General features: G+C 41.3%; 2 protein-coding genes and 1 pseudogene across 2 annotated transcripts in view; 1 reads left to right on the top strand and 2 right to left on the bottom strand.

Annotated features, from left to right (window-relative positions):
* Positions 1–5805, bottom strand: part of LOC131408987 (transmembrane 4 L6 family member 1-like) — a 12927-nt gene extending 7122 nt beyond the window's left edge. The window contains exon 1 of the mRNA XM_058546208.1: positions 5635–5805. Within this exon, the coding sequence (XP_058402191.1) occupies positions 5635–5805 (171 nt within the window). The remainder of the gene's footprint in view (positions 1–5634) is intronic.
* A 30978-nt stretch (positions 5806–36783) lies between these two features.
* On the bottom strand, positions 36784–37579 carry LOC131408986 (cardiolipin synthase (CMP-forming)-like; annotated as a pseudogene).
* Positions 37580–57784: 20205 nt separating this feature from the next.
* Positions 57785–140108, top strand: HEPHL1 (hephaestin like 1). Its single transcript, XM_058545399.1, has 20 exons — positions 57785–57954; positions 74750–74994; positions 92779–92991; positions 93658–93837; positions 95950–96204; positions 101277–101445; positions 104500–104639; positions 104797–104928; positions 106510–106721; positions 112218–112368; positions 114336–114548; positions 117142–117355; positions 122049–122188; positions 124969–125109; positions 128779–128885; positions 131244–131466; positions 132694–132833; positions 137296–137458; positions 137937–138008; positions 138104–140108. Exons 1-20 carry the CDS (start codon positions 57785–57787, stop codon positions 138304–138306), a joined length of 3483 nt encoding a protein of 1160 aa, XP_058401382.1. The 3' UTR covers positions 138307–140108.
* The last annotated feature ends 4071 nt before the right edge of the window (positions 140109–144179 follow it).

Genomic DNA, 144179 nt, shown 5'->3' with positions numbered 1-144179 from the left:
GAAGAATCTTCTGGCATCAGGAATTGCTGATTCTTCTGTTCTTATGCTTTGGGAGACCGAAAGATGCCTTGAGTCAAATGGGAGGACCAGCTGGAGACTGTGTGTGGTGAGGGTACAAGTTTGGGGCTGATAAATGAGAGCTGTTGGAACCACCTTAGAGGAGGAGGATGCTAAAAGTCTCTCCAAGCACCTTAGGGGGAGCAGAGCTTGGTACGTAGAGCAAGGCAGGCTCCTAGGTGAATGTCAGAATGCAGCGTCGGCTTCAGTACAGGACTATCATAGCTTGATGGCACCTGGTCACACCTCTCCTGCTTAAAAAGTTCCAGCGGCTACTTATTTCTCTCTCTGACCTCATTTCCTAGTCTCTCTCCCAAACCTCTTTTACTCATCTCTAGCTACAGCAGTATTCTTGCTGGTCCTGGAGCTACCAAGTACATTTCCAGCTCAGGGCCTTTGAACGTGCCATTCCTTCTGCTTGGAATGCTCTTCCCCCAGATATCGACATGGCCTGTTCTTCACTTCATTCAAGCAGCTGCTCAAACACCACCTCCTCAGACAATGTTTTGCTGTCTATCTACTCCTCTTCTCTATTTCCTTCCTGGTGCTCACCTCTGACATTATATTACACAGTTGGCTACTTATGGTCTTTCCCTTCCCCGCTAGAATGTGAGGTCCTAAAAAGCAGAAATTTTGTTGGTTTTTTTTTTGCTGCTCTGTCCCTAATGCCTAGAACAGTGCTGGCACATAGTAGGTGCTCAATAAATTTTGGGGTGGGGGGAGAACCAATCAAGGGTCAGAAGCCGTCTCATCAGCATGGAATACAAAGTCACATGGAATTTTGCCCCCACTTGTATTTCAACACCGTTTCCTATCACTTCTTCACTGAAGCAGCTTTCGCTCCAGCCACACCAAGCGGCGCAGTTTCCATGAATGCCTCTTTCTCTGTGAGTCTCCTATGCCTTTGCACAGACTGCTTCCTCTGCCTGGAACACCCTCCTCCCTTCTCTGCCTGGCAAACGCCTACTAATTCTGTACAGTACAACTCAGATTCCTTCTTCTCCGAGACACCTCTCTTGGTTCCCAAAGGTAGAGCTAAATGTTTCCTCTTCTGCAGACCCCAGTCCTCCATGGCACCAAGGACTCACCCTGTCGAGCTGAATCATTGTGTGTTTGTCCATCTCCCTGGGTCTAAAGGAGCATAGGAACCACCTCTGCTGAGTCCAGCAGACCCTTACTTATTGCAGTCCTTCTACCCCCAATCAGGCCCCGTGTGATCCCAAACCACACCACTATCTAGTCTTAAGCTGTCCCTCCTAATGGTCTTGCTGAGTCTGCAGATGATATTGCTGGAAAATAACCATTAGTTACATGTGAAAAGAAGTTGGGACTCTACTTCTCAGTCCCTGGAGTACCCAATTCAATTTTTGTTATGCTTGTCCCAGACGCCCAGTTTTAACCACAGAGGCCTGCCAGGAGTTCCGGGTTGGTCTGTGGCTCCAGGAAAACAGAGAGCTTTTATTCTTGGCATTGGCTTTGCTGAGACAACATGCTTGTTGCTGTCACGAGGCTGCTTTCCAGCAGTAATAGGGGGAGGCTGCAGGGGACCTCCCTTCTGAGGAGACGACAGGTCTTTACACACCACGGCCGTGACCACTGGAGGAACTTAGCCCCCAAGTGGCTGTCTACCTGGCGGGGAAGGTGGGGAGGCAGTGACGCACGTGGCCCTGTTTTTCTGTTTCATCTGAAAACCAGCACTGTCTGCAGCAGCCCTCCCAGGCACTGTTTGTCTTGTTTCACCAGGACGTGGTATGGAGCAGGGCCTCTGCTGGCACAGCTTCATGCATGCCATCTTTCCCTGTGTCCTGCGCTGAGTGTGCACATATGCATCAGATGGTGAAGTGGAGAAATAACAGGCTTTGGACTCAGACAGGTGTCTGAGTCCTAATTCTGCCCTGTGCTAGCTGTGTGGCTGTGGTCAAATGATGTAATCTGCATGGCCTCATTTCCTCACCCATGAGATGGAGATAACGATTCCCTCTCACAAAGCTGGTACGGGAAGCAAAGGAAATAATATGTCTAAGCATTTAATACACTCTAAACCTTCATGCAAATGCCTGTTACAATTGTTAGTAAAGGGCAGGGACTGTGAATTCTGGTTTTATCCCCTACAGATCCATAAACACTGTTCTGCATGGAGCTGATGCTAAATAACTGGTTGTGTCTGTTACTGCCCGCGAGTGTCCCTTGTGGCTTTTGCCATGTGTGCTGGCCTTCCCTGCATCAGGGAGGCGGCTCGGCCTACTGCCCTTTCTTCCTCGGTCCAGAGCCCAGCACTCATTCCTCAGCCCTCTGCAGTCTGGAGTCCCGTCACCCTCCCAGGACTGCTCCAGCCAAGAACCGCCAGGCACCTTGCTGTGCATCAGAGGCTTTATGTCCCTGCTGCTGTAGTTGACACTGCGACTCCTCACGCCTTCTTGGAACTTTTGTCATCACCTAGGTGCCTCAAGAAACTCAAAGGTGAGTTTCAAAGCAATTAACTGTTTTTCCAAGTTGTTTCTTTTACTTTTACGTGTTAAGGAGACGTAACCACCAGCCATCCTGAAACTGGCCAAGCCTCACCACAAGAGCTATGCCCGTGACCTTTGCCTTATTTTTAATGCAAAGATCTCTCCAGGAGGAGCTTAGGCCTCATTATGTGGAAGCATGTTCTCCAACTGAGCCTGTGCAAGTGAATACCCGCCTTTCCCTTTTGAATATTCATTCCCCAACCAAATAAAAGTTCCTGCTTCCCTTTGTTCAGGGACGCCATGACTTTGGAAATGATTCCTCATGGCCTCCTATTTGCTGCAAATACCCTTTACTTTGTGAGACAACTTCCACTGGCGTAGAGTCTTATTTAACTCACCAGGAGGCAAGCCCATTTGGTTTGGTAACACTTTCTCCTTCCTCAGCTTTTCTCGCTTTCCTCTTTTCTGCTTTACCTGTCACTTACTAGTTGTTCTTTCTCAGTCTCCTTCCCAGGCTTCCCTCCCTCTGCATACCTCTCAATTTGCAGTGTTCCCTGGAGTGGACCTGGCTTCCTTTCTCCTCTTGTTCTGTTCATGAGCCCTGGACAAACCCACTGCCTCCGGGGTTCCGCATCACCCCAGTCTTGTCTTTGTCCTGGTCTCTGGTCCTGGCTCAACCATCCTCCGATCCCTCAGGGAGATGGGGAATGGAGCTCAACCACTGCCTCCCTCCCAGCTCCTCCTGGAGGTCCCTGCCCTGGAGAATGCCCCCACCATCTCCCCAGGTGCCCAGGCCAGAATGCCAGAGCCAAGCTGGACTGCTCTTTGCCACCCCCCCAACCCATCAGTCTTCAGATCCCACCAACTCGACCTTTTAATATGGCTCAAATGCACTCTCCTCTCCCAACCCTGTGGCCACTGCCTTAGTGTGCTTTAGACCTGGGCACCTGTAAAGGCATAGAGTGCACACTACGGACTGACTGAAGAAAGAAAGAAGGAAAAGAAAAGGAAAGAAAGAAGAGAAAGAGGGACTGGCTCATCAGTTTTTGCTTTATCCGACTTCATGGACTGGTTTGATCCTGTTTACTTGATCTCTATTTCACTGTGAAGATACCAATGTAACCATATTTCTAGGAGATCCTGGGAGGTTTTGTTGGAAAGCTGGAGGGAGGGTTGGGCGAGCCAGCTGGTGTTAAGGGATGCTGTGGAGACAGGGTGTCTGGTCCCTGACTGAGCCAGGCTCCACTCTGCTTTCCTCAGACCGTGGAATGTTTTCCCTCTGGGTCACTCTCTTTCAATAAATGTTCTGAGATTCTGCTATTAGGAAACTAAATTTCCTGAAGCTGCTTGATTCCTTTTAATAGTTACTGTATTTACTCATTTATATCTTAAGAGAAGATGGGTGCTGATGTCCCTATATATCTATAGATGAGGAGTGTGAAGTTAAGGGGAGTTAGGGAATTTCCCTGGTGATGGAGCTGAGAAACACAGACCCACAAACGCAGAAAAGAGCAGGGTAGGTGGGAGTCAGGAGACAGGTGCTTCGCTGGATGTGCAGAGGAGGAGGAGGAGCTGGGGGAGCTGGTAATCTGAGCCAGGAAAGAGGACAGATTGCATTTTACCAGCTGCCAGGTATGTGCAGGGCACTCTATATACATTATCTCATTTAATGTTCTCCACCTCCTCGTGAGATGGTGTGATTCTCCTTTTATTGAAGGTCAAGGAGGTTGCACAGCAGGTCAGGGACAGACCCATGACTTGAACAGGGTCTGTTAGACTCCTAGGTCTGTGCCGCCTCTCAGGAAGGGCTCTGAGCTGAGACACAGACAACCTTGGCCGAGGTACTGCTGATCTAGATGTTCTGTTGTGCAGGAAGGCCCAGCCTCTGCCATGATGGGAGGGGCAGGTGGTCATTGGATGCAACTTGAGACGTCACTGCGTCTACTACTGTGTGGGGAGAAGAAACAGGAAGGGAAACAGTCTCCTTTTTCTGAGGGTCCCTTATGCCCCATACATTCATCCATCCATTTGCTGAGCACCTACTCAGTGCCTGGCATCTCATAAACAAATGATCTTTTCATAAGAGAACACTGGATACCTGGGAGAGGAGGACCCAAATGAAAACAAAGGTGGAAAGGAAGGAAAGCACTCGATGTCTACCTCGGGGGATAACAAACTACAACCTGTGGGCAAAATCCAGCAGGTTGCCTGTTTTTATACAGTTTTATTGGAACATAGCTGCGCTCATTTGTTTCCATTTGTCTATGACTGCTTTTGTCTTATGACATTAGAGTTGAGTAGTTGAAATACTACTGAAATAACAGTGAAATAACAGACCACCTGGCCCACACAGTTGGAAATATTTACTATCTGGCCTTTAGTGTGTGTGTGTGAGGAAGATCAGCCCTGAGCTAACATCTGTTGCCAATCCTCTTCTTTTCGTTAAGGAAGATTGGCCCTGGGCTAACATCTGTGCCCATCTTCCTCTACTTTATATGTGGGATGCCGCCACAGACGGCTCAACAAACAGTGCATAGGTCCACGCCCGGGATCCGAACCTGCGAACCCCAGGCCACTGAAGCAGAGCGCGCGAACTTAACCACTATGCCACAGGCCAGCCCCTACTATCTGGCATTTTACAGAAAAAGTTTGCCAACCCCCTAATTTTGCCTAGGGAAGCCTTGATGGGAGCTACACAATTTATTTTTCAAGATTTTTCATCTTGAAACCAAATGAGCCTGACAAATACTCAGTTTTTGTGCTTTTTATAATGTGTATCTTTCATGCAATTAACAACCACATATTAAGCTCTAGTCTAAGCTGACACTTTGCTAGGTAGGCACTTAGAGGGCAAAGGTGGATGAGATTTGGGCTCTGTTCTTGAGGAGCTCACAGCCTGATGGGGGAGGCAGGTGCATAAACAGACGCTTGCAGCGTGATGTGCCGAGTACCAATGTGGACAGCGTTTAGGTATCACGTGTTGTCGGGTACAGAGGAGGAGCAGCCGGCCATGCTCTGGGGGCCCAGGGAAGGCGGCCCCAAGATGAGATGATTGCTCTGTGACTTGAAGGGTGCTTAGGGACACCTTTCTCTTGGAGGAGGTAAGGGAGCTAAACCTCATTCTTACCAAGAGTCCAGCTCCAAGAAAGCCGTGGAAAAACCACACCAAGTCTGTGATCTTGGCCGGCTCGAGCACCTGCCCATTGGGAAAGTACAGGAGGAGGTTGGCAATGATGGCTGCGGTGGCCAAGGCCAAGAGCAGCATGCCCGTGCACCTGGAGGCCGTCTCAGAGCACATGGTGAATCCTCCCTGGAAGGAGAGAGAAAACAACCAACACCACGAAGCTGCCTGCTCCAGCCCCTGTGGATCGGGAGAGAGGGCTCTGGCCTCAGAGCCCCAAGAGCAAGGTGCCATGCCCAGCTCCACCATTGAGAGGCCGTGTGACCTGGGGAGACGCTTGACCTCTCTGAGCCTCAGTTTCCTCTGAAAAGCAGAGAAAATATTGACCTCATAGATGGTGGTGGCATGTGGACTAAAGAAAGTATAATAAATATGAAAGCCTCTGCCTCATAGTAGATGTTCATTAGGTTTTCTTTAAAGGACTGAGGGAGCTGAAGTAACGTTTAGGAAACTGCTGTTACCCTGTTCTGGTTCTTTCATCCGCTCCCAGAGGAATTCCCATAGTGATTATGAACTAGGTCCTGGGTCCAACCCTGGCTCTGCCACTTAGCGGCTGTGTGACCTTGGGCAAGTTATGTAACCTCTCTCACCTCAATTTCCTCACCTGTAAAATGGGGCTGACAAGAGCACTCACCTTGCGGCATTGTTGAGAAGATGAAAGTAAGATAACATATAACACATTCTCATACCAGGCTCTCAGTATGTGGTAGCTGGAGAATAAAGAATCAAGGGGATCAGAATCATCTTGGCCTCTCATTTTATTTCTGTGGAAAATTTCCTTTCTCACTCTCTTTGTCAATTGAATTTATTGAGCCTGGAGATTTCTGAGAAGCCAGAATGGAGGCATATAGAAAGAGGAAAAGGTTTTGAATCTTATTTTTTTCTCTGCACTTGCTGCTCCTGAGCATAAATTGATTGGAGTAAACTCAGTATTTTATTTGCTGGGCAAAGGCTGCCGGAGGAGCATGTGGGACGTGCCCCTGTGACCCAAGGAGGCGGTCCTGTTTCCAGTTAGGTGCTACTCTCCTAACACCCCTTTGTGCCCGTTCTCGACTCAGATTCATGCTGAGATTGTTAACTGGCTCCTGAATGGCAGCTCATTAACTCCCCTGGTCCCCAGACACGGAGGCCTGGTGCCACGACTGGCCCTTCCCACGGGGGAAACCTGGAGCAATCTGCAGAGTCAGGGACCTCTCTTTGGGAACAAATCTGAGAAATGTTGGGCCTTAGCTTTCTATGCCCACAGAAGAGTCAAAGTTATTAATGAACAAAGGCTTAAGCAGGAAGATAATGCTCGGGGTCTTATTTCTGTCTGATATCCACATTCAGGGCTGCAGAAAGCTGATGCCTGAATGGGGTGCTGCTCCTGCCTCCTTTGTTTGGCTGAAGGAGATTGAAATTGCTGACATCACTCCCCATTATGATCGCTAACAGTAGTGATAATGAAAATTTAACACAACAGGAATAATCCTTGATGATGTGCAATAACAACACATAAAACTACTGCTACTTGCTCTAAGCACCTCATGGACATTGTTTCATTTAATCCTCAGAACATGTCCATGAGGCAATAGCTTCATAGCTCCATGAGGAAACAGAAGTGAAATAAGATTCCAGGATCTCCCAGCTGGTAAATGACAGACCTGATACTCGAAGGTAGGTCTGCTCATTTCCACCTCTAGTCATTCTTAGTTAGTGCAGATGAGTGGGAACTGGGAGCACTGGGAATCCAGGGCTGTTGGGCCTTCTTACATCCTGTGAAAGGGTCCCAAGCCAACAGCCCTCTGCTGCTCCTCGACACCTAGACGTCACAGCTTTTACTGCAATGAACACAGCTGTGCTCGCTCTCTAGGTAAATTGTAGAGCTTCTTGAGAGGAAGGGAGAGTGGGTAGAGACTGGGGCCATATTTGTAAAGGAGGACCATGCAGCACCCAAGGTTGGCCTTCATAAAACCATGAGAAGCTGATAATTCTCTTGGGTCATGGCAGAGAGTGTTAGAGCTGCTAAGCACTCCTGGAAATCCAGTCCCTTCATTTCCTAGGAAGCATAGCCCCAGAGAGTTGAAATTACTTGTTCAAGGTTATACAGCTAGGTAGTTGGAAATAGTAGCAAAAATAGTCACAGTTATGTTCATAGGCATTATCTCATTTGATTCTTCAATAGTCTAGTGACAGAAACATCATTATTATACCCATTTTATTCATTTGCTGCTAGACATTCTGAGGCTCAGAGGAGCTAAGAAACTTGTTCGAGGTCACACAGCTTGTAACAGGGCAGCTCGTCTTCCGAGTCTATCCAGTTCCCATAGCTTTTGGCCTCAAATTGCTCAACAGGTGGGATAATCACAAGACCTTGGGTTCCTTGATCAAAGACTTCATATCAAATAATCTGCCACCTGCTCCCCACATATTCATATTTATACTTAACAGACAATTACACCATAAGTTTGTGTTTGGGCAGTGTGGTCACTGCCCTGAGGATTTTAGGCCAGCTGGGTAGTGCCAGGCTGTGGGGACTTGCTTTCAACACCAATCCTGCTTGTCCTTAGGCAGAAACACACAGACATACCCATCAACCCAGTACCTGGTCAGTGGAGGTTGGGGCCCAGGCACACTGGGCAGCCTCCCCTGGGCAAGGCACCCCAGCCAGGCCAGGCCAGCACGGTGAAGGGGCCCTGCACGCCGTGTTGCAGTTCCAGAGAAACTTCTAGCTCAGCTGCTGGAAATTTCTGGATCCTTCCACCTTTCAAGAGGCACGACGTGAACACAACAGACGACAGACAGCACTAAGTCCCAGGCACTCACCTTACAGGATAGTTTAGGCATCTAACCACAGCTGTCTACTCTTTCCTGAAGGCCCCTGGAGAAAGAAGTCCCTGGTCTCTTTAGAAGCTGAAGCCCGGCGACTTTCCAGGCCCCTCTGAGGCTCCTGAGCTCAGTGGCACGCTGGACTCTGAGAAGCACAGGGCTCCCCTCTTCCTGTCTGGCCACACCTCTCTCCTGCTGCCCCCAGCCTGGGCAAAGTGGCTCAAATTCTCTCAATAAGAGCCAGCACTGCCTCCCCTGCCAGGCGGCCCCCCGGGGAAGGGCACAGCCACCTAGTCACAAAGGCGCTGTGCTTACTGCATTCGGCTCCTCTCTCTGGGTCACTCCTGATAACCTTTGAAAAGTTTCCCTGGCGGATGTGTTTCCATCGAGCTGAGATTGAGGAGGGTGTGGGGGATGTAGCTGCTCTGGATGTTGGTAGGTGGGGTGGGCCCACCAGCCCTGTGTGAACACGTGTGGGAAAGGCCCACGTTATTGACTGGGGGGGTTGGAGTGTCACCTTGTCATTGTGTTGTCATCTCGAAGCTCCTCTGCTCAAGGCCCTGGGGCTTGAGCCCTGTTGACTAGACGGGCAGTGGAGCCTCCTGGCTTTGCTTTGGGTTTCCAGCTGGACTTGGTCTCTCAGCTAGCCACAGGAGGGAAATGCATTGTCAAGGGGGCCTCTCTCCCTTCTCACCTGTCCCCCCCCAAACCCCTGAAGCTGTGACATTAATGCATCAAGTGATGGATGAAGTGCAACCATTTGGGGCACCGTGCCAGGAATCTGGTTACCCAATCACCCAGTAGGATGAGCCCCCAAATGGCTCTGCTCCACGTCTGGCTTGGATTTCCCAGTCCGTGACCAATGGTGGCTGCGGGAGAATGCCCTCTTTGTCTCTGGTCTTGCTGCCACCCCTTCCTGCCCATGAGAACACATTTCCCTTTAGTAATCTACCAAGTTTTATTTTTCCCACACAGTGACCACCAGTGTGTTGCTAAACCTCTGAGAAAGCAGAACCGAGTGATTCTATAATCAGATACCTGGCTCCCGAAGCCTAACTGTATCCCAATCTGTAATGTACATTGGTAGCAAAGTGCTTTCCTATGCTGTGCCTAGACCGTCATCTCCGCAACCTCGAGTGGCTGTCAGGATGATATTGTTTTTTCGTCCTTGTTCAGATGGAGAAATAGGATTAGAGAAGGTCCAACCTGCCCAAAGTCAGTGGAACCAAGAGAGAAGTTAACTTTCTCATTTTTGTGTTCTTCCTATGGCATTGAGATGACCTTCCGATCTTGGGGTGTCCCACCAGAGTAGTTTCTGGGTCCTCAGGCATCCCCCGCACTGCTTGTCACCTACAGAAAGTGCCTGGACATGCTGCCCTCCCTGGAGGGTAGCCCTCAAGCCTGGGCGGACAACTTTTGATAAAGATGTGACTTTATTGGGTCCCCCCAGGTCAGTCTGGTAGAGGTGACATCTGGAAGATTTCCTCTTTAATGCTGCCAAATATCTGCACTATTTGATGCCTTTTCACAAGAGCACATCATTCCTAAGGATCAAAAATAAAGCAAACATCTTCCAAAGCATAGCATTAATATCATCCCCCAATGGACGTGCTTCCAGGAGCAGACAAAGAGAGATGGAGAAATCTCACTTGCAGATTGTGAAAACATGGACAGAGGTAACAAGATAAAAATTTCAACCTGGCAATTCAAGTATGCGTGTTATACATAGATACATATACATACCATAACTGATATTCTTGAATCAAGTTTTCTTATTGATAAAGAGGTTTCAAATACATTTAATACAGTAACCCTGTGACTGAGGTATTCTTCTTTTACAGAGGAGAAAACTGAACTTCAGAGAGAATTAAAAAATTGCCTGGTTCTTGATAACATGCTCTATCAATTGGAAGAGTTTTAGCCTGTGGCAGAAACTGCTATGTGATCACCAAAACCTGTGCCCTTTTCCTCTGGGACGCAGAGCTAGATTACCTTTCCCAGCGTCCTTGCGTAGTTATGGCCATGCGATTACCTCTGGCCAGTGGAATACAGGCTGACGTGATGGGTGCTACTTCCAGGCCTCGCACATAATTTCTCATGTGTGAGTCTCCATCCTCTTTTTCTCTTGTCTGCTGGCTCGAAGCAGAGATCCTAGGGGATGCACGAGCCACAAGATGTTTTCAACTCTATCTTCCACGCCCACCTCCCAAACCAGATAACTCTGGTTCCTGAGCCTTTCCAGGTTGCAGGGCTGGACTCTATGGGCTGGATTCCCGTCAGTGTCTCCTCTGCAGGCATCTAGAAGTCAGCTGTCTCCCTTCCAACTAAGTTAGATGCCACACCTGCGTGTGTTTCCCATCTTCCCAAAGTACGTTGACATCTTCTTACTGTGTAATCGCATCTCCTATTCTTTTGTTCTTTTCGATTACTTTACTGTGTTTCTGCAGGGAGTTTCCAGGAGGCGGCAGAGACAAACACAGGTACAATCTTTCATGATTAAACAGCAGTCCTTCAGGATCAACACTGGAGGTGGAGTATTTAAAATAACTTTGGAAATAGTGATTTCATTTTTATTAGTTATTGTTTGGGTTTTAAGCAGAAACTACACATGTATAACTCATCTGCCTTTAACAAACTTTAATAAACCCTTAATTTCCTAATTAATTATATATATAATGTCTTTTTTTTTTTTTAAAGGATGACAAAAAAACTTGCTGGCTGCTCGTGGGGTAAAACTGCGAAGGTCCTCCCTCCCCAGTTATGCCCCACGAGCAGCCAGCTTGTTTACTTTCATCCCTGACTTGGACTCACGCCTTAGCAGGCTACGGGAGTTGGCATGCTCCCCTGGCGAGACTTGGTAGAAGGAACTGAAGATCAAGGGGGCACTTGAACTAGATGAATCTTAGGTTCTCTCACTCCTCTGAGGTGCCATGACTCTGTGTGATACGTCTAATGTCCACTTGTAATTTCGTTGCTCTTCTGGTTCAAGCATGAAAGTCTCATCACCTCGGTCTAATGAAGTTACTGAACAGCTTTCACATGTATTTTTAAAATTTATTTTGGCTTCTTTTCCAAAGACCAGTTGAGAGAAATTTGGATTGAATTTAACATTTGTGGGCTTTATGCTCCCAAATATCAGAAGGCACCACAGAGTCTGATAGGCCGGTGCTATTCACGGCTGCTATATGTCCCACACGGGGACAGATCAGACCAGAGTTCTGGATGAACTTGAGGAACTCCTTTGTAACCAAATATGACCAATAGGGGGAGCCTGGACCTCGTGAGAGTGTTAAAACCCTGGTGAGGAAAGGAGAACTGTGTGAAAAGAGCAGCAGAGTGTAGATTGTCTTATTCAGTTTCTAATTTTACTAATTAAGAAAATGCCTGGGAAGCTACATGCCTATTTCCTGAGGGCTCATGGAAAACCTATTAACCCTACACATGTTCTTACAAAATAAATAGTTAAATTTACTACTATTAGTAATGATGATAAGTATTTATTCTGATTTTGATAACATTTGTTACAACTAATAAAAATAATAACTTAGTTAATAAGATTATTACTATTAATATCAATCATCTGTTTCTAGGAGAGCAGAGAGATGTGTAACAGGCTACGTCTGGGGACACCAGGAGAATTAGGATGCACTTGCACTGGAGACAGAGGCAATCCTGAGGAGTCGAGCCAACCCAGGCGCAGCCACCCTCCGTGGACTCCACGAGTCTGAGGGATAGCGGTGGCTGTGCTCCAGCACTCAGCAAGGCTCTGCCCGGACTGAGGATCTTCTTGTTTTCACTTAGTCAGCCTTGTTTTGAGTGACGAGGAGAGTGTGTTCCTGAGTTTAGCCCTTTACACTTAAATGAATGGGCGAGGAATGGGTGGTACAAGGCCGTAGAGGGAGGGCATTGAAGAGCTGGGGAGGTCAGCAGCTTTTAGGACTGGCCCAGCACACAGACACCACTGAGTTATACTCTGTCATGTGCCACCTGTTGCTTTTGCTCCCAAAAAAATTTGACTGGGGACCCATTTCCTTTGACGTATGGAGAAGGCGGGTTGTAGCTGATGACAAGCATTGATCCAGGGGATTGCCTTCCCTCCGGCCCAGAGTCCTAGTCATAGGAAGGTCAGGGAGTATTCCTCCTCGGTTATCAAGCCGGTAAACTGAGTTGCTGTCCCAACCCTCTGACGCCTGGCCTCCTTCATGGGCACGAAGTAAGGCTGAGAATGCAGCACGCTCCTTCCTTGGAGAAACCCAGTGCTGTGTGGACTTTTGCTCCCTTGGGGTCTCCTAGGGTGATCCGTCAGCTCCACTGGCTGGCTTGGCTGGAATTCCATCTGGAGCCCATCTGTTGACTTGCAAGTAGGTCCTTGGCCAGACGTTGGTGTCTCTTGTCAGATTCAAGATGTAACTTTGTAGTGATAGAATCACGGGCAATGAAGTCACACAAGCATGAACATATTCTTAATAAGAAATACTTCTTTTTAAAACAAATACTGAAAAGTTGAAAGACTAATTGGCAGGAGAGTGTTTTGAGTAATAGACACTCCCTTGATGTCACCATTAAACATAGGGAAGGCCAGAGAAAGATAGATTCGGAAACGGAGGAGGGATACTTTTCTCAAACTCAATTAGGCAAACACAGTGTCGGTGGAAGGAAGAGTCCTGGGTGAGGGGAAGAAAGCTGGGTGACCTCAGGGAAGGATTTTCAAACTCGAGCCCAGGCCTTTCCTTCTCCTTGAAGCCTCTTCTTCCACGGCCCTCCCTGTCTGGACGTTCCCTGCTCTCTGCCAGAAGCTGTCTCTCCATGTCACAGGCACAATGTCCACTCTTTATTTAGATCTCGGTTTATAGATGTCACCTCCTGTGGGAGGCTTTCCTGACCACTTCTTCTTGCCGCACGCCCCCTGCCAGCTCTTTCTCCCTAGATAGTCTAGACTATGAGCTCATGAGAGCAGGGCCCGGGTATTATATATTCAGCCCCTAACACAGTGCTTGGTCTCCGGTGGGTGCTCAATAAAGTAATATAGGTTGACAAAAATGACCCTTCAAGCCCTTGCTCATCTTACTTTCCCCTAAAATCTTATTTGACTTACTGTTCTGTTTCTACCTCCCAGTGCAGCCTTGTTTCCATATTTTTTCAATGTGTATATCTGTTATGAATCCAAGTAAATTTTAAGCTTCTGATAAATGGGCACCAATTCTATTCTTCCTTGAATTTTCCCTGGCATGAAGCATAGAACTGAAAACCTAATAGGGGCATTATAGTACTTTCTGATATTTAGTGAATGGATAAGACTCTGCCCATGATTAACTAGGTCTTTCTTTCTTGTGTCTCCCCATCCTCATCCACTCTCTGTGACTTACTCCCTTCTCCCCATGGCTCCACCCTTTCTTAGCCCCGGATCACTCAGCCAAAAGAGGGAAAAGATGAACCCCATAATTAAGCCCACTCGTAAGTGTCTCAAAGAGAATCCACTTCAGGACTCTAAAAAACCAGGTTAAAACTCCCAGAATCCCTCACAAAGTCCCGAAGCTCAGCAGTTATCCCCTTAATTCTGAGTGATAGAACCAACCTAGCAGGTTGGTTATGAAAGCTCTTTGCCTCAGTTTTCCCATATACATAATGGGGTTAATAGCACCTGCAACCTACCTTCTCCACCTGAACATGGTGAGATAATGTTGTAACATGCACTGCAGTCCTCAGATGAAAGGTCCTATATAAATACCAAATGCTATTAAAAGCCCTTGACCTATGGAAGATCATGGAAGCTTCACTGCTTACGGTGTTCACAGCAAGATAGATGAAAAGACTGGGGGTTGTACCCAAGGACTTCTTGGCGCTGGGACCTGGCAGCAACCCATGAGAATTAGGATCTATACATGAAGTCAGGGCCTAAAAGCAAGTTGGCAGCGATCCCAGAGGAAACTTTAAAGTCATTTGAAAAAATTTTAAATAAATTTATAAAATAACTGACCTTGGTTAATAAATCAAATAGTGTAGAGCTCTGGTAATAAAAGCCACAGTTCCTTGCTTCATCCTTTCCTGATACCTGTCCTTTTCCCTAGAGCAGCCACTTGTCATCTTTTTTCTGTTTCTTTTGGTGCTTCTTCCTATATCTCTAAATAAGATGTTTATACTCATCTCTTTTGATTGACCAATTTTAGATATTGTTGTTGAAGTTCTGCCATTGATCTATTATGATTTTACAATCCTCCATCCCGCTTCCATCAATCTTTTAATTTAGCTTTATCACTATTCCATTTATTTTATCAATTTTCCGTTGAAACTTTAAGTCATAAACTTGCTACTCTATTTCTTGTTCAGCTATAGACATGTTTTGACCTTGCAAGTTGGGGACATTTGCATCTCTACCCTTCCTTTCGGATCTGCTTCCTGCCTTCCACCTCCCAACATCTACGATTTGAACTTCCACTTCGTCGAGATGGACAATGTTTACATTCTGTTCTGAAGCCATAACTGTTCTGTGCTTTGTCTGTGGGTTTAGTCTAAGAACTGAAGATCATCTTGACTGTTTAGTGCAAAGCCCAATTTTGTACTGCAATTATATTTCCTCTCTTGTAGAGCTTTGGGTTTTTTCTATAGTCTCTAATTTCTTTCTTTTTCTGGCACTGTTTGCTTTTATTACATCTTTAATTTACTCTTGAATACTTGATCCAAATAGGCATTCTATTAAATGCCCTCCTTCTGTTTCCCCCAGATACCCCCTCCAGGGGTCCTCCACCCTCTGACTGACTGCTATCTAGAAGTGACACAGTTATCACTCTGGAATTTCCTCGCTACTTCTCTTTTCTGGAGCCCACATCTTCCTTGTTCTTGATCTACTCTTTTGTTTTGCTGGGGAATATCCTAAATAACTTCCCCCAAAAGGCATATTGAAAATAAATTCTGCCTAGAAATGTTTCTATTCTGCCCTCAACTTAAGTGATAGTTTGGATAGGGAATTCAAGGTTGAAAGTATCTTTTTCCTAGAACTTTGAAGGCTTTATTCCACTATCTCCCAGCTTCCATTGTTGCTGAGGACAAGTCTGGTGACAGTCTGATTCTTGTTCCTCTGTGGATGACCTCTTTTCTTCACCCTAAAATCTCTCTTTTTCCTTATCATTTTGAAATTTCACAGTGATGTGGTTTAGTGAGGGTCTGTTTCATTGTATTGCAGAGTGAGTGGGCCCTTTCAATTTAGAAATGCTTACCTTTGATCTCTGGTGAGTCCTTTCATATAGTTTCTTTGAAAATTTTTTCCCTTTATTTTTCTAAACTCTCCTTTTAGCTCTTACCAGGTGTTATGGACTGAATTATGTCCCCCCAAATTCATATATTGAAGCCCTAACCTCCTAGTACCTCAGAATGTGACTGTATTTGGAGATAGGGCCTTTAAAGAGGTGATTAAATTAAAATGAGGCCATTAAGGTGGGCCTTAATCCAATATAACTGGGGTCCTTTTAAGAAGAGGAAATTTGCACACACAGAGAGACACCGGGGATGTGAGCACAGAGGAAAGGCCATGTGAGGACATAGTGAAAAAGCGGCCATCTACAAGCCAAGGAGAGAGGCCTCAGAAGAAACTAACCTGCCTACACCTTGATCTTGGGCTTCTGGCGGCAGAACTGAGGGAAAATATATTTCTGTTGTTTAAGCCACCCAGTTTGTGGTACTTTGTTATGGCAGCCCTAGCAGACAAATCACTGGTCAAGTTCAAGTGACAAATATAGAAATAAACAAATTTGAATTAGCTAGTTTTCATAAGGAGAATTTATTTGTCCACATAACTGAGTGGTCAGGGGTGGTAGGCTGGCTTTGACCACTGATGAATTCAGGAGGTCAAGCAGCTTCACCAGGATGTGGCTTCTTTCATCTCTCAGCTCTATCTTCTACCTTTCTGCCTTTATTCACAGGCCCTGGGTGGGATTGGGTCACATGCTCCAAGGTTTAAGTCCAATGGAAAAGAATCTCTACTTCTCTTTCTGCAGCTCCAGAAAAAGTCTCCATGTTTTTCATTGGCCCCTTTGAGTTACACGTTCTGAGCCAATTACTGAGACCAGGAAAATGTGGTGCTCTGATTATCTAGTCCTCTGTCACATACTCCCCTTTTGAGCTGGAGATGTGGAGTCATCCCCATCCAGACTGTGAGAGTGAGAATGGGGGAGGGATGTTTGTCTGATCAGCAGGAATAAATATGGGGAGGTAAATAATAGTACAGGTTTATACAAGCTAGGTTAAATTTCAAATTTTCATTTAAATGTATCTGGTAACAGGAGCATAGCTGCATTCAATTAACATAAGTCTAGAGATTTAGTAATTGGAGAGTGATGAGAGGCAGTAAGGATTTCATCTAATTAGTATTTAGTGAGCATCTGCTATGTGTCTTGGAGGTGAGTGAAGATGAGGACAAAGAACATTTTTAGCTTCAGTGAGTGTGTGTGTTGGCAGTGATTGTTGCAGAGTTTCCATTCGTGACCAAATGGATCATCCTACAGCACCTTTCCATGACTTCTGTCTTTGCAGTGGAATGGGGAGTTATGGCTCATCTTATTCATCAACACTCCGAGACTCCATGAGACAGCTCTGGGAAGAGAAACTTATTTCAGAGAGTTTATTATCACTAGTCCTCCTATCCTTAAAACGTTGTATGTTCCAATACCCTCTATAGTCAGTGGATGTGCCCATGTGTCTTTCTTTGTTTGATGGCCTTCAAGCTGATGTTAGGGTAGAGAAAGTAAGACACTTGCTTGTCAGGCAATCTCATAAGACTTGATGAGATTTGGACATCCTTTATAACTATCCTCAAGAAACCCATTTCTGGGCTTGAGTCCAGGTTCCATTAGTGACTCACTGGATAGCCTTTGGTCGGCAATTCATAGCTTATTGCCTTGGTTTCCCCATTTGAGAATAAGCCCCAACCAGACCTGTTTTCTTCTCTAAGATGTTATGATATATAATTAGAGTTTTACTTTTCTTCCTCTCCTAAGTTTATTTCTTCCCACAAGCTGTCCTCACTGCCAGCTGATCTCAGTTAGAAGGCAGGTAAAAATAATAATAAAATACTAACAACAACAACAACAACAGTAATAATAGCTTACATCTATTGCGTGATTTTTACCTACCAAGAACTCCACTGAAGTGATCATTTTCAATACTCACAACAACACTTTGTGGTAAGCGGTCTCATTACATTATCCCCATTGAACATATGAGGAAACTGAGGCATAGCGGGGCTAATCCGGATTTGCCCCACTCTGGAGCCATTATTCTCACTGTTATACACCACTACCTTCTGAACAACATGGGGTCAAAGGGCTAATGGACCAACAACCTTTGTCCCGCCCAGGACTGCCCACCTTCAGTGGCCAGAGATCTAGAACTACTTGGAGGATTTAGAAAGAAACTTAGTGGTCATTGAGCCTAACACTCAGTTCACAGGTGTGGAAATGGAGATAAAGAGATTGAGTGACTTGCTCAAGTTCATACCTAACGAGACCTCTTTGTCAACAATGATTTCAAAATACCTTTCAAGTCAAAAGCAGAGCTCATACATTAATTGTTAATTAACAAAATATTTTACTCCTACAACACTGGTTTCCAGTGATAAATAGAAAAGTTGCAAGCGCGTCTTTCTGATATGGGTACTTTCCATTTCAAGAACCAAATCATCTCTTCACGTCGGTATATTTCACCCGTCTCTTTAGCAAAGTTTCTGCTAGGCTGTGCCAGGGCCTGCCATTGCTCTTCCGCAGTGCACACTGTTGATGTCATCTGGCACCAACAGCGTCATTCGATAGGGGAATTTTGTCATTAGCTCTCCTATTTTCTCTTTAAGTATCATATTGTTTTTCCGAACTTTGGGGTTGGTTTCAGAAGCTTTTGGAAATATCTGATTTATTTATTTATTTTTGTCCTGAGGAGCATAAGTTTGAGCCATGCCTCTGTAGGGTTTTTTTCTCTTCTCCGATGACTAGATTAATCGGTTTCTTTAAAAACAAGGCGACTGGGCTTTGAACACGAAACAAGAGCATCAAATGGCTATGTACTTGAGAGCTTCACTCGGTAACTAGACAGTGCACTGGATACTAGAAATGAGTGGCTTGCCCCATCATTAAACCAACTTTTCAGATAGTGATGGTGGTATTTTACATAGGGGACTTTCTTTTTCAGCTGCTGTGGAAAATCATCACATTCAGAGATTCACTTATCCCAGTACAGACCCACAGTCTGTATTTGTACTAGCATCCTTCTTAACTCTTTATATATGATTTTATTTTGAAATGTAGTATTGCTGTTACTATTTCAATCATGATTTTTATACTTCAATGAATCATATTTGAGGCCTTAATCCAATTTTCAAATTGGTGGCATAATATAATACCATAGTTAAAGTAAAAATCCTAGTTTAACAAACATGAACAATAACATGTAAATGATGTAAAATACTTTAGCTGAGACAAACCACTTTTTGTTAATTGAATGCTGGTCAGAATAAGTCAACCCAGTCCTTGTAGAGCATGAGACACTTTTACAAATGTAACTGTTATTGGAAACGATATGAGATTTCTGTGACAGTAATAATCAATCCTTCGTTTCTAAATCTGTAAAATAACATAAATTAAAAATTCCCCAGGGCCGCCCGGTGGCGCAGCGGTTAAGTGTGTGCACTCTGCTTCGGTGGCCCAGGGGTGGCAGGTTCAGATCCTGGGCGCGCACAGACTCACTGCTCGTCAAGCCATGCTGTGGCGGCATCCCATATAACGAAGAGGAAGGTGGGCACAGATATTAGCCCAGGGCGGTCTTCCTCACCAAAAACAGGAGGATTGGCGTCGGATGTTAGCTCAGGGCTGATCTTCCTCACAAAAAAAAAAAGTTCCCTTGATTTCCCCTGAAATTACCCAGTCATCCGTAGCCAACTTGATAGACTGTTGGCCAACTCTTGTGGCTGGTGGGACCCACTCGGAGAAACAGTGCTCTAAAAGTTTATTTTGAGAGGATCTATTCGTTTTCTGGGAACTCAACCATAAAAGTTAGGTTCACATACCCCAAACATCCTTGTTGTGGTCTTTCACAAGGCCATTTGAATTTGTCTCAGAGAAGTCTTGTGCCTGGACTTAAATCTGTGTCTAATACAGAAGTATGGGTGGGAGGTTCAAGTAAAAACTGAAATAGACCCTTCTCAGCAATATTTCCTTTGGTACACATGTGGACAAGTATAACACTGAAGGAGGACAAAATGTTCTCCCTGTATCTGCTTGGCGTGGGCTCCTTGAAGATTCCTCAGGACATGGTTCTCCTCTTGCCCTTTGTCATAGACTGAATTGTGTTGCCCCAAAACTCATATGTTGAAGTCCTAACCCCCAGTACCTCAGAATATATTTGGACATATGGGCTTTAAAGAGGTAATTAAGTTGAAATGAGGTCATTAGGTTGGGTCCTAATCCAATATGACTGGTGCCCTTACAAGAAGAGGGGATTAGAACACAGACACACACAGGGAAAATCATGTGAAGAAACAGTGAGAAGATAGCCATCTACAAGCTAAGGAGAGAGGTCTCAGAAGAAACCAGCCCTACCAACACCTTGAATTTAGACTTCTATGCTCCAGAACTGTGAGAAAATAAATTTCTGTGGTTTAAGTCACCCAGTCTATGGTACTTTGTTATGGCAGCTCTAGCAAACTAACATACAATTCAAGGATTTCAGTTTATCAGCATCCCTGACGCCTGGGGGCAGAGGCAGTGTCTAGCTGAGGGGCTCATTGATGAACCCTGGAGGTAAGGATGAGGTACCTTCATGTAGCTTCTAAGGCACCAGGGCCTCAGAAGTCAACATCACCAGAGCACAGCCAGGGCAGAAGATGGATAAATAGATTTATGTATAGCTGGATAGAGCTTATTCATGAGCATGGAGGAGACATAACCTGGCGACCCCAAGATACTGGGTGAGGGTTTTGTTGGAGGTGGGGACGCTGTATTTGTACCTAAGAACAAGATCATCTAAAACTCATTATAAAATCATGACTAATAGATGATATATTAAGAAAAGTGGCATCTCGTAGTTGTTAAAATTTGCACCTATTTAGGAATTGGACTTGTGGGTTTTTTCCTTTCCAAACTGCTTCATAATTATGGTTTGTATTTTGTGTGACTTTTTGAGTAAAATTGCAGATATTTTCAGGAATCTGCTTATTTCATTTTTTTGCCTTTATGTTTCCCATATTCTTTTCTTTTCTTTAAAACTTGCACACACACACACACACACACACACACACACACACTCAAATATGATGAGTGCTTACTAAGTTTTCTGCTTGTAACTTTCTGCTGAACACTTTCAAATATAACATCTTAGAAATGGGTGTACTCTCTTCACTCCACAAAGTCAAATTGTATACTTCCTTCAAGATGTATCTCATGATCCTACTTCCTCTCTCAAGTATTAGTGATGATAGTTATTTATCGAGCACTTATTGTGCTAAGTGCTTTATACCCTGAGCTATATGATATTTTCCCCCTTTTACAGATGAGGAAACTCATTTATAGACTAGTCATAATTGTTTAGGGTCACATTGCTGAACAACTCTCCATTGTTGTACTTTTAGATACTTTTCTAATTTTTCCGAGTTGGTAAGTGATGAAATCAGGATTTTAAAAAATAACTAACGTTTATTGAGCACTTACTCTGTGCCAGGGGCTGTGCTAAATGCTTTACATGGTTTGTTTCATGTAATTCTCACAACCCAGTGAGGTCTTGAATCTCTTTTACAAATTAGGAGACTAAGGTTCAGAAACCTTAAATAAATTGCCTGAGATGACACTAGCAAGTGATGGGATTGAGATTCAAACTCAGATCTCTCTGACACAAAAGCTCATGTCCCCTAACCCTAACCTGAAATTATATTTTCTTTACTCTGAATTCCTATGTCATTTGCATACCTACCATCTGTTTTTGGCCTGTATTTTTTTTTAAATTTTATCATCTAGATTGTAGATTGTTTAAAGCTAAAGTAGGCAACCATTTTGTTCTGTCACCTGCAGAGTGTCTAACAAAGCGCTGGGTCCACATCTATTTCTCGATACATGTGCATTGTATGAATGAATGGATGGGGGGTGTGTGCATGGAATGGTGGCTGGAGCACTTTTTGTCAGTAGATCTGGCAATGGTTGGCAGACATCGGTGAAATTTCTCAGATGCCCATGGCTGCTGCAGAATACTTTGGTCATTTGCACTAGACAGAACAAGAGTCTGAGAGCCATGGGGAAGTATTATGGCCCAGTATATGTCTATCTTGGTGAATATTCCATGTGCACTTGAAAAGAATGTGTACTCTGTAGTTGTTAGGTGAACAGTTCTGTAGCTGTCAGTTAATTCTAGTGGGTTGTTAGGGTTGTTCAGGTCCTCTATATTCTTACTGATTCTTGTCTCTTTGTTCTATAGTCACTGAAGGAAGGATGCTAAAATCTCCAACAATGATGATGGATTTGTCTATTTCCCCTTTTCATTTTGTCAGTTTTTACTTTCTGTATTTTGAAGCTCTTCTATTACATGCACATACATTTATGCAATTTACAATTGATGTCTTCCTGAGGAATTGACCCTTGTGTTATTATGAAACATCCCTCTTCATTTCTTCTGATACTTTTTGCCTTGCAGTCTCTTTTGTCTGAGAGTAACACAGCCACACTGGCTTTCTTATGTTTAGTGGTTGCATGTTATATTTTTCCCATCCTTTTATTTTCAACCTACTTATGCCTTTATATTTAAAGTGAATTTCTTGTAGAATTCATACAATTGAGTTGTGCTTTCTTTTAAATCTTGTCTGACAATCTATGTCTTTTAATTGGAGTGTTTATTTCATTTACATTTAATGTAACTATTGATACAATATACATTACTATATGAATACATTATTATTTGCTAAAGTCTGTAGTTTACATTAGGGTTCACTCTTTGTGTTGTGCACTCAAAGGGTTTGACAAATGCATAATGACAAGTAGCCACCATTACAGTATCACACAGAATAGTTTCACTGCCTTATACGTCCCCTATGCCTTGCTTCTTTAAGAAATCAAAAGGACAATAATATTTCGTGGTATGTGAGAATTATGTGAAATTCCAACTGCAATGTCCATAAGTAACGTTTTATTGGGACGCAGTCACATGGGTTTGCTGACATATTGTCTATGGCCGCTTTTGCTCCACAACAGAGCTGAGTAGTTGCAACAGGGACATCTGGCTTGCAAAGCTGAAAGTATTTACTATCTGGCCTTTTACGGAAAAAGTTTGCTGACCTCTGGTCTAGATGATAAATTCTGGAAAGTTTGAATTGTCACCGCTTAGCACTTAGCAAGGGATTTGAACTTAGTAGGTTTCTACTTTAATCTGACTGATTTGAGAAACAAAATGTCCTCTCTGGAATGTTAGCAATTATTTCCATAGTCAACTTTCTCCTGAGACCCTAGAATCCCTTCTGCCACTTTGCTGATGGGTCTTTATCACTTATATCTTGATTTTTAAAAAAGTGAATCTCTGACAAGAGGTGTGCAGTTGATACGTTCAAAAATCATAAAACTGTGGATCAAAAAATTCATTCATTTGTTCATGTATTGTCCCTGTCTCCCTCCAACACACATTCACTTAGTATTTGCTTTTTGTTGTGTGCAGTCTTGGTTAGCAGAGATTAAAAAAGCAGCCCCAATCTTCAGGGAGGGCAGAATTGAGTGTGGATGACAGACAGCACAACAATGGTGACACAGTGTGTACATGCTATAATAAGCCTCAGGCACCAATAACAGAATCATAGGCCCAAGAATCAAAAAGCCACCAGTCATTTATCTAACAAATGTTTAATAGGTACCTGTTAAATGCCAGGTACTGTGCTAGGTGTTGGGAATATTATGGTGGGCGAGACAAATCTAAAGAGCATTAAAGTCTAGCTTATCTTTATCATAAATATAGGAGGGATTTTTGAGGCCATCTAATGCAATATTCTTCTTAGATGAAAAATCTTTGCTACAGCTGTCTTGGCAAGTGCTGCTTACATTAATGTGGCCTATCTCCAGTGATAGGAAACTCATGGATTAATTTATGTCTAATGTTAGACAATTATAAATGTTGGTTGTTATGCTTTATTTGAGTGAAACTGTGCATCTCAGTAGAAATTATAAATTTTGGAGCTGAAAAGTGCCTGCTAACTCATTTTTTTCACGTGACAAAAAAAGGTATTAACATTCACTAAAATATAAGGTCCAGAAGGGTGGGGATTTTGTCTTTTGTTCACCACTTTATTCATAGCATTTACTCTAGAATAGACTTTGGTACATGATAGGCACTAAGTGTTTGTGTGATTGAGTGAATAATAGTAGTTATTATATACTGAACATAGAGTAAGCACCAAGCTCTTTACACAAACTATCTCATTTCTTTCTCACAATAAGATGAGAGTACTTATTAATTCCCATCCTACTGGTGGGTCATCTGATGCTTAAATAACTTGCAGAGGCTAACAGACTCAAGTGGTAAAGCTTAGGTTAAAGCTTTCTTTAGCCCTTCCTGTGGCCAGTTGTCATTCTTGCCTGTACTCTGGAGACTTAGGGTGTGTGGGCATTCTATAGGCTTGTCTTTCTTGGCACAGGATGGTAACTGGACAAGGGCAGGCAAAGACACATTGAGGAAATAGTCAAGCCAAGGTTGAATAATCTGTGGCACCACTGAGCCCAGGGGCGCTCCATGGGGACCATTTGTAAGCATGCCACATGTATTAAGGATGGTAACAGCTGGCCAATTCCTTTTTGCTCTAGATCCATCCTCTGCCTCTCCCCCACCCTTTTATGTATAATGGAGAACTACATTTCACAAACTCCCAGTTGACTGGATTTTGGGTGGTGAGGCCAATAGGATGCATTGGCAGAGGACAGCAGAAGCCAAGATAATTCTGCCTCTCCTAATCTGCCTTGGGTGGCACTTCTGGCAGTGGCTGTCTTCTCTGAGCCTTAGCTTCTGCAAGATTGTCTCTCACTTTTGTCCCATCTCTGACTGGCAGCTCCCACAGGGGTTCTAGCTCCAGCCAGACAGTTCCAGTATCCAGTTCTGAAAAAGCTGCTTTCTCCTGTTGTCCAGCTGAGCCTAGGGATGGAGCAGCATCCTACTGTTGCTAATCACAGAGTGGCCTCACCATCTCACGTTTGGCTTCTAAGCTCTTTTATCTTTTGCGTAACCAATTTCTTATATTAAACTCCCTCTGTTGAAAGACTTAGAGTTGTTTCTGTTCCCTGAATGGATAGATCTGATTGATACACATTTAAGTCCTCAAGTTTCAAGGTCTTAGAACAATATAGATTCATTTCTTTGTGTGCTTGAAGTCCAATTGGGTGTTCACTGGGCAGCCTTCCACATGATTTAGGGCCCATGGTCCCTCTCCTTTGTGACTCTGCCTTTCTCTAGGGCCTTGGAGCCCTCTCTTGGACGCTCTGATGGCAGAGGGGAGAGTCAAGAACCATAGTTGGGAGAGTTTTATGGGCCAATCTTGGAAGTGGCATATAACACTACTGTCTGCAATCCACTGCCCAGAACTTCAAGGGAGACTGGTAAATGTATTCTTGTTGTGAGTCCAGGAGGAGAAGGAAAGAGGTTAGGTAATCAGCTAGCCAGTCTTCACTACATTGGGATGCTGAGAATCTGCTAGAGTTGACCTGTGTGTACACAGATTGCCCTCCCCTCCTTAGCTCTCCCATTTGCTCTTCTCATCTGACCTTGTTCATGCATGGTTCAGTTGAAAAACTGTTATTGAAATCTAGTACAAGGTGATGGCTACTCTCTGGGGGTAGGGATGAAGTATATATGAATATTTTCTTAACCAACCAGTCAGACCACAACATGCCCATTCAGACTCCAGAAATTGGTACCTGGAAGTAGCCATGGGCAGACTGGTGACAGCTGACCATTCTTTCACCCACTCCACCAATGAGGGGAAGAATTTGCTCCCCTGTACATTGATGTGGTGTATCCTTTGCTACTCAAAGAGTGGATCCCATTAATCAGCAGCGTCAGCAACATCTGGGAGTTTGTTTGAAATGCAGAATTTCAGGCTCCAGCCCAGCTGTGCTGAATCAGAACCTGCAATTTAATAAGATCCCCAGGTGATTTGTATGCACATTACAGTTTGGGAAACACTAGTGAAATTCATCAAGTTAATACTTTGCTCAGCTGGTATCACAGGCTTCTATGTGGGACGTGCTGTGCTGTTTCCTGGTTTAGGGAAATCTTGTCTCAGTTCCCGTGAAATGAACTCATCCTGCTTTTCCTCTTAGACAAGCTAAGAAATTGGACAGCTAGAACATGTTCTTGGTATTTCTAACAACAAAAGAAAGAAAGGAAGGAAGGAAGAAATGAATGAAAGAAAGGAAAAAGAAAAAGGAAGGAAAGAAGAAAGGAGGGAAGGAAGGAAGGAAGGAAGGAAGGAAAGAAGAAAGGAGGGAAGGAAGGAAGAAAGAAAGAAAGAGAAAGAAAGAAAGAGAAAGAAAGGAAGGAAGGAAGGAGGGAGGGAGGGAGGAAGGAGGGAGGGAAGGAAGAAAGGCCAAGTTGACTTAGCTAGAGTAGGCTCTGGGCCAGAAAAGCCCAGACAGCCTAGGAATGGAACTCACTGGTAAGCTACTCAGCTCTGAAGCCAGCCCTTAGCGTGCACAAGTAACTATGTGTAACTACGCATGAGTAACTTAAAACTGCCTATCTCTTGCTGTCAGCTTTGGGCTATGGGCAATGGGCCAACTCTTAGCAATCTCTGAAACAGTCAACGTCTGATTTTAATTTCTTCTTGCCTTTTCTGCCTTCATGCAAATTCATATTTATCATTAAAACTGAGCTTAAATGCCAACTTTTCTGTGATTCCTTGAATCCAAAGCTTACCCCAGGCCTTCAATACCCTTCTAGACTGACCCTTCAGGGCATGAAGCTATGCTCACTCTTTCACTGCCAGCCTTCTCTTATCCTGTTACAATCCAGGCCGGCCTCTTACCCTCTTCCCTCTTCCCAAGGAGTAAGGTGCCAACTACCTGATTATCATCAGGTAAATGTATCAAGATTGAGTGCTGTGGGGAGAGCATAAGAGTGGTTCAGGTGTTTTAACAGAGGCCTTCTGGGGTCCTTAATGAAGTCCAGTAAGTACTTGAAGGAAGGCTTCTGTCCAGGTAGAGAGAAGCAGTGAGAAGAGAAGCGGAGAATTTCAAGCCTGTGCTGCTGGGGCAGCCACATTCTCTGCTTGTATACAGGGCTTTGTTATATGCAAAATTAACTGGGCAAAGACAGCTTCTTTCTTAGTCTGCGTTTCCCCCAGGCAACAAAAGGCAAAAACACATTTATCCTATGGCTATGTGCATGAAGGGTGGGGAGATCTCTGAAAACTGTAGCTGTCAACCCAGGGGATGGGGTGGGGCTGAGGCAGCTGCGTGTGGGGGGGGGAGGATGTGTGTGCTCACATGGGTGTGTATTCCAAATCTTGTGGGCTGAGCACAAGAGCTAATGGGCTTATATATCTTGAGAAAGATTCCTTGGTGTTTCTAATTCACTTATCTGTTGATAATTGCCTTAAATGAATGTTTCTCTCATTCACTGATTCATACAGCAAACATATTACAGAGATTAATAAAACAGTCCCTAACCCCTAAGTACTTACAGTCCTGCTTGCTTGGACCTCACCCATTTATGAATGTCCAATCCTTGCCTGTCCTGTTTCTACTGCACTCCTACCCTGGGAAGACTCTGAAGTCCCTCCCCTTTTTAAAAATTAGTAGACTTCATTTTTTTGAGCAGTTTTAGGTTTACAGAAAAATTGAGCAGAAAGTATACTATAGTTCCCATATACCCCCTCACTCCCCACCCAGTTTCTCCTATTATTGACATCTTGTGTTAGTGTGGTACATTTGTTACAAGTGATGAGCCAATATTGATATATTACTATCGACTGAAGTCCACAGTTTACATTAGGGTTCATTCTTGGTGTACATTCTATGAGTTTGGACAAATGTATAATGACATATATCCACCATTACAGTAACATATAGAATAGTTTCACTGCCCTAAAAATCCCCCGTCTGCAGCCTCTTTTGCTCATCCATCTTCCTGTTCCTGAGGCCTGCCTCCATGCCTCCCCTGCCCACATGATAATAAGAGAAGGTTACACTCCCTTGGATTGAACTCAAGGTGCAGTATATATTCAGGTTACCTTGCCCCGCCCAGGATGTTGGCTGACTTCCACCCAGACACCTCTAAATCCCCACCAAACTTGACAGGAAATTCACTCTGCCTACCCAGTGGAAAGACCCCAAAGGAGATGAGAAGAGGCTGTGTCTCTGGGCTGAGAAAGTTACAAAGAATCCAGCCTGCTAACAGGGCAATTTAATTTCCTCCTGAACCGCCTCAGGGAATTTCCCAAGAAATTCCAGGATTTTAGAAATGGCTTTCTTTAATCTTGATGACTCATTTCTCCAGAGCCAGCCCCAGTTCTTTAATGGAGTGTTTGGCAGATGTAATTTTAGTGGTGCTACGATGTGTCTAATGAAGTGATAATTTATGGATGCACATGGTATACCAGGCAGCACGGAGGCCAGTTTATCGAGCTCAGAAGTGAAGCCAAGGTATCGACCTGATTTTAGAAGATGCCCATTTTCCAGGCCCCCCCGGCTGCCGCATGTTGTGTCTTTGGAACCCTGTGGCTGAGAAGGACCCTAACAATATATTTTATATTTTATCTTTAAAATTATTGTTCTGGGAAGGCAGCAGGGCAGATGGTAGTCATTCCAGTTTGCAAGATTATATCTGAATCTGCTGGCAACAAGTTCTGCTGTGGTTGGGAGCTGCGAAGTTCCTCCTTAGAAGGACACTGATCTTCGGAAGGCAATAAAAGAGTAAGATTCCTCACGGCTGCAGGGCCACTGCAGGCGACAGCCCAGGAGCCAGGACTGGACCCAGTGCTCTTCCAAGAGCTTCTGATGATGCTCCTCCCCCATTCTAGATTCCAGTGAGCTGCCATCTGATCCCATCTGCCATGTGCTCCCGGCAGCTGGTATTCCACCCATCGTGGAATTTGTCATAACCTATTGTCACTGTCTCCCTATTTGTCCATAGGCCCCACTGGTCTGTATCTGTAAGGTCCTTATCTATTCACTGAGGTCCGGACAGCCCCTATAACAATGTCGGCAAAGTATACAGGTTAGTTGAACAAATGAACGAACTGAATGGTCATGGTGGCTCTTTATCTCCATTAATGGCGCCTCCCTCAGTGTTGTAAAACAGATGCCTCAGTGCTATGCACTTCTTCCCTCTTCAGCACGTGCTCATTCCATTTGGTCACCAAGTCCTAAGTCCTATCAGTTTTAATCCTAAAACATCTCTGGAATCCTCTTCATTTCTTTGTCCCTACCTGTGTTAACGACTTTGAGCATCTCTTGTCAGGGTTGCCAGATGAAATACAGGATGCCAAGTTACACTTGAATGTCAAAAAACAACAAACAATTGTTTTAGTATGTATAAGTAGGTTCCAAAATATTGCATGGGACATACTTATGGTAGAAAATTATTCATTGTTTATGTGAATTTCAATTGTAATTGGGTGGTCCTGTATTTTACAAAAATTTTTGTTGTGATAAAATATACATAAAATTTACCCTTTTAGCCATTTTCAAGTATAGAATTTAGTGGCTTTAAGTACATTCACAGTGTTGTGCAACCATCACCACTATCCTTTTCTAGAACTTTGTCATCATGTCAAACAGAAGCTATGCTCATTATAAAATAACTCCTCGTTTTCCCTTCCCATATCCCCTAGTAACATCTATTATACTGTCTGTCCCTACGAATTTGCCTATTCTAGGTACCGCACGTAAGTGGATTCATACAATATTTGTCATTTTGTGTCTGGCTTATTTCACTCAGCATGATGTTTTCAAAGTTCATCCATGTTGCAGTGTGTATCAGAATTTCATTCCTTTTTAAGGCTGATTAATATTCCTTTGTGCGTATACACCACATTTTGTTTATCCATTCATCTGTTGATGGACATTTGAGTTGTTCCAGCTATTGGCTATTGTGAATAACGCTGCTATGAACAGTGGTGTATAAGTTTCTGTTTGAGTCTCTGCTTTTAATTCTTTTGAGTAGAAGTGGAATTGCTGAATCGTAGGGTAATTCTATGTTTAACTTTCCGAGGAACCGTCAAACCGTTTCTACAGCAGCCACATCGTTTTATATTCCCACTAGCAGTACACAAGCGTTCTAATTTCTCCACATCCTTACCAACACTTGTTATTTTCTGTGCTTAAAAAAATTTTTGTAGTAGCCATCCTATGAGTGTGAAGTGATATTTCACTGTAGTTTTTCCCCGTTTTATTTTATTATTATTGTTTAAATTGCAGTAAGAACATTTAACATGAGATCTACTCTCAACAAATGTTTAAGTGCACAACACAGTATTGTTAACAAAAGCACAGTGTTGTACAGCAGATCTCTGGAACTTATTCATCTTGCATATCTGAAACTTTATACCTGTTGAATAGCAACTACGCATCTCCCCCTCCCCCTAGCCCCTAGCAACCACCATTATATTCTGTTTCTATGAGTTTGACTATTTTAGATACCGCATATAAGCGCAATCATGCAGTATTTGTCCTTCTGTGACTGGCTTATTTCACTTTATATGATGTTCTTAAGGTTCATCCATGTTGTCGCATATCACAGAATTTTCTCCCTTTTCAATGGAATAACATTCCATGGTGTGCGTATATATATATATATATATATATATATATATATACGCACACCATATTTTCTTTCTTTATTCATCTATCATGGACTTTTAGGTGGTTTCCACATCTTGGCTATTGTGAATAATGCTACAATGAACATGGGAAGGCTAATATCTCTTCAAGATCTTGATTTCAATTCTTTTAGATAAATACCTAGAAGTAGGATTGCTGGATCATATGGTAGTTCTATTTTTTTTTTTTTTGAGGAATATCCATACTATTTTCCATAACAGCTGCACCATTTTACATTCCTACCAACAGTGTACAAGGGTTTCAATGTCTTTACATCCTCACCAACACATTATTTTTTTTGATAATGACCATCTTAACAGGTGTGAGGTGATATCTCATTGTGGTTTTGATTTGCATTTCCCTGATGACTAATAATATTGAGTATCTTTTCATACATCTATTGACCATTTGTATGTCTTCTTTGGAGAAATGTCTATGCAAGGCTTTGCCCATTTTTGAGTTATTTGTTTCTTTGCTATTGAATTGTAGGATTTCCTTATATATTTTGGATATTAATCCCTTATCAGATCTATGGCTTGCAAATATTTTCTCTCATTCCATAGGTTGCCTTTTTATGCTTTATTGTGGTTTGATTTACATTTCTCTGATAACTAGTGATGTTGAGCAGCTTTTTTTTGTGCTTATTGGCTATTTATATGTCTTTGGAGAAACGTCTATTCAAGTCTTTTGCCCATTTTTGAGTTGGGTTGTTTTTTGGTTGTTGAGTTGTAGGCATTCTTTATATATTCTGGAAATTAATCCCTGATACCATATATCAGATATGTGGTATTCAAATATTTTCTCCCACTCTGTGGGTTGTCTTTTCAGGGGTGCTGTATTTTTATTTGCTAAGTCTGGCAACTCTATGTGTGTGAGAGTCTCTCTATATCAGTTATTCTCAACCAGGGGTGATTTTGCCCCATAGGGATATTTGGAAATGTTTGGAGACATTTTTGGGTGTGACAACTGGGGTGGAAGTGCTACTAACATCCAGTGGATAGGGGCCAGGGATGCTGCTAAACATCTTACAATGCACAAGACAGCGCCTGGTAACATAACTGTCTAGTCCAAGATGTCACTGGTGCCAAGGTTGGGAAACTTTGTACACTGCTTCTTTTCAGCTCATCACCTTCCAGGATTCTTGGAAGTGGCAGCTCCAGCGATGACACTGCTCTTGGAGCTTTTCTCAAGGTCCTCTGAGACTCAGTTCTGCTGCTATCAGTAGAAAATGGGAAACTGGCAGTGGAAGGAACCAGATCACAGTGAGAGGTATGTAGAAAAATACCCTCCTTGCCTGTTCCATGGAGATATGATAGCCATGAACTTACTTCCTCAACTCTCAGGAAACAGATCAAGTCCTGTTTCCAATATGAAGCATCCCAGACAAAATAAGTATTTATTGAGTACCTACTGTATGCACCAGGTACTGTCCTAGGCACTTTGACAAACATTATCTCATTTAATCCTCACAATGATCTGGGGAAGTAAATATCACTTCCCATTTATACATAAATAAATTCAGTTTTAGAAAGGTTATAACTTTGTTAAGTGCTTCTTAGGTTGGAATGTATTTTTTTTCACCCGTGTATCCCCCATGCCTAGCTCATAGATTGAAGAATAATAGAAACATAATAAATTTGTCAAATAGATGAAAATTAACACAACAATCAAGAGGAAGAGCTACAGTTTGCCTTCCCAGTTCAATAGTAGGGTCTCTGAGAACCAAGATCATTTGCTATAATTTTTTAATAGTACCTTGAGTACCTGGCATACTCAGAATACAATGAGTGTTCTATAAATACTTGGTCTTTGAACTAAAGTGAACGGAGTACCATTTGTGGAGCAAATACATTTCTTCAGAACATGAATATTTGTCTTGCGTGGGGCTTCCACAGGTTCACAGAATCTCAGAGCTGGGACATACCTTGGAAGTTAAGTACTACAACATCCAGCCCAGTGGCAGGATACTCTCTTTAGCAGTGGTTCTCAAACTGTGGTCCCTGGATTAGCAACATCAGCAGCACCTGGGAATTTGTTAGAAAAGCAAATTATCTGGCCCCACCCTAGACCCGCTGAATCAGAAGCTCTGGGATGGAGCTGAGCAATCTGCGAGTTAATAAGATTTCCAGGTGTTTCTGATACAGAGAAAGTTTGAGAACTGCTCTGTTGCAATCCTGATGGTGTGATCTGCTCTTTCTTGGACATGTCAGCTGATGGGCTTCACCATATTATCAGATTGTCCATTCCATTTTCATATCATTTTAATTGTTAGAAAGTTTCTCCTGATTTTGAGCCAAAATCTACAGCAGTTCCTACACATTGGCCTGCTTCTGTATTCTGAAGCTAGACAGAATGAGGATCAATATATTAGAATTTTCTATGTATAGATAAAGATAGGCCTTCTTTATGAAATATGTACAAATCTGACATTAGAGAGATGGGGGTGGGGTGGACAGCAATAGCTTAAGTTGCAGCTCGTCATGGATGATTTGGAAATTGGCCCAATCCCCTGGAACAGCCTGGGACCAGATCAAGGCTCCATCGTCACAGACAGGATTAAATTACTGGCCTCAAGCCTTTTCATTCTCATCCACCTCCACTTGATTTAGGTCTCTAACAAAACAGTTGATAGCGATCTCTCAAGGGGATTTCCCCACCTGCCACAAACATGTGCAACTAACACTTGATCTTTTGTAAATGGCAGCTTCAACTTCCAGCAGCCCAAAGAAACTTGTCTTGATGGTCTTTACCTCTGGTTTTTTTTTTTTTTTAATTTTATTTATTTATTTTTTTCCCCCAAAGCCCCAGTAGATAGTTGTATGTCATAGCTGCACATCCTTCTAGTTGCTGTATGTGGGACGCGGCCTCAGCATGGCCAGACAAGCGGTGCGTCGGTGCGCGCCCGGGATCCGAACCCGGGCCGCCAGCAGCGAAGCGCACACACTTAACCGCTAAGCCACGGGGCCGGCCCTACCTCTGGTTTTTATAGTCGTGTACTCTTAATTCTTGAAAGAGTCTTAGGGGTCATCCAGTACATCTTACAAATATGAAACAGGCCCAGGTTCCCAAACAAGCCCTTGATCTTGGGATATCTGGCTCTAATTAGCTTTATTTCCCACTATGAAGGCTATCACTTACTATCAAGATTTTTTTTAACAGCTTTGTTGACATATAAACACCACACAATTCATTCATTTAAAGTGTACTATTCAATAGTTTTTGACATATTACATTATTAATTTTTAAAAATTGTGGTAAATATATATATAACAAAATTTGACATTTTCACCATTTTTAAGTGTACTATTCAGTGGCATTCATTACATTTACAATGTGTACAGCCGTAACTACTATTTCCAAAACATTTTCATCACCCTAAACAGAAACTCTATAACCATTAAGCAGTAACTCCTCATTCCCTCTCCCTCAGGCTCTGGTAACCTCTGATCTAACTTTTGTCTCTATGAATTTGCTTACTCTTGATATCTCATATTTAATGAATTGTACAGTATTTGTCCTTTTGTGTCTGGCTTATTTCACTTAGCATAATATTTTCAAGATTTATCCATGTTGCAGTATGTATCAAAACTTCAGTTATTTTTATGGATGAACAATATTCCATTGTATGTATATAGCATATTTTGTTCATTCATTTGACACTTGGGTTGTTTACACCTCTTGGCTATTGTGAATAACGCTGCAGTAAACACTGGGGTGCAAGTATCTGTTTGAGTCCCTGCTTTCAGTTCCTTTGAATATATACCTAGGAGTGGAAACTAACAAGATTTTATTGAAACATTTTTATTTTTACATCAGGAAACATTTCAAACATAGAGAAAAGTAGAGAAAATGACAAGACGCTATCAATGCCCTATGAAGATAAAATAGATATTAATAGTTAGCCATGTTTGTTTTAGATCTTTTTTTAAAGAATCAAAATGTTAAAGAAATAAAGCCCCGCCTCTCGTTCATTCCTTTTCCTTTCCTAACCACTATCTCAGAGTTTTTTCATATTATTCCCATGCTTGTTTTTTCTTTTTGTGGGGCAGATCAGCCCTGAGCTAACATCTGCCAATCCTCCTCTTTTTTTTCTTTCTTTTTTTTTGCTGAGGAAGACTGGCCCTGGGCTAACATCCCGTGCCCATCTTCCTCCACTTTATATGGGACGCCAGCACAGCATGGCTTGACAAGTGGTGTGTCGATGCACACCCGGGATCTGAACCAGTGAACCCAGGGCTGCTGCAGTGGAGTGCTTACACTTAACTGCTTGCACCACGGGGCCAGCCCCCCCATGCTTGTTTTTATAACTTTACTATACATATGTCTGTGTGTGTGTGTGTATATATATATATATATATAAAACAGTACACATTATACTTTTTGGTATTTAAAAACATGCATAAATTGTGCAATCTTACAATATCATTTTACCTCGTTTTTTCAACTCAACGTTATGTTTTGGAATTTATCTTTGTTAATACATGTAGTTCATTAATTTTAACTGCTATATAATATTTAACAATATTTAATTGAATTTAAAAATATTTGGGATTCCTTTATAACGGCCAGGTTTAATCTTTTTATGTTTATTTTTATTATTGATATAAATGGATTTCTAATATCTTGTTTTGTTCTTTCTATTTTCTGTGCTTATTCTGAATTTATTTTTTGCTCCTTTCCTAACTCCTATTAGGTAAATCAAGCTTTCTTTATTTCCTTTTCCTCCTCTATTACTCCTCCTAATTCTATTTCTATTTTTTTAGTAGTTCACCCTTAAAATTTTAATATGCATACTGAACATAAATTCTACAGTTATCCAATGTCTATTCTTTTCTCTTCACCAATATAAGGACACTGAGTAGCTGTACCTGATTGCTCCTTCCATCTATGTTACTGGTTACCAGTGTTTGGTGCCATATATTAAAAAACGTATCCCCAAATTACTTCTATTATTATTACTATTTCATTCAATCAATGTGTGTTTCAGATTTATCCCTTTTTCCCTTTATTTTGCTTTTTACCTCTCATACCTTCCATCTGGATTCAATTTCTTTACTGCTGAAGTACGTACTTTGGCAGTTCTTATTTGTCTGAAGATGTTTTAACTTTATCTTTCTATATAGTTTAGCTGGGGCTAGTATTCTAGGTTGGTAGTTATTTTCTCTCAGGCTTTTGAAGCTATTGTTCTTCTAGCATCTCTTGTTGCTATTGGGAAGAATGCTCTCAATCTAATTACCATTCCTTTGTGGTGATCTGTCTGTTCTCTCTGGCTACTGTAAAATCTTCTTTTATGTCTGTGATGGTTTATGGTTGCAATACAATATGCCAAGAGATGGATTTTTAAAATTCTATTGGGATATGTCATGCTTTTTGTCTGTGGATTTATATCTTTCTTTGGTCTGGGAAATTTCAACCTTTATGATTCAAATATTTTTATTTCTTTCCTTCTGGAACTTCTGCTAGATATATAGTAGATGTGTATTAGACCTTGTTCTTATATCCTGAAGCTTTCATATTGTTCATCTCATTATCTCTTTGTGCTGCATTTTGTTAATTATTTTTACTTCCAACTCTCTTATTCTTTTAATATCTTAACAAGAAAAGGTTCTCCAAAGTTTAAAAACCTTTGAAAAATATACAGTTTCATATTATTTATATATCACATGAATACAAATTACAATATAGTACAAACACTGCTTTGTAAGAAGCACAGTGTGAAGGCCTGATGTGAATCACTGCCTCTTAAACAGCAAAGAATAATGGACATGCTCTCATATTCTAACTACTTGTGTTATTTGTTATCCTGATACATAAACTATTAGGCACCTGAGAGTTGGAAGACTTGACTGAACACCAACTTCAACACCTTCTTTCTCATGTTTGATCTTATTTATTATTTTCAAATTTTTATGCATTTTAAATCTCTTCACAACTTTTCTCTATTTCTATAAATGTTTCCCTTATTCTGTCATTATCCTAAGTAATCAATTATTAACCACATGAACTATTAATGTCCACAAATCTAAATATCAAACATAAAACTGTTTAGCCAAGTTGTATAGGATATATATTTAAATGCACAAAATTCCCTACCACTTTGCAAGTCATCTAAATTCTTATTAAAGAGAGGCGGCAACTTCAGTTTCCATACTCTAAACTATTTTTTTTTAGAAAAATGTATTAAAAATGATTGACAATAATTGGAATAATTGTTATTTTATAAATGTATCAAAAACCCTAAAATAAAAAATTTCTGTGTTATTTGTATTTAAAAATGCATCGGAATTTCTGCATATGCCCATGATAAAGCTTATTTTCAGTGCATAGTCCTTCAGGTTTAATGACATGGTTTGTTCTGACAGGTCCCTTTTCAAGCTGAACACCAAAATGGGAAACTCCTATAGATTTCTATCTGGCCCTGATGCCAGTGATGCATATTGCTTCCTTCCTAATGATGATGGATGACTTTCATCTACATTTTTTTCACCTGACTAGCATTCTGAGCATAATGATTGTAACTGTAAGCTGATGCAGCTGTGCTGCAAGAGGTAATATCTGAAGATAAGTACTGTGAGCATAATTGAAAACCAGAGCTATCAAAGAAGCTGCCACCAGGATTAACTGGACCGCTGTGCTTACCTTGCTGATGAATGTTGGTTTTAATTTAGTAATGGCAGAGCAAGGATTGAAATACTTAGCAAGTGCTCTCAGTGTCGGAAGAGTTCAATATCTGACATAAAAATATTAGCAATCAACATTACATCTTTTGAAATTATCATATAAGTAAGTGAAACTGGAATAAGATCTGCATAAGTCAAGCTAATAGATATGGTACAGATAGGTATTTTATCAAGTGGACGAGGAACGCTTCCTGAGGCTGATTTCTTCTTCTTCTTCTTTTTTTTTTTTTGGTGAAGAAGATTGGCTCTGAGCTAACAGCTGTACCTGTCTCCCTCTATTTTATATGTGGGATGCCTGCCACAGCATGGCTTGATAAGCAGTGCATAGGTCCGTGCCCGGGATCTGAACCTGCGAACCCTGGGCCACTGAAGTGGAGCATGCAAAATTAACCACTACGCCACCGGGCTGGCACCCAAAGCTGATCTTTGATTGTCCTAATATCAAGCGGTAAATCCATCCAATAAACCAGTGAGCCCAGCTAAAGCAAAAACTCTTAGTGCAATATTAAATAAATAGCCCAAAACTGGGGCCAAGCCAATTCTCCTCATTGACAACATATCTGGAATTGTCCATGGGTTTTCATACAGGCTTGGGGGTGCATGCCAGGCCCTACTGGCCCCCTAGAACCTCAACAGCAGTGTAAAGACCACCTTCCTGGTGCCCAAGCAGCGGCCCCTCCTGATTAATCTTTTAAGATCTATCATCCAGTTATTTGTTCTCTCTTCAGGTGTCTAATAAGCTGTTTGACTCATCCACTATTTGCAATTTCAGTGACTGTACTTTTTTATTTCTGGAAATTTTATTTTAAAAATCTACCCATTGTTTTTCATAGTGATACCATTTTCTTAGGGTTTTATTTCTTCATTAATTAATTTAAATATACTTATGTCATATCTTTTAGATTTCCATTCTTTTATCACAAGTTTTTAGGGCTCTAATCTTGCTATTTACTGTGTCTGCTGACCCATGCACGTGGTGAAATTTTTGCTTATGCACTTTTAAAATTTTGATTGTGAGCTCATCACTGCTGAGACTTGTTTTTCTTGTCAGAAATCCTCGTGGCCTGGATTGTGAGATCCTCCCTCTGGAGAGGTTTGCCATTTAATTCTGTCAGAGTTAAATAGGGTATCATTGGCTTGGGATCAATTATTATGAGAATTCCTTGGCCTGGGGGTTCTGGGACCATGAGAATAACCAAAGAGAAATAACTGAGAGAAAATCAAACCCCAAGCCCCATGAAACAAAGCTCCAGGTTTCCAAATTCTCAACCAAGACTATTTTATTTTATTTTAATTTTTTTCCTCACTTAGAATCCAGGCAAAAACAGTGAGCTTTTTTGATGTCATTCAGTGCTGGTGAATGGATTTTTTTTTTCTAGTTCACCTTTTTACTGAACACTTTGGTTGTGGATGTTCCTGGCTGCGTGTGTGTCTCAGTTCCACTTTCTAGTCTTTGCAGGACCAAGAACGCATCTCCAGTTCTCACAGGTGGTAACACCCACGCCCCTAAGTTCCTGAGATCTATCATCATCCTGGGGAAGCCACAGGGTCCAATTTTCACTACTCACTATTCTCACTACTCTACTTTTCGCCTCTCTCTTTCTCTGACATCTGTATACTTCTTCCTTTTCCTTGTGAGGTCCTTGAGGCATTTAAAATTTTATCTTTCTGGTCATAAACATATCCAACATTTCCAGGGTATGGGAGTGGAGGACTTTCAGGTGCCTTAATTTTTTCTTTATATTGCCAGAATTGGAAGCCACTAGCAAGTTCCTTAATCCTTTGAACCTCAAGTCTCTCACCTTTAAAACAGGAATAACGATACTATCTCACAGCCTTGTTTTGAAAGTTAAGCCAAAAAACTCACCTAAATGCCTGGTCCAGAACCTGACATGTAGTAAGTACTAAGTGGTAAAATGATGTTCATTTCCTTCCTTGAACTGTAATGTACTATGGCTACCTCACACCCTACTCTGCACAAGTGACCCATGGAAGGATCTAGGGTCATAAATACCATGACCTTTCAAGGCATTCACGGGACAACGTATTAACCAATACTGCTGCTGATATGGGAAGTGATTTGAAAAGATGTACTTTTAGCCCACTCTGGCAAGTAAAAAGTATGCATTTGAACAAGAGTTATGGACAGCCATTTTGTTGGGGAGGGCTCAACAAGGGCTGCATCCAGGTGAGAATTTTTTTTTTTCTGTTTCCTTCAAGTATTTTCAGGCTGATTTGTTCCTTGAGCCCTTATGGCAAAAGGAGGTGTTTCTGTGTACTTTTTAGCTTGTCTAGATACCATCCTTTATTCAGTTCAGCATTTGAGAAATGGAGAGGGTAGGAAATCACAACCTAATTCTTTATGTTAAATGACATTGGAAATACTGTACCAACATTATTAAAATTACAAATAAAAGAAAGAAAATATCACATATCATCCCATAGTCCTAAAATATTATACTTTTAATTATCCTTGATCCTTTCACTCCTTTTCATTTGTGTAAATTTTACATTCTTTTAATGATAGTATAAATACAATTTTACATTAGGTTTTTTATATCAGAAATGTTTTTATGTCATTCTTTACTCTTTATGTTTACAACTCTTTTTTAAAAAACTTTTTGCTGTGATAAAATATACACAACATAAAACATGTTTTATTTCCACATTTTAACTGTATTTTTTTTTTTTTTTGTGAGGAAGATTAGCCCTGATCTAACATCCGATGCCAATCCTCCTCATTTTGTGGATGTAGGTTGGCTCTGGGCTAACATCCGTGCCCATCTTCCTCTACTTTATATGGGACACTACTATAGCATGGCTCCACAAGCTGTGCATCAGTCCACGCTCGGGATCCAAACCCACAAACCTTGGGCTGCCAAAACGGAGAGCACGCACTTAATTGCTACGCTACTGGGCCAGCCCCAACATTTTAACATTTTTAAGTGTACAATTCAGTGGCATTAAGTACACTCACATTGTTGTACAACGATCATCATTATCCATTTCCAGAACTTTTTCGTGATCCAAACTGAAACTCTGTAACACTATGAAACACTAGCTCCACATAATCCCCTCCCCAGCCCCTGGTAACCGCTATTCTACTTTCTGTCTCTATGAATTTGTATGTGTCTGACCTTTTATGATTAAATAACATTCTATCAAGCTATTGTATTATAAAATTCATTCCTTTACTTAATTATTGTTTGTAATATTTGGTTATGATAAGTTTTGCTGCATTGATCGTAATTGTGATCAAACACATCGCTATCTCCTTTTGGACTCTTAGACCTTTTTCTTGTATATGGCTGCCCAACATCTTCTGACCATACTCACCTGCCCCCAGGATTTGAAGAGTTTTGCACATATTGAGTAACACCTCCCCAGTGTGGACACTAGAACTCATTCTCCCAGTATCCTTGCTGCTTGAGAGACCTGAGCCCTGCCACAACTACATCTGCGAGGGATGCCAATTTGGAAGAGAACATTGTGAGTGGGCAGTGTAGCATCCACCCACTGGTGAGCTTGGGGGCAGAGGCTTCTGGCTCTTTGTAGGCAACAGCAGAGTGTTGGATGTCCAGGACATATGTCATCTGGAGACTCCAGGGTCTCTCCAGTCCAAGTGGTGGTGCTTCTAGAGTAGCCCCTGGTGCCCCCACAGTGTGGTTGGCCATTATCCCTGGATATACGGTTCTCAAGCCTCTTCTCTATCTTGTACACCAGAGATTGTGCAAGTTTCCTAATGTCCTTTAATAAATTCCCTTTCTGCCTAAAGTAGCCAAAGTGGATTCTGTCATTTCCCACTAATAACATGTATTATTTCCTTATGATACAAAAAACAAAGGTTACTGTCTCAAAGGGTATGATATTTAAAAAATAGCTCTGCTATGTATTTTTATGCTTTCTTTCAAAAGGGTGGGACCAAATGATAATGTCACCAGAAATGTATTGTTTTCTAGATTTAACACCTTTTTCTAACATATATTTTCATTAATTCTTTCTAATTTAGTAGAAATAAAACAATGTCCCACTGTCATTTTAACTCATAGTGACTTCCTTTTTTATTCACCTCTACTTCCCAAGATTCTCCTTTCAGCCCTCTCTTTTCATTTACATCCTTGTGGTCTTCCTTCCCCCTACTTCCCTCTCCAAACACGCTCTCCATTCCATCTCTCCTCAGCTAGCGGAAAAGCATAAAATAGGAGTTGTCCAGAAACAAATGGTCTTTTGCCAATAAGGTATTTCTTAACAGAAGTCTTTGATGTTATTTAATCTGACAAAAAAGAAATTGCTTCTTAACAGAATTTTAATAACATTATAATTTTATTTATTGCCATGAATTTTATTTCCATAAACACCAAATTATAGAAAATTTGCTGACAAATAATTTTCATCATAGGAAATAACTTTCAGTGTATAGTAATATTCACCTGAGAATCTTGAAATATATGCATGGTCACAACAAAAAGACTCCCTAACATGGATGAACCTGGAGGACATTATGCTAAGTGAAATAAGCCGGTCACAGAAGGACAAATACTGCATGATTCCACTGATATGAGGTATCTAAAATAGTCAGACTCCTAGAAACAGAGAGTAGAATGGTGGGTTGTCAGGGCTGGGGGAAGGGAGAAACAGGGAGTTGCTGTTCAATAGGTATAATGTTATATAAGATGAATAAGTTCTAGAGATCTTCTGTACAACGTTCTGCACCGCACATAATTTTATTTAAAAATTTAATTTGATGAGCAACACTCATTTAATTTAGAAAGTGATTATTTCTTTCACCTCTTATACCTTTTATTTCTTATTCTTGTCTATTATCTATTGACCATTTTTGTAATACTTCATTGACTAGAACTAGTAATAATGAGTTAGTTCAATTTAGTATATTATAATGCAAATCTTAAAAACTCTTTCTCCATTAAGTAAAATGCAAACTTTTCTAAATAAGTATTATTTATCTGGCCTGAAACATTTTAGCAGCATTGTCTCAGGTTATGCAGTAAAATCTTGGCTTCTCAGGCATCCCTCAAAATGAATATAGATGGATAGAGCTTAACAGCTCTAGGCAATTCCAGTGACCTGGCTTTATGTGTAACGTAGAGAGCAGAGCATTTTTACAACTAAGATCCTTGTCTGACAATGAGTTCTTCTGTCTATCTGAATAGGAGAGGCAGCCACTGGAGGCCACGAAGACTAAATACAGGTGAATGTAGGCTGAGCAGCTGCTACTTAGTGTATTGCAAATTAAGGCCAAGTTAAAACAGAAACCAATTTAGCATGGGCATTGGCATGGCTAGCAACTCAACAAGAGACCAGTGCAACTCAGAAACCACCAATAAGGGACTTGTCACAGGAATGTGGCCAGGCATTTGGAGAATAGCAGGCTGGAGTGTGGGCCCCTTTAAAGTTGGCTTGGGGTCCTTATATGCACAGCCTGGATCCTGGCCACTTGGCATACATATACTCGTGTTCAACAGATTTCAGCCAATATTCAGGGAACCCCTGCCACGTGCTAGACACTGTGCAATGAGGTGGAGATACAAAGATCACCAGGATCCCTCTCCCCTGACCTCAGAGAACCACAAGGTTATCATTGCCCCTGCAGGTGGGCAGAGTCAAAATAAAATTACCGAAGTAGAGGACTTCTCCCGGTGGGCAATGTTTCCATGTCGTCTCACGTAATCCTTTCAACAAGCTGTCTTGACATGAGTACAGCCATGTTTGGCCGCTCCATTGACCTATAGCCACCAGCACACAAAGAAATATAAAGCTGCTTTCTGTGTGGTGGGAACCGGCCTTTTCCCGGGAACTGGCCTTTCTCCCACGGAGAGAGTAGCAAGTTGTAATATTTCAAGGCTCTTGGAGTGGCGTTGCATGGGATGGACTGGCCATCTGTGCCGGGCTAGGACAATAACCAGAGAGAACAGTGCACGTACACAATTACTGGGCTGGGACGTTAGCCGGGGGCTCAGTGCACGTATGCCACTGATAACCATTTATGCGTGGAAACACTAAATGTTTGCTCTGCAAACCCTGTAATTGTTTACTCTGAAAATTACTGATGGTATAAAAACTGCTGGAAACTGAGCCCTAGTGAGAGTTCCACCTGTGGAAGGGACAACTTGCCCAGGACATGTGATCCCTGCACAGCCGCGTCGATTGACAGGACTCTCCCAGCAGTGGGGCGTGGATGTTGTGAGTAATTGATTTATTGTGAAGTAATTGATCTGATGTGTTCTCTTTTCGGTCAACCTGGTGTTTCTCTTTCCAGTTGATTTGTGTCATTTCCCTTCAGTCCATCTGGTGTTTCCCTTTCCGATTGACCTGATGTTTTTTCCCTCTTAATATTTGACCTATTCGAATCTGTTTGCAGACTCTCGCCTTTACAATCCTCTATATAATAAAATATATCTTCAGTCCATTTGTTTGGAGTGGAAAGTTTCTTTTACGTCTCTGATCTAATCCCCGAACCTCTCATAACACAAGCTGATGAGATACATTATTATTTCCATCTTACAACTAAAAAACTGAGACACACTTTATGCCAGGGGTTGCAAGCTCAAATAACTCCAGGTATCAGGCAGGTAACAAAACTGAGATAAGTAGGGCAGTGTAAGGCGACAGGGATTAGAGGGGATTGTAGAGACCTGGTGCAAGTGTGCTTTACCTGAAAACATTCAAAGTCACAACAAACCAAAATAAAAGCAGCCTAGTAGGCCAAACAAAACAAGGTGGGGCCGCCAGTTTCTGATGTCTACTCTATACACCACAGCCATCCAAATTCTGAGGGTGGGAAAGAAAGTTAGGGTTCCCTGACCACTCCAGCTCTCACTGTTCTCGCTTGTCCATCCCGGAGGAGGAAATGGGGGCAAGAACAGCAAGGCCATTTTAGATCTGTAACAACGTTCCTCTCACTTGAATAGATTGTAAATTGTGTTACAAGGTAACAGTGCTTAAATCCACATGGCTTGGGATTTGAAACATTTGTCAATGTGATAGAATAGAAATTTCAGAAATTCAAAATTGTATAGAACTTCATAAGGTGCTAGAGGCAGTATTAGAATAGGGACAAGAATCACTATTCAATCAGTGTTTGCAGAAACTGGATCTCAATAGGGAAGAAAATGAACTCAGAGCTGTACACCGGAATAGATTCTCAATAAGTCAAAGAATGAATTATTTGAAAACCACCTGTCAAAAAGGAGCTTGAAGCAAACAAATTAGCCTAATCAAATACGATTGAAGACTGTCATGGGGCAGCTTGAATGTAGATATCACTGTGTTGTCCAACTCCTGGGGCACCATTCATGTACAAAAATCTGTGGTAGCAGAAAATGCTGTAAAATACACATTAAAAAGGAAAGGAATAAATGGGGAAAATTTTATATCTGAAGAAGTATAAAGACAACAGAAATATATAATGTTACCATTTGAATTCCACTTTGAGTGTAGTAAAAAATGAATAGATGTTTTGTTGCTGATAGAAAAAATACAGCATCTTATGTGATAAAACGTCCATCCTTGCTAGTAATTAAAAACAGGCAAATAAGAACAACTCAGGGGTACTATTATATCCCCATTAAAGTAACAAAACCAGTGATAAAATCTAATGATGACAAGCCTGGGGGAGAAATAGGTTCATGAGAAAGAGTTTATTAGCCTGGTCTCTTTGGAGATCAGTGTGGTGATCTCTCTCAAGGGTTATAAAAGTGTTTATATGTTTTGACCAAATAATTTCTTGTTGCCACAAGGAAGCATTTCTTTTTTAATGCCCAAGATGTTTATAAGAAAAATCAGTTACAAAAATATAAAAGGAAATGAACAAACATGTATATAGCTACTTAAAATATCAAAAGTATGGATGATATAAAGTGAAAGATCAGAATGTGGAATATCATACTCTGCTGACTACTGTGGTATAAAGCTCTGTATGTACATTGATAGATAATAGAATTTTGAGTGATATCAAGAGGCGGTTCAGTTTATAGAGCACTGCAGGAGGTCTGCTAGGTTCTTGGAGACAGAGAAAAAAGACAAAGTCATAGATACCCAGATAAGCACACGGAGTTTTTCAATGTGATAAGTGCTACCAAAATAAATATAATAGCTAGCATGTAGGGGGTAATTAATATGTCCCAAACACTATTCTAAGCATGTTACATAAATCTCAAGTAATTATCCCGATATTCCTGAGAGATTGAAACTATTATTTTTCTATTTTATAGATAAGGAAACCGAGATGAGAGAGGTCAGGTCCTGAACCCAAGGTCATATGGCTCTAATAGAGGTCAGCCTAAGGTTCCGGTGGAGGCTTCAAGGCAAAGCAGCTAACCCAAGCTGGGAAAGACCAGAGAGTTTCCTAAGAAGGCGACACCTGCTCTGAGTCCAGCAGGACAGGAAGCAGTGAGATGGAGCAAGGGCATTCCCGGAAGAGGAATTGAATGAGTAAAGGCAGAGATGAGAGGCAGTGCGGCCTCGTGTACCCAGGGACCCATGGTGGTGTATATTGCTGGAACACAAAGTTTCACGAGGAGAGTAGCTGTTTTCAGATGTGGGCAGGGGTCAAATCAGCAGGGCTTTACATGCCATGCTGAAAACTCTGGACTTAGTTGAATTTGACTTCAATGGTAGAAGGGAGAAGAAGCAGCATTTATTGTTCACTGTCATGTGACAGATCCTCTTTTAGTGTTTGACATGGGTTATTTCAACAGGTTATCGTCTTTCTATAAAGTTTCCTCTATTAATAAGAAATAGGGATCACAGGTTATTTTAATCAGGCGAAAGTCTCCATGACAACCTATCCCATTACGTGTTGACACTATATGAAAGATGCTACCAGAATTAATGTTACAAAGAAGTACTGTTTTTAATGAGAAAATGATGAGAATAATATCCACGCATTATTTATACTAGATAAAAGCTTTGTAAGTATCGTATTATTAACCTTAAAGTGACAGAACCAATTAACCAGAAAACAGTTTATTAGAACCACATTATCTCGATCTCATCCTGTGATCCTATTTTAAGGAGAAATAAGCAAAAGAGAAGAAAACAGTTGATGCTAAAGATATATTAAGAGAAAAACAAGCTCTAGGTCAAGTCCTGAGGTCAACGAACATTTATTCCAGCTCACTGTCTCTACAGAATGTACAACGAGGCCTGGTGCCCAGAGCAAAGACCACTGACCCTGCAGGTGGCAATTATCAGTTCAGTTCATCATGCTATGTTTAATAAGGCAGGGAAATTGAACAGACACTGCAGGATGATTTTTGCAAATAAAGAATTTATTCATTTATTTTAGCAAATGCTTTTTGTGTACTAAACTCTGTACCCCTTCTTTCCAGGAGCTGGGGATTTCTCCAGAAGAAGGGAGTTCTTGAATTGAGGCTTGAGGTATGGAGTTGTCAGGCAGACAAGCAGGAAGGAAGTGCGTTCCAGGCTGGGGGACTCCAAATCCTGTGTGGAAAGGCCCTGAGGCTCCATTGTGCATGGTGAGTTCTCCATGGTGGAGGATAAAGTTCTCAAGACGAATGTGAGGCAGTGAGACTGGTTGGTCCTCAGGGTCCAGATTACAAAGGGCTTTTTAAGTCATGAAGGAGGTCGAGCAGAGTGGGTCATGATTAGATTCATATAATAGAAAGGTCACTCTGGGGGCAGAGGGGAACTACCATGCAGGAAACAAGAGGAGCCCTCAGACCAGGGAAGACAAGAGGGCCATCTCCAAGCACAAGATAATGACTGTCTCACTGTGACTGTTGCAATGCAGAGGAAAAGAACTAGAGCTGTTTGAGGAGATAGCACTGGTGAGTGTGGCAGAAAGTGAGAGGAGAGAGTGAACGAGGAATCCAGGCCTGGGCCCTGAGTGATGGTGGTCCCTGTTGCTAAGGTGGAGCAGGAGGAGCAGGTTTGGAAGTTGAGATGTAAATCCAGGTCACATCAGCCCCAGTGTCAGCCCCTCTGATACCCAGGGCCAGGGTTCCTCCTCCCGGTCTTTGGTGGTGGAATAGCTCCAGTCAGATTGAGCTGTGACATAATTGAAGGCGTCACCAGGCCTACCACACTGCAAGGCGCCTCTTTCCATTTCTGAGAAGCAAAAACAGAGCCCCATTCACTTTTCTTCTCTTTAAAAAAAAAATTATACGACTTACATGTGACTATATGCTTGTTGGGAAAATTCAAGTTATGTAATATACCTTTGCTCGGTTTACCGGCATAGATCAGCAGTAATTTTGAACTCAGTAATTCTCTATACTCTTAAAAATTATTGAATACCCCCAAAAGCTATAGTTTATATGGGTTATATCTACTGATATTTACCACATTAGAAATTAAAACTAAGAAATTTAAAAACTGTTAACTCATTTTAAAAGAATAATAAATGTCAACATAAAACCCATTACATGTTTATATAAATAACATATTTTTAAATAAAAATGTATTTTCCAAATACGTATTTAGTGAGCACAGTGGCATCATTATAAAGTTATGCAAACTTGTTCAGTGACATATCTCACATCTGCTTCTGCCTTCAATCTATTGTGATATCACACGTCATGTACCTCTGGAAAACTTCAACATACATTTGCGAGAGAATGAGAGTGTCAAAAGCAAATAATAGCTTTGTGTCATTATGAAAATAGTTTTTTTTGTGTGTGTGTGAGGAAGATCAGCCCTCAGCTAACATCCATGCCAATCCTCCTCTTTTTGCTGAGGAAGACTGGCCCTGAGCCAACATCTATTGCCAATCCTCCTCCTTTTTTTCCTTTTTTCTCCCCAAAGCCCCAGTAGATAGTTGTACGTCATAGTTGCACATCCTTCCAGTTGTTGCATGTGGGACACGGCCTCAGCATGGCCAGACAAGTGGTGAGTTGGTGCGCACCCGGGATCCGAACCCGGGTCACCGGAAGCGGAGGGCACGCACTTAACCACCAAGCCACGGGGCTGGCCCCTATGAAAATAGTTTTGAGCTCACAGATTCCTTGCAAGGATCTCAGCGACCTCAGGGAATACACTTTGAGAGTCATTGAACTAGCACGTGAGGAGAGTGTTGTCCTCACAGTGTAACTGGATTTCAGGGAGGGGCTGGGCAGTCTCAGGCAAGGCAGCCACGTCTGGCTGCCCAGCTTCTCACTAAATGCAGCTCAGCCTCGCAGCAGCTCTGTGGGGTTGCCCCAGTCACGCAGCTCTCTGGGCCTCCGTTGCATTACCTGTGAAATGAAGTGATAAGACTGAACATCTCCAATGACACTTCTGGCTCTAAAATTCTATGAATTTATAATCCTGCCTGTAGCAGGTGCTTAGTGCCTATTCTTTGAATGAATATACAAATAAATGAATCAACAAAGAATGCATGATGGTGTTGAAGGGTGAATTTGCATTGAGTGGAAAATTTGACTGGAATTCAGAGATCACCTTTGGACCAGGTGTCCTGAATAGATGCAGTGAACAGATGCGAGACAATGAGGAATGGTGGGGTCTATGATGAACTAGGGGGCTCATATCCTACTTAAAGGAAATAATTCGATTTTGTATTAGACACTGTTTTAGACCAACAACTCAGGCTGGATTTGGCCTGTGGGCTGGGACTTCTGAACCAGATGGTCACTTGGGTTCCTTCTGACTTGAAGAAGAGGCTTACTGGACCTCTTCCTGGAAGACCAGATGCTTCATGCTCCCTCTCTTTCTCCTCCCAGTCTACACCTATTCATGGGAAAGGACCTAATAAACTCATTCATTGACGGCAACCTCAACTAGTGAGACCAACACCCTGAGATATTTGCATTTTTACAGGATTTGTCTTAGGCCCAAATCAGGAGGCTCTGATTGTGGAATTTGGGCATCAGTGATCAGGCCAGAGCAGAGAGCCTTGGCCAGGCACCAGAATCCACACCACATGTGCCTACATGCCTGAACCTGGGAGCTGAAGCACTACCTTTAAAGGCCTTCTCTACAGAATCACCAGGTGCTTTGATTGTCAGAAGCATTTCTGCCGTGAATCTGTGTCCCAGGGAAGTCTCAGCTAAGGCAGGCCCCACCTGGAGCCAGGGACCTCCTTTTTAACAGGAATGTACTTCCTTGCAGCCACTCACACCCAGAAATTTGCTACAGTTAACCACTATCTTTGATACCACACAACAGGACTTTCTGAAAAGCTCTGTTCCTCAGGTGGGATTTTTCACAAGTGCTGAGATGAGCAGCCTGGTACCTTCCCAGAAAAGAGGTTGGGAAGTTGATAAACCCCTTCCTGAGTGCCCTGCCCTGCTCCTCTGCATTCCATAGGCCCAGGTCACTGGGGGTGTACTAAGGACATCCCTATTGAGCCATTACTGGAAGAACCATAGAAGAGGGGAGAAGGGAGAAGGGCTCTTCCATATCCTAAGAAGAGGAGGATCTAGAGTCTGGATTGATCTTCAACCAACCAGTCCTATATAGCATCCTGATTTGCCAAATCCCTTCACAGAGACCTCGCTCTGAAACCCTGGGGCCTCAGACAAGGGGACTTTCTCTAAGTCTTTTAAGATTTCTTCTCTGGTCACTAATGATGAAGGGAAATGGAGCTTTCTCTTCTAGTAGAAATCAAGGCTATTACAACCAAGATCATTACAAAATAAGCTTCAAGTCTCAGGGAGGACCTACCTATTTTAAGAGAGTATTAGATATACACAAAGAATTCTAGGTTCCACGAAAGAATCCTGCGAGTTCTGTTGCAATGGAATCTGACTTTTACTGACCACCCAGAGAGCTGTCAGACCATTGCCTTCTTTGTTTATAAACTGTGAACACATGGGGAGTCTTAAGAGCTTTTAGCGACTGGGTTTAGGAGAACTTATGATCACATGCCATGTGCCCAAGTTATAACACAGCTGGTTGTGATATTTGAGTAGGGAGAGCAGCAGGGCGTAGTTAGGATGTGACAGAGATCATGAAGGGTAATCTCTGTCCTGTGGAGGAGTGAATGAATGCCTGACCCTTTAGTCATGATAAGAGACAGGGGTAGGTCTCTGGGGACTTTCTGGCTCTTTGTTCTGGTTTTTCTCTCTGAATGAGAGACGGGAGTTCCACCCTAAACGATCTAGAAGTATCACCAAGGAAATGCTATGGGAAAACCCTATGTCCAGACCACAATGGCCAGATATTTACCCTTCCCTCCAAACACACACACACACACACACACACACACACACACACACACACAGGAGCTGGGGGGAGAGCTGAACCCTGTACTGTCCTTAGACCTGGGCAATGGGGCCCCTGCTCTGGCCTGGGCCCTTAGGAAGTCCTTTGTTTTGGAGTGATTTCCTTGAAGATGATTCCCCTCTGATGTCTGGGACTATCTGGGCCTAGCAGTGCCATCTGTACAGTGCAACTTGAACCCAGACAGGAATGTACATGGGCTTTGGTCTCTGGTCCCATTTCTCTCCCTTTTGGGGCACTCTCCAACCCTCTAGCTTGTGCATGGGGTTGACCAGATGCCTATAGGGGCTCTAGGACTTGTGTTTAGTGGTTTCCCAGGGCCTTGTAGCCAGTTCCAGTTCCAGGAGGGTGGCCTGGTGGGCAGATTGCTCCTATTAGTGGGCACGATGTTTCTTTTGTGAGACTGTGTAAGAATGGCTGCCAGAATGGTGCTAACACTCTGATTGTTTGTATTGACCTCTCCGCTACCCTGTCTGAACCCATTAAGATCCACACATCAAAGAGGCATTAGGGGCTTGAATCACCTCCCCCTGGCTGTGTTGGTTTGTGCAGAAGGAGGGGAAGACAAAGGAGTTTGAGGAGAGAGTGAAGGGAAGCCCATTTCTTCTGCTCCTCTTTTTACTACATCTGTGATTGAAAGCTGGCTCTCTTGAGTCTCTGGCACCAGAGTTTGCCTCAGGTGTGTGGGATATGAGGCTTCACCAGGCACGTCCCCAATGGAGGAACAAGTGAATGCTTGAAAGTGGAAGTTCCCACTGGGCAGGGACATGGCCCATGAGCTTTCCTCACAGAACTCAACTAAAGTGTCTCTCAGGCCCGAGCTTGGGATTTTTGATGATGCAGTAGATGGGGCTTCCAGGGATGGGGCTTCATTATGGTCTATTTCACCTTATAAAACATGAGCCTGCTTCAGAACAAGCTGCTGGGCCACCTCCCCAAACTCCTCAGCCATCTCGTGGGTGCTGTCCTGACATGCTCCCCACAGCATTCGCGGTGGATTTAACTGGAACTTCACCCAACTCATCATGATATTTAGTTAATATTTTTAATTAATATTTTATAACTTGTTTATTGTTTACAGTCTATTTCCCTCACAAGAATATAAACTCTTTGAAGACAGGGACCATGCGTGTCTAATTCTTAGCTGACTAGAAGTTAACAAGGTAGATGCTCAGTAAATATTTTCAAGTGGTTGAATGAATTATTTCATCACTGGACTTTCGTTTGGTGGAGTGTTTGACTAAGTGTATGCTACATTCTATTCGTTTTAAATTCTTAGGTCATGTTTGAAGAAAATGCTTGTATATGGTTAATGTTTCCTTCCTTGAAAGGGTCTCCTGACCTCGCCTTGGTTCTCAGTTTAGCCCAGTTCCACTAACACCTATTGAGTGTGGTGGTCTGGAGTGTAGGTTTCCGAATCAGAAAGACCTAGATTTGAATCCTGGCTTTGCTATTTTCTAGCTGTGTGACCTTGGGCAAGTTATTTACCTTCCCAAACCTTAGTTTCTCCATCTGCGAAACAACGACAAAAATATCTACCACAGATATTATGGTTGCAAGGAGTAAGAGATAATGTATGTAAAACGGTAAGTACACTGCCTGATGTGTTGTAAATGCTACAGTTGTTAATATTGTTTTATCCTCAGTGTCTGCCACTAACCACTGGTTCTGTGCTAACCACTGGGAATACAGAGATGAACAAGATGCCATTCAAATCTCCCAATCCAGACAGGAAGTGGCTTGAGCACCAGACCTGGGAGTGAGGGTAAGGCAGGACTGACTCGCAGACCTCAGAGCTTGGAGCTGAGTCCCAAGTGAAAGACAGGATTTGGGAGGGAGGAAGGGAAGGGAGAGGGGAGGCCAAAATCCCAACCCAGCCCAGTGGAAGGTCCAAAAAGGACAGGCAGGGGTGAGACTCTCAGAGAGTGAGAGTCTGGAGATGGGGGACCTGGGGGTGGCAAGTGGAGGCTGGAGCAGCCCCCGAGCTGCAGGTTCTTTTAATAAAGGCTTGGGACTTCAGGTGTGGTGAGAAGGAAGTATTGAGGCTGGTCAGGCACTTTTCTCAAGGAGTTTAGAGTGTAGTAAGGGAGACCAACATGTAAGCAAACAAGAACATAAACAGGGATAAGCATGTGTGCAAAGTCCAGAGGAAGCACAGAGGAGGGAGTGATTACTGCTGTGGCATGGGAGGGAAGGTGTGATGGGTGTGGCAGGAAGCAAGGAAAGCTTCAGAGAGGAAGAGCCTGGGGGGATTTGGGAGGATGAGAAGGACGGAGTGGGTGGAGGGTAGGGACATTAAATGGAGAAACGAAGCGGTATAACCATTTCAAGGCTCTGAAATGATCAGGGCTTTGGCTGGGCTGTGAGGACTACACGGGCTGGGCTGGTGGGGCATTTTGGGATCCTCCTCCAATGGACACATCCTTGAACAGTCCTGCTCATATTTTTCCTCAGTGCCTGCTACTAACCACTGGTTCTGTGCTAACCACTGGGAATACAGAGATGAACAAGATACAGAAAGCAGGTCTTTACAGAGAGCAGGTCCCACTCAGTAGTATGAAGCAGGCAACCATGATCTCTGGTGCCGCCCCCTCCTCCTCGGTCTGGGTGGGCCGGCTCGGAATGCTGGCTTCGGAGTCTCACAGAACTCTACCACTTACCAGTTTGGGGGCGCTGAGAAAATTACTTAACCTCTCTAAACTTACGGTTTTCTCATCTGTAAAGCAGGGATAAAAATGGTGCACAGTTGATAGGGTTGTTATAATAAATGAGATAGTGTGTGTAAAGGGCTTAGTGTAGAAACCCTACGTAACATGCACTTGGTACATATCAGTAAATATCTAATATTCTTTCATTCATTCATTTACACATGCGTTGGTTCACCATTTAACATCAGACACTGGGGACCCGGGGATGAACACGGCCCGGTCCCTGCTCATAAGAAGCCTGTGTTGAGGGGTTGTGTGCGAGAGCAGGCGAATAAACAGGTGATTACAGTGCTGTGTGGTTAAGTGCTTTGGCAAAGGCGTGCACACAGTGATGACAGGAGCACAGATGAAGGACGCACTGGTTGCCATGGTGATGATGACGCTCCGAGCATGGACTAAATGTTTAGGAGAGGTCCCCAGTCCCCAAGAGCCAGATCAGGACCAGCCTTGAAAGTCAAGTCAAGGCCGTCAGCCCTTAGCCTGAAGGCCATGGGGAGCTACTGAAAAATCTCAAGCGGTGGAGAGACCTGGGCCTATCTGCATTCAGGAAGGTCACTCTGGCCCCTGTGAGAGTGGTTAGGGAGCTGCAGATCTCCAGGCGAGAAATAGCGAGGGAACTGAGGGTCTACTCTAGCAGGGCAGTGAGAAGGTTGGACTAATGGGAGTTTTCGATCAGAGTTTAGGATCTCTTAAGGAATATTTGATTTATCTCTTAAAACATGCAAAAAGTCTAAAGAATGGGACAGCCAATTTTATCATTCACATTTTATTTATTTAAAATGACAATCCAGCGAAGGCTAGCTAGAATCCTATTTCTCTGAATTGGCTTCTCCCACTAAAAGTTTTATTGTTTGAACATCTTGTATTACGTTTCAGAGAAACATGGTTTGATCCAAGATTACCTTTCTCTTCTATTGAGGCATGACATCAAATTTACCGTGTCTCAAACTTTGTGAGCGTATTGAGGAAATAATGGAGTGACTATCTTGGCTGTCCATCTCACATAGTAGGTGCTCTATAAATGTTGGGTTTCTCTGCTTTATTTATGTCTGAGTCATGTCCAACAAAGTTGAAAGTATTTGTTAACGTTATTACTCACAGATTTCCCAATCAAATTCTAGGCAATGTCAGTCACATCCTGTATTTAAGTGTGGGTCTTCAGAAATGAATGATATACGAACAATGCATTCACCTATACCAGTTTCTTTTCTTTTCTTTAGCTCTTACGTAATTCAGATGCTTGTTGAGCATCTTTACTGTCCTAGAGTAAGGAAGAATTTCAGAGAGATTTCTAGAACACTATTTCCTTGGTTTTCAACTCTTTACCTGATCCTTTTGCCCCTCGTGACCACTTCTTGGCTTTGAATGGAATGAACTTATTGGTCGCATCTGCTACAGCCACCTGGTTCTCCTGGTCTCCTCTAGCCTCCTGTGGGCCTAGTTTCGAATCAGAAGTTAGGTGATGCCTTCCTCAGGGTTTTCATTATATGCATTCAGTACCCTAGGTAGGAAAGTTAACCCTTTCGTGTTTTTGATCTGTGTCATTTATACTTCATAAATGGTGGAATACTTCATAATGAAGTTTTTGATACCCAATCAAGCCTATTTGGCCCCAAATAGCCTGCTTCTCTGGGGTATAAACAAAAAGCTATTTGTTCCGGGACATTTCCAAATTCCAAGAAGTCCCACAGCCCTACTTCTTTTGAGGCCATGCTCAGGTTCGCCCTGTGAGTCCTTCCTCTATAGTGCTGTTAAAGTGACAAACACACACCAAGCTTCCAAACCCACATTGAAGAGTAGATCTGAGTTAAAGGGAAATGTGCTGTGGCAATTACTCTACAAGCATCTTGACGTAAAAACAAGTCAATAAATCAAAGACGTTAAGATCCTAGCTATGAAACAGGATACTCAGCATGTATTCTATTAGCTAAGAGGGACGTTAATTCAAAACTCATACTACAGCACTTCTATAGAGTATCTACAATTTAAAGAAAAAGAACTCTTGAGGCTGGTAGAAGGTGTGGTGGATGGGACTCTGAGACTCGGAGAAAGAAGACGACAAATGTTAGTGGAAATGCAAGTCTGTCATTACATAAGCAGAGGCAGAGTCTCTCTGAGAGGGTGTGGATGGGGAAGAAGGACTTTCACATTTCCTGCACACCTACTCTGCTGGGAGCTATGGTAGGCACTTGGCAGACATCATCTTTTTAAATCTTCCTTTTTAAAAATAGATTTTATATTTTTTAGAGCAGTTTTAGGTATTGAGCAGAAGGTACAGAGTTTTGCCATAGACCTCCTGCCCCCATACATGCTTAGCCCTATTATCAACATCCCTCACCACAGTGGTACATTTGTCGCAATCAACAAAACTTCATTGACACACCATTGTCACCCTAAGTCCATAGTTTCCATTTAGGTGTCCCTCTTGCTGTTGTACATTCTATGGGTTTGGATAAATGTATAATGGCATGAATCCAGCATTATGGTATCATACAGAGTAGTTTCACTGCCCTAAAAACCCTCTGTGCTCTGCCTATTCATCCCTCCCTCCCTGCTCACCCCTGATATCTCCTGATCTTTTTACTATCTCCGCAGTTTTGTCTTTTCCAGCATGTCGTCTAGTTGGAATCATCCAATATGTAGATTTTCAGATTGGCTTCTTTAACTTCGTAATATGCATTTAAGTTTCCTCCATGTCTTTTCATTGATTGACAGCTCATTTCCTTTTAGTGCTGCATAATATTCCATTTCTGTATGTACCGCAGTTTATATACTCATTAACCTACTGAAAAACATCTTGGTTCTTTCGAAGTTTTGGCAATTATGCATAAAGCTGCCATAAACATCTGTGTACAGGTTTTTGTGTGGACGTGTTTTCAAGTTCTTTGGGTAAATACAAAGAGAATGATTGCTGTATCGTACAGTAAGAGTCTGTTTAGCTTTTTTTTTTTCAGTTTTATTCAGGTATAATTGACAAAATTGTAAGATATCTAATGCGTACTGTATGTTTAGTTTTGTAAGAAACTGTCAAACTGTCTTCCAAGGTGTAGAATGGGTGGCTGTACCATTTTGCATTCCTACCATCAATGAATGAGAGTTCCTGTTGCTCCACACCCTCACCAGCATTTGGTCTTATCAGTGTTCTGGATTTTGGCCATTCTAATAGGTGTGTAAGAGCATCTCATTGTTTTAATTTGCATTTTCTTGATGACATATGATGTGGAGCATCTTTTAATATGCTTATTTTCCAGCTGTATATATATCTTCTTTGATGAGGTGTCTGTTGAGGTCTTTTGCCTATTTTTCAATCAGGTGAATTGTTTTCTTATTGTTGAGTTTTAAGAGTTCTTTGTATATTTTGAATAGCAGTCCTTTATCAGATGTGTTTTTTGCAAATACTTTCTTCCAGTCTGTGGCTTCTCTTCTCATTCTCTTGACAGTGTCTTTCACAGACCAGAAATTTTTAATTGTTTTAAAGGCCAGCTTATCAATTATTTCTTTTATGGTTCGTGTCTTTGCTGTTGTTTCTGAAAAATCATCATCAGGGGCCAGCCCCGTGGTCTAGTGGTTAAGTTCAGTGCACTCTGCTTCAGCATCCTGGGTTCAGTTCCTGGGCGTGGACCTACACCACTCATTGGCAGCCATGCTGTGGCGGCAACCCACATACAAAATAGAGGAAGATTGGCACAGATGTTAGCTCAGGGCAAATCTTCCTCAGCAAAAACAAAAAAACATCATCAAACCTAAGGTCATCTAGATTTGCTCCTATGTCACCCTTTAAATCTTCTTAACAATCTTTCCATCCTTGTTTTAGAGAGCTTAGAGAGTCAAGTGATTCTTTAATGCCACCAAGTTAGTAAGTGGTGGGACTGGATTCAAACACAGGTCTGTCCTTCCTCAAAACCCAGCCAGGAGGCTGTCTCCTCATTCCACAGCTACTGCCTGAAGAGCTAATTTGCATGGGAATCAGATTGGCTCTCTCCCAGGGCTGGATGAGGTCTTTTAACACCGAGATTCTAGGTCACAGATTGGAGCACACAGATGAACAGACACTCCCTTCACCTTATTTGACCCAAAGACCTGCTATTGAATTTTTTCCTAAGACCTGTTACTGATTTTTGTCTTCATGTGCCTGAAGGGTACGCCTCTCTTATCATTTTTATTCATCCTGAGAAACGCAGCTCACTGGAGGTGATGGCCTCTAAAATTTTGGCTGAACTGGGTGATTAGGCTCCTCATTTTTCTTGGTGGGATTTGAGAGAATTTGGCGGAGATGGTGCATGAGCAGATGGAGAATTAGTGAAGTTTTACAATGTTGTTTTGAACTTTATGATGTGAGTTGATTGTTTCATGTAGCCTCATAAAACAAGTTGGAGATGGCAGAGGGCGATTACGTCACTCCCTCTGCACCTCCAACAGAGATGAAGCCTACTTTAGTGCTTGGGATATTTCCTGATACTCCACTCAGGCCAGCCCAGTTTCCAGATTTTGATATGTTCCTGTATAGGTGTCGAGAAAAAAAGAGGAGGAAACAGAGAAACTCATCAGCCCAACTTGTTGCACTGCCATTCCTGGCAAAGATGAATGACTAATGTCAGAGCAGAGCACCAAAACCTACAGAAACAGGCCTGTTTAGCTTGGGCAGTAAATAAATAAGCTAGTTACACGTTTCTTGGATGGCTGGCAAAAGTTTTGTTGTCATAGCAACTCCTCCATTGAGCTTGCTTTGCTTACACAAGTTGTCAGCCTCTGTCCCAACCCCAAGCTACGTAAGGAGGAGGAGCTGGGCCTTGGCCAATCCTTATTTATAACTAGCTCTGAGTTAGGGGGAGGGACAGGCAGGGTTGCCTCCAGCACAGTTTGCTTGCCTGAGTTACATCCACAAATGTCTCGGAAGCAGCAGGCTAACTGCATCCTTCTCCTCACATTCCTGGGTCTGTCTGGGCTGGTTGGCACAGTTACCAGAACATACCACATTGGGATTGTGGAAGAATACTGGAACTATGTACCCCAAGGAAAGAACGTTATTACCGGGAAGAGTTTCACAGAAGACAAGTGAGTGAACTTGGGGTCCCCATAAACTCTCAGGTTTGGCTTCCTTTTGACTCTGCTTGGGGAAGGTTGTATTCCTTCGGTGGTTACAATAGAGTTGAGTTGATCTAAATCAACAGGAGGGGTTTTGTGTTTGCTTGGAGAGCTGTAGCATGGGTGGGTGTGTAATTTGGAAGAGACAGTCTTATTTCCATCTATTCACCATCTATTCATCTAGCCTTGTCTGTGAAGAGACACATCACAACTAGGTGTTTTGACTAATGGCTTACTCTACGCATGGACAATTTTCACTAGGCACCACTAGGAACTTCCAGGGGGTTCTGGATACTGTTTAAAAAAAAAAAGGCAACCCTTGGGATGAAATTTTGAGAATTTTCAAGAACTCTTCACTGTTAAAACACAGTGTTTTTTTAGTTTTTGTTTTTGGAATGAAACATCATAATTGGAGGTAAGAATGCTATAGGTAGTTATGTTTTATTTTTGTTTTTCAATATTTAAAAGAAGGGACAGTTACAAAAGATTTGGCTTATATTTTAAGAGTTTCCTTGAGTCCACTTGGAAATGGCTCTTTTACTGGTGAGAGGTTTGTTCCAGCTCCGATTTATTCAATCTGAGGGCAATATCCTAGCCCCAGAGGCCATGGCATAGCTGGATGAGGTGGTGCCAGAGTGTTCTATGTCCCTGATTTTTTATTTTTGCAGAAAATAGCCCTTGTTCCCCCCTCCTCCTCAGGATCCGGCGTCTTGTGTATCTTATTTGTTCCCTGGAGCTCCCTCTGAAGGCACCTCCTGGCTCCAGAAGCTGTCGTGCATATTTTCAACTTTGTGGTTCTTAGAACATCTTTTGAGGTATTCTGGCAACCATTGTTGGATATTTGGACACTGGTTTCTTCTCTGATAGATAGAGGCCATTGCATTCAACATCCAAGTTCTGTTTTCTAAAGATGAGGTTAATTGCTAAGATTCATGGGGTCTGCTAACAAGTCTCTAAGAGCCAGGTCCCCCTGCCCTGTGGAAAGACCAAGATCCAGTTGGCTTGGACACACAGCTTCCAGGTTTCTTAACAACACAAAGATGGCATAGTTATGTTTTGTTTATTAAAGAAAGATAATGCTCATGCCAGCCAGACTGCCAAGAAAGACTTTTCTTTAGGCTTTGTACCAGGAAATTTATTGTCCAAGGGGCTATTTCCAAAGAAAGCTCTTGATGTCTTCCAATCCCCTGTCTGCTGACCATCGGTGGTGGTAGTCTTTATTATGACAAACAGATATGGGATTGAAAGGCTACACTAACTCCCAGTAGCCTTCCCTAACAATGGAGCTCTGCTGTCCTCAAAAAGGCTCAATAGAAAATGGTTGTTGTGAGCAGCTATTGGAGGGGAGACTCTTCAAGTTGTGTCCATTTAGTGTAGTGAGTATGATCTTTAAGCTCAATGTGATATTGGTCTGCCTTTCCACACAGTTAAGTAAAAAGCACAGAATTCTCTTTCTCCTAAAATGCCTATATCAGTACGCTGTTTGTGAGCATTTGTTCTGACCAGGAATTCCACTGACAACTTTTCATTCATTCTTGCTTGCAGATGTTGTTATTTCCACTTTACAAGCCGGGAACTGAGGGTCTGAGGTTAAGTGCTTGACAGAGCCAAGGCAGCACCAAACTCACATTGCTTTGGCTCCAGAGCCCATATTTTCCACCACACAACCTGTTTCTCAGCAATGGTGATACTTTGCCACTGAATTAAACTCAGCTTTGAGGGAAGCCAGGAATTCCAGTAATAAGAACTTTCTAGAAAGACCCAATTCTTACCAAAGGTAGGTTTAGTCTCACTTGCCCTTCTTCCCAGAGAGACACTGAAAATGATCATTGTTGTCAGTGACCAAACTGGTTACCTGGGTTCATTCAAAAACTCAAAGTACTTTGAATATGCCAATACGAGAATGCTATTTCCACACAGCTGAGTGCAGGAAGAAATTAGGGGCTCTCAGTTGATCATTTCAGCCAGAAGATGTTGCTTTGAAGAAAGTACAATAAGATGTATGAAAGTAGTTATGTTGGAGAAAAAAGGGAAAAATAAAACAGGGAAAGAAAATAGGCATGACTAACACAGTTTGTTTGGTATCAGATTGGAGTGAGGTGGTTTAGCAAATGCCGTGGTTTCCGTGTGAGAGGACTCCTGCCTCTTAGGAGAAGCTGGCAAACTAGATGTTATACCTGGAAGGCCAAGATCTCCAAAAAGGACAGCGTTTATGCAGGGCTGACTCCTGACTCTTAAAAGGGGAGCCAGGGTGAGTATGCAATGCATGTTGCCTTTTATCAGCAACCATGTCAGGAGGTGCTCCTGGGGTGGCAGGGGGCTCAGGGCAAGTCCCTAAGAAGGCATAGTTGTGGTAGTCTCCTGACTCTTGCCTGAAGACCACAGGACACGTGTCTCAGGTGCCATGATTCACAAGTGTCACAGGTGCCACAGGCATCTGTGTGAAGATGCCGCGACTGTGGGACATAGATGGAGTCCAGTATGTGTATTCTGCATTGTTTCATTTCCCCAGGGGCAAGGAGTCATCTTGGATGATGTGAACATGCCTCTCACTCGGCCTCCTGCAGGATGAGTAGACTGTGTTTCTGGGGACAGTGTGCTGTTTAGGATATTCAGACCCACACAAATGCCTGACATTTAGAGATCCAAGAGAGCCACATCCCTAGTATTCCACCATGAGTGGAGAGAGCCTGAAATAGGAATCAGGAGACTTGATTTCTAGTCCTTGCTCTGCCCCCAATTTGCTGTATAAACTTTAATATGTCATACAATCTCTCTAAACATCAATTTCCTTAATTTGTATAACCAGAGAGTTGAAATATAATCCCTAAAGCCATTTGAGAAGTGTAATTCCAAGGCAGCAGAAATGATTTTTGAAATCGAATGAAAAACATCTTACCTGACTTGCCAGTTCTAGAAAGATGTTTGCAATGGTGAATGAAAGGAGAGAGGTGATTTGCAAATGTTCAGTCTAGGAATCAGAGTTGGAGAGTAGGGATATGTGACAATTTTTGAAGTATTCTATGTTTTTATTTACCTATCCATTTTCCCCCATTCTTTAAGAACTATCTCTAAGTCTTCACATCACGCACCAAGCTTGTTAACACAACCCTGGTTTATTCTGATCTGTTTCCTTCCTGACCGCTCACGGATCGTGGTGTCTTTATTTGGCCCCAGACACATCATTTTCTTCTCCCTGTGTTGCTCTCTGGTTGTTTGATGGACACAGTCACCTCTGCAGCTGGAGGATAAGTGCCGTGATGGTAGAGAGGAAGGCCTGGCACTTATTTAATAATCTTCCTTCCCTACACAGAGCTTTGTCAGTGACAATAACCCATGGAGGATTGAGCACAAGGCCAGGCATCTGGAATGATTAAACAAAAACTAATCACTTTGTCAAGTTCATTGTTCTGGTTGCTTTATCTTTGAATAAGGGGAAGGGGCAAAAATTAGAGCAATGGGAAGGTGAGTGCCAAAGTTTCAGCGATGTAGAAAAGCTTGGAAACCAAAATAGGCAGTGCCAAGAGCCTAATAAATCCTGATTCACAAGGATGAGATAGGAAATAAATTGAAATCCTTTCACTAAGACACTATAGCAGTGAGATGGTGCAATTTAACTTCCCGACTTGGTACCTTTGTTTGATCATAGGGTTCCAACCTATTAATTGAGACTGTAAGCATTAATATTTCCTAGAAAATATGGAATTTAGGAGTTATATTCTATTTAGAAATATTTTCTCCTGATGAAAAATTCCTCCTCTTCCCCATTGGGCTTAATGGGGACACGGGACTCCTTTGATTTTCCTGGAGATGGTGTCAGCATTCGATTCCTTCATGTCAGTCCTGCTTGGGCTCATAAAGCATTTAATTAAGGTGTGACTGTGCTTCAGTGGTAAAGCTTAGACTTTAATGGAACCAGAGTGGGGTCACCTTATTTAAAGCCACAATTCTCACCAAAGATCTCATTACACAACCAACACACATGCAGGCTTTTTCTTCCCGGTGAAATGCAGAGGTTGTCGTGGGTGCTAACTCACAGGCAGAACCACAACTGAACATGAGTGAGGCTGACCATTACTCAATCTCCAAGTTTGTAGGGTCTGTTAAGGAAGTTTACCTAACTACATCACTGGGTCAGCCCAGTTGATGGCAATGGGTTCTGAGCACCCCCTAGGAGCAGGCCCTAGGATGGGCATGAGGGACAGACCTATAAGTCTATGTGAGCCAACTGAAGGGAAGCAGGTGGGGGAAGAGAAGGGCTTTTGTAAGCTTTGAAATAAAAGGAAAGATATCACCTCATTAGGGCTTCGTCTTAAACCGACGGTAACTTTCAAATCTCAGCTTCTATCTTATCAGCGGGGAAAAACCATGAGTTGGGCCCAATACCATGTGAATCTTTTGGGGTTACTATTATTCCCTATGTGAGTTAATATTGCTTTTTGCTGCCAGTAGATTCTTTATTATAAGAATAAAGTGGCTTAAATGAATTAAAGTTTTGTATTCTCTTATAAAAGAAATCCAGAGGTGGGCAGTCCAAGGCTGGTGGGACAGCTGGTATGATAGGATTTCGGGGGCCTTCTCTATTTCTGATCCAATATCCTTAGCATGTGACTTCACTCTTCAAGGAAGTTCATGGTCACATGATGGCTGCTGGAACTCTAGGTCTCATGTCTATGTTCCAGGAAGGAAGAGAGGAAGGGAAAAGTTAGAAAGGGCACAATTCCTGCTATATCAGCCCTTTAAAGGGCTCTCATGGAAACCCCACCCAACCAATCCTACTTACATCTCACTGGATACTCAAAGCCACAAAGGGGGCTTGGAAATATAGTCTTTTAGTGATATGCTTTTTGGCCTGAAAAAACAGAATATTGATTCTGTTAATAAAAAGATGGGGAGCATGAATATTGCAAGGCAGCTGGCAGTCCCTGCCACCTTCTCCTCAGTGCTCCCTGTTTCCCACCCTTCACAAACATCCTTTTAGTTCTCCCTTCCCTTTCCTCCCTCCAGATAGTGGGGCTCTAAGGCTGGTTAGTGGGGTTTGAGGGAACTCACAGACAGTATAATTGCTGACTGTCTGTGAGTCGTTGCTATGTTCCAGACATTGTCATAAAAGCTTTCCATGCCATGCAGAGGGCTGAGAAATCTCCTGCCCTGCTCAGGGGTACCAGGAGGCCCAGGGTGGGTTTCCCTAGCCGAATGTCACCCAGCAGTGGTCTAACAGAGATGCCAAGGCAGCCTGGCTTGCTAGCGAATGTGGGGCTCTGGCATCAACTGAGAAGCTTAGAATTCTTGCTCCACTTATTAAGCAAGTAATTGAATCTTTGTTTGCCTCAATTTTCTCATTAGTAAAATGGGGATAATGATAGTACTTCCTTCTGGGAGTATATTAGTTTCTTGTGGCTGCTGTAACAAATTACCAGAAATTGGATGGCTTAAAACAACCAAAATTTATTCTCTTCCAGTTCTGGGGGCCAGAAGTCTGAAGTGAAGGTGTGGGCAGGGCCGCACTTCCTCTGGAGGCTCTAAGAGAGAATCCATTCATCGCCTACTCCAGCTTCTGGTGGCTGCTGGCAATCCTTGGCTTGAATCACTCCAATCTCTGCCTTCATTTTCATATCACCTTCTCCTCTGTGTGTGTCTAATCTCCCTCTTATAAGAACACTTTTGGTGGCTTTTAGGATCCACTTGGATAATCCAAGATCATCTCCTCATCTCAGAATCCTTAGCTTAATCACATCTGCAAAGACCCTTCTTCAAAATAAGGGGATGTGGACTTACGTTTGGAAGCCACTATCAGCCCACCACCGGGGTATCAGGAGGCTCAAATGACAGGAGATTTGAAAATGCTCGGATGTGTTGTCTGGCACTGGGTTGGCACTCAGGAAGCGTTAGTCATCACAGTAGCTCTCTGTCTCAATGGTTCTCTGGAGAGCAGGAGCTCTGTGGGAAAGAGACCCTCAAAGGGTCATATTTTCCTCTTTTCTAATTAGAGCTTTGCCAGAAACAATCACGAGTACCACTGGTTGCTCCCGCAGACGCTCTGCAGGGGGGCTCCACATCTCGTCTCCTTTACTCTTCACAATAGCTCTGTCAGTCCACTGGTTTACAGCGGAAGAAACTAGCCTTCAGAGCAGTTAAGTCACTTCCCCCAGATCTCACAACCTCAAGTGGGGGAGTTGGGATTCAAGCTCATTCTCTTTTCCCCTTACCATGTGAATTTGTTTTTAACACGCCTTGTGTGTGTTCTGAGTGGCTTCTGTGGAACCGAAGTGTGAAAAGGAGGAACTCAAGACTTAGGTGGTGCCAGGGGAACCTGGATGAGAGGATGTGTCGAGGACCACATTGCTTGGCTGGGATGGCTTTAAAATTGTTAATCTAATTAGGGAGGGCGTGGCTTTACTCGAATTGCAAGGCATGATCACCATTTCCATCCTTCTTTTTCCAAGTGGCCCTTGTCACAATCCAGTCCTGTTTTCTCCTCGAGGAACAACGTCCCGTCTCAAGCTCAGACAACAACAACATTGCTTGTGCTTATTGTGACTATAATGATCGCACACTTTTACTCTGACCACACCCTCTGCTGATGTTACTTCATAGCTCATCTTCACCCCATTTCCCCCCTCACACCCTCTTAGACATTCAGGCTCTACATGGTGCAGTCGCCACTTAATATGGAAAACTGGGTATTGCTATTTATTCTCTGATGTGTATGTTTTGTCTTCCCAACCAGATGGTAAATCTTTTTGAGTAAATCCCATACTCAAGATGTATGGGACTGAGATTCACACATCTTGGCCCCAGTTTCAAGTTTAATGTCTCATATACAGTAGAAGTTCAACAATTGCCCAATGGTCAAATGGATGGGAAAAATATCCCTCTAAAAGATGCAGGTTGTGGGGGATGGTGGTGCTGGTGAGATGCACACCCCCTGTGAGCTACGAACTCCTCAGAATCTAACCTGGAAATCCACCTCTGCACTGGTTAGATGACCCCACAGGCAGGTTCATCTAGCCTGCTCTTGGAAGGAGTCTCCCTTCGCAGTACTGCCCCTGGTCTTGGCAATGTGAAATTACATCCCCCGTTTGGTCTTTAAAGCAGTTGTTAATGTGAAACTTCCCAGCCCAACTGGATTCCTTCACAGCAGGAAATAGACACCTCCTTAGCTTGAGTCAAAATGTTAGAATGTAGGTTGGGGATGAACCTGACGGGCAGTGATGGCTCAGTCCCTCACAGTGGGGCCATCCTACAGCCACACTAAACAATATACAACCCCGAAGGCAGGCATTCCAACGAGTGTCCTCTACTAAATCGAAGGTGCTTTCTGTGGCTGGCTCCCTTGAAGTCACCCCCTTGCTTTGTTTCTTGGGAAAAATTAGCATCTTCTAGGAGTCATAGGAGCTGGAGTTTCTGTCCTACTGTTACAAATGCACGTTGTGTTGTTAGGGGTGGTTTGCTGCCTAGACACTAAAAAGACTACTTTTTCTTGCTTCCAGCCCTCCCTACCTTTCCACTTTCAATACTCCCTATGGTTTCAAATAGTTTCTATGTTTTTTGTGCTAAGTACTATAGAAATGTGATTCCCAAACTTGCATGCACATCAGAATTGTATTAGTCATCATAGGTCAGGTTGTGCTGCAGTAACAAACAACCCCCAAATCTCCGGGGACTAGCACCACAGAGGTGTATTTCTCACCCACTCGTGTTCACAGAGGGCCATATGACTCCAGGACAACTGTCCTCCTCGAGGAAACTAGGAAGCCAGGCTGCTTGGATCTTGAACCTCACTATCTCCACTTGAGGCTCCCCCTGCAGCAGAGGAAGTGAGAAGGTCTCGCAATGGGCAAGTAAATGCCCTGGCCCAGAAGCAACACATGTCACGTCCACTTATAGCCCATTTGCCAAAATCCTATGGCTCCACCTAACTGCAGAAGCTCTTTACTCTCCCGTTCTGCTGGGAGGAAAGACAAATCAGAATGGGCAAGCACTGGAAAGCTCTGCCATAACAATCATTTGGTGAGCTCAGGAAAAATATAGACACCACGGCCCTGACATCAGAAAGTCTGATTCAATTGCCCTGAAATGAGGCCTGGGGACCTAAAGTTTTGGCAAATGTCCCGGATAATTCTGAGACAGTTGGTACTTGGGTGGACATTTGGGAACCACTGCTTTAGAAAACCTAATCCCCTCTCGGGGTGACTATTGGCTGTTTAGGTGATAAGACTGACACATGTCCAGGGATGTGCAGAACAAGTCAATATATAACTCAGTGCTAAAATGTGCAGGATTTGCAATAAGTGCTTTAGGAATTCAGTGAACACCTCCTCTCCCTCTGATATGCTCGCTTCTTGGTTGGGTGGCTCTGCCAGACAACTTGCGGTAAAGAACTCTTGCTCAGCATACATTTGCGTGTGTGTGTGTGTGTGTGTGTGTGTGTATGTGTGCGTGCGCATGCTGGGAACCCAGAGTAGAGAGGTGAGGAGGATCAAATGTCCATCTTTCCTTACAGAACTTGTTGGAATGACAAGGCCCTATGAATAACATCATTATAGCTTTTTACCCAGCAGGCTGAGCCTAGAGAGGATACTAGAGATTCTGAATCTAATCCTTGCTCTGTCATTGCCTTACTGGGTGACCAAGTGTTGGCTATAAAGCCAGGCAACTCTGCCTCCTCTAAGGCTAATTAGTCAGCCTGAAGATGACTCAGTTCTTCCCCTGCTCCTTCTCCTCTTCCTCCTCCTGAACAGCCTGTTCAATTAGGACTTGTAGTCAGCTGCTAGTTAACAGAAACCTGAAAAACACTGGCTTAAACATATTTTTTGGCTTACACAAAAGAGATCCAGAGGTTGGCAATCTTCAGGGTCCCAGGTTCCTTTTGGATTTCCACTTGACCATCCGTAGGTAAAGTCATGACCTTCTTCCTCATTCTCTCAAGATGGCTGCTGAAGCTCCAGTCATCATGTCTTCATTTCAAGCATGAATAAGGGGAAGAGCAAAGGACAAATAGGATCTCTGCCAATTGAGTCCAGAGAAGTACCATTGAATGACATATGTTTACATCTTGTTGGCTAGAACTATGTCTCATGACCACCCAAGCTGTAAGTGTGGCTGGGAAACATAGGAACCTCTATCATAAAGCCCCAGTGTCAGGCATCCAGACTTTTTATCCCTTCCTTTGCACACCGAAATGTAGGCTTCTGCCTCACAGAGCAGAAGAGGGTGAACTCTTGCTCCTGGGCAGATACACACAGGCTTGGTGGATACATAGAGGCAGAAGACCAAGGGTACACAGACCCGAGTGTGCCAGTCTTGATGCCTGGCAGAATGGACTTGTCAAACCAGAGGCTGAGCAGGGATTCTCTTTCCCCCAAAAGAGCACAGGTGCTGCACTCCCTGCTCATGATGCCAATCCTCCTGTGGAGGAGAACTCACCCTAAAAACACACTTCATGGTGGCAGCTTTGTTTTCAGAATAGAAGGCACACAAGAAGAGAAATTTGACCCCATTAGCCAAACAGCCTGGATCCTCTTTTTTAAATAAACTGTGAGCTTGTTTTTATTATGAAAGTGAATTTAAGGTATAGAGTAAAGCACTCTCACAGCACGGAAGAGGGTGAGTGAAAGTAAACTTCTTGTCCCTTCTCGCTCCTGCGTGTGGCCTCAGGGTTCCCTGACCACTTTCCAGATGCTTTCTTTGCATAAACGTATATGTACATTGTTTAAAAACACACAAACGGCGTCATGCTTTACATGCTGCTCTGCAATTTGCTTTGTGCATTTGGTATCTTGGTGACCATGCCGTATTGCCACCTGTAGAACCACCTTATTCTTTTGTATGGCCATGTGCTATGAATGTGCCATAATTTATTTACCTGTCATCAGTTGAAGAACAGTTTGGTCTTTCCAAGCTTTTGCTACCAAAATCATTGTTGTAATTCTCCAAACCTTTTGTCAGGATTCTGTCTTGTTGGGCTAATTCTCTGGATTGGGAGCTGAACTTGGCAGCTGACAGGGAGAGCCTTGCTGCCTCTGGGGCCTGGCCCTGTGATTCCTGGGTGCTGGCCTTTCTCTGGTCAGGCCCATCCCTGGATCCTCCATAGGGGGCCTGAACCCATGGCTTCCACCTTTGTCCCAGGACTTGGCCCCCCCGACCCCCCTTACTGACTCTACACCTAGGGCAGGGCAGGGTTGACACATGTGGGTGCCTGGGCAGGCAGGAATCTGGTGCTCTGGGCAGATAAATAATATGAGGCTCCTTCAACTGATATTTGCAAAAATCCTTGTTCAAGTCTTATGTGGAGGAGAGGCTGAGTGCTGAGGAGAGGAGGCAGGGGCCCTGTGGTAGCAGTTCTCACCCTGTCCTTGGTTGCAAGAAGGAGCCCACCCTACGGTTCACTGGACCAATCCTCCTTGGAAGGGATTTCAGTGACCACGTGTTATTACTGGAGCACATCCCATGGGGTCTCCTCCTTCCACCTCCCAAACCCCATCTCAAGTAGCTGATTCTTTCCACCTATATACAATACTCACTCCAGAGAAGTTCTGGAAGCTGTCATTTTCCCCGCCTTCAATGTTATTTCCAGTGAATTTTATCCCCCCAGTGATGCCGTCAGCTCCCCAGCGATGTCTCAGTGCGCTTTAGAGCTGAGGCCCACCTGCTCCATCTCTTAATCTGGCTCAGCTAAGCACCCCCGGGGAGTTCTCCTGCCTCCAAGGCTGAGGCCAGTCTCATTAACAGCGGCATCATTACTGATGGATTTGACCATGGCCTATGATCATATTAGGTTGTCTAGCGAAGGCTGGATGCCTCAACCGGTTAGAGCAATGAAGTAACAAGGTTGTGAAGAAACCACTTTCTAACTTGACTTTAAAATCATGCTATGTTCTGTTTAAATGCTTTTCTTTCTTTCTTTCTTTTTTTTTTTTTTTTTGTGAGGAAGATCAGCCCTGAGCTAACATCCATGCCTATCCTCCTCTTTCTTTGCTGAGGAAGACTGGCCCTGGGCTAACATCCATGCCCATCTTCCTCCACTTTATATGGGATGCAGCCACAGCATGGCCTGACAAGCGGTGCGCAGATGCGCGCCTGACATCCGAACCCGGGCCGCCAGCAGCGGGACGCACGCGCACTTAACTGCTACGCCACGGGGCCAGCCCCCTAAATGCTTTTCTTTTTAATTTTGTTGTGCTATAAGTTTCAGTTTATAAATTACAAAAAGGCAAGGTGGCTGTAAACCCTATCTGTCAGCAGGTCCTTGGGAGAAAGAAAACAGTCTTTGGAAGGTAGGTCTAGGAAACCAAAGCTCCTAAGGTCACATGTTGTATTTCTGAAAAGACGTTCACTGGATTTGTGAACAAAACCTGGACCCAGGCATCATTAGATATAATGCCTTCTGTATTTTGGTTACAAAGGGGACCTGGCAGATGAACATGAGTAGATCATTCCCTAACCATTGCTGCTGTGGGAAAACAACTTGGTGTATATTCTGCCAGTAGTGATATTATTATGTCTTCCAGTTGTGGAGAAGGCCACACTCAAAGACCCTGGAGAATCGTGTTACCTGGCTGTCTGTGCAGAGCAAGGAGAGCAGCTATGTACCGAGTATGCCCCCAGCCCCACGTCCATGGTAGACATCTTGAGGGGATCATGGCATTCTTCCGCTTTGATTCAACTCAACCTGGACTTCTTTTCTAAGCAGTCACTACCAACCAATCAGATTTGGTGCATGAGTTACAACCTATTTGCCATCCTGGGCCTAGAGGATATTCAAAGTCAAATATAATACCATACACCTTTCTGCCAATGCAGTTTGCAAAACTATCCCACTTTTAAATTGCCAGTCTAGGGGCGAATTCAAGGTTTTTTTAATTCCGAGCTGTTAAGTACCAACTCTTCCAGGCAATTGCTAAGCGTTATAATAAAAAAGATATTTGAAGGATTTTTGTCTTCAACGAGCTCACAAACCAGAGATGTACTTATCTCCCTGTAACACATTTTGGCAAGTATGTTATTAGTGCATGAACAGAGCACTGTGTGTGTACAGATGGAGAAAAGCGAAAGAGTCTGAACTGAACTTGAAGGATGTTTGGGGGGTTGAGAATGAGGAAGACCACCCAGGCATAAGAAAAAGAATGTGTGGAATTCTTAGAATGCTGGAAGGACACTGTGTTCTGAGAAGTGTGAGCATCAGACCTGGCAGAAGCATGAGGGCGTGGGAGTTGGGCAAAGAGAGAGGGAATGAGGCTGGAGAGTGAAGCGGGGCCATTTGCACAAAAGATTGTTCCTGCTTTGACTTGAGGCTTTGGATTCCTCTCCCTAGTTTGACCCAGGCACCCTCTCCTCCATCTCCTATCTTCTACCTTCTGCTCCATGGCAGAATGCATGCCTGGCTACTCGACACATTGATCTCTGGCTCCATCATCCTGAAAAGTCTGCAGGGTGGGCAAAACTACCATTCATACTAGAGACTTTTGGGGAGCTTTCTAGTAGGAATTGCTTAGAAGCTTGTATTTGAGTCACAGATAAATGAACATTTGATAATCTCTTCGAGGAAATGAACAAGAATACCTGAAAGTATCTCTTCCTTAGCTTTTTGATCTATAGTGCTTAATGAAATGCCAACCTTAATGAAGCTAACGCAAATCCATTAGTTAATGTGGAGACTATCAGACCCAGTGTGGCTCCATCAACAAAGGAATTCTCTGCTTGGGTAGGACCCAGAAAGAGGAAGGAGCGGGGGAGCATTGGGAAAAGATGTTGAATTAAAGAAAGACAGTGAAACTCCCAAGTTGGCCAAAGAAAGATCCAGACCAGACTGGGCAAGCAGATGCCACATCTGGGCTACTGGCAGAGGGAGGCTCAGCTAAGTCATGGTCAGATTTCAAGGAAGAAAATTCCCCAAATCAGTCATGAAGTTAAACAGAACCCTGGTCAGCCGTACAGGTGTCATGACTAGGTATTCAGGGTGGAAGCTTGAGAAGGGGCTTGGTCCACTGTGCTCAAAATGGGCAAAATCATATGGGCAGATATGTGCTCAAGACGGGCAAAATCATATGGGCAGATACGATGGAGAGACGTCAGGTGTGGGACCTGCCAAAACTGTCTTCCCGAAACACAGATCTCGTCAAATTTCCCAGCCCAAGAATCTTCAGCGACTCTCAGTTGCAGATGTAACTATTCAAATGCCTTAACCCAGCATTCACATTTCACTACAATTTCACTCCCATCAAGTTTTCTGGCCGTAGAAAGCTGCTTACAATTCCCTGAACCGACCTCTAATTTCCCCACCCTGAAGCTTTTGCTCAAGCTGTCCCTTCCACTTGGAGTGCCCATTGTCTCTCCCTCTCTCCTAAGCTCCCAGATCATGTTGTTCTCTTCTTACAATTCATATCAGTCTCTTTTGTGTGGGCATCAATGTCTTTGTCCCTTCTTTTTGATCATAGACTTACTTATTCTAGGATTGTGTTTTATTCATATTTTTATCCAAAACAGCACCTAGCCCTGCTTGCATGCTTCAGGTCTTCAATCTGGACTTGTTGGAAGTCAGTAGAGTTGTTTTCAAGCTCACCCCAGGACTGAAACAGAGGAGATGCATGTAGGATTCACTAGGAGAGTTCTCAAAGGAGTCACGTGTGCTGATGGGGGAGACAGAGCCTATTGCAGTGTGGTCATGTATGTCGTAAAGGGCTTGTCCCATCATAGGGACACATTCACACATGGGTATAAACTTTATATCTTCTGGTCCAGGAACTACATCTACCTTAGAAGAGCACTGTCCTTGGGTCTGCCTCTGGGCAGAATGGGAATGTGGTTCAAGTCCAGCTATACACTGAACCCCAAGGGTCTAGGGGTTTGTAGCTCTGCTTGTTGACATCTGAGGCTGGGGTTTGGGGTAGGATAAGGCTCCTGAATCAGGGCATCTGCTTAGGGTTCTGATTAGAGAAGAGAGAGAGGAAGCAAAATAGGTCAATGTGCCCTATACTGGGAGGGGTGAGGCAGGAGAACTGGTGCAGGGCACTCTGGAGGAACCTGGGAGACTGGAGTTGCCTGACAACCCTTTGGGCTGCCATGTCATAGAGAAGATCTTCTTGTCTTCTACATCCAACTGGTCTAGTCCTCTTAGAATTACTCTGACACTCATTGTGGACCTGGGATGAACAGAACTGCAAGAATTGCTCATTCCGACCCAGAGTGGGCTGCCTGATTACTCCGTTAAAGATATTGGATTGCACCCTTTAGGAAAGGCTGGGATAGGTTTCTGTTGGGACTATTGGGAAAGAGACCAGAAAAGGGGTCGGGAGAGGGGGCACAGAAGAATAGGAAAAAGAAGTGCTGAATAACACATGGTAGGTGCTTAACACTCTTTTTGGATGAATTATTGAATTCTTAGACGTGAATAAAAGAGAATAGAAAGTACAATAAATGGGAAAGGAATATAATGACGAAAGCAAGTAGGAGTTGATTAGAGGGAAAAAGTAAATAGTAAAATTTAAGAGATTAGAGGAACATACAACAACTACCAGGCAGACTCTCTCCTTGGGTTGGCCATATAGTTGCCAGAAGCTCTAGACTCACGTGCCTGGTTCCAAGTGCGCAAGAAAGAGACCCTTCACAAGTCCCTCGAGTCCCTCAGATTAAACCAACCAACCACCCTGTGGCTGTTCCTGAACCAATCACTGTGGTCCTGGGTGACTTGGTTGGGGGACGAATTACAGCATTTGGCCGTGCCTGGATCACAAGCTTTCCCTGCCAGCAATGTACGAAGGGACTTGGAGTACTGATAGGTTAGGCTGAGTCACTTGCTCCGCCGTTAGAGCTGGAGGTGGAGCCCCACCCAAAGCATATAGAATGAGAATAGGGAAAGGGTGCTCTTAGACCAAACAATGGAGTGTGGGTGCCGAGTTGGCAAAACTCCAAAATGTTTACTACACCAGCCCTTTCCATCTTCTTTTCTTGGGTAACTCCTCTTTGCTCTTTGAGACCATATTTAGGCATTACTTCCCCTGATCTGTCTTCCACAGCAGATTAGATGCCCCAGAACATAATCTGTGTTCTCATAACTCTCCTTTCTAGATTGAGAGCCCCTTCAAGGCTTTGTCTTTTTTCTGTGTATCCTTAGGACTGAGAACGGGGCTTGACAGAATTGAAGTTTGTTGAATAACTGAGAGAGAATGCATGCATGCACATGCACAGCAGTGTGTGCTGGAGTGGGTCTTGCTTTTTCACCCTCAGAGAGGACACAGCTACATTGGGATGGCTGCACCCAGGAGCGGTGGAGCTTTTGCTCAAGCAGAAGCCAATACTTCTGGGGTTGGAGCTAGGGTTGGAGCCCCACACTAAGCATACAGACCGAGAGTGAGGAAGGGGGTTCCACCTCCCCAGGAGAAGAAGGTATGGCCACCTCCCAAGTGGTGCCACCAGTATTGCTATTGTCTCAGACTCCCAGACCACAGGAGTGAGTCTCCCCTTCACCCTGGGGCCCCAGGAAGGCACCTGGTCACATCAAGTCTTAGAATCCTGTTTTTTCACATCCATCCCTTTCTTTCTATTGCACCACCCCCTGCTGGTCTCCTGACAGCCTCCCTGCCCCTCATCTTTGCTCTCTGCTTTGCCTGACTCCTCTAAAACTTGCACACCAGTGCCATAAGGATGGTCCTTAAACAACAATTATCATGTCACCCACTTTATGAAAAACCTCAATGAGTCCTCAGTGCTTCTAAGATAAATTCTAAATTCTTCAGCCTGGAATTAAAGTTCATTATCAGTCTTTCCCCAGATTTTACATGCATCTAAATTCTCACTCCTCACCTTCCAGACCTGTGCCCACCCTATAACCTGCTTTCCCCTCCTACTGTGTGTACTTCTTCCTCGTTGCTCATACTCTGTCCCTGCTTAGTGTCCTCATTTTTCCATGTTGTTATCCAATCCTACTTCTCCTTAATTCCTGCGTTTTTCATGAGGTGTTTTCTGACCTCTTCGACCCACAGCAATCTTTTTCTTCTCTGAACTAATGTATTCCTAGAAAAATTGAGCCTATATCCATTGCATGAATCACTCAATTGGCACTTACCTAATCATATACTGCTCTATGCAGTTCCTCAATCTTTCCATTATTAGAACATAAACTCTTTTTTTTTTGGTGAGGAAGATCAACCCTGAGCTAACATCCAATGCCAATCCTCCTGTTTTTTTTTTCCTGAGGAAGATTGGCCCTGAGCTAACATCCATGCCCATCTTCCTCTACATTATATGGGACGCTGCCACAGCATGGCTTGACAAGCAGTGCATCAGTGAACGCCCGGGATCCGAACCTGCAAACCCCAGGCCGCAGCAGCAGAGCGCACGCACTTAACCGCTTGGACCACCGGGCCGGCCCCAGAACATAAACTCTTTTGTATCCCTCCACGGTGCCTAGCAAAGTAATGGGAATGTAGCAAGTGCATATTTAATGCTTGTTAAATGAAAAAGTGAAGAGGAGTGTGTTGAATGAAAAGGTGCAAACGTGCAGTGTGACTTTAGAGTATTTTCACTTTCTTTTAGTTTGGTTGTGAATACTATTTGTGTCTTTTGGCTTGTCACTTAACTCTCTTAGCCTCAGTTTCCTCATCAGTAAGTTAAGGATAATCTTACCAGCTCTACAGAGGTTACAGGGTTATGGTGAACCCCAAATGAGAAATCATACATGAAAGTACTTTATGAAATGTTAAGGTAAGCTTTTTGGCTTTCTCTTTAAATTTCAATTATAAAATATTTTTCTTCTTACTTTTAGACTTGCAACATTATTTCTCGAAAGAGGGCCCAACAGGATAGGCAGTCTTTACAAAAAGGCTGTTTACAGACACTACACAGATGAGACCTATTCCACGGAGATCCCTAAACCTCCCTGGCTGGGATTCCTGGGCCCCATCTTGAGGGCTGAAGTAGGTGATGTGATTGTCATCCATTTAAAGAACTTTGCTTCCCGACCTTACTCTTTGCATCCACATGGCGTCTTCTACAACAAAGATTCAGAAGGTAAATATCAATCCTGTATTATTGGTGTCTTGTCTCTATTTCCTAAGTAAGGCACTGTCAGTTACAGTGAAAGGATTCTAAGAGCACAACGATTATGCATGTTCACTGTCTTCTCCCTGTCTCTTTCTCTCCCATCTCCATCTGTTCCCCCTTCTCTTTCTCTTCTTCTGTTTTCTTTCCTTTATTTCCTTCTTCCCGCTTTCTCACTCTTGTTTATGTTGATACAGAACTGGGTGCTGGGCTCCCTTGGCACACGCCCCACCATGGCCCCAGAAGTACACTAACTTCTTTCCTTGTCCATCAGTCACGACTGGGTAGCACACTGGATAAAGAGCAGCAAGCACCAACAGGTTCCAGTGTCCTAGCACCAGTAACAGCCTTGGCTGTGGGCAGAGTGTCTCAGTGTTGATCTCAACTGCCCTGCTTAAGGCTACCGTCTTTGGTGCTTCCTTTCTGAAGCAGCCCTGTCTTCTCATGTGTACTTCAGGAGCTTCAACAGTGCCATTTCTCGAGCCTTCCCTATTGCTTTTTAAAAAATTTTAAACAACATTCTTAGACTTTTGGGACAGAAGTATTTTTCGCATTCCCTGTTGCATTCTGGCTCACGACCAGGTGGAATGGGTCCAATGGTGTGACACCTGCTACACCACTGGCTCTAGGGGATGTGTCAGGTGCAGTACCATCAATCCTGAGTAGCTCACTTTATCATCAAGGATGAGCACATTCTGCCTTGAACACCCCAATGCAGCCAAACTCGCTTGGTGGTGGCCACAGCCAGGTCTGTCTAAGCAGCCAGAGGAGAGACCTCTGATGATGAACATGAGCTTGAGATGGCCCTCTGTTCTTGGCCCTTTTCCTCCAACTGAAGTGCTGCTAAGGGATAATTATTGATGCATTTTCTTTAATATAGTTTTGTAAAACTGTTATTTATGCTGCAGGTAGAAACTAATGATGTGTCATAATAGCTGTGTCTGTCTTTTTAAATATGGAGAAAATAGGGTGTCTATAAATCTTTAATTTTTGTCTTCACGGCTTCATATATTTCTGAAAAGCATACCTTAGTAGAGCTGATGGTATCCTGAAAGATCATATAGGCCAGTGATTCTAAAGCTTTATAGGGCCACGGATCCTTTTTTAAAAAGGTATGGTAAAATATACATAACATAAAATTTACCATTAAACCATTTTTAAGTGTACAATTCAGTGGCATTAAGCACATTCATAATGTTGTGCAACCACCACCACTATCCATTTCCAGAACTTTTTCATCATCCCAAACAGAAACTTTGTACCTAGTAAATAATGATTACCTATTCCCTCCTCCTCCTAGTCTTTGGTAGACTCTATTCTGCTTTCTGTCTCTACGAATTTTCCTATTCTAGATACCTCATATAAGTGGAATCATACAATATTTGTCCTTTTGTGTCTGGCTTGTTTCATTTAGCATAGTGTTTTCCAGGTTCACCCATGTTGTAGCATGTACCAGAATTTCATTCCTTTTTAAGGCTGAATCATATTCCATTGTATGTATAAACCACATTTTGTTTATCCATTCATCTGTTGATGAACATGTGGGTTGCTCCCACCTTTTCACTACTGAGAATAATGCTGAACATGAGTGTGTCACAGATGCTTTGGAGAGTTCTATCAAAGATCCCTTGCCGTGAGCATTTGCATCAGAAAAATATGTGTGTGCACAAAATTTTGAACTCGATTTTAGGGAGTTCTCAGAGTCCTTGAAGTCATCCCTGGGTCCTGAAGTTAAGAACACCCAAGAAGCCTTCTCTATACCCTGTCTTAAGTAGATCTCTCCCACCTCAGGAGTCTATTGGTTTCTTCACAGCACTTATTAGAACTTCTTGTATGGGGAGTGATGTCAGCATCATGGCAGAGAGAGAGATTCTCTTTGTCTCTCCCCTCTAAATTATAACCTAACATCCATTGACCAACAGAGGATTCCCTACACAGCACAACAGGATGCCTAAGAGATCCAGGCAGCTATACATCTGAAGGTGGGTGGACTAGATCTCCAGGAAGTAGTGGAACTAGAGGAGCAGCTCCCTCCCCCATCCCCAATGGCAGCGATCCAGGGTATGGATCCTCACGTAGTGGCCTGTGTGACTGTGAGTGGAGGCAAGGGTGGCCTGGCCCCACACACCCAAATGCCGGTGGTGCAGTGGCAGCCCCATGCGTGCATGAACACCCAGGAGGCAGTGGCAGTGGCCGGCAGTGGCCCTGCACATGTGTCAACGTCCCCAGGGCAGCGGCAGCATCCAACAGTGACCCCACATGTACATGCATGCCCGTACACACACCCAAGGGGCAGTGGTGGCAGCCCTGCCCTGTGACAGTTAGTGGAGCATTGGCAGAGGCAGCAGCCCAATTCATACAACTGCTAGTAGACAGGGAGGGAGCATCCAGCCTCCAGTGGTGGCACCCCTGAGACCAACTCCACCAGCAACTCCATCATACAAGTCCTTGGGTCCCCAGGACCCCACCAGCAACAGCGACACCCATGAACTCAGCACCTTTTGCAGTGATGCAACTAGCACCCCCAGACAACTGGGGAACAGAAACACAGGGGGTGCATGGGGCAACCGTATCCAAGCCTGTGGAGGGCCAGTGGAGGAACATGAGATCCAGGTGACCAGAACCAAAGTAACCAAAGCCATACCCAAAAAAGAGAAGGTGATTACTACCACAAATGCACTGACAGAGGATCAATTCATCAAACACCGTGAATAACTACAATAACACTGCACAGCAGAAGGAAAATGACAACTCTCTAGAAACGAAATCTAACATCAGAGAAGTTGACAGTCTAACTGACAGAGAATTCGAAATAGCTGTCATAAAGAAACTCAACAAGTTACAACAAAGCTCAGAAAGACAGTTCAATGAGCTCAGGAATAAAATTAATGGACAGAAGGAATACTTCACCAAAGAGATTGAAGGTCTAAAAAAAAAACCAAACAGAAATTCTTGCTATGAAGAACACAATTAGTGAAATAAAAAGTAATGTAGACAGCATTAAAAATAGAGTAGACCATATGGAGGACAAAATTAGTGATTTCAAAGATAGAAACATAGAAATGATTCAGGTGGAGGAGAGAACTAAGATTTTTAAAAAACGAAGACGTTCTTTGAGAAATATTTGACTCAATTAGGAAAGGTAACATAAGGATTATAGGTATCCCAGAGGGAGAAGAGAGGGACAAAGGAGCAAAGAACTTATTCAAAGAAATAATAACAGAGAACTTCCCAAACCTGGGGAAGGAATGGGACGTGCAAGTACATAAAGCTAATAGAACTCCTAATTACCTCAATGCAAAAAGACCTTCTTCAAGGTATATAATATTAAAACTCTCAAAAGTCAATGACAAAGAAAAAATATTAAGGGCAGCAAGAGAAAAGAAAATAATCCACAAAGAAACCCCCGTAAGGCTTTCGGTAGATTTCTCAGTAGAAATCTTACAGGCTAGGAGAGAGTGGAATGATATATTCAAAATACTGAAAGATAAAACCTCTCAGCCAAGAATACTCTATTCAGTGAAATTGTCCTTCAGATATGACAGAGAAATAAAGCTTTCCCAGACAAACAAAAGCTGAGGGAGTTCATTGCCACTAGACCTACCCTTCAAGAAATATTGAAGGTGGCCCTTCTACCTGAAACAAAAAGGCAAAGATTTACAAAGCTTTGAGAAAAGAGATAGACAAAATCATAAAATTTCAGTTCTCTATCAGAATAGGTTAGCAAACACTTAATTATAACATCAAGGATAAAAGGAAAGAAAGCATCAAAAGTAACTATAAACACTTCAATTTGGTCAGAAACTCACAACACAAATAAGAGTAATTTGTGACAAAAAAAAAAAACATAGAAGGGGAAGAGGAAAGGGATGGAACCTGCATAAGCTAATGGAACTAAGAGGCTATCAGAAAAAGGACTATCTCATCTATGAGATCGTCTATACAAACCTCATGGTAACCACAAAATGAAAAATCAGAACACAGTCACAAATCATAATAAAAAGAAAATTGAGAAAATCACCAAATGGAAATGGCAGACAGAAATACAAGTAAAAAGAAACAATGGAAATATAGAGGAACTAGAAAACAAGAGGTAAAATGGTAGTATTAAGCTTTTCAATAATCACTCTAAATGTAAATGGATTGAACTTACCAATCAAAAGACACAGAATGGCTGGATGAATTAAAAAACAAGAGTCAACAATATGCTGCCTCCAGGAAACACATTTCAGCTCTAAAGACAAACATAGGCTCAGAGTGAAGGGATGGAAGATGATACTCCAAGCAAATGGCAAGCAAAAGAAAGCAGGTGTAGCCATATTTATATCAGAAAAAGCAGACTTCAGGATAAAAAAGATAATGAGAGACAAAGATGGGCATTATATAATGATAAAAGGGACAGTCCATCAAGAAGACATAACACTTATTAATATATATGCACCTAACATAAGAGCACCAAAGTATATAAAGCAACTATTAACAGACCTAAAGGGAGAAATTGACAGCAACACAATAAGAGTAGAGAACCTTAAAACCCCACTTACATCAATGGATAGATCATCCAGGTAGAAAGTCAACAGGGAAACAGTGGCCTTCAATGAAACACTAGGCCAGATAGACTTAACAGATATCTATGGAACATGCCATCCCAAAACAAAAAAATACACATTCTTCTCAAGTGCACATGGAACATTCTCAAAGACAGACCACATGTTGAGAAAAAAGGCAAGCTTTGATAAATTTGAGAAGATTGAAATTATATCAAGCATCTTTTCTGACCATATACTATGAAACTAGAAATCAACTACAAGAAGAAAGCTGGGAAAGTCACAAATATGTGAAGACTAAACAACATGCTACTGAACAACTATTGGATCAATGAAGAAATCAAAGGAGAAATCAAAAAGTACCCGGAGACAAATGAAATTGAAAACACAACATACCAAAACCAATAGGATGCAGCAAAAGCAGTACTAAGAGGGAAATTGATAGCAATACAAGTTTACCTCAATAAACAAGAAAAACCTCAAATAAACAAGCCCACACTATACCTAAAAGAACTAGAAAAAGAAGAACAAACAAAGCCCAAAGTTAGTAGAAGGAAGGAAATAATAAAAATCAGAGCAGAAATAAACAAAATAGAGACTAAAAAAAAAAATAGAAAGGCAATGAAACTAAGAGCTGGTTCTGTGAGAAGATAAACAAAATTGACAAACCCTTAGCCACACTCACTAAGAAAACAAGAGAGAAGACTCAAATAAATAAAATCAGAAATGAAAGAGGAGCAATTACAATGGATACCATGGAAATACAAAGGATTATAAGAGAATACCGTGAAAAGCTATATGCCAACAAACTTGATAACCTAGAAGAAATGAATAAATTCTCAGACTTACACAACCTCCCAAAACTGAATCAAGAAGAAACAGAGAGTCTGAAGACTAATCACAAGTAAAGCAATTAAAACAGTAATAAAAAATCTCCCAACAAAACAAAAATCCAGGACCAAATGGCTTCTCTGGAGAATTCTACCAAACTTTCAAAGAAGATTTAATTCCTATCCTTCTCAAATTATTCTGAAAATCTGAAGAGAATGGGACGCTTCCTAACTCATTTTATGAGACTGACATTACTCTGACACCAAAACCAGACAAGGACAACACAAAAAAGCAAAATTACAGACCAATGTTGCTGATGAACATACATTCAAAAATCCTCAACGAAATATTAGCAAATCAAATACAATAATACATTAAAAGAATCATACACCATGATCAAGTGGGATTTATTCCACGGATGCGTGGATAGTTGATCATCCACAAAGCATTCAAAGTGATATACCACATTAACAAAATGAGGAATAAAAATCACATGATCATCTCAATAGATGCAGAGAAAGCATTTTACAATATCCAACATCCATTTATGATAAAAAACTCTCAATAAAATGGATATAGGGGCTGACCTGGTAGTGTAGTGGTTAAGTTCACGTGTTCTGCTTTGGCGGCCCAGGGTTTACCAGTTCGGATCCTGCGCATGGACCTACTCATCGCTCATCAAGCCATGCTGAGGTAGCATCCCACATAGAAGAGCTACAGCTGTACAACTATGATATACAACTATGTACTGAGGCTTTTGGGTGGAAAAAAAGAAGAAGAAAAAGAGGAAGATTGGCAACAGATGTTAGTGCAAGGCCAATCTTCCTCAAAAGAAAAAAAAGAAGAAACCTGGAGTTTAAAAAAATAAAAATAGATAAAATGGATATAGAAGAAAAGTACCTGAACATAATAAAGGCCATATGTGACAACCCACAGCCAACATCATACTCAACAGGGAAAAATTGAAAGCCACCCCTCTGAGAACAGGAACAAGACAAAGGTGTCCACTCTTACCACTCTTATTCAACATAGTACTGGAGGTTTTAGCCAGAGCAACTGGGCCAGATAAAGAAATAAAAGGTATTCAATTTGGAAAGGAAGAAGCAAAACTCTCACTGTTTGCAGATGACATGATTCTATATGTAGAAAACCCTAAAGAATCCAGCAGAAAAACTATTAGAAATAATCAACAACTACAGCAAAGTTGCAGGGTACAAAATCAACGTACGAAAATCAGTTGCATTTGTATACACTAATAACCAACTAGCAGAAAGAGAAGTCAAGAATACAATCCCGTTTACAATTGCAAAAAAAAGAATAAAATACCTAGGAATAAATTTAATCAAGGAAGCGAAAGACCTATACACTGAAAACTATAAGACATTATTGAAAGAAATTGAATAAAACATAAAGAAATGGAACAATATTCCATGCTCAAGGATTAGAATAATAAATGTAGTTAAAATGTCCATATTACCTAAAGCAATCTACAGATTCAATGTAATCCCAATCAGAATTCCAACGACATTCTTCACAGAAGTAGAACAAAGAATCCTAAAATTTATATGGAACAGCAAAAGACCTGAATACCAAAGAAATCCTGAGAAAAAAGAACAAAGCTGGAGGTATCACAATCCCTAACTTCAAAATACACTACAAAGGTATAGTAATCAAAACAGCATGGCACTGGCACAAGAACAGACTCATAGATCAGTGGAACAGAATTGAAATCCAAGAAATAAAACTACACATCTATGGACAGCTAATCTTCGACAAAGGAGCCAAGAACATAAAATGGAGAAAGAAAAGTCTCCTCAATAAAAGATGTTGGAAAAACTGGACAGCCATGTGCAAAAGAATGAAAGTAGACCATTGTCTTACGCCATACACAAAAATTAACTGAAAGTAGATTAAAGACTTGCACGCAAGACCCAAAACCACAAAACTCCTAGAAGAAAATATAGGCAGTACACTCTTTGACATCGGTCTTAGCAGTTTCTTTTCAAATACCAAGTCTACTCAGGCAAGGGAAACAAAAGAAAAAAAAAAATGGGACTACGTCAGACTACAAAGCCTCTGCAAGGCAATGGAAACCATGAACAAAATGAAAAGACAACCCACCAACTGGGAGAACATATTTGCAAATCATGTATCTGCCATAGGGTTAATTTCCAAAATGTATAAAGAACTCATGCAACTCAACAATAAAAAAACAAACAACCTGATCAAAAAATAGACAGAGGATATGAACAGATATTTTTCCAAAGAAGATATACAGATGGCCAACAGGCACCTGAAGAGATTTTCAACATCACTCATTATTAGGGAAATGCAAATGAAAAGTACAATGAGCTATCACCTTACACCCGTCAGAATGGCTATAATTAAGAAGACAAGAAATAACAAATGTTGGAAAAGATGTGGAGAAAAGGGAACCCTCATATTCTGCTTGCAGTGCGAATGCAAACTGGTGCAACCACTATGGAAAACAGTACGGAGATTCCTCAAAAAATTAAAAATAGAAATACCATATGATCTAGCTATCCCACTATTGGGTATCTATCCAAAGAACACGGAATCAACAATTCAAAGAGATTTATGCACCTGTATGTTCATTGTAGCATTATTCACAATAGCCAAGACTTGGAAGCAACCCAAGAGTCCATCAACAGATGAAAAGGTAAAGAAGGTGTGAAATACTACTGAGCCATAAAGGAAGACAAAATCCTGCTGTTTACAACAACGTGGATGAACCTTGAGGGTATTATGCTAAGCGACATAAGTCAGACAGGGAAAGACAAATACCATATTATTTCACTGGTACGTGTCAGATAAACACAGATAAGAACAGATCAGTGGTTACCAGAGGGGAAGGGGGTGGGGGTAGGGCAAAAGTGTTTAAGAGGCACATATTTATGGTGACAGGTGAAAACTAGACTATTGGTGGTGAACACAATGCAGTCTATACAGAAACTGATATATAATAATGTACACCTGAAATTTACCCGTTATAAGCCAATATGACCTCAATAAAATAATTTTTTTTAATTCAGTTAAAAAAACCCTCAAAACTTGTACAGTAAAATGACCTTTTCTCTTTGCATCCTCATTTGTGTGTATCTCTATGTTAGACTGCAGGTCTCCCGGGAGCAGAGACCATGCTGGGTTCTGCTAGGTGCTATTCCCCAGTGCCTGGCACAGAGCTTGGCATGTGGCAAGTGCTCTATAAACGCTTTTCAAATGCCTCCCAGATCTAGCCCCACATCATCATTTTATAAGTAAGAAATCACGGCCCAGAGAGGAAAAGTGCCCACACCAAATCCTTACAGCTGGTTGGGAGCTGAGCTGTGATAGACACAGGCCTCCTCTCCCCCATTCTAGGGCTCTCCCTACTGCTCCACACTGCTCCTGCGCTTGTGCAGGCAGTTAAGCAGCACCTCCCCTTCCTGTGCACAAATATCAGCAAGCCACCACAAGGCCTTGATTCTTAACCTTCCTAGATCTGCCAGAGGAGCACTTGGTAAAGTTCGGAGCAAAGGCCAGGTCCTTACTTTGTGTGCTTCTGAGCCCTCAATTCACTTCTTCTGTCAATATATACATCACTTCTTCATTCACAAACCTTCCATTGAACACCCACTAGATGCCAGAGACTGACTCTGGGTCCTGGGAATAAAAGATGAATGAATCATAGGCTGTCGTTGAAAATCAATAACTATAGATGTAGGGTTTATTTCAGGGCTCGCAATTCCGTTCCATTGATCTATGTGCTTATCCTTGCACCAAAACCATACTGTCTTGATTATTATGGATTTATGGTAAGTTTTGAAATTGGATAGTATAAATCCTCCAACTATGTTCTTCTCAAGGCTTTTTAGCTATTCTGGGTCATTTGTGTTTCCATATAAATTTTAGATCAGCTTGCTAATTTTTACAAAAAAAAAAAAAGCCAGCTGGGATTTTGATGAGGATTGCCATAGAGTTTATTGATGAGTTGGGGGAAAATTGCCATTTGCATTTTAAAGATAAATTGCCGTCTTAACAATATTGAGTCTTCTAATTCATGAACATGGAATTTAAATCTTTGATTTCTCTCAACAATGTTTTAGTTTTTAGTGTACAAGATTTGCATTTCTTTTGTTAAATATATTCTGAAGTATTTTATTCTTCCTGATACTGCTATAAATGGAATAGTTTTCTTAATTATATATTTTTTCTTTTTATTTTCTTAATTGTATTTTTTTATTATTTATTGCCAGTGCATAGATATATAATTGATTTTTGTATATTTACTTTGTGTCCTACTATCTGGTTAAACTTGTTTATTACTAGATGTTTAGAGAGTTCCTTGGAATTTTCTACATACAGAATCATATCACTGTGAATAAAGACAGTTTTACTTCTTCCTTACCAATCGGTATACTGTTCATTTTTTTCTTTTGCCTTATTACACTGGCTAGAACCTCCAGGATAAATTTATTAATAGTGGTGAGAGTAGATATTCTTGCCTTGTTCCCAATCTTAAGAAGAAAGCATTCAGTCTCCCTCCCATTAAAGACGATGTTAGCTGTGGGTATTTTCTTAGATATCCTTTATGAGTAAGTTCCCACCTATTCCTAGTTTGTTGAGAGTTTCTAATTTATAAGTACTGGATTTTCTTAATTGCTTTTCTGCACCTATTGAGATGATGGTGTGGTTTTTTTTCCTTTATTCTATTAATATGTTATATTACATTAATTTATTTTTGAATGTTAAACCAATCTTGCAATCATAGAATAAACTCCATTTGGTCAAGGTGTATAACTCTCTTTATATGTTGCTGGAGTCAGTTTGCTAATATTTTGTTAAGAATTTTTGTGTCTACATTCATGAGGAATATCAGTCTGTAGTTTTCTTTTCTTGTGATGTCTTTATCTGTCTTTTTTCTTGTGATGTCTTTATCTGTATCAAAGTAATGTTTGTCTCATAGGATGAATTCAGAACTGTTCCCTCTATTTTCTGAAAGATTTTGTAAAGGATTGACATCACTTATTCTTTCAGTATTTGATAGAATTTATAAGTGAAAAAATCTGAGCCTGGGTTTTTCTTTGAGGGAAGATTTTTAACTGCTAATTCTATTTCTTTACATATTATAGGTCTATTCCAACTTTTTTTTAAATTTATTCTTGAGTCAGTTTTGGTAATTTGTGTCTTTCTTGGAATTTGTCAATTTCATCTAAGTTGTCTAATATTTTGGCATAAAATTGCTTATAATATTCTCTTACGATCCTTTTAATATCTGTATGGTCAGAGTGATGTCCCATCTTTTATTCACGGTTTTGGTCATTTGTGCACTCTCTCTCTCAATCAGTCTAGATAAAGTTTTCTCAATTTAGTTGATCTTGTTCAAAGAACCAACTTCTGGTTTCATCTATTTTTATATTGTTTTTCTGTTTTCTCCTTCATTGATTTCCACTCCAATCTTTACTACTTCCTTTTTTCTTATTGCTTTAGATATAGTTTCCTCTTTCTTTTCTAGTTTCTTAAAGTGGAAGCTTATGTTATTGATTTGAGACTTCTCTTTTGACATAAATGTTTAAACCTTAAATTTCCTTTTAAATACTGCTTTAGCTGTATACCATAAATTTTGGATATGTTTTGTCTCTATTTTTCATTCAATTCAAAATATTTTACAATTTATCTTGTGATTTCTTCTTTGACTTATGGGTTATCTAGAGGTGTATTATTTTATTCGCAAATATTTGTAGGATTTGCAAGATTTCTTTCTGTTGATGATATCAAATTTAATTCCGTTGTGACCGGAGAATGTACTTTGCATTCTATCAGTCCTTTTAAATGTATTGAGGTTTATTTTATGTGTATCCTATTGTCTATCCTGAAGAATGTTCCATGTGCTCTTGTAAAGAAGGCGTATTCTGCAGTCATTGAGTGGAATGTTCTAGAGATGTCAGTTAGGTCAAGTTGGTTGATAGTGTTGTTGAAGTCTTCTATAATCTTGCCGACATTCTGTCTAGTTGTTCTATCAGTTATTAAGAGTATTGAAATCTCCAATAATTATTGTTGAGTTGTGTATTTGTCCTTTCAATTATTTCAGTTTTTGCCTTATGTGTTTTGAGACTCTTTTGTTAGATATAAATACATTTATAATTGTTATATCTTCCTGATACATTGACTCTTTTATCATCATAAAATATTTATCTTTGTCTCTAATAGTATTTCTTGTCTTAAAATCTATGTTGTCTGTTATTGAGAGCTACTTTAGCTTTCATATTGTTACTATTTGCATTCTTTTCTTTCAACCTATTGTGTCTTTGAATCTAAGGTATAGACTGCATATGGTTGGATGTTAGTTTTTTTTTGTTCAGTTTGACAATCTCTGCATATTGATTGGGGCATTTATGGCATTAACATTTAATGTACTTATCAATTGGTTTGATTTACATTTGTCATTTTGCTAATTATTTTCTGTATGCCGTCTGTCTTTCTTGTTCCTCTGGTCCTCCTTTACTGCCTTCTTTGCTGTAAAACAAATATTTTTCAGTGTACTATTTATATTCTTCTGTTGATTTTTTAAACTATATACATTTTTAGTTATTTTCTTATTAGTTGGCCTAGGGATTGTATTATGCATTTTAACTTGTCACAATATACTTCAAATTTTTACCAACTTAATTCTGGTAAAATATAGAAGCTTTGCTCCAATAGAGTTCCATCCTCTTTCCCCTCTTTCGATCTATTGTTGCCATATATATTGCATCTCTCTCTAAATGAACCCAACAATATGATATTATACTTATTACTTTATATTATCTAACTTTTAAAAAAATTAAGAGAAGAAAGGAAAAATTTATTAATAGAGTCTTTTATGTTAACTCACAGATTTCCCATTTCTGGTGCTTTTCATTTCTTCCTATGGGTTCAAGTTACTCTCTGGTGTCATTTCCTTTTAGTCTGAAGGACTTCTTTTAGTATTCCCTGTAAGACAGATCTGCTAATAACAAATTCACTCATTGTTTATCTAGAACATCTTTATTTTACCTTCTTTTTTTGAGGGATAGTTTTGTTGGATATAGTATTCTTGGTTGGCATTTTTTCCCCAGCACTTTGAGTATGTCATCCCACTGTCTTCTCATCTCCAACATTCACACAAGAAGTCAACGATTAATCATGTTGATGCTTCCCTGTATCTGATGAGTCATTTTTCTGTTTCTGTTTTCAATATTACCTCTTTGCCTTTTTCTTTCAACAGTTTGACAATAACGTGTCTATGTGTGGATTCTTTGTATTTATCCTATTTGTGGTTCATTATGCTTCTTTGATGTGTGGATTAAGGTATTTCACCAAATTTGGAAACTTTTCAGCCACCATTTCTTCAAATTTTTTTCTTCCCCTTTTTCTTTCTCCTACTCCTTTGGCAGACTACTACTATATGTATATTAATACACTTGATGTTGTCCCACAGGTCTCGGAGGTTCTATTTATTTTCTTCAATATTTTTCTCCCTTTTTCAGATAGGATAATTCTATTGCTCTATCTCTAAGTTCACTAATTATTTCTTTTGCCATCTTTAATCTGTTGTCAAGCCCCTCTAGTGAATGTTTTATTTCATTTATTATATTTTTCAATGCCCAAACTTCCAACTTGGTTCTTTTTTTTTATAATTTCTATCTCCTTATTGAGATTCTCTTTTTGTTGACTCATTTTGTTCTACTTTCCTTTAATTATTTAAACACAGTTTCTTTTAGTTGTTTGAACATATTTATACTAGCTGCTTTGAAGTCTTTGTCGGATAAATTCTACATCTAGAGACACTTAGAGATAGTTTCTATCAACTGCTTTTTTTCCTGAGTATGGATCACATATTCCTGTTTCTTTGCATGTCTCATTTTTTTGGTGGTGTTGTTGAAAACTGGACATTATTGAGAACATATTGTAGTAATTCTGGATTTGGATTCCTCTCTCATCCAAGTTTGGTTTTGTTTGTTCATTTGCTTTTTGTTCAGTAACTTTCCTGGGCTACATCTGTGAAATCTGTCTTCCCTATAGGCATGGCCAGTAAAGTTTCTGTTCTTTGTTTTTTCTTGTTTTTATTTTTAAGCCTGGATGCTAAGGATCATCTCTATATTTGCTTAGCTTAGAGGTCAGCAAATGATTCAACAGAGGTTATGCTTAAGCATCAGTAAGTCTTCTGTTCTCTGCCATTGGATTTGTGGGTGGATAGGAAATGCGTTCAAAGTTTAGGTGGTTTTTTGTCTGCCTTGGTGTTTATTTTTTGCTGGGCCCTTTGCCCCTCTTCTTTGCATGCATATAGCATCAAGGTCAGCCAGGAGTATGTGAATAACTGATGTTCAGCAGTTTTTCAACATAAGCATTGCTGGATGCTTTTATTCTATTTCCAGAGCACCCACCCCCAAATCGCTTTCTACTTTACAGTCAGAGTTTATTTTGGAGCCCAAATGATATTTCTCATCTTGAGTGGGGCACCAAAGATTTGTTTGGGAACTCTAGCCCTTCCTTTCAATAATAGCTGTCAACAACTTCCAACAATAATAAGCAAAAAGAAACCGGATTAAGTAAATTGTGAATACAAGAATCTCTGGAAAAAATTGCTATTTGTATTTATTTGTGTCATATAATCAAGGCAAAATGAGTGATCTCAGCTGAAGCTTCAAGACAAGTCCACTGTCCATCAACTCTCCCACAACTCCTGACCCTCAGCCTCTTTATATAGAAATCCGGAAGCTTCCAAGCCATGCATTTTATTTATAGGGCATTAGATAAAGATGATGTATGGTAACGCCACTCCTTTATTATTTTATTTATTTATTTATTTATTTTTTTTGAGGAAGATCAGCCCTGAGCTGACATCTGCCAATCCTCCTCTTTTTGCTGAGGAAGACTGGCCCTGGGCTAACATCCGTGCCCATCTTCCTCTGCTTTATATGGGATGCCACCACAGCATGGCTTGACAAGCGGTGCATCAGTGCGCGCCTGGGATCCGAACTGGCAAACCCTGGGCCGCTGCAGTGGAGCACGCGCACTTAACCGCTTGTGCCACCGGGCCAGCCCCTATTATTTTATTTAATAGATATGTATTGAGTTCCCACCATACCAAGACTGGGGTAGATCTTGCATACACAATTACAAGCAAACGTAAACCTGGTTTTCATGGAACTTACAGTCTAACATGAGAGACAGACATTAATCAAGCAATTACACACACACATATACAATTAAAAACTTAGGCAAGGGCTATGAATAAATAATAACTAACATTTATTGAATGCTTACTATATACCAGGCACCATGATACATGTTGTATAGATATTATGTCATATAAGCCTCAACAACTCTATGGGGAAGGGATTATAATTATCATCATCTTATACATCAGAAGCTAACACTCAGGAAGTGAAGAAAATTGCCCAAGTCACATAGCTAACATGTGATGGAGATAGGATTTGATTTCAGGCCGTCTCACTTCAGTGGCTGTGAACTTAACCACTGGCTCTATTGCCCTTCTGTCTGTGTGCATGCATTTTAGAAAACCGACCTGGTCCAGGGAGTTCAAGATTGCTTGAGCCAGACCACACTGGGCCTTGCAATCCATGTTCAACACATTTGACTTTCATCCCAAGAGTGATGGAGAACCATGGAATCATTTTAAGTAGGGAGCAATATAATCAGATTTGACATTTGAAAATATCATTCTTGTTTTGACTTGGAAAATGGATTCAAGAGGCAAGAGATGCAGTGAAGCCAGCTAGGAGGTTACTGCAGAAGTCCAGGTGAGGGATGATGTTGTTTGGATTAGAGTCATGATGGTAGAGATGGACATAAATGGATGAATTTGAGAAGAAGCAAGGACAGGACCTGTGGTGCTTTGGAAATGGGGAGGGAGGAAGAGGAAGAAGATGATATTGCTTCCTTAGCTTCTGGCTTGTGGCATTGAATACTGGTGATGCCTTTCATTGAGAGAGGAGGCAGTGGCTGAGGACTAGGTTTGGGAGAGGAGAGCTAATGTTCTTTGGGAAAGATTGCTTTTGAGATCTCTTGTGGAGATGTCCAGTAGACAGTAAGATATCAGTGCAGAGTTCAGAGGCCAGGTCCAGGCTGGAGATAAAAGTGGGAGTCGCTGGCATGTAACTGACTGGGGCACTGCAGGGATGGGTACTATCAACCAGGAAGAGCGCTCTGGGCATGGAAGGAAGGGAGCCAGCATTATACCTTGAGGATTCTGACATTGAATGCCAGATAAAGGAGAATGAACTGGAAAACTAGACTGAAAAAGAGTTGCCAGAGAGGACAGTGTGATGTCAGAGGAGCCAAGGGAGGAGACTTGTTTAAGAGGGAGGAAAATGACAATAATATCAAATGCCACTGAGAGGTTAGGTAACACAGAAATTTTTAAAATGTCATTTGGATTTAATGAATGGTGGGTAGCACTACGGGTTTTTCCTATTCCCCTATCAGGTTAGATCAGTTATCAAGTTAGAAGGTAGTAAACTACATTAGTTTAACTTTGAGTAAAAATGGTTTTGTCAAATACTTTTCAGTGTTATATTCTCACCTTATATTAAGAGACAATGAAAGAAATTATCTTTAAAAAGAATATTTTTGCATCTTTTGGAAATCATTCTTGAAAACATCAAAAACATAATTCATTGCATTACTCAATAATTTGTATATAATGACTTTCTTGAAAATATTCTCTTAAAATTTAGTACCAGCAAAAAGTTCCTCTCTCTTAAGGAACTGATAAGTTTCCTTTTATTAGACAAAGAAACAACATAACCTAATTATAACAACCTAATATATATTAAACCTATATATACCAGTATGACCTAGGTATAACCAGGAAATTCAGAGCTACACTTAATACTGAAAGGACCTAATTAATTAAATTAATCTGCTTTCTTTGTATAGGTTTTGCTCTCTGACTTTATCTTTGAGGATTATACAGCACATGGGTTTAATCTGCAAAATGATTCATCTTCTTGTCAGAATAAAAGTTATTAAAAGTTAGTATGTAAAAGAAAGTTTTATACAAACATAAACATAAGAAGAAGCTATATAAAAATAAAGTGAATAAATATGTAAAAATAGTCCGTATACTGTATTCCCAATAATTTGTGGGAAGGTATCAAGCTGTAGTGAGAAGTCAGATACAACTAGATTGAAATCTAGTGTTACCTTGATTTAATCTAAAAGCAAATATTAATACCTACTATATGGGGTTGCTTTGAAGAGTGAGATAATATACACAAAGTACCCACTATGCTTGGCACAATGTAGGGGCTTAGCTGTTGTTTTTTCCTGGCATCCTTTTCCAAAAATCAAACTATGTTTTCAAGGTAGAATTTGTTAAAAAAATAATGTTAGGTTTTTAAGTTATATCTTTCTTTGGCTTGCCTTGGCTATACTGGCTCTTGCTGTCTTATTTGGATTTGTATTCCTAATGCCTAGCACGTTTGCTGGCATGTGGTCGATACCCAATACAGGTTGGTTGAATGAATTAGTAAACAAATGAAAGCATGGAGAATGAACCTGGAGTGTGTCCACATCCATCTCTCTCTCTGCCCCTCACCCTCCAGCTCCTTCTCAGTACCATCCAACTCCTCCCAGTCCTTCAAGGTTCCCAAATCCCACCTTTGTTTTGAAGCTTCTGATAATTATAACTTGCACGGATTGGTCTCCTGCCTTCTGCCTGGATGGTGTTTGAACTATTTTTAGCAGTGGGCTTTCCTTAGCTGAAAAGTCTTATGCAATCTTAGTTTATGAAACAGAGAAAGGGAATGCTTTGCCCATTTGCCTCTAGCCTCTCTGTAGTAGACTCCCACCTTGAATTCAACACTTCACCCTGTTTTATTCTCCAGTTGTGCCATGTGTTCATAATACATATTCTGGTTTGCCCAACAGAACTGTAAGATCCCTGAAGGCAGGAAGAATGTCTACTATTCCTTCCTATTTCTCATGAGACCTCACACAGGTGCTGAATCTGTAATAAGTGCCCAAAGTTCATTATTTCTTCTGCTGTTTCTCCTTTCCTTCTTGAGTTGATGTGAAGTGAATTGAATTGAAATCTTCCTGACTGGTACAGGAAGCCCATCAGAAGGGGTCCTTAGGGACACTTATTAAACATCTGGTTCTATGCAGGGCACTTCACATACATTGCCTCATCTAGTTCTCACATCCCTGTGGGGTAGATCTCAACACTCCAGTTTTACTGGTAGAAAACTGAGACACTGAGAATTTAAGTAACTTGCCTCAAGTCCCTTTGTAAACAAATTTTATTGCATGTGTGTTTGATTCCAAAGCTGTGTCTCCACTACAGCATGTGATCTCTGTGTTTTAACTGTGTTTTCTCTTTTCTTGGAAGGAGCTCTGTACCCAGATGGAACATCTGGGAAGAACAAGAATGATGACATGGTTCCTCCTGGCAAAAACTACACCTACGTCTGGCCAGTGAGAGAAGAATATGCACCTGCTCCCGCAGATGCCAACTGCCTGACCTGGGTGTACCATTCGCACATCGATGCCCCTAAGGACATCTGCTCCGGGCTAATTGGCCCACTGTTGGTGTGCAAAGAAGGTAAGGAGGCTCCTCACCCCTTCCCGAACACCCCCAGGAGCCTGTTCCCAAGTGTGTTGAGAAGTGTAGATGAACTTTAGGTCTTTCTTGCCTACCTCCCTTGTTCCACACAGAACGTGCCTTTTTTTCCAAACTTTCTTTAAGATTAGGAAAATTCTTCTAACATAGAATATCTATCTGATACCATAGCAGGTGCAATAATTCAGACTTCTGCCCAAGAACCATCATAGCGTTATGAAACTTATATTTTTTTAATGGAATATTCCATAGTAAGAGCTGTTCACACCACACATAGGAAAGTGTAAAATGTAGTCAAATGACCAGACATGCTTTTGTTTCATTATTTCACCCACATAATCACTTTGCTATTTTATTCTCAATTAATTGATTTAGTGTATCTGTGCTCTGTCAATAAAACTGACTTCCTTTAGGGATAGCCAGGTTTCTAAGTCTGCCGTTGTGAAGATTTGTTTTATGATTTTTCTCTTCTATGGTTCTGTTATTTCCATTAAAGCCCTTTGCTGCTTTTACGTTATGGGTTACTCTTGTATGTATAGGTCTTTGACAAACTTCAAACTTGTCTCGCACTGTTGGCAAGAAGCAAAGCTAATCTTGATTTAGTCCACCTTGACCTTTTTTCTCTACTCTTTTGAATGTGCCTGATAGGTATCCTGCATAAATATTCGGGGACAAGGACTGATGTGGACCGAGAGTTCATTATAATGTTTACTCTGGTGGATGAGAATCAAAGCTGGTACCTAGATGAAAATATCAGACATTTCTGCACTGACCCCGATTCAGTTGACAAAAAAGATGCTGTTTTCCGGAGGAGTAACAAAATGCACGGTGAGTGTCTCCCATGTGGTCAAATATATACTGATTGCCTTTTCCGTATCTGGTACTACAAAGGATGCAAAAAACACAGAAATGTCAAACTTAGTTTTCCAAGATTTATAACTTAGTGATGAGAATAATCGGAAAGTGATATGAAACCCAATATATGTCAAAACCTAAAACAGTCTGAGAAGGGACAAGGCAATAGATAAGCTAAACCTTAATTGGGTGTGTATGACATATGGACAAAGCTGTGTTACAGAAAGCGGAAGGATTAATGTTATAATAGGGAAAGAATCAGGAGGAGAGTCCAGAGGATGAGAGGTTTAGAGTGATAGGAGAAAAGAGAATGAAATCATCATCATATAACAGTTCTGTGCTTTGCAACCTCTTGCTTTATCCAGCAACCATTTTTTGAGTGGCTGCTAAATTTTAAGAACTGTGCTATACATGGGATTTAAATACACACTGGTGAATCTGTTATGTTTCCCAGACATTCTTTAAGTCAACAACATTTATTATGCACCCGACCCTGTATTTGTTGAAAGTAGTGAATTTCTATAGTTATCCTGTCAGTTGAGACAGAATACTTACCCATCCTGTTTCACACAGCAGTGGCTTAATGCAGAGTTTTAGAATGTGGGGATTATTAAATAGTCTCCTTCCACTCTTTCCTAGAGAGTTTTAGTGGACATAAAGAAAATCTTCAGTATAAACAAATAGTCCACTGCCTGGTCCAGTTTGTGGGTCAACTGGTGGTCGTGGCCTCTCAGTGACCTCCTCCTACACCATAGCAAATAAATTTTAATTTGGTCGTGTTTGATTGCCAAGTGCCTCGAGGCGTGATTGTTGGTATACTGACTATTTCCATTGTCTCACATGCCCTCTTTTCCTTCTACTGATATTTCAGCAACCTTGGGTGTATTGGGTGCTTGGAAGATATTTTAGGAGGGAAGGATGTGTAGAGGAGAGAAGGGAGGGAGGGAGGGAGACAGGGGAAAAATGAAGGATGGAATAAATGAAGACCTAAATTCAAATCATTGCTGTGATGAGATAACTTTTATCCCTGTTCTTGATATAATGGAAGTGGTGATCTCAAATCTTGCTGAAAACTACTAATTGTGATGGTTGAAGACTCAGCTGCCCACATAACTCTTCTCCTCTTTTGGAGTGAAAAATATCCAGCAAAATGAAATGAAACACATAAGCAACTATAGACTGCATTCTAAAATAAAAATCAGTCTGTATGCAGAAGTAGATGTTTGCAAACTATGAATCCTTCTTCAGACTGGCAAAGAAGACCTAACCAAGAATAGAAAAAAATTAACTTAAAAAAAAACCAATCTAGACTATTGAAGATGCTCAATGAATACAAGATTTATTGATAAATTTATTTAAATTTCTAAAGTTATTTGAATTAATTGTGCTGCCTAATCATTATTATCTTAGTGACAATTGCTTTTTAACTGAGTTTGAATTTAAGAAGTGACGTTATGACTTTTTAAAACCCCAAATCAAGTTTTTTCTGCACTTGGTGAAGTCGCAACTGCCATTTAGATGATTCAAAGGTACAAGGTCTCGAACTTATGGTTTAAGCTCAATCAACAAGATTCCCCCCCAGCAAGACCTAGTAAAAACTGTTTTTTCTCCCTGCTTTTAAAGTAACAAAACTTTAAAGTAACACGTCTCATAAGTCCCTTCTAATCAGTTTTTTTCCTTTCCTGCTAGCTGCATGCTTTTATTAGTTGCAAGGAACAGAGTTCAGTGGGGAAGGCAGATATGCAAATGAAGTACCCCCATAGGAGATGGCTGAGCCATCCTGGAAGTGTGAGCAGGCTCTGTTTACTCCTGATCTCATTATTGTGTTCACATAGCAGCTCCAAGTCTGCTTTCCTGTGTGCTGATCTTCACTTTTATTGTGTGCTTTTCTCTTGAAAAGACTAATGCCTTTTATTCCTTTCTGGAACTATATTTTATGAAAGGAGCCATGCTTTTCTGTACAAAATCATTACAACCAATGATCTGCGCTGATTTGCCAGCTGTGCTGACAATGTATTACCATCATTTCTGGTTCTACCACCTCTGCAAGGGAGTCTCTAACACTAGGGTGCTTCTGTTTTTCAGCCCTGAATGGATACCTCTTTGGAAACTTCCCTGAACCTGAAATGTGCGTTGGTGAATCGGTCTCCTGGCACCTATTTGGGATGGGGAATGAGATAGACATCCATTCCATCTATTTTTATGGTAACACGTTCATCAGCAGAGGGCATCGGACTGATGTTGTCAACCTGTTCCCAGCCACCTTTCTGACAACAGAAATGATAGTTGAGAATCCTGGGAAGTGGATGATAACTTGCCAAGTCAGTGATCACCTACAAGGTAAGAAAGGACAAAGACCGGTGTGGAGATGCTTAGAATGGTACAATTACACCACACAGTCAATGGTGCTCATTTAGTGTCTGCTGTTAGATAGATTTTTGTATGTATTATATTTAATTAAATATTAAATATACAGAAAAATGTACAATGCTCATTTAGTCAGCATCTTATCAACAGGTGTTTATTGATTACCTCTTATGAACAAGGCAGGAGGTGATTGAAGGAAATGATAAGACCTTCAAGGAGCCTATAACGTAGTAGCTAGACATAGTTAGATATTTACAAAATAAATAAAATTTGAGGCAGAATGAGATAAATGTTCTTTGGGAGCTACATTCATTTCTCTGGAGCGGGGAGGCTTCCTGAAGCATTGGCTCCTAATCTCAGCCTTGAAATATGGGTAGGAATTGAATAGATGTAGAAGGGAAGAAAGGCTTGCTAGGTAGAGGAGGCAACATGACCTGGGAAAAACACATGTTCTATATGAGCAACTTTAAATAGAATATTAAATGTTTAGCAGTGGAAAAAATTTATAGATAATCTAGACCAATCCCCCATTTAATTCTTGAGTTTCTTTCTGAACATCTCTTTGAAGTAATTGTAGCAGCCCGTTTCATCTCTGGGCTGCTCTATTATAATGTTCTTCCTTATATTGAGACAAAATCCAATGATAAGTGCACCATAAACATTTATTGACTTAAATGCCTGTTGAATGACTTGGGCCTGATTCCTTGGGACCACACAGAATAGGCCTTTACTTGGCTGGACTATAGGTTTATGCCAGAGTAGTGAGGAGAGAGAAGCCTGGAGAAGCAGATTGAGCTCCAGTGGGAGCAGTTTTGAATGCCAAGGCTAAGGAGGTGGGACCATGTCTGGGAGGCAATAGTGAGTCCTTCTAGATCCCTAGGCACACTAGTAAGATAATCATATGCAGTCATTTACAGAGATAAACATGATGTCCGTGTGCAGAAAGGATTCGATGGAGAGATTCTGGCCACTGGATGCTAGTTAAGAAGCATTGGCAACATTACAGTTATGACATACAAAGCTTCTGCCCTAAGATGGTAAAAAAAGAATAGAAAAAGAAAATGTGTCAATGGGAAAGACACAGAAGAAATAATGTGTGATTAAATTTGGATACTGACTAACTATACACAGTCACTAACAGGTACAGTAATTCACCTCTTCAGGGACTGCCTTCATAATACATTCTTGTTCCCATCCACCTTAAGCAGCTAATCTTACCATTAGGCAGCTGGGTTATTCTTATTAAATTCAATTCAACAAATATTGAGTCGGTCAATTAGTATGTACAGTCACTGTTCTGGGAAGACAAAGATGAACAAGACAAGGTTCCTATTCTTTTTTGCCCTGGCTTTATTGAGGTATAATTGACAAATAGGAACTGTATATATTTAAGATATACAACTTGATGTTTTGGTATATTATACATTGTGAACTGATCACCATGCTCAAGCTAATTAACATATCCATCACCTCACATAGTTACTTTTTTGTGTGTGTGTGGTGAGAACACTTAAGATCTCAAAGAGTACCAAGTTTCAGTTTTGCAGGATGACTGAGTTCTGGAGATCTCATATACATCATGATGACTACATTCAACAATACTGTGTTGTATATTTGAAATTTCCTAAGAGAGTATGTTCTAAACACAGAATCCCTATTCTTAAAGGGTCTCATGCTGTTAAATCTGGGAAGAAACTAGTTTTAAAATCTAGGCGTTACAGAGAAAGCATTTGACAAGATATAGCATCAATTTATGATAAAAACTTTGAATAAAATGGGTATAGAAGGAAAGTACCTCAACATAATAAAGGCCATGTATGACAAGCCCACAGCCAATATCATACTCAATGGAGAAAAACCGAAAGCTATCCCTCTAAAACCAGGAACCAGACAAGGATGCCCACTTTCGCCACTCTTATTTAGCATAGCATTGGAAATTATAGCCAGAGCAATAAAGAAAGAAAAAATAAAAATAAAAGGGATCCAAATTGGAAGGGAAGAAGTGAAACTGTCACTATTTGCAGATGACATGATTTTGTATATAGAAAACCCTAAAGAATCCACCAGAAAATTTTTAGAAATAATAAAAGAATATAGTAAAGTTGCAGGATACAAAATCAACGTACAAAAATAAGTTGTGTTTCTATACACTAACAATGAAGTAGCAGAAAGAGAAATTAAGAATACAATCCCATTTACAATTACAACCAAAAAAAAAATAAAATACCTAGGAATAAATTTAACCAAAGAGGTGAAAGCCTTGTGTACTAAAAACTATAAAACATTGTTGAAAGAAATTGACAAAGACACAAAGAAATGAAAAGATATTCCATGCTCTGGGGTTGGAAGAATTCACGCAGTTAAAATGTCCATACTTCCTAAAGCAATCTACAGATTCAATGCAATCCCTATCAAAGTTCCAATGACATTTTTCACAGAAATAGAATAAAGAATCCTAAAATTTATATGGCACAGCAAAAGACCCCAACTAGCTGACAGAATCCTGAGAAAAAAGAACAAAGCTGGAGGTATCATACTCCTTGATTTCAAAATATACTACAAAGCTATAGTAACCAAAACAGCATGGTACTGGCACAAAAACAGACACACAGATCAATGGAACAGAATAGAGAGCCTAGAAATAAACGCACACATCTATGGACAGCTAATTTTCGACAAGGGAGCCAAGAACATACAATGGAGAAAGGAAAGTCTCTTCAATAAATTGTGTTGGGAAAACTGGACAGCCACATGCAAAAGAATGAAAGTAGACCATTATATTAGACCATACTCAAAAATTAACTCAAAATGGATTAAAGACTTGAACGTAAGACCTGAAACCATGAAACTTCTAGAAGAAAACATAGGCAGTATGCTCTTCGACATTGGTCTTAGCAGCATATTTTCAAGTACCATGTCTGACCAGGCAAGGGAAACAATAGAAAAAATAAACAACGGGACTACATCAAACTAAAAAGCTTCTGCATAGCAAAGGAAACCATCAACAAAATGAAAAGACAACCTAAAAATTGGCAGATGATATTTGCAAGCCATATATCTGATAAGAGGTTAATATCCAAAATATATAAAGAACTCATACATCTCAACAAGAAAACCCAAAAAATCCAGTTATAAAATGGGCAAAAGATATGAACAGATATTTTTCCAAAGAAGATATACAGATGGCCAACAGGCACATGAAAAGATGTTAAACATCACCAATTATTAGGGAAATGCAAGTCAAATCTACAATGAGATACCACCTCATGCCCGTGAGAATGGCTATAATTAACAAAACAGGAAATAACAAGTGTTGGAGAGGATGTAGAGAAAAAGGAACCCTCCTAAACTGCTGCTGGGAGTGCAAACTGGTGCAGCCACTATGGAAAACAGTATGGAGATTCCTCAAATAATTAAGAATAGAACTACCATACGATCCAGCTATTCCACTACTTGGTATTTATCCAAAGAACATGAAAACACGAATGTAGAGATACATGCACCCTTATGTTCATTGCAGCATTATTCACAATAGCCAAGACTTGAAAGCCACCTAGGTGCCCTTCAAGGGACGAATGGATAAAGAAGATGTGGTATATATACACAATGGAATACTACTGAACCATGAAAAAGGATGAAATCTGGCCATTTGTGACAACATGGATGGACCTTGAGGGCATTACACTAAGTGAAATAAGTCAGAGGGAGAAAGTCAAATACCATATGATCTCACTTATAAATAGAAGATAAAAACAACAACAAACCAACACATAGAGGTTGGATTGGTGGTTACCAGAGGGTAGGGGGGAGGGAGAAGGGCAAAAGGGGTGACTGAGCACATGTGTATGGTGACGGATTGTAATTAGTCTTTGGGTGGTGAACATGATGTAATCTACACAGAAATCTAAATATAATGATGTACACCTGAAATTTATATAATGTTATAAACCAATGTTACCTCAATAAAAAAATTAAAACTAAAAAAATTCAAGGCATTAGCAGCCATTTCAGACTAGTAAAATTGCTAAGCTTGGCCAGTAGTTGTGGACATAGACTGGTATTTATACATTACTGAAACACAGTATTTCCTAAATTCTCCATACCCTAAGAAAAAATTATTGTAAAAAATTAGAAAATACATATAATTCAATTTTTAAATCAGTAATCCCATCTAAAAATAATGATGTCACATTTTGATGATATCCTCCCTATTTTCTAGACCTTTATATATAAATGCATATGTTATTTATAAAATGAAATTAGTCTGTCAATACTGCCTTGTAGCTTACTTTTCCTACTTCTTAATATATCAGAAATATACTTCCACATCAGTGAATATAGATCTATTACATCATTGTTAATCCTTCCAGTGTCATTTATAAGGAGATTACAGTTTACTTAACCAGCACTCTGTTGCTTAACATTTATATTTTCCCTATTTTTTTTGCTATTATAAATCTCAATTTACAGATACGTTTATACTTTTGTCTGACATTTTCTTAGGAAAACTCCTGGATTTGGAATTCCTGGGTCAAACAGTTTGATCTCTTTTTTTTAAGCTATGGACATATATTGCCAGATTCCCTTTTAGAAATTGTTATTCTTCACTTGCAGTGTATGAGCATTCCCTTTTCCCCATTCATCTGCCAACACTGAGAATTATTGGTCTTTCTAATCTTTACCAATCTGATAAATTAACAAGTGTCACTTAATTACTATTAAGGTTGGACTTTTTTTTTTTATTTGCTTATGGGCCGATAGTACTTCTTTTGTGAATAACCTATTTATGTCCCTTGTCTATTTTCTATTGGGAGATTTACTTTTTTCCTGTTTATTTGTCAAGTTATTTACATATTAATCTTTTGTCATATGTGTTAAAATATCCTCCTCCCCACCATTTAACCTTTACTTTTAACTTCCTTTATGGTTTTATTTTCTGTACAAAAGTTTTAAATGTTCGTGAAGTCAAATCTCTCAGTCTTTTCCTGTATGATTTCTTTTGTGAGCATTTATACCTTGGCTTGTGGTTTTCCCCTGTTCTGCAGCTGGTATGCTGGGGCAATACAATGTTGGTAACTGCAAAAGTGGTGTTTCTCACCCCAAGATGAAGGGTCAACAGAGGCGCTACTTTATAGCAGCTGAAAAAATTCTTTGGGATTATGGTCCTCAAGGCTATAACAAATTCAATGGTCTTCCCCTAAACGCCTCTGGCAGGTAAGCTCTCTTTGCTGGTGTTTCTAGGCCTCTCGTAAGAGAGGCATCTGTTGGGCTTTTCCCTGTGATTTCATTTGTATTCCAGACACTGCTCTCATGAGCACAAACTGCATAGAGGGCATAATGATACCCCTTAAGGAGTTCTGAGCCCCTGATATGTTGCTGAGAATTGGCAGAGTATTCATCACTCCATGGTTTGTTGGCTAAATCAAAGCACTAGATTCATTCATTCATTCATTTTTTCATCAAACATTTCTTGAGCACTTACTATGTGCAAACCGCCATGAGAAATACTAAGCTGACAGAGAAGAGAATTAGGCTTTTGTACATATGGAGCAGATGGTTTTGAAGAGGGAATAAGACAGGACTCTCAATGGAAATGAACTGGCCAAGGAAGGTTACCATTTTGGTTCAAGGACAGCCTGATATAAGTTATGCCCCCTCTATCCAGAATGTCCTTTTCCTCCCTGTCCAGTAAAATGACATTTTTCCTCCAAAATTTAACTCTGATGTCACCTCTTACTTTCGCCTGACTCCTAAGTCATAGTTAATCATTTTCTGTCTGGGCTCCCACAGCACGTAGTATTTTTCAAATAGAATCTAACAATTCATTAAGTGGATGTGGACTCCTGTGACTTGTTATTGTACAATCATGTGCAATGATGTCTGTGAAAGCATTAACAAATGTATAATGTGATACCAAGAAGTATTGCTATTACTTTATGATCCTTTTTATGTTTAAGGGAATATTTTGTTTTGTTTTGTTTTGGTTTTTTTTTGGTGAGGGAGATTGGCCCTAAGCTAAAATTTGTTGCCAATCTTCCTCCTTTTGCTGAGGAAGATTGGCTCTGAGCTAACATCTGTGCCCATCTTCCTTTATTTTTGTATGTGAGATACCGACACACCATGGCTTGATGAGTGGGGCCTCAGTCTGTGCCTGGGATTCGAACCTACAAACCCTGGGCCTCCAAAGCGGAGCACGTGGACTTAACCGCTACGCCACAGGGCCAGCCCCTGAGGGAATGTTTTAAAAATTCTCTTTGTGATCAATATGATACCCTTTGTTTCTTTCATTGTAAATTTCATCCATTCATCCATTCGTTCATTTATTCTTCTACCAAACTGATGTACTTGAGACTTTCCTAAAGAATTTGTGTGAACCTTGAAACTCTGAAAAACTCTTTGCTATCAATATTCTCTATTGACTATTATTTCTCCATAAACAGAATAATAAGAATTAACATTGAAAATTACATCTTAGGAGCCTTCCAGAATTCTGAGGCACCTTATAAAATATGACATATTAAGCTATATTCAATCAGTATTTAACGTAATATATGAAAGCACAATGTTCTAAGCGACATGAGGGATGCAAAGAGGTCTAAGACAATGTTCCCACCCTCAGGTGGAGAAAAAAGCAGTGTTCACAGGAGAAGAGAAGTAACTTTGCAAGTTACAAATAAGACTAAGACGAACCATCCAGGCAGTGAGTTCTCTGGGCGTTCAGAGAGAGCTAAGATAGCCTGGAACACTTCACAAACGAAGTAGGACTTAAACAGGGTCTTGAAGAATGATAGAATTTATATAAGTGAATAGTCAAGAGGGAAATTTGAGATGCAGGGGTGGATGCAAAGCACCTACCTTACAGAGGAGAGTGATTAGATCAGAGTGATTGGAGTGCGGATTTGCCCAGGTGAATGGGTATTTGCAGGGAGCCGTAGGGAGAGAATTGGGATAAAGTGAACTGGATATCAATTGCAAAGGGCTTATAATCCTTTTGAACTTTATTTGATTGGCAATTAGAAGCAACTGAAAATGTTGCAGCAGGTAAATGACAATGAAAATTATCATTTTGGAGATTAATGTTGTAGCAGTTTGTATACCGAGAAAAAGCTGAGTGAGCCAGTGTGAGATAGAGGATGCAGACTGTGCGGTCAGGAGGTTCGTATAATGGTACACGCACAAGATGATAAGGGCATGAGCTGGGGTTGTGGCAGTGGGAAGAAAGGAAAAGATGAAAAAAAGGTACAGAAAAGGAAGGATGTAATAAAAGGATACAAAGTCACAATAAACAAGATAAGGGGATGAGGCAGAAAAAGAAGATAACTGTGGCTTAGCTGTGTGACTGCAAGAGTAATGGTACCATAGACAGAAGTAAAATAGAATAGAGATAGTCCTAGTCAGAATTTATATTATTGTATTTCACAACTTTGAAATTTGGTATTTCATGTATATAGTTTATATGATAACTCTCCGTTAATTAAAATATTTGATTAACTAGACACTGCATTCCTTAATCATGCCAGATCTCAAAGAGCTTACTATATGCAGACACTGTTCATACTCACATCAGCAAGAGATAAAAGGTGCTCATTCTGCAAAGAAACCAGTTAGCTCTTTGTTACTTTGTAGGACACCCTTCTGGGACTCCAGTACTGGCAAGTAAGGAGTTTACCTGTGCCTTCATCAGTTGCTGGACTTCTGGGGAAGAAAGTACAATGGCTAAGAGAGAAATGAACTTGAGCATCATCCAGCTTCTGAAAACTTTTTTTTTCTTTTTGTGAGGAAGATCAGCCCTGAGCTAACATCCATGCCAATCTTCCTCTTTTTTTTTTTTTTTCTGCTGGGGAAGACCGGCCCTGACCTAACATCTATTGCCAATCCTCCTCCTTTTTTTTTTCCCTTTTTCTCCCCAAAGCCCCCATAGATAGTTGTATGTCATAGTTGCACATCCTTCTAGTGGCTGTATGTGGGACGCCGCCTCAGCCTGGCCAGACAAGTGGTGCGTCAGTGCATGCCCGGGATCTGAACCCGGGCCTCCAGTAGCAGAGCGTGGGCACTTAACTGCTAAGCCACAGGGCCGGCCCCCCAGCTTCTGAAAACTTTTAAGGCTGGTTGACTGTTCCCGGGAACTTTGTTGAAGCCTGTGCCGTCTTTTCTGGAGAGATGGGTGGGTGAACATGGGCTAAAGACAATAAAATGAAGCTCCATAATTAAGGCATTAGTTGGATATGCAGAGATGTATTCTCAGTCAGGTTCCTATTCTTTCCACAGTGACTCTGAGCTCTACTTCACACAAGGGGACAACAGAATAGGAGGAAAATATTGGAAGGCTCAGTATGTGGAATATGTTGATGCAACTTTTACTCGAAGAAAGAGACTCTCCGAGGCAGAAACCCATCTTGGAATTCTTGGTAGAGTAAAACCATCCTCCATGTTTTGAACGGGGTGGGGGGCGGATATTTTAGCCAGGCATATACCTACATGGAATGTCTCTTCTTCTCCTGCCCATATTCACTTCTTTCCGTCTCTTTTCATCATCTCCTCTCTCCTTCTCTCGGTATTTTTCAGGCCCAGTCATCAGAGCAGAGGTGGGCGATACCCTGTTGGTGACCTTTGCCAACAAAGCTGACAAAGTCTACAGTATTTTGCCCCACGGTGTGATCTATGACAAGGCCTCTGATGCAGCCCCAAATGTAGATGGTAAGTCTCAGCCTGGGCTTAGGGAGAAAACAGGATGAATGAGCAAAGGACTTAGAACTGGACAGACCTGGTCCCTTAACTTGTCAGCTCAGTGAGCTCAGGCAGTTATTTCAACTTTCTGAACCTTATTATTCTCACCTGTGAATGCAGATAATGAGGCTCACCTCACAGGGCTTTGGGAAGAGATGGAGAGAATTCAGACTGTGGGTCTGGCCCACCGTAGGTTCTTAGGAAACATTAACTCCTTTCCTTTTCCCTCAGCAATGCAATAAATTTCAAAATGAGCTACTTTCACAGTCGTGCCCACTTCTCTAAGATGGAGAGCTTTCCTGTTGCAGGTTGTATGAGATTCTATGGGTGAAGGCTAAGGGGAAAATCTGATTTCCAATGTTTTGTTGACAATTAAATCTTACACATGGTCTTTGCTCTGTATCATTCAACAAATACTTATTTAAAACCAGTGTTATGTGCTTATCATCATACACAGCCTCTCCCCGTCAGAGTAGGCAGCACAGGCTCTCTGCCCATAAGAAAGGCAGCTTCTGCCCAGCGGCTGCAGGAACTATCCTTCCATTCATGATACTGCTCTTGGGAAACTCCTCGTCTCCTTGGAAGCCTTCCCGTCACTGCAACAGACATCATGGCTGCCTGGGATACTTCTTCACGCCCCAGTGTGAGACCAGGCCCAGTCCAGAGCAGGCTTTGCGTTGATGATGAGGGGACAGAGAAGGAAGGAATGGAGGGAGAATTCCGCCTCCCCAGTCCCATCCTCATCCTCCTCTGTTACAGCAATGTCTCCTATACCTGCACCCTCTTCCTTGGTCAAAATGCTCACAATGACTTTTTGTGTGTGTGCAGAAAGAACGCCAATGCTAGCCCAAATGTTTATATTTTCTATTGTTTAACTCTGCAAACTTATTGGGCACCTTTTTGCAAAGCTCTGGACAAGATGCAGAGAGTCTCTGGCCTCCGTCTAGCTGGAGAGATTCAATGTGTTCATTCGGCAATACAACGTGAGGATTGAACGCACAGTCTTTGGAATCAGCCCTCAGTTTGAATCCCAAATCTGCCATTTATCAGTTTTGTAACCCTGGGCATTCACTTACCTCCTCTATCTTGTAATTATTTGGGTTATTTCCTAGTTCAATCTTCTAAATTTCAAACTCTTTGAACTAGGGCTCTTGCTTAACTTTTTGGGGTATCCTCTGCAGGGCCACGTATAATATATTCCACATAGAAGGTACTTAGTGATATTTTATGGTTTTATATTCAGTTGCTAAATGGGCAATTATCACTCTTTTAATATTTAATAATTATCACTCTTTTAGTATTTGAGTAAGAAAGAGTATCTATGAAGATAATAAATGTAAGCTATCAAGAAGACAATCCTTTGATATCAGCTTCTATCTCTGAAACTGTGGCAGATTTTCTGGCCTCCCCTGGTAAGATACACAAGCAAAAACAACCATCCTTCTACGAAATAAATCATCAGAGAGAGACACCCACAGCTGGAAGACCCAGTCTGACAAGTTTAATGTTCTTGGCTGTTGCTTTGGGTAATTGTTTCATTTGTCTCCTCAGGATTTCTGAAACCAGGGGCACACGTTAAGCCAGGTGAAACCTTCACGTACAGGTGGACGGTGCCAGAAAGCGTGAGCCCAGCAGCTGGTGATGCCCCCTGTCTGACCTATCTTTACTTCTCAGCAGTTGAGCCAATCAAAGACACCAGCTCTGGCCTCGTAGGACCTTTGCTAGTTTGTAAAAAGGGTGCTCTCAATGCTGACGGGACACAGGTAGGCCATCACATGTCACCAAGTTCTTCTCAGGGTTGTATGTGGGAGAAATCAGTAATATGGCTAGAGATTAGATAGTAATAAAGAGGCAGTTACAAAAAACAATTTTTTCCTCCTTCCTCTTGAAACTGACTTCTACGTAATAGGAATTTTATTTTATAATTTTGTGAATTTAAGATTGGACTTCCCAAAGTTAGAGATGTTCACCCAGAAACCCAGGATTTCTGCTTGTTGTGGCTAGGATTCAGTAGCTCTCTTTCCCTGTGCATTGCTTTGATTGTGGAATCTTAAGAGATCTGCATGGAATGCAAATTGGGATCCTTTTTTCTTGGGGACTGGACAAACCTGTTCCCTTCACTTACCAGCCTTGTGAGCTCAGGCAATTATTTCAACTTTCTCAACCTAATTATTCAGGTTTCTCAAACTTGGCCACACGTTAGAAGCACCTGGGGACCTTTTAAACATCTTTTATTCAGATGTTCCAGACGAATTAAATCATAATCTCCAGGTGATTCCAACGTGCAGCCAGGATTGCGAACCACCGTCACTCACCACTGTAAACTGGAAGTTAATCACTATGGCTGAAGCAACAAAGCCGTGTTGATAATTTCTTGCTAGTCCCACCCTAGAGGCCTAGATGGTTGTACTGATGAGTGTGGCAAAGCATAACATTTCAAGCCATGTCTACAGGATATTAAACACACTGAGGAAAATCTAGTTATTCAACCATTTGGAATTACTTCACCAATCAGAAATAGCAAGACTATTTATTTAAATGGCATATTTTATAATGTTTTGCATCGTACAGACCCACTTCTGGGCTCAAAGGAATTTCTAGACAGAGGACACAGTATCTTGGTCCACCTCAGATTTTCACTTCCCTGCACAAAGACCAATCCTGGAAGTGTCTATTAGAGGCTCAGTGAGTCCCTAGCCCTTTGAATGGCCCTCAATAATGCTTGTGCAATAAAACTGAATATTTACACTGTAATAGGGCAAAGCAGGATGAATATCCCCATTTTAAAGCTGAAGAAACTGAGGCTCAGAGACATTGAGTGACAGCCCAGGAAACATACCTGGGAAGTAGGGAAAGTCAGCAGTAGAACACGGAACTTTGAGCATCCAACTTTGTTCTTTTTCCAGTATAGTACCCTGCTTCCTAATAGCTAAATCCCTGATCCAGGGAAATTTAGTGCCAGAAAACTTCTGTAAGGTAGTTCTGACTTTGCCCCTGTTGTATCCATTTAATGGTAACTTTGAGGTTTGCTAGAAGCATCTTCTAGTCTCTGGGAGTTGTTGCCTGAGCCAAATACCATTCACGGTCAGTCCACCTATACAAAACTCATGAAAAAAAATAAATAACCTGAAACACTCCATACCTGGGATTTGGCTGAGAGAGACGTCCATTTGGCCAGACAGAAAGTTATTTTCAGTGCAAGAAATGCTTATGAAACACATACTAAGCCAGACCCTCTATAGGTAAAATCTTATGCCTCTTCTAGGCACGTAGAGATGAACATGTAAAGAGGTGTTTGCCTCTCCTTCCAGTAAATTGCTGTAAACTCTCCCAGTGGAGAATGGATGTCATAAAACATGACCAGGTGATATTAGGCTCTTTTCTAACACTCATGACCTTCCACAATAACCACAATCAAACTTTCTACTTCCATTCTCTGTTATCTATCTATCTATCTATCTATCTATCTATCTATCTATCTATCTATCCATCCATCTATCTGTCTGTCTGTCTATTCATCCATCCATTCATCTATCTACCCACCCATCCATCTATATCTATCCTATACTTTCTATTTTGAAAGTATTTCAGGCTTATGGAAAAGTTGCAAAGAAACTACCAAGAATTCCCATATATCTGTCACCCAGATTCCCCAAATATAAACATTATACCTCACTTGCTTTGTTATTCTCTCACTTTTATTTTTCTGTTATTTTTCTTGCTGAACTGTTTGAGAGTAGGTGGCAGACATGAGGTCTCTTTAGTGTATGTTTCTGAAAAACAAGGTCACTTCCTGACATAAACACGGTATGATTATCCAAGTCAGGAAATTAACCTTGATACTGTACTATTATCAAATCTGCCCACCTTTTAAAATTTTGCTGTCTTATTGATGACCTTTACAACAAAAGAAAAATATGTTTTTCTCGGTCCAGACTCTAATCTAGGATCTCACGACGTCTCTTCTTCGTGTCTCTTCTTTTCTCTATGATCTATTTCATCACAGGGCACCAACTGTGACGTTTCTAAAATGCAAGTAAGATCAAGTCAATTCCATGTTTAACAATTCGAGTGGTTTCCTGTCACACTTAGAATAAAAATCTATATTTCTTAGCCTGGGCCTACATGCCCCAGCCTCTGACTCCTTCTTTGATATCTCTCACCACACTGCCTCGTGCCTGCTTATGCTCCATCCACACTGGCCTTCCTGTTCCTCGAACAGGCCAGGCTTACCCTTGGCCTAGCACCTCTCTACTAGGCTCCCTCTAGCCTTTGCATGGCTGACTCTTCTTGTCATCTCCTTAGAGAACCCTTCCCTGCTCACTGAGCTAAAGTCACTCTCTATCACATCACCTGATTTTAATATCATTTACCACCTTAGGACATTTTCTTTATTTATCTTTTTATGTTTATAGTATGTTTCCTCCTACAAGAATGTAAGTGCTATGGAGCAAGGAACTTGTCTGTCTTATCCTCATTTCCCAGAACAATGACTGGTGCTTTGTTGATACTCAACAAATATTTATGTTTGCATAAATGAAATACAGAGTGAACGCTCCTCTTCAAAGTTGTATTAAGAAGTTTGGTTAACAGAAAATGCCACATTACACGCATCTCAAACGTTAAATGTGTGGCCTGCAAACAGACACTGAAAATTCCAGGACAACCTCATTTCAAAACTCGTTTCCCTCATCCACATTTAAGCACTCAGAGTTGTGTGATGGCTTATGGTTCAGACCTCCCGGTTTCCCTGCTGCTATGGGAGCCTAGAATGTACTGACATGGGTGCTCTTCACAAAATAGCTTTGTGCTGCAGACACAAGCCATTACTCAGATGTGTTCCCACTCACAAGTAGCAGAGTGTATTAATCAGAGTTCTCCAGAGAAACAGAACCATTAGGATGTATATATAAATAGAAATAGATTTATTGTAAGGAATTGGCTCATACAATTATGGAGGCTGATGCGTTCCAAGATCTGCAGGTGAGTCAGCAAACAGGGGACCCAGGGGAGCCAATGGTGTAGTTCCAGTCCAAAGGCCTGGAACTCAGGAAGAGCCGATGTTTCAGTTTCAGTCTGAGGGCAGGAAGAAGCTGATGTTCAAGTTTGAAGGCAGGCAGGAGGACTTCCCTCTTACTCGTGGGAGGATTGGACTTTTTGTTCTATTGAGGCCTTCAACTGATTGGATGAAGCCCACCCACATTAGGAATGGAAATCTGCTTTACTCAGTCTACTGTTTCAAATGTTACTCTCATCCCAAGACACCCTCACGGAAACACCCAAAATAATGTTTGACCAAATATCTAGGTATCTTATGGCCCAGTCAAGTTGACACACAATATTAACCGTCACGCAAGATCCTACCACCTTCCTTCTAACCTTTTTCTGGACTAATTTCTCACTCTCATAGACCCAGTTATCCTCCAAATGACTCTCAGGTGATGAGGTTCTTCAACTCAACTCCTTTCCATGGTTTGTTCTTGTACTATGGACAATTGCAATCACAGCTAATAATGACAGTTAATGTTGTCTACTTAGTATTTGCCAGATGTGTGTGCTTTACCTATATTATCTAATTTAACTTTCACAAAAAAACATGAGGTGGGGACTACTATTATGCTCATTTTGAAAATGAGGGCATTAAGGCTTAGAGGGGATAAATCGCTTGCCCTGGTTTTCACAGCAAGTAAGCAGAGCAGCATTAGAATCTAGGTCTGCCTGCTCCCATAGCCCATAATTTTTAAAAATATATTTTGGCCTTTTACTTCCCCGCAATTTTTTATATTTTATTTTGAAAAATTTTAAGCCTACATTGTTTCTTTTCATAGCCTATGATCTTAAACTATTGCCTTCTAAAACACCGTGTGATAAAAGCAGTAAATGGTTATGATGTATAGTAGGAACATAAAGCAAGGAGCATCCACGTCTTCCATGAGGAGTTAGGGGAGCTTCACAGAGGTAGGACAGCTAAGCTGGCCCCTGAAGTTGGATTAGGGTGGCAGATGGTCAAAATTGGGGGATATATATACAAAGGACAGAGACCTGCAGAACGCAGCAAGCTCAAATTGCTGTAAGGAGCTTGGCCTCGCTTCAGTCAAAGGACCAGGAGGGAAGGGCCAAGAAATGAGGCCGAACAGGTAGGTCTCATTGTGAGTTCAGATTGTATTGTCCAGTTTAAGAAGGAGAGAGATGTGATCAGATGGCATTGTTGAGGATCCCTCTGGAGCAGGCAGCAGGATGAAGGGTGGATCGGAGGGGAGCTGGTTAGAGATAGGAAGATGTTGAGGGGCGTGAAATACAGTCACTTCTCTGGTTCAGCTTTAAAGAAAAGTACATTTCAGCAATTTTGGATGCTGTGTTTTCAGACATGCTCAAATAGACAGATTAGAAATACACACAGTGGGAAGTAATCCATAGTTCCCTCAATATCAGCTCAAGTTAACATAATTTTGCAAAGTCTCATGGGTTATGTGAATTCATTATTTCACTCACAAATGTGTATTGGGTGCCTGCTTTTCCAGGCATTTTTTTCTGGAGCTGAGGATATAGATATCCAACATCCTTACCCTCTCAAAGCCTACATTGCAGGGGGAAAACAGTCAAAATTACAAGTTCATAAATAAAATACAATTTCAGGTGGAGATAAGTGCTATGAAGATGGGTAAAGTGAGTTTGCAGGCAGGGTGGAAGATGCGTGACTCTTTTAGACAGGGTGGTCAGGGAAGGGCACTCTGAGTAGGTGACATTTGTATAGGGAACTGAATGGAGTAAGGGAGTAACCCAGGCAAGACCTGGGAGAACCTTCTAGGCAGTGGGAAGCACAGTGGGAAAAGGCCCTGAGGCAGGAATGAAGTTTATGTGTTCGCCTTCATAGAAGAGCAAAAGGCCAGGGTGGCTGGAGTAAGCTAGGGGTGAGTACAAGGAGATGAAGTCAGAGAGGCCAGGGCCAGGACATGGAAGCCATGGTAAGGAGAATAAGATAGTGATGACCAGCCTGACAACGGGAGTACCACAGAGGAGGAAAGCTCCTGAGCAAGAAGTCGCATGGGGAGGGAGAAGGCTACAATGAGAAACATCAATTTTTTGGGTGTGGAATGAATTTATCAGAATCATGCTCAGAATCCTGCTTCACAAAACGACCCAGCAAATCTATGGCTGATGTTGATCCTAATTTACGTTGTGTTACTTTGAAAGTGAAGCAGAGCTAAGAATTCCTCCGAGCTGTACTTCTTATATGTTCATATCTTTTTTCTATGTAGAAAGGAATAGACAAGGAATTTTACCTATTATTCACAGTGTTCGATGAGAATCTGAGCAGGTATCTTGATGAAAACATTCAGAGGTTTACCTGGCGTCCCTTCAGTGTCAACAAGGAGGACAAAGAGTTTGTGAAGTCCAACCGAATGCATGGTATGAGAAAAGACTTTCTCTCCTGTGAAGGAAAGGCGTAATTGTATTTAAAGTGAAAATGTTTGAAATACTTAACTGTCTTAATTTTGGCTTCTTGGGTATTGTGTTTTGGTCATGAGTAAATTATTTGATGGCTCCAGCCTCACAAGGTATGGTGAAACCTCCCTATCTCCCATAGATGTTGTGAAACTTAATTAATACATCTAAAACACTTTATCAGCCTTAGATGAAGCAACACAGAATTTAAACCAGCAAAGATCACAGTACATCTTAAACGGAGAAAATCGCTGACGAAGTGCCCTCCGTTGGGTTCACAATGACATCATTAAGTCCGATAACTCAAGTGATAATTGGAGATAATCATACAGCAAAGTATCTCTTATCAAGTAATATGAATGACTGTCTAAAGTGTTAATTTGTAAAATACTGGCCATTCCTATCCTAGATCTTTACTTAGGAGGATTTGCTTAATTCTCCGTCTCTGTCTCTCTTCTATCAGTTGTTACATTAGTAAGCCACCTATATTCAAAGGTGTTTGTTGAATGAATGAATGAGTGAATGAATATTCCAGAAAGAGAGCCTTTAAACTAGAGTTCCAAGGCAAGAGAAAATTCTTTACCAGCCAGCCAAGGACAAAATTATTAGCACCTAAATTTACAATGATATCTTCTTAACATTCAATGGACAAGATTTAGATAATTAATTTGCAAAAGCATTATTAAAGACTTTTTTTCAGAAAACGTGATGTTCTTCTCAGAAGCCCCAGGTCTTCTTGGAATTTCTACTAATAACCGCAGATATCTGAATAAAATTATCAAGCACCACTGGTTCTGCAGACAGAAATAAAAAGGAATTTTATTTATTTGAATTATTACAAAAGATCATTCATGTGCATGACAGTTGGTCTTTCCCACTACAAGCATTAATGGGGAGTGGAGAGGGTGGGGATAGAATCTTTATCTATCAAGCCTGAGACACAATTATGCGCACTCACCCCTCAGACAGTGCTATACAATCATGGCATCATCCCCCTCAGAGTGGGAATATGATTTCTAAACTCTTCTCAAGGCACTGCTCCAGGCAGCCACTATCAATGGATTGAGGTTGATATAAAAGATGAAAACGATTTGCGTTTCAGGAAATACTGAGGGTCTTCATATCTAAGTAATCATTATTCAAAGTCCCTTCGGTTATTCTCTTGGAGTAGGGAAATGAAAGTTATCAAAGGCAAAATTACTTACTCAAAGACTAACCTCTTAAAAACTTAGGGTCCCTCTCCATAACCAAAAAATTCCTCTTCACTGACCAGACATGCAAATATACCGTCAATCAATTGGAAATCTTTCAAATGATGTAGGATCCGTGAAATCAGTAAAGGGATGTCTGATAACTTCTAGAATCAAATGCAAATGAGGATCTGACAAAATTAAAGGAATTAGTAACTGAGAAAGAGACACTTAACACGGGAGATGACAGGATAAGAACCTCAAAAGAAAATGATTTTCATATCTAGAATTTTAGAGAAGACTTTGGGGAAATTGGTAAAATCTGTAAAATATTTTTATTTTTTTTTATAATCCACAAGACTGAAACATAAAAAGAATATCATATTATACCATCAATCCATTTTGTCAGAAAAAAATTATGCCAGAAAACAATCTGATTTATTTCTTATTGTTCTTAGAATTAGTGTTCTTGTGTGTATGTTGTTAAATATAACATTTTCACAATTTTAGTATATTTTCATTATTCATTGTTAGTTTTAGTCTCCATTTTAAATTGATTCACCTTGTAGCTTTTCCGCAGTACTATTTATTCTCTGATAATACAGATCTTCTGTAAATAGTTTGAACTTGAACAGTTGAACACCCTGCCCCCATACACACTGATAATCTTTCACTAAGATGATGTATTTTCAGTATATCTATATAATTATAGTGGGCTCTATCTTTTTTCCTTCCATTTAGCTATTAACGGCTATATGTATGGCAACCAGCCTGGCCTAAACATGTGCAAAAAGGATAGAGTTTCCTGGCATATGATTGGAATGGGCACTGACACCGACATGCATGGAGTTTATTTTCAAGGGAACACCATCCACCTACGAGGGACTCATCGTGACTCCTTGGCCCTGTTTCCCCACATCTCCACAACGGCATTCATGCAGCCAGACCATGCAGGTAAACTTGGCTGGGCCATCTTGGGTGACCAAATTCCTGTCTTCAGGCATATACTCTTAGGGTCCTTTCCAAAAAGAAATTGGTTGAATTTGGACATTTCAGAGGGTATATAAAGAGAGACAGTCTTGATTAGAATCAAGGAATCCTAACTATTTTATTCCAAACACATAGTGTAAAGGACAAAGGAGAGGCATTTAAAATAACATCCACAAAGCAGAAGTGGGAGTCCTCTAAATGACCTTGCCACATGAATCCTAGGAGAATGCTCTTGATTCATATCCATGAACAATTGAGCCCCAAGAAAGAGGATATTTTTTGTTCTCTTTAAGCACAAACATCATTCTTGTTGCTGCTCTGAAGCATCTACCGGGCATGGACAGCCCGGTAGATGCTTCCAGGTTATGGCCTTGGCCTGGTCTCCCTTCTCTAGAGACTGATAGTGGCCTCTTGATGAGGAATTTGGGGGCTTCTCTATTTCCATTCTGTGGGTACCCTTGGTTTTCCCAGAGGACATGCCGCATTGGGTCTGAAGTCCATGGAGGGCCCATTGAAGTACCAGTACCTGTCCTTTCTCTTAGAGATTTCCAAGCTAATTAGATAATCTGGGCATTTTTATAAAAGATATAGAGCTACACATGGCAGCATATGCTGTTGCATGAAAAATAAGGATAGCAAGCAAATGCTATGGGCATTTAACATGTTCCTCCAACCCAACTTTTTCATTAGTCTTAAAAAGAAACCAATATGCTACCCAGATGAATACTTGCTGACTCTGTCTCCTTTATAAATGGATATTTACTTCTTTACATCAAACTGGAACTGCAGTTTAGGTGCTTCTCAGTGTCATTGGTTAAAAATTTGAGGTTTGGGCTTCAAAACTTTTGCCCAAGAACTGCCAGAGACTAGGAGCTCCATGATCTTTGCCTTATAAACTTCTAGTATTCAACCTCTCTGCATTAGTATAATTGATCAGTTACGAAACACCCAACCAAGGGATGCCTTGGACACAATTTTTTTTTTTTTTAAATACACTCTTTAAGACCAAAGAGGAGAGGGGAGGGAGAGAGCCAAATAGTTTTAATCCATAGAAACAAGCACTCAAACTAGAGCTGGATGGAATAATTTTAGAGACTTGGCTACTTATTCCGGTGCTTTGAGTATTACTCATGTGCCCTACAGGCTTCTAAAGAGCTTCATAAAATGTTTCCCTATTTACGTCTGATGGTGAGTATAAATCTGTGACTACTTAAAAGCTTGGTCATTTTACCAATTCCCGTCCCATGTCTATAAGCCAAAAAGAGTGTCCAAAGCTTGGGTAGAGTAGACTGTAGGCTGCAACAACATTTTCTTTGTTCTTTTATTTTTAAATCACATTATTGAGGTGTGATTGAAATACAAAAAGTTGTACATATCTAATATATACAAGTTGATGAGTTTAGAGATAAGCATACAACTGTGAAACCACACCACAATCAAGGCCTTAAACTCCTCTTTGGTCTTAGAGAAGATAATTCCTCAACTATTGAAGAACATGATGATCACATAAATAATGGACTGCCTGGAAAACAACATATGCAAAAAGGAGCTCTTTCCAAGTCTATTTTCAGAGGTGTCTTCTCTGTGGTTTCACAGAGACCCTTCCTCATGAGGGTCCTAGTCAGTGCCTGTGGGTGCTGGGGTACCCACTGAACCAATGGTTTTTGTTCATCCTGAATGGGTAATTTGGCAATATGTAGACATGTGTAGCTATCTCTGTGCATTGTGGATAGTTAATGATAGTTATGAGAGGCACACACTAAGAACAGAGTCTACTAGAGGAAGGGAAGATTTATGGATCCAGTAACTTCGCTGAGAGTTAATATATTCCAATAATTTTGTTTTATATGATTTTATGGTGAGTTCAATTAAGATATATCTACCTGATACCATTGCACCTAGAAAATTTAGTTTAAGAAATTACATGATTCTCAGTCAGACATGATTGTTGGTATTAGGTAGGGAAATCTAGTTGATTTTTTTTCTTTTTTCTTGTCATCTGGCGTAAAGTAGACCTACCACTGGAAATGAGAACCTCCTTTGCTCAAGGGCTTAATGAAGTAATACATTTGGCTTCAATAATAAAGATAACATCTTACATGTGTATTGCGCCTTTTAGTTTATGAAATTCTTTACGGCAAAATACATGACTTCAGAAATGTAGCCTACTGTGAACTTTGTCTAGGATCTTAACCATACAGGTAATTAATTCTGGGCTGGGCTAAAACAATCATAATTATCAGTGCATTTTCCAGAAGTGACTGTCTTCTGATAGGTGTGTACAACAGGGAAGACCCAGAGAAAGTATTTCTTGGCAGCAACTTTGCAAGTTTCATTTTTCCATTTCAGATAGTATTTTTTTCCTATAAGCCAATATAGTCAAAGTAATTTGTTCCCCTTAGGATGTGATTTAAAAATACTATACAAAATTGATATTTAAAAAATCCACCTTACCGATTATTTATTTTGGAATAAAATATGTAAGTTTGCCAGCAAAACAAAAACAAAAACAAAAAAATTGAGGTCCACCCACCATGACAAGCCCTTTCTCTTTCAGGTATTTTCAGGGTGTTTTGTTCCACCTTGCACCACTTCACGAGAGGCATGAATCAGATATACGAGGTCAACAGCTGTGGCAACAAGGACCCTTCTGAGCAGCCGTACGGGATGATAAGAACCTTTTACATCGCCGCTGAAGAGGTAGAATGGGATTATGCCCCTAACAAAAACTGGGAGTTCGAAAAGCAGCACTTGGACGCAGGAGGGGAAAGGTACCGCAGGCGAAGCCGCCGAGTCTCTTGGGTGGGATTGCGCATGCTCTGTGGACGTTTACCAAACGCAGAAACCTAAAAATGCCCTGGTTTTGTCTGCACAGTTCCGGCAGACAGAAACTTTTACTTAGGAGCACAAAAGCTTAGGGAAGCTGCCTGTCTCCCTTCCAGGAAAGGAGTCGGAAGTCGTTTTGAGGGCACGCTGGCCGCAGGCTTGTACACCTCCACTAGTGGTGGCTGGTTCCAAGCGTGGCTCTCGGACTAACGATGGACCTTTGAGTGAGTGTCTAGAGGGAAAGAGTTTAGGGAAAGAGGCAGATCCCACAGTGATCATGGGATCGGGAAGACAACAGGAGGCAGCGGGAGGCAGAGATGATGTGTAGATCCGGGGTGAGAGGGTGGGCTACTGTAGACTGAGTACTGCAGGGAAGGGGAACTGAGGATGGGCCATTGATGGAGCGCTGATATGGTGGGGGACAACCAAGGAAGGGTAGGAGGCCATTACCTTGGCAGAGGTCCCTGAGTTGGGATTGGAAGAGCAGGTCTCTCTGCTAGGCCTTGTACCCAGAAAATCGGCAAGATTGACCCTCCCTGGAAGATGCTCTCAGCCAGTGTTAAGCACCAAAGAGTCAGCAAGGCTCAGCCACATGCAGGCTTAAGAGCAATGGTTCTTTACGTGCCCTAAGCTGCCCACAGCACACTGGGGTAGAGTAAAGGGATGGAGGCTCAGGCCTGCAGACCTCCTCCCCCACAGTCAATACCCCCCACTTCACAACAGCCCTCTGCTTGGGTATCACTGTCCCTGTTACAGACGAGGAGACTTGGTACAGGGAGTTCAGTCGTCCAACTAGTCATTGGCAGAGTTGGAGTTGAACATAGACCTTTTGTAGGGCAAATCCGTGTCCTCACCACCATGCATGTTGACTTTTGTCCTTGTTTCTCTCTGTTCTTTATTATCACACACCCCCTGCCGCTCTCACCTCATTCTCTATGGCTGTGCCACACACAAACTCCTACATCCAACTATCCTGAATCTTCACATGTTTTGTTTCTCTTCTTACTTGTCAGCCTCTGTTTCGAGGGTTCAGACTCTTGGAAAAGAGAGTATAACAGTGCTACCTTATGGATAAATAAAGAAATAAAATGACTTCATTTTAAAAAGATTTGCCTCAAGGACAGGACAATTTAAAATTAATTCAATTATTCACCAACCCATTTGTTAAACCAGACACACCCTCCTGCAAAACCAGTGCTGCCAATACAAGCTAAAGAGTGATGCTAGTGCAGCAGAAAATGAAATATATACCAATTTGGCCTTTTCTAAAATGATTATTTCATTAAAAGGCTGCCATAACTAAAGAAATAATTGTGTAATAATTTTGTCATGTGTATAATCTCAGCCCATGAATATGTAAGAAATATAGCCTTCATTATTTTCTTGAAACTCAGTGAATTTCTAAGTCCCCCATCCCTCTGGGCTGGCAGGAACCTCTAGCTTCAGTCTTCTGGGATGTCTCCCAAGGGACATAGTGAGAGAGAGAGTGTCATGTGTGTTTGCACCCTGCCCCCGCCACTCTGGATATTCCCCATAAATAAATAAAAGCAAAGTGAAATAAGAGCATGTTCACATATTCAAAGTACAACAGATCTGTAGATAAAAACGCAGTACAGAATTGAAATAAGTTCTCCTAGTAGCACATCTGTGGCACCTCTGCAGATAGGAGCCCAGAAACAAATGCCCCTTCTGTACCCCAGTTGCTCTGCCTCTGCCCTTTGACCCAAGGCCATAGCATGGGACACATCTGGTTTTGAAACCATCTGTTGGTCCCTGAGACATTTATTGTCCTGGTCAGCGCAGACACTCTGCCTTACCTTGGGACCTGGACGTCCTTCCCTGGGGCTTCCTAAGAACATACTGGCAAGGCCTCAGGATGCCAGAAAGGCAACAAATGGGACCATCGGCATAATGCCAGGGTTTGTGCAGTAGGAAGGAATTTGAAAACAGAGATTAAGTTGCTCTAGAGAGATAAAGTTGTATCCTAGTACTCCTGAGCATGGGGACTGATATGCATGTATTTAAACTAACCTAGGATTTGAAATAATAACTGCCAACTATTGAGCAGGGATTTTGCTAGCGCTTTTACAAACCCTATCTGATATGACCCTCACAACACACTTGACCCATTCCATCAGCTTTGGCTCAGCATCTCACACGACTTCCTAGTGAGATGATGATAGAGCAAGTGATTACATAGTACTTAATATGTGTCTCACACAGTGCTTTACAGATCTTAACTCAATCCTCACACCAACCCTAGGAGGTAGCACATTATTATCACCTCATTTTGCAGAAGAGGAAAGCTGGAAAACAGCAGAATATGGCTCTAGAGTCTATGCTTGTCACGACCACACATGTTACTAGGACGCCTGGGAAATAAAAGTAGAGGAAAAATTCTCTTCCCTTGGAAAGTATACAGTATAGGGTAGAAGGTGTATATAGATTTGTTAAATACCTACTGTGTGCTAGGCATCATGCAAAGTGCTGGTGAAGCAGTGCTAAGAAGGGCAGTCAAGGTCCTTTCCTACACGGAATTCATGCCCCATGGCGAAGACACTAGAGTAATCATACTGAATGAGGCAATCACTGTGAGAGGGAAAGTGCAGGTGCAGCAGGAGCTCACAGCAGGAGCACACAGCCCCATCTGGGGGGCATGGTGGGGAGAGGGTAGGTGGTCAGGGAAAGCTTCCAGGAGGAAGTAGTCTTTGAGCTGGGATGCGAAGAGTAGGCCAGTTGAAGAGGTAGGAAGCATGCTTTTGGCACATGGATGGCCTGGAGATGGGGAGGGCACATGGTGTTCAAGAGAGTGAGTGCTTAGAATGACCCAAGCATGGAGCGTGTGGGGCAGGTGATGGGAAACAACACTTGGGAGGTTGGCAGAGGCAGATAGTGAAGGGCCATGAGAGCCAAATTGAGGAGTTTGGCAGTGGGAAAACATAAAAAGGTTTTCCGGGGGCTGGCCTGGTGGCACAAGCGGTTAAGTGCACACGCTCTGCTGCGGTGGCCCGGGCTTCACCGGTTCAGATCCCATGCACGCGCCGATGCACCGCTTGTCAAGCCGTGCTGTGGCGGTACCCCATTTCAAGTGGAGAAAGTTGGGCACAGATGTTAGCATAGGGCCAGTCTTCCTCAGCAAAAAAAAAGAGGAGGATTGGCAGATGTTAACACAGGGCTGATCTTCCTCACAAAAAAAAAAAAAAGGTTTTCCACAAGGATGAACTTGGTCGAGGTTATAGTTTAGGGTCACTCTGCCTGCAGTGTAGAGAAAAGAGGGAACGGCAGGGAAAATTACTAGGGACAATTCCAGTTAATGCAGGTAAGTGATGTACACGGCTTAGATTAGAATGTGGTCATTTAACAGTGGGAAATGGAAGGATGTGAGACCCACTGTATTTTGGAGATAAAATTGATAGATATTTTTTTTCTGTCTTTTGTGATGATCTATCTTGGTGATAGATTAAATACATAGTTGATCCTCATTATTCACAGATTCCGTATTTGTGAATTTGCCTACTGGCTGAAATCTGTTTGTTACCCCAAAATCAATTCTTATGGTGCTTTTGTGATTATTCGCAGAGATGCATAAAGCAGCGCAAATTTTTGTCACCCAATGTGCATGTTCCCAACTGAGGTCAATCAAGGCCTCATTCTGCCCTCCTGTTTCAGCTCTCATACTGTCAATAAGGGTCCTTTTTGTGGTTTATTTAGGGCCACAATTTTTGGTTGTTGTTTTTGCATTTTTGTGCTTTTTTGTGTGATTTTGCTGTTTAAAATGGCCCTCCAGCACAGTGCTGAAGCACTCTCTATTGTCCTAAGTGCAAGAAGGCTGTGATGTACCTTATGGAGGAAATAACTGTGTTAGATAACCTTCATCAGATATGAGTTATAATGCTGTTGGCCATGAATTCACTGTTGATGAATCAGCAATACATATTAAATAAGATGTCTTTAAACAGAAACACTTATAAAATAAGGTTGTATGTTGATCTGTTAATGAAAATATTGTGGCCGGAGGTTAGAAACCTGTATTTCCCTCAGGAACAATGGTTAAGTATTTGTTAATTCAGTGTTTGTGGTGACTTTCTAGAACATAACTATTGCGAATAACAAGAATTAACTGTATCCACCTTAGTATATGGGTATATGCATAACACAACCCACAGACTTTCTTGAGATCTTTCAGAATGGAAAATCATAACAAGGTATAGAATGACACATATGAAATCTGGGGGAATGCAGGGTGGTAGAGTGTGGGTGTGCACACGTGTGCATGCGTGGGCATGTGTATGAGGTTAGTTAGTCCCAAGAAGAGAAGCGCAACTTCAAGAGGACCTTGAGAGTCTCTGACAAGGGCTGGCCCCATTCAGCACCCAGCAGGGCTTTAGAGCAATGGCTCCCGAGAGTAGACCATGGGCCGTGCTGGGCTGCCCACCTCAGAACCCCCGGAGGCACTTTCAAATGCAGATTCCTGGCCCCAGTCCCAGAGATCCTGGTGCAGAAGGCCAGCTCCCAGGGAGATCCTGACTGCAGCCAAGTTTGGGAAGCAGTGCTCCAAAGGACCCCCAAGTTACTTAGAAGCACTCAAGGTTTTTCTACCCTCCAACAACTTTAACTTCTGATGCTTCTGATTTGCAGACATGGAGATATATATATGAACCACACTGAAAACTGGATTGGCTCTCAGTACAAGAAGGTGGTATACAGGGAATACACCAATGGAGAATTTGTGGAGATCAAAGCCCGACCACCACAAGAGGAGCACTTAGGACTGCTGGGTATGGCACAGATCTCAGCCGTGCACTGCCAGCCCCGAGCGTGCACACACATGTGCGCGCTCATGCAGGCACACGTACACACACACACATCCTGTTAGACTTATGCCTGAGAAGGGAGGCAGGAATGCTTGACTGCATTCATCCAAGTGTGACATCTTCCTGCTCTCGCCTTGTCAGGGAGCATGCTGTGTGCTCAGCTCATCTAGAGAATAGTCATAATAAGACCACCAGGTTACGCGCAAACAGGAATCCACGTTGTCAGAGTAGACTAACCCTGGAGTTCCTTTCCCACCCCTCTGCTGAGCCAGAACATTTTAATTTGAAACAATTTGATGCCTCACAACAGCAGGCAGAGTGTTTGCATAACTTCTTCAAGGTCTCTGATTATCCATGCACACGGCCATAACAATACCCCATAAAAATAATTCTGACTAAAGAGGAATCCCTTATGTGAGACGGGTGCTAAGGGAGAAAGGCCGGCTCTCAGCTTGGGAGGTGCTAACTCACGGCCTTCTCAGAACCGACTCCACCTGCCTGATGCCCTGCGCTGCCTGCTCTGGTGATCACATAAGCTCTTCCTGCTACCCTGCCCTACTTTTCTTCACCTGGGAGTCACCACAGCTGACCCCATTGTGAAGATGAGATCTTAAGGCAGAGGGCTATTCTAGATGACTTTTTGAAATCCATTCCTATTTTTAAATCAGAAGGTAACATATAAATATTGTGGCTTTACACAGTGCTTCTTAATATTAAAATAAGGTACCACGACTGCTAGCTTGATAAATTATTAAATGCCCCACCCACCTTCCCCTATACCATCACCATCTATTGACACTGGCACGCAAGCTTGTTTGTCACACCAAATGAGTCATCCCTAGTGGGAAAACTCCTTCTTTTGAGCTATGTGTGTCAACTGAGTTCTGAAGAAAAGGTGTTAGCAACCAGCTCACTGGCACAATGGTTAGGTTCACACGCTATGCTTTGGCAGCCCAGGGTTTGCAGGTTCAGATCTCGGGCATGGACCTACACCACTCATCAAGCCATGCTGTGGCGGCGTCCCACATGCAAAATAGAGGAAGATGAGCACTGATGTTGTCTCAGGGCCACTCTTCCTCAAGCAAAAAGAGGAAGATTGGCAACAGGCGTTGGCTCAGAGCCAATCTTCCTCACCCCCCCCCCCCCAAAAAAAAAGAAGGAAAAGGTGCTGGTCCTGTCAAGGGGGCTGAATTGCCCCCCAAAGAGCCCCAGTTTGGGCTATTCAGTAAAAGGACACAAACGAGTGACTTCATCAGAGCCTAGCAGCACGTCAGCCTAGCAGCACGTCAGCCAGGGGAGCAGGAGGCCCATCCTTTCATTTTCTGTAGCTCAGGAGAGGCCTGTGCTCCCTAAGTTGCAAAGGGCAGGTACGTCTCCATTCATGACTGCTCCCTGTGACCTCCAGGCCATAAATCAGAAGGCATTTGCTCTTACTCACCAGTACAGCAAGGCATGTGCAATTTAAGTGGTAGTTAATATATAAATAGTGATTTTAATATATGCAACTATATCCAAATTTACTGTTTAAAAACATGCCTAGAAATTTCATTTCTAGCTTTATTGTTTTAAAAAAAATGAGCATTTTTCAAACACTTCCTGATTCATACTAAATATTTTCTTCCAAAGATAACAACAGTCCAACAAATTTTAGATTTTTTTTAGGCCTTTAGTGGTCTTTCTCAGAAAAGAAATGAAAACCATGGTTTGAATCAGTGAAGAATGGATTGGTGTGGTCAGACCCCCCTACTATGACTATATCTTTCTGTGAATGGAGAATGCAATAAATGCCCAAGAATGCAAGTAAATAGGGATCAGGTCTAAGGTGCTTCCAAAATGGAGTCAAACAGAGAATGGAAACACCATCCTCCTCAAAGTGGTGCCTCTTGAAGACCCCTGTGTGTTTGATGCTCTGTCAATGTGGGGCATGAGCAGGGCAAACTGCGTTTGTGCCATGTTCTGGGCACTGAGAGGTGAAAGGCATCTGGCATGGGCGAGCGGCATCCCACAGTCTTGCCAGCACAGCCCTCTGCAGCGAGGTGTGGACTAATTTCCACTGGCACACAGGCTGGTTGCTTCTAGGAGGAGCTGAAGTGTGCACGTCTCATCAAGGTATCCAGATATTGAGGAATAGCGTTGGACACGCATTAGTGAAATTATTCTATTGATCATAAATCAATATGTAAACGTTTTAATTTTGTTATCTCTGAAATCCCTTTTATACACATTATTTCATTGGATCCTCATTATTATTATTATATCCATTTACCAGATAGTGAGCAATTTCAGACTTACCAAAGGTTACACATAGGGGGATTACAATGGAAAGTCACCACATCATGTGGATATGGCTTTTCCTGGAGATCATGTCAGAGCAGTAGTAAAAATGTAAGCACTTATTTCAATGCACTGAAATAAGCACATAGATTATCTTATTTAATCCTTACTGTAACCCTATGAGAAAGGTGTTATTAAATTCATTTTACAGATGAGGAAATCAAGACTCAGGCAGGCCTTGACTTACACAGGCTTCTCTAATTAGTGAAGGAGGCAAGATTTGAACCCAGATTGGTCTGATTGCCAAACACTACGTGATATTTAATACTACACAATATCGCCCTCTAAAGGAAGTACATTAATGAAGATGCTAATCTTTGTTTTATTTTGCCAAACATTACCTACACATAAATTACATCAGTGTTGAAAAGAGCAATGGTAATGCACACAGGCCTGTGTTTTGCCTTTAGGCCCAATGATTCATGCTGAGGTGGGTGACAGCATCCTGATCATATTTAAGAACAAAGCCAGGCAACCCTTCTCCATCTTCGGCCAGGGTGTGGAGATCATGGATAGTGGGAAGCAATTCCACGTGCCCATCACAAAGCCAGGTAAGTGACACCAGAGATATGTACCGTCCTGATGAGGACACCAGACTCAACTCTTTTCTGATCTTTTCTGATCTCTGAAGGGTCTTGGAGAGCGCATCCTAATGTCAATGTGTTCCAGCCATCACCTAGTCACTCCCAACATGAGATCCTCATTCGTCCAATGACCAAGTATTTATGGAGTTTCTAGGGCACCATGAGGGATGTAAAAGGGTAGTAAGACATTGTAATTGCTAACACACATTGAATGTTAATCTTGTACCAGCGGCTATGCTTTATATTTTTTTAAAAAACCATAAAACTCGTTTATCCTTACAATAACCAAGCTAGGTAGACATAAATATATTTCATTGAATCTGATACCATTGATTATAATATCCATCATTATTTTATCTGTTACTAATAAAAGAAAAAAACATGCTGCCAATTAAACCTTAACATGCCACTGAGTGAAAGGTGCATGCTGAACTCAGTTATGTTAAAATGTGAAAAATGTGCATCCTATAATTGATGAAATATGGTATTATTACGTCCGTTTAACAGGTGACTGAAGCACAGAGGGGTAAAGAACTTGACCAGGTCATACATTAGTAATGGTGGAACCCCAGTTTGTTTGACTTCAGAACCTGAGTTCTTAACCACACGTTTCTCTTAAAATACTTAAAATGAGTTTGGAAGAAAAAAAAACCAAGATGACTCATTTCGGTTACATTGCAGATTATACACGATGAAATTCTAAGTGGTGAGAAATTTCAGGAATATATCGGGGAGTGTTTATAAAAGTTTTAGAGAAGAAAAATCTATGAAGACTGATTGATTATTTAGGGGCAATTAGGGAAAGGGATAATTAGGGAAAACTTTATAAAGGAGGTAGAACTCCAGTTGGGTTTTAAAAGATGCATTGAGAGGAGAGAAGATCTCAAAATTTAAGGGGCTTCGCATAACATTTACGCAGTTGAAATGCAGTTGTAATAAATGTTAAGAGCCACTGTGACCTTCAATCATGAACTTGATAGCAACCATAGGTGTAATTACAGAGGAGTTATATTCCATTTTACCTCTTATGTATAATAACATTATCATGTTTAGTACTATAGATATTATAATAAAGGTCATATAAACTTAAAAAAAATTAAAGATGCATAAAAGAAAGAAAAGAAAACAATGTAATGCATCACTAGGAAAAATCAGCAAGGTACCTATACAAGGATGGGGTTGGGAGAAGGAAAATCTTCATTGGCCGCTATTCCAACTTCTCCTGCCTCTCCCCACCTCACCCCATCCCCGGTATCAGAAGCCTGTGTTTTTTTGTTTGTTTGTTTTTCCTGAGGAAGGTCAGCCCTGCGCTAACATCCGTGCTAATCCTCCTCTTTTTGTTGAGGAAGACCGGCTCTGAGCTAACATCTATTGCCAATCCTCCTCCGTTTTTTTTCCCCCCAAAGCCCCAGTAGATAGTTGTATGTTATAGTTGCACATCCCTCCAGTTGCTGCATGTGGAACGCAGCCCCAGCATGATTGGAGAAGCGGTGCTTTGGTGCGCGCCCAGGATCCGAACCCGGGCCGCCAGTAGCGGAGCACACGCACTTAACCGCTAAGCCACGGGGCCAGCCCAGAAGCCTGTGTTTTGCTGCTTCAAGAAACCTCTCAGGAACTCCTAAATGTCTATCTATAGGGAAATAGCCAAGTAAATTTTAGAATATCCTTACAATGGACTGTTATGCAGCCATTAAATGATATTTAAGAAGGTCTTAATGTCATGAGAAAGACTTGTGGTATCGTGTTAAGCAAAATACAGAAGAAAGACCAGAAGGGAAATAAGCCAAAATGTTAATAATGGTTCTATCTTCGTGGTGGTAATTTGAGCAGTAGTTAGGTGATACTCTTTTCTACTACTTCACATTTTTGTACTTTTTAGATTTTCTATAATGGATCTGTGTTGCTTTGAAGAAGAGGGAAAGAGTTCAAAATGGGTCAGAAAGGGCATTAAATAAAGTTATTTATTTTTAATGGTTGAAAGTGACTCTGGAAGGAGGAAGAAAGGTGCCAATCAGGCCTTGGTGGGGGCTTTGGTAGGGCTGTGGGCAAGCCGGGGCGACTGCTCACAGGCTGTTGTGCTGATACTAAGGACTGGCAAGGGACACAGCTCCTCTATGCTGACTGGCCTTCAAAGAGTCCTTGACATGAGTGCCATGGGAGTAGGGAGAACAATGATTAGAAAATGGCAAAGGAGAATTTTTTTTACTGGAACTCAAAGGGAGAGAATCCCCACAAGCGCCTATGACAAGGCTGAAAGGTTTGGGAGAGCCCAGAGATTGGGGGTAGGAGCAAGAAACTAACTTTGTGCAGGATGTCCAGGCAAGTTGGAAATGAAAGATTAATCTGGGCATGTATGAGACGACAGTGAACTAGAGTCATAAGAAAAGCAAGCATCCCATATCAAATTTCTCCTTTATTTTTTTTATTAAATCACTCAACAGACATTTACTGAGCATCTTCTTTTTGTTTAGAGCTGTGCTCCCCATTAAGGTGAACAGTGGCTTGTTGCCACTTTAATAACACCACCCCTGTAGCCACTTGCACTTAGGAAGCTAAATATCAACTGTCTATCTTGCAATTAACAAGGCATAGAGGCTATAACGAAACATTATGGAAACTAGACCTCAAGTTGTATCACTAACCCACTGGAGTATGAGCAAATATGGAGCAAAATTATATGGAAGCATTACTTTTGTTTTGCTTTGTCATTCACATTCAGCATAGGTTGTTTGTGCTGGTGAGGTGGGAAAGGGACACAGATAGTTCAAAAGGAGATAATGATTTAAATGTGGCTTATGAGACTTTTATGATGTGACTGTCTTACTAATTTATGTGAGTTTATTTATGACTCCTCTGCAAGGGTCTGGGTCAGCCACAAGGGATGCTTAGATATGGTGCCTGCACACAGGGAGTGCATACATTTGTTATAATTATACATACAGATTAACATTTATTGATTGCCTTCCACGTGAGGCACTAGCCTAGGTATTTTATTTCGTTTAATCTTCACAAAAGTCTGAAAACTGGGATGACTAACCCACTTCATAAGTAAGGAAACTAAAAGTCAGTGAGGTTAAGTAACTTGTCAAAGTTGGATAAATAGGAAGTTCTAGGTCTTTCTGATCATCTCTGGTTCTAACTAGATCTCACCTGAGAAGCTTTAAAAAAAATACTGATGCCCTAGTCCCAGACCTCAGATTCTCTAATTTCATTGGTTTGGGATAAGACCTGAGCGGTGAGAGTTGACAAAAGCCTCTGATGGTTCATAAGAAGCCAAGGCTGAGACCCATGGTAAGTAGAGTATGCACAAGCACAGCTCTTGGGTGGGAGACATGAAATCTGAGGAGGAAAAACAGTGAGGTATAAAACGTCTTTATTTCCTGAAAAGACATCAGATGATAATAGAAAGGGCAAACTGGAGGGAAGGCTGTCGTCTGACATGGAGAATCTGCCATTTTGAAACTGCAGAAAATCAAAATGTGAGTTTAATGAGAACATTTCTAATGAATGGGTAATTCTCCCCAGCAATAAACATTAACCAAAATATATAAAGATCTGTTTGTATTTCTTCAGGTAAATCATCTGGAACAGAGGTAACACTGGTAAATTCTTTCTATTTCTTCTCATTTGTTTCAGGAGAAATAAAAACTTACAGATGGAATGTCCCTAAAAGGTCCGGTCCAGGGCCATCCGACCCAAATTGTATTCCGTGGGTTTACTATTCAACAGTAAACTTTGTGAAGGTAAGGTGACCAGAACAACCAAAAGGCTTAAAGTAATATGGCTTTCAAGTTCCCACAACTCTGGTGGGTATATGCGAAGGGGTGTAATCGTTTAGAGCAGGGGTCTCAGACTATGGCATGCCCATTTGTTTATGGTGGAGTTGAGTAGTTGTGACAGAAACAATATGGTGGGCAAAGTAAAAAATATTTACTATCTGGCATTTTACAAAAAAAAAACGTTTGCTGTCCCTTGATCTAAAGTATGGGGGGAAAACCAAAATCCCAATGTTTCAATTACCAAATTGAGAGCCTGCAAGGTAGTTTGGAGCAAAAGAGGATATGTAAATACACAACTATAAAATAAAAATATATTTTAATATAATTTATACCAGGGTTTTTTGATGCATGAAATCTATCACTGTATTTATTTATTTATTTGGTGAGGAAGATTGGCCCTGAGCTAACATCTGTGCGAATCTTCCTCTATTTTGTATGTGGGATGCCACCACAGCATGGCTTGATGAGAGGTTCATAGGTCTGCACCCAGGATCTGAACCCTGGGCCGCTGAAGCCCAGGGTTCAGCTTAACCACTTAACCACTATGCCACCAGGCCGGCCCCAGAAATCTATCATTTTTAAAGGCAATACCACAGCTACCAGGACTCAGGAAAGAAAGTATACTTCAAACACAGTAACTGAAATTACTAACTATTTGAATGATAAAGAGGTTAACTTTACTTGGAAATTAAAGGCAAAGATTCAATGTTGAATTTGGTCAGATATGTGTATGTAAAACATCTAATCTTTAATTTTGTCATAAATCAAAGTCCAAACTAAAATCATATCTGACACAAAATGTAAGCATTGCCCATTATTTTAAAAAAAGTGAAGGATTATCTTAACCTTCCTCTTAAATATTAGATGGCTGCATTAATGTCCTTGAGTTGTATTGGACAGTGCAAGAGTTCAGGAGAGACATACAAGACACTTGAAAAAGTTAACTTACATATTGGAATTATGGGAAACCTACATTTATTTGATTATTCCTTTGTGCATCTCAACAAATATTTATCGAGCACTTGTGATGTACATATGACCCCACCAAGTACTATGAGGGACGCAAATATTCTTGTCTTGAAGGAACTTATAATCTTTGGGGGAAATAATACATGTGCACACCAATAAGTATAATATAATTTTGAATTTGGTGAGTTCTATAAGAGTGCAAGGCTATATAGGAGGCATTTGAAAGAGAATCTTGAAAGAGAGGACATGATGAGCAAAGCTGAAAACAGGAAAGTAGAAAGTGTGTTTGGGAAATGTTGAGAATCCCATTGGGTTGTATCCTCTAGGGTACAAAAGGAAAGCAGTGGGGGAGCTTAAGCTAGAAAAGTCCATTGGGGGAGTCCTTGAGCGGCTTAAGGACCTGTAGAAGATTTGTATTTTATTCAGTAGGACTCTCACTGGAAGATCACTGAAGACTTCTAGATATGGCAGTGAGGAGATTAATCTGATGGTGGTCAACAGGATGGGCTGGAGTTAAAGTGAGCCAGAGATGAGAAAGGAGCCAATTTCTAGTCCAGGGTGAGCTGTTAAGATCTTACACTAGAAGTGTGGCAGATGGAATGGAAAGGAAGTCACAGAATGGAGAGGCATTGTGAAGGGAAAAAAAAAATGTACCATTTGACAGCGAATGAGATGGGACAAAGTGAGGAAGAAGAAGGAATTAAACACTGAAATAAAGTTTTCTGACCTAAATGACAGTGAAAATTAGATTCCTATTAACAGAAATAGAAAATTCAGGAGAAGGAAATGGTTTGAGGGAAATAACAAAATCCATTTTAGAAATGCTTAGTAGATTGAATTATTGCAGGAAGCACATCCAGGGGGAATATCTAAGTAAGCAGTTGGAAATGTGGGAGTGTTCCCTCAAAGAAAGTTCAGGGCTGAACAACTTGACATGGAGGTCATCCATGGTCCCATATCATTTATTAATCACCCTGTTCACTTTTACCCATAGAAAGTAGAATATAAGCATCTGTATAGTTATAAATGTAGTCTCACTTAAACAGAAAAATAGAAATAAGCATTCATTTATTCATCAAATATTTATTGAGCACCTTCTATGCAGTAGATACTGGGCTATACTCTGGAGACTCAGTGATGAATGAGTGACACAGTCTCAGCCTTAAGGAGCTCACTCTGTAGCAAATTTTTAGGTATACTCCAAAATTCCCATAAAAATCACCCTGATTCTTTAGGGCTTCTTACTACTTATGTTGTGGTCAATAGTCGTTTTATAATGACTTTCTTACAAGCACCTAATCTGTATTATTTAATTATTTAAAGGCTCTTCTAAGTCAGTTTTTTTTTTTCCAGGATACATATAGTGGTTTGATGGGGCCTCTGATTACGTGCAGAGAAGGAGTGTTGAATGAAAAGGGAAGAAGAAGCGACGTTGACTATGAATTTGTTCTTTTGTTTTTGATATTTAATGAGAATGAATCCTGGTATCTGGATGACAATATTAAGAAGTATCTCAATAAAGATCCACGAGATTTTAAGCGCACTGACGATTTTGAGGAGAGCAACAAAATGCATGGTATATCAGAGCTTTAGAAAGAAGACTCTTGTTAAGATAAGCTCATAGACACTCCTCTAACTATAGGAGGTCCCCAGCCTCCTTCTCTGAGCCTTTTCCCATTCCAGAGGCACCTGGACTGAGGAAATCCTTTGAAGCTTTCCCTCAGAGGGAACCAGCCAAGCCATTGGTTGGCTGCCAGCAACGTTATTGAGGCTTTGGATCAACTGATTAGAAACCTCTATCTCTGAATGCTGAGATCCCTAAACTATAAGACTGTGAAATAATTCTTAAAAAATGAATCATCACTTATTGGTATATTTCTATAAGAATACACCACAACTTCTGTTTGATCAAATTTAAGGGCCTGGTTTAACTGTCTCTGGGACATGAAACACCATCACCAAATTTCTATTTTAATGTGTCTGTTATTTAATTCTGTGCAATTTAAGGTAGTTTTTTTTTTCAAGTGAGAGTAGTGTGTTCTAACTGACACATCCACACTCTCTCACCAAGATCTACTTTTGACCAAAAGTATACAAAAAGATAGACAGGCCTTGCCCAAGGTCACAAAGCTAGTTAATTGCTAACATTGATTAGAATATAGTATCCTAATCTGTGATTCAGCTACTCTTACCCTTATCAATCTTGTTTCCTTCTCCCAAAAGTTTCTTAGTATGCTCTCCATTTTTAAGGAATGTAACTCATTTGGTTGTGTCACGATGCACAGAATATAAAGTTAGTAGAAAGCAGAGGAGTGAAAGTCCCCATCAAGTCAACCCATCTTGAGCTTGCTTTGGTCATTGTGAAGTCATGGGCTCAGCCCACGTGAAGCTTTCCTTCTTCTGGAGATTCAGCCAGGCTTAGGAACTTGCCCCAAACTAGTTCTCAGAAAATGAAATATTAAGGAAATAGCTTCTAATTCGTTCTGTTTTTATTTATATAAACTTGATTCTTTGTGCTTTAGTCCACTCATCTGTAGAATGGTATAAATCTGGCTACTTTACCAATGAGCCTGTAATCCACTTCATAAAGAAAATGTGCCGAGTAAACAAGGATTTCTTAGTAATCTGAATTTGGGGTCTAGAATGGTAGGGACATTAGTAAGTGTGAGTGAGATTTTTACATGTTTATCCGGCCGATGAAAATATTGGTGACCTAAAGATCTTCTTGGACCATTTCTAAAACGAGATTAAGTAATGAGTGTCTTCTCACTAATCAAAAGCTATTTTCTTTTCACCTTCTTAGCTATTAATGGAAAGATTTTTGGGAATCTTCATGGCCTCATCATGAATGAAGGTACAATGACAAACTGGTATTTGTTAGGAATAGGAAGTGAAGTGGACATACATACCATCCATTATCATGCTGAGAGCTTTCTTTTCAAAGTAAGTATAAGGAAAATGCTTTGGGGAAGACTCTTTTGAACTAATAGATTCAATGCATTTCCGCTGTGAAATAAGAGAGTTATTTGGCAATAAGCCTTGTGAGGGGTGGTGGTTCATCCCACAGAATGGAACAGAATCATGGGATTATGCCCTTCTCCTGTTAGATATTTCTTAATATGTACATATATTTATTGTGCTTGTAAAAAACTCTCCGAGCTTCAGATGAGAGTTTTCTCATCAGTTACGTGGGGATAATTCCGACCACTCTGGATCATGCTGTTAATATTGTATATGCAAACACCCATAGGATTTTGTCTTTTTTCTTCACCCTTCCTTTTTTTTCTCTTTCCCTTTCGTTTTCCCTTTCCTTGCTACGTGATTAGCCAACAGAATAGCCCTATCCGGTAAAGGAGATATTCAAGCTTCAGCTTGGGCCCAAAACTTTATCTTGACTTTTGCTCTAGTGAGCTAGGCTGGACCATGTGTGGCCTCCTGCCTTTCTAGCATCAAGCTGTACCTATGGGTAGTGCTGGCTGCATAGACAGGCACCTGGGGAGCTGTTCAAGAAACAGATTGCCAGGCCCCACCCCAGACCTGCTGATTCAGAATCTCCAGGCATAAAGTCCAAATAGTCTGTCATCTCAAGTGCTCAGTGCAGTCTGCAAGGAAGTAGAGTAGAAGAGAATAATCACCTCTTCTCTGTGGGGAAAACCTGCATTGGTCTTTGTCTAGTTATACAGGAATAAACAGCAACTTTAATAAAACATCTAATATATTTTCCTGTCTGTATATTTATTCAACATAGTTTAAGACACCAAGTATTAGCCTGCAATGATTATATGACTACAGATTACATAGCATTAAATGGCTATGCTGCTTTTCAGAACTTGGCTTTTTCAACCTATGTTTAAAAAAATTATATTAAAATTTATAAAATTATAAAAATTATTTTATATAAAATTATAAAAATTATTTTATATACATATAAAATTATTTCATATATATATAAACAAAAAATAAGGTATAATTTATATTGAGTAAAATTCACCCTATTTAGCATACAGTTCTTTTTGATAAGCGCATACAGTGGTGTAACCAACACTAATCAAAATATAGAACACCTCCATCATCCCCTCAAATGTCCCCGTTGCACCTTCTAGAGTCAGCTACTTCCCCATGCTTAACCCATGACAATCGCTGATTTGTTTTCTGTCTTTATAGTTTTGTCTTTTTTGAAATGTCATATAAATGGAATCATACAGTCTGTAGCATTTTGAATCTGGTTTGTGTCATCTAGTACAGGCATTTCAATTGCATCCATCTTGTGTGTATCAGGAGTTTGTTCCATTCGATTGTTGAGTAGTATCCCATTGTATGGATATATGCATTGCAGTTTGTTTATTCATTCCCTGGTTGAGGGACATTTCGGTTGTTTCTAGTTTTTGGTTGTTACAATGAGGTCATTATAAACCTTTGTGTACATGTTTTTGTGTGAACATCAGTTTTCATTTCCCTTGAGAAAATACCTAAGAGTTGGATTGCTAGGCCATGTAGTAAGGGTATGTTTAACTTTATAAGAAATGCCAAACTATTTTCCACAGACCATTTTGCATTCCCACCAGAAATGTATGAGAGTGCCACTTGTTCCACAGGCACATTGGCACTTGGTATCTTCCATTTTTATTTTATTTTTTCTTTGCCATCCTATTGAGTGTGTAGTGGTATCTCATTTTTCATTTGCATTTTCCTAACGGCTAATGATATTGAGCATCTTTTCATGTGTTTATTTACCATCTGTAAATGTTTGGTGAAGTGTCCAAATTTTATGCCCATTTTTTAATTGGGCTGTTTATTTCCTTATTGTTGAGTTTGAGGACTTTATATATTCTGGATATAAATCCTTTACCAGCTATGTGGTATGCAAATATTTGCTCCCAGGGTCTGGTTTATCTTTTCAGTCCCTTAACATTATCTTTCAAAAAGCAGAAATTCTTAATTTTGATGAAGTCCAACTTATCTTTTTTTTTTTTATGGATCATGCTTTTGGTGTCACAGCTAAGAATTTTTTACCTAACTCAATGTCACAAAGATTTTCTTCTAGAAGTTTTATAATTTTAGGTTTTATATTTAGACCTCTGATCCATTTTAAATTAATTTTCCTATATGGTTCAAGGGTTACTTTTTGCATATAGATGTCCAATTGTCACCATTCTTTGAAAAGACTATCCTTTCTCTCACTGTGTCTAAATCATATTGATAATATACATATGTTTATCATGTGGGTCTACTTCTTGGCTCTCTGTTCTGTTATATTGATCTATATGTTTGTCTTTTCTCGAATACCACACTGTCTTGATTACTTTAGCGTGATAGTAAGTCTTGAAATCAGGTGGTGATTGTTTTAGCTATTCTAGATTTTTGCCTTCCCATATACATTTTAGAAAGAGCTCATTGATTTCGATTTAAAAAATCTCCTGCTGGGATTGTGATTGGAATTGCATTGAATCTGTACATTGGATTAGGGTAGAATTGGTATCTTAACAATACTGAGCATTCCAATCCATGATCATGGCATATCTGTCTATTTTTTAGATTTTTATTTCTTTCATAGTGTTTCATAGTTTTTAGCATACAAATCTTGCATATATTTTGTTAGATCATTACCTAAGTATATTATGGGTTTTGATGATAGTGTAAATGATATTGTTTTTATTTCAATTTCTAATTGTTCATTGCCTATATATAGAAATATAATTGATTTTTGTATAATTGACCTTGTATCCTACAACTTTGCTAAACTAGTTCTAGTAGCTTTTTTGTAGATTTTGTGGGGATGGTTTCCTACATAAACAATCATGTCGTCTGTGAATAGAGATGGTTTTATTTTTTTATATTCAAAGGGTATACCTTTTCTTTCTTGCCTTATTGCACTGGCTAGGATCTCTAGTATAATGTTGAATATAAGTGGTAAAAGTGGACATCCTTGCCTTATTATTAATCTGAGAGGGAAAGCATTGTCATTCACCATTGAATATAAAGTTAGCTGTAGGTTTTTTGTAGAACCTATTACCAAGTTGAGGCAGTTCCTTTTGTTCTTAGTTTGCTGAGGGTTTTTTACCACGAACAGATGTTAAATACTATCAAATGCTTTTTCTACATGTATTGAGATGATCATATTTTTCTTCTTTAGTCTATTGATAATTTTCTTTAGTACACTGGTCAAATACAACGATTGATTTTCAAATGTTGAACCAGCTTTGACAACCAGCTTTGACCAAAATGTTGAACCATCATAACAACCAACAGTTGTCATGATGCATTATTCTTTTCATATATTGTTGGATTCAATTTGCTAGTGTTTTGTTAAGGGTTTTTGCATCTATGTTCATGAAGAATACTGGTTGTGGCTTTCTTTTCTTGTAAAGTATTTGTCTGGTTTTGGTATCAGGGTAATGCTGGCCTCATACAATTAGTTGGTGTTCCTTTCTCTTCTATTTTCTGGAAGAGTTTGTTTAGAATTGGTATTATTTCTTCTTTAAATATTTGGTAGAATTTGCCAGTGAAGCCATTTGGACCTGGAGTTTAATTTGGTAGAAGGTCTTAACACAATTTCAGTTCCCTCAATAGATATAATTTCAGTTCCTTTAATAGATAACCTGAATAGTGACCTTCAGCAGTTTTCATCTCAATTAATTTGTCCAATGAAGTTGTAGAATTCATTGACAAATAGTCATTCATAATATTCCTTTATTACCCTTTTTAGTGTCTATAAGGTCTTAATGATGTCCCCTCTTTCGTTCTTGATATTTACAATTTGTGTCTTTTTTTCTTTTTGGGGGCAGTTTGTCTAGAGGTTTGTATTAGTTATCTATTGCTGCATAACAGATTACTCCAAAACTTAGTGGCCTAAAGCAACAAACACTTATTATCTCACAATTTTTCTGAGTCAGGAGTCTGGGAGTAGTTTAGCTAGTTGGTTCTGATTCAGCATCGTTCATTGGCCTGCAATAAGTATGTCAGCTGGAGCTGCAGTCATCAGGTTTGACTGGGGCTGGAAGATCTGCTTCCAAACTCACTCACAGGGCTGTTCACTAGAGGCTTCAGTTCCTCAACACGTGGGTATGGCATGGGAGCTGGCTTCCCCCAGCATCAGTTATCTAAGAGGAGAGAGCAAGAGAGAGAGTCTAAGATTCTTGGAAGTAGAATACCATCACTTTTGCCATATGCTATTGGTCTCACAGACCAACCCTCATAGAATGTAGGAGGGGACTACAAAGGTAACATATACAAGGAGGTGGGGGTCATCAGGGGCCATTGTGGCGGCTGGCTACCATAAGGATTATCAATTTTATTGATCTGTTCAAAGAACCAGCTTTTGGTTTCTATGATTTATCTCTACTATGTTTCTATTCTGATTTGATTGATTTCTGCTCTTATCTTTATTATTTCCTTTCTTCTGCAGATAGATAAATCTTACCGAGAAGATGTGTATGATCTCTTTCCTGGGACATTCCAAACCATTGAACTGTTTGCAGATCACCCAGGGACATGGCTGTTACACTGTCATGTCTCTGACCACATCCATGCTGGCATGGAGACAACTTATACGGTCCTTCAGAACATAGGTACTATGGTCTGTCAGTGATGCTAGGTGCTAGCTCAGCCTTCCTGTAGACCTTGAAAACAGGAGGCAAGAGAGCCCCCATCAGGAGCTCAGAGTCAAGTAAGAGAGACAGACATGTAGATAGTAACTATGATAGAATATGATACGTGTCAAAATAGAATGCAGTGTACAGGGTTCAGTGGCAGCAGTAGGAGGCAATGGTTAGTAGTTTGGGGATATGAGCCAAGATTCCACAGAAGCCATAATGCTTCAGATGGATCTTAATGGGTGAGCCGAAGCTTGAAAGGTGGATGGCGTAGGAACAGCATGTGTACTGGTATGAAGAGCAGCATAGTGGGAATCCAAGACAGACTTGCAGATATGGATGGGATGAAGTCCTCATTGGTGAGATGACATAACTCTTGAAACAACTCATGTCATGAAAAGAATCCCCTTCAACTTCTGTTGTTTATAAAACAATCAACGTCTTCTTTGTCCAGACAACAGGATTCCTTACTCCACGAAGTCTCCTTCTGGAGGAGGGTCACAGCCGGCCACGGTGCCCTCCAACGGTAATGATGCCCTTCCCGAATCCTGCATGTGAGTGGTCAGTGTTCACTCCCCAGGGAAAGGCAGAGGCCTGACACCTCACTTTTCCTTTTCACAGAAGAACCTGGCAAGGAGCAGCTTTATTTCTTTGGCAAGAATCTGGGTCCTAGAGGAGCCAAAGCTGCCTTGGTCATCCTTTTCATCATTGGACTCCTCCTCCTGATCGCCACGCTGATTCTCTCCCTCAGACTGCGCTCTGCGAGGAAGCAGGTGGCATACCGGGAAGTGCAGTCCTGCGCTCTCCCCACGGATGCTCTGTGAATGGGCTGGTCTTCCTCAGCAGGGAAACTGGTCAAGGCATCAGTCACGGAGGAAGGCTGATACTATGTCCTGGATCAGGCTCCGATCCTCTAGAACACAATCAAAGCAATTTGCTTTTATTTATTTATTTTTAAATGGGCTGTGAATAATCCTCAGGTATAAGATACAGAAAGAGGAGAATGGGCATGACTGAGAAAACAGGCTCAGTCTGTTCTCTGAATGAATTCGCTGAAGTGGGGAGACCCTCTGAAGGATGTCTTTATTTTCCATCTTTCATAATTCTTAGATTAGACAGTGATTCCTTAACTAACCATCTCTAGACGGTTTCTAGATGGACAACTTCAGGAAAGAGCTTATACTGCCTCAGACATCTAATGGCACTGATTTTTCAGCACTGTTATGTAAGATGCTTCCCTTAGTTGTTCCAGGGAAAATAGCTTTCTGAGGAGTTCATGGAAATGTCTAAATCAGTATCTGCTGATAGAATTTGACCAAATGAATTTTCTGGAGGCTTTAGCCAGCTTTCCTGCCCTTTTCTCCTTTAACATAAATAGTCTGTGCACTGTTTGCAAGAAAAGGCAAAGTGTAAGCATTTTTTAATTTTTAAAATTGCTGCTGTTTTTATGCAAATCTGTAGCGATACTTGAATGTTTACAGATCACTTCACGTTCTATGTTTTTACAATGTTTCCATGGCAATGTTTGTATTTTCTAAAATCATCTAGAGAATTCGTATTTGTATTCCAGAATGTGGAGGGCTGGAATCTATGAAATAGCAGGCTAGGTTCTCCCACGGTGAGTCAGAGGCTCCCTGAGAGTTTAGCAGGAGCTTCTAAGCTGCAGGGACACTTTGCAGGACGCAAGTCTAGGCTTGAATCTTGAGTCTGATTTTTCATTGTCAGGGGGATCTTTCCAAGTCTCCATCTGCTATGAAATAAGAACAGTCTCATCATGTGAGAAACACCAGGAAGAATTCATCAATGCAGCTGACTGGTTGGGAGAAGGGATCTCACAAAATCCTCAATTCCGTGCCTCTTAAAGACATAGCCCTTTATAGGAAGAGGAAAAAAAAGAAAAGGCTAGAAAAAGAGAGTCCCAGCGGGAATCTTTTTAAACCATTAAATCAGCTTTGAAGATATGGATTACAGTTTTCAAGGCTCAAATACAAAAATAAAATATTGAACAACTAACCCCATTACGAGGCAATTCATACTCTCTCTACGTGTGCCTAAACATTAGGTGTCAGATTGATAAAAGCAATATTGTTTATTACTAGACTGAGAAATTGCCCTAGCTCAGAGCAAGATGCCCTGCAATGCCAATGCCAGATGAGTGATATTAGTGCATCCGCTTTAGCAGTGGATCATTTGGATGTCCAGGTGAATGAGTAGGACCTAATAAATACTCTGGTGGAGGGACCTTTCATACCTTCTCATTTTCATCTCGGTGAGGGGAAACGGGTAATTTGATAGAAGCTATAGTCTTACATAAAACAGGATGTGAATGCTAATAGTTATGTTCATAGTTTGCTTGAATGTCATATCAAACAAGGTACGCGAAGGATAATTCCAGCCTGCTAACCACTGATAATGTAATTTTGTAGTATGTGTTCTACAGTTTTCATACATATGTAGGCTGTATAATTTCATACTCATAATTATGATAAATGCCTTATTTATAACTCAGACAATAAATTATTTAGTTGTAAGTTTATTCCTTTTCTCTTAGTTTATTTTTTAAATGAAAATGAAACCACAAAGTAGTTTGATTACACCATTTCTCTTTTTAATAAAGTTTCACATATTTTAAGATGGCTATTTGCATGTTTTTTTTTTTTTTCACTAGAAATTACCTATCACTAGGCCTGGGGCAGGGAGTTGGTTAAAGGAGAATTATCTTTTAGATATTTAGCAACTATTCTAGTTATATTTGCTAGAGGAAATGAAACAAAATAACGGTATATCTCTGTAAGTAATGACTCTCCTCAAACATTGTTTCCTCCAGTGTACCACACTTTCTCATTCTTAGCCTCACTCCTTAGAGGAAATCAATCACATTTACACCCATCTTTTCCTCTGGTTACAATGGAAGAAAGGTCTCTGCTCCTAGCGGGGCCAGGCCCTCACTTGGCTCTGGACCTCATCCCTTCTTGTTTTCTCAAGGACTTCATTCCCTCGGTTATCAGTTTTCCCTCCTGCATGAAGTCATCAGCAATACCCACCATTAAAAATAGAAAATAAGGAGCCGTTGTCCTTAACTCCATAACCCCCTCGAAACCAGCTTCTCTGTTCCCTGGGAGAGCAGAACTTAAAGCTCTGTCCACACTTGCTGCCTGTACCACCTCACCCCATGCATTCCAATGGCTTCCAATCCAGTGTCCCCCACCCCCACATCCCAATCTGCTGTTGTCAAAATCAAGAACCATGATGGCATTTCCAGGGGCTTTGAAACTGGGTGCAGGACTGGGGGTATACAGGAACTCTCTGTACTATCTGCTCAATTTTTCTATAAATCTAAAACTGTTCTAAAAACTAAAGTCTATCTTTTATAAAAGCAATGTTACATACACTCTCACATGACACCTTAAACTCCTGAGGTTGGTAATGACAGCTATCAAATGCTAAGTGCCCATGATGTGGCAGGCACTGTTACATATATGTCACATGTAATCCTCAGAACACCCAATGAGGTAGGCAGTATTATCCCTATAGGAAAATGAGGAAATTGAGTCTTAGACATTTCCAGTGACACATACCCTTGGTCACACAGCAAGTAAGTGGCAAATCCAGGAGTTGAACCCAGGCTTTCGGTTTCTTATTTCTGCCCAAAGAACTTGATGCATGTCAGATTATTTGATCTGATTTTTGCAGCGGGAAGAATGGCTCCCTTAACTACCGCTCTCTTCTGTTCCATTCATCTTTATCTTCAAAGACAGCAGACCAGTTTGGTCTCTTATTACCTCTCATGTGTAAAATTTTGACAGCCTCTTACCTGGCCTCTCCACCTCCCTCTGCATTCCAATCCACTCTACATGTGACTGGAAGATTAATCTTTTTAAAGCACAATCCATTACTCTTCCCCAAAACTCCCTAATGCCTTCTGGAAAAAAAAGTCCAGATTACCTTCTTTGGCCCCAACCTTTTCACCTTTGACTCCCTCGCCTACATCTTCCTCATACCAGTGTCAGATGTCCCTACTTTCCATTTCCTGACAAGTTCTCTTTCTTGCCTGTATTGTAAATTCAACAAACGTGGACTGACTTCCTGCTAAAGGTGAAAACTCTGCCAGGGTTGAGGGCAATTTATGAAATTGCTGAAATTCCATCCAGATCCTCAGAGGAACTTGACATCTAATGAGAAAGCAGACATGCAGTCAACCATCACACCAGGCAAATGAGCTAAACGCTAGACCAGAAGAAGGAAATGCTAAGGGACAGAGTGATTTCATCACAATGGGGGCGATCCTGGAAGGCTTCCAGAAGAGGGGACCTTTGAGCCTGTTGTAGATTTTGACATGGAGAGAAGGGGCACAGCACCATGCTTTCATTCATTCCTAGAAAGTCCTGTCCCAGCTCAGCCTGCCACAAACCGACTCATCCTCCCAGGCCCCACTCTTTCTATGCACCTCCCTTGGCACACCCACCTTTCACAATATTACTTACCCCTTCTAACTTGTATTATAGTTAATTGTGCACATACTTTATTTCTCTTTCTAAGCCATGAGGTCTTTGCAAGTGGAATGTATCCACTTCATCTTTGCTTCCCCATCCATTGAACCCAGAACTGGTCCACCACTGGCCTGTAACAGATGCCTTGAATGTATGGATAAATGAGTGCAAGTTGGGCTAGTTGTTTTTAAACAATTTTCACAGTGAAACATTTTCAGATTCCTTCAGACATTTAATAAATATTAATTAAACTACCTACTATGTGTCAGGCATTTGTGTTAAGTGTTGGAGATAGGAATGGTATACATGGATATGGACCTGCCCTCATGAAGCTTACCATATAAAGGGAGAGACAAACATTAAATAAATGAACAGTTAAACAAATACTGGTTGAATTATATTTGTGATTATCATTAAGAAGGAAAAATAGAGGACAACAATACCAGATAACATTTACACAGTACTTATCAGTTGCCAGGCACTTTATCAGTGCCAGGCACTTTACATATTAACTCATTTGATCCTTATCACAATCCTAAGAGATATAACCACTTTACAGAGGAGAAAACTGAGGCACAGGAGGGTCAAGTAACTTTCCCAAGGCCCACAGCTAGTAACTGGTAGTGCCAGTATCACAAGAATATTTAATAAAACGACCTACTCTGGTTTAGTACTATCAGAGAAGACTTTCCTGAGGAAGTGACATCCAGCTGAGATCAGGAGGGTGAATAAGAGGCTATGGTGGGAGTGCTTTGGGTAAGAGAAGGCCTCGGGGAGGCAAGGGGCCTGGCTAACTTGAAGAACTGAAGAGGAAGCTGGTGAGGCAGGCAGTGGCCATGCTAAGAAATCTGAATTTTATCCTAAAACCAATGTACACTTGAAGTAGAGGACTGACATGATCAGATTGGAGCTTTCAAAATCTCCCTCTGAGGGGCTGGCCAGGCGGCGCAAGTGGTTAAGTGCGCGCGCTCCGCTGCAGAGGCCCCGGGTTCTCCAATTCGGATCCCGGGTGCGCACCAACGCACCGCTTGTCAAGCTATGCTGTGGCAGCGTCCCATATAAAGTGGAGGAAGATGGGCATGGATGTTAGCCCAGGGCAAGTCTTCCTCAGCAAAAAAAAAGAGGAGGATTGGCAGATGTTAGCTCAGGGCAGATCTTCCCCCCCAAAAAAAGCTCCCTCTGGCAGCTATGGGGGAGAATGGCTTGTGGGCCTGTGGGGTCCATCCCTGTATGTGGTTAGCACAGAGGATGAATCAGTGTTGGCAGTCCAGGTGGAGAAACACTGTCAGATTTTCTATATTTAGGAAAGAGAAGCAAAAGAATTTAGAAATTGATTATGGCAGCTGGGAGAGATGGAGCGTTAAATAGGACATTCCATGTTTCTGGTTTGGGCACGTTGGGGCCCAGGGCAGGCAGCCCCAAAACATCCCACAATGGCATACTGATTATTTTGAATTAAGGTTACTCGTTTTGACTTCAGGTAAAATTTTGATCCTCCTCTCTCTGTTCCTCCTGAAAGCAGGAAATAAATCTCCCATATGAAATCCCCCCTCCCCATAGGAGGGGGTAGAGACATCCTTATCACCAGAGCTAGGGAATTCAGGGCCAAGAAGCTTATATAAACAAACCTTGTTAGATTTACTAATTTATGACCTCAATTCCTCACTAATTATGACTAATTACATACCCCGAACCTAAGTTTCTTTGCCCTGTCAACTCCTCTTTGCATAAAAAGACATATATAACCTGCTTGCCTCCTTCACTCTCTGAGCATCATTTTTATGATCTCCCAAATGGACGTATTGTTTTTCCTCCTGTCAGTCAGTCTTGTGTCAATTTTATTATCAGTCCAGCCATAAGGGAGGCTCCTCTCAAGAGGGAGAGGTTCCCCCTCCTCAACAGGCCTATGGGTGGATGGTAGTGCATTAGCAAGATGGGGAAGAGGAGTACAGGCTGAGAGGAAGATGAGGATTGCAGGCCTGGCCATTATGAGTCTGAAGTCCTGTGAGCTATCCAAGTGAAGAGTTCTGTAGCCCTTGGATGAGTGCTCAGAGGAGAGGCCAGGGTAGAGAGGTACCTGTGGGAGTTGAGGACATATAGAAGAGGCTTGCATGTATGGACCTGTCCACATACAAAGAGAAGAGAAGGCAGCCCAGTCCAGTCCCAAGGAATCCTCACGTTTAAAGGTCCTGTCTGCTCCAAATGTT

This window comes from Diceros bicornis, chromosome 7, assembly GCF_020826845.1.
Source record: "Diceros bicornis minor isolate mBicDic1 chromosome 7, mDicBic1.mat.cur, whole genome shotgun sequence".
Lineage (NCBI taxonomy): Eukaryota > Metazoa > Chordata > Mammalia > Perissodactyla > Rhinocerotidae > Diceros > Diceros bicornis.
Note: the sequence above shows the minus strand (reverse complement) of the source record. Positions and strands in the feature narration are given on the sequence as shown.

Excerpts from the sequence above, each read along its gene's own strand:
- HEPHL1 (XM_058545399.1), top strand. The coding sequence starts at position 57,785 with ATGTCTCGGAAGCAGCAGGCTAACTGCATCCTTCTCCTCACATTCCTG. Across the intron at positions 104,640-104,796 it reads AACCCATCTTGGAATTCTTG|GCCCAGTCATCAGAGCAGAG; the intron begins GTAGAGTAAAAC and ends GGTATTTTTCAG. Across the intron at positions 128,886-131,243 it reads CAACAGTAAACTTTGTGAAG|GATACATATAGTGGTTTGAT; the intron begins GTAAGGTGACCA and ends TTTTTTTTCCAG.